This window comes from Musa acuminata, chromosome BXJ3-10, assembly GCF_036884655.1.
Source record: "Musa acuminata AAA Group cultivar baxijiao chromosome BXJ3-10, Cavendish_Baxijiao_AAA, whole genome shotgun sequence".
Taxonomy (NCBI): domain Eukaryota; kingdom Viridiplantae; phylum Streptophyta; class Magnoliopsida; order Zingiberales; family Musaceae; genus Musa; species Musa acuminata.
In genome coordinates, this window is record NC_088358.1 from 22,483,981 (window position 1) to 22,588,522 (window position 104,542).

The 104,542-nt window shown below is 39.5% G+C and overlaps 14 protein-coding genes and 2 pseudogenes across 21 annotated transcripts; 9 read left to right on the plus strand and 7 right to left on the minus strand.

Moving 5' to 3' along the window:
* Nucleotides 1–2,550: 2,550 nt before the first annotated feature.
* LOC135650389 (uncharacterized) lies at nt 2,551–9,590 on the minus strand. Its single transcript, XM_065169661.1, has 9 exons — nt 9,285–9,590; nt 7,830–7,901; nt 7,226–7,315; nt 6,839–6,881; nt 5,479–5,585; nt 3,892–3,987; nt 3,322–3,512; nt 3,156–3,225; nt 2,551–3,002 (listed from the first exon to the last, which is right to left on the minus strand). The coding sequence occupies exons 1-9, from the start codon at nt 9,504–9,506 to the stop codon at nt 2,892–2,894; spliced, it is 1,002 nt and encodes a 333-aa protein (XP_065025733.1). The 5' UTR covers nt 9,507–9,590; the 3' UTR covers nt 2,551–2,891.
* Nucleotides 9,591–10,917: 1,327 nt separating this feature from the next.
* Nucleotides 10,918–16,080, minus strand: LOC135650414 (U3 snoRNP-associated protein-like YAOH). Of its 2 annotated transcripts, none has more exons than XR_010501522.1 (7): nt 15,532–16,080; nt 14,894–15,236; nt 14,161–14,385; nt 13,373–13,607; nt 12,960–13,132; nt 11,435–12,152; nt 10,918–11,324 (listed from the first exon to the last, which is right to left on the minus strand). XR_010501522.1 is itself a non-coding variant. In XM_065169725.1 (7 exons), exons 1-7 carry the CDS (start codon nt 15,957–15,959, stop codon nt 11,226–11,228), a joined length of 1,569 nt encoding a protein of 522 aa, XP_065025797.1. In that variant the 5' UTR covers nt 15,960–16,080; the 3' UTR covers nt 10,918–11,225. The 2 variants fall into 2 exon arrangements, 1 of the variants encoding a protein (XP_065025797.1); XM_065169725.1 differs by having other exon boundaries at nt 12,087–12,152.
* A 408-nt stretch (nt 16,081–16,488) lies between these two features.
* LOC104000391 (photosystem I reaction center subunit psaK, chloroplastic-like) lies at nt 16,489–17,393 on the plus strand (annotated as a pseudogene).
* Nucleotides 17,394–18,480: 1,087 nt separating this feature from the next.
* Nucleotides 18,481–19,574, plus strand: LOC104000389 (probable glutathione S-transferase parA). Its single transcript, XM_009422418.3, has 2 exons — nt 18,481–18,872; nt 18,968–19,574. The coding sequence occupies exons 1-2, from the start codon at nt 18,546–18,548 to the stop codon at nt 19,310–19,312; spliced, it is 672 nt and encodes a 223-aa protein (XP_009420693.2). The 5' UTR covers nt 18,481–18,545; the 3' UTR covers nt 19,313–19,574.
* Nucleotides 19,575–20,037: 463 nt separating this feature from the next.
* On the plus strand, nt 20,038–21,306 carry LOC104000388 (transcription termination factor MTEF1, chloroplastic-like). The gene has a single exon (XM_009422417.3). It carries the CDS (start codon nt 20,175–20,177, stop codon nt 21,147–21,149), a length of 975 nt encoding a protein of 324 aa, XP_009420692.2. The 5' UTR covers nt 20,038–20,174; the 3' UTR covers nt 21,150–21,306.
* A 149-nt stretch (nt 21,307–21,455) lies between these two features.
* LOC135650546 (protein disulfide-isomerase LQY1, chloroplastic-like) lies at nt 21,456–27,240 on the minus strand. The gene is made up of 7 exons (XM_065170004.1): nt 26,889–27,240; nt 26,741–26,777; nt 25,109–25,192; nt 24,358–24,625; nt 23,465–24,198; nt 21,934–22,497; nt 21,456–21,824 (listed from the first exon to the last, which is right to left on the minus strand). Exons 1-4 carry the CDS (start codon nt 27,207–27,209, stop codon nt 24,573–24,575), a joined length of 495 nt encoding a protein of 164 aa, XP_065026076.1. The 5' UTR covers nt 27,210–27,240; the 3' UTR covers nt 21,456–21,824; nt 21,934–22,497; nt 23,465–24,198; nt 24,358–24,572.
* On the minus strand, nt 21,953–22,492 carry LOC135651391 (protein LATE FLOWERING-like). The gene has a single exon (XM_065171456.1). The coding sequence runs from the start codon at nt 22,490–22,492 to the stop codon at nt 21,953–21,955; it is 540 nt and encodes a 179-aa protein (XP_065027528.1).
* An 860-nt stretch (nt 27,241–28,100) lies between the features above and the next one.
* On the plus strand, nt 28,101–30,233 carry LOC104000384 (cytochrome b6-f complex iron-sulfur subunit, chloroplastic-like; annotated as a pseudogene).
* Nucleotides 30,234–30,845: 612 nt separating this feature from the next.
* Nucleotides 30,846–47,745, minus strand: LOC135651869 (uncharacterized). Of its 4 annotated transcripts, none has more exons than XM_065172423.1 (14): nt 46,956–47,734; nt 45,383–46,132; nt 43,765–43,959; nt 43,211–43,558; nt 40,613–40,737; nt 39,305–40,468; nt 38,144–38,278; nt 37,888–38,063; nt 37,615–37,778; nt 35,418–35,494; nt 33,786–33,885; nt 32,231–32,292; nt 31,774–31,933; nt 30,846–31,550 (listed from the first exon to the last, which is right to left on the minus strand). In XM_065172423.1, the coding sequence occupies exons 1-14, from the start codon at nt 47,121–47,123 to the stop codon at nt 31,380–31,382; spliced, it is 3,795 nt and encodes a 1,264-aa protein (XP_065028495.1). In that variant the 5' UTR covers nt 47,124–47,734; the 3' UTR covers nt 30,846–31,379. The 4 variants fall into 4 exon arrangements, 3 of the variants coding, with proteins under 3 accessions (XP_065028495.1, XP_065028496.1, XP_065028497.1); XM_065172424.1 differs by having other exon boundaries at nt 37,888–38,047; nt 38,144–38,285; nt 46,956–47,731; XR_010501969.1 differs by lacking the exons at nt 30,846–31,550; nt 35,418–35,494 and having other exon boundaries at nt 31,857–31,933; nt 46,956–47,743.
* A 583-nt stretch (nt 47,746–48,328) lies between these two features.
* Nucleotides 48,329–52,969, minus strand: LOC104000381 (co-chaperone protein p23-2). 2 transcript variants are annotated; one of them, XM_009422409.3, is made up of 6 exons: nt 52,791–52,966; nt 52,398–52,581; nt 50,763–50,925; nt 49,101–49,135; nt 48,941–48,989; nt 48,329–48,629 (listed from the first exon to the last, which is right to left on the minus strand). In XM_009422409.3, exons 1-6 carry the CDS (start codon nt 52,793–52,795, stop codon nt 48,595–48,597), a joined length of 471 nt encoding a protein of 156 aa, XP_009420684.1. In that variant the 5' UTR covers nt 52,796–52,966; the 3' UTR covers nt 48,329–48,594. The 2 variants fall into 2 exon arrangements, with proteins under 2 accessions (XP_009420684.1, XP_065026523.1); XM_065170451.1 differs by lacking the exon at nt 49,101–49,135 and having other exon boundaries at nt 50,762–50,925; nt 52,791–52,969.
* Nucleotides 52,970–57,688: 4,719 nt separating this feature from the next.
* Nucleotides 57,689–61,094, plus strand: LOC104000380 (multiple C2 domain and transmembrane region protein 14). The gene has a single exon (XM_009422408.3). It carries the CDS (start codon nt 57,860–57,862, stop codon nt 60,917–60,919), a length of 3,060 nt encoding a protein of 1,019 aa, XP_009420683.2. The 5' UTR covers nt 57,689–57,859; the 3' UTR covers nt 60,920–61,094.
* A 6,734-nt stretch (nt 61,095–67,828) lies between these two features.
* On the plus strand, nt 67,829–69,747 carry LOC135651178 (cation/calcium exchanger 1-like). The gene has a single exon (XM_065171062.1). The coding sequence runs from the start codon at nt 67,945–67,947 to the stop codon at nt 69,622–69,624; it is 1,680 nt and encodes a 559-aa protein (XP_065027134.1). The 5' UTR covers nt 67,829–67,944; the 3' UTR covers nt 69,625–69,747.
* A 2,853-nt stretch (nt 69,748–72,600) lies between these two features.
* On the plus strand, nt 72,601–79,418 carry LOC135651179 (TATA-box-binding protein 1-like). The gene is made up of 10 exons (XM_065171063.1): nt 72,601–72,707; nt 72,915–73,021; nt 73,282–73,369; nt 74,532–74,603; nt 75,725–75,775; nt 75,935–75,979; nt 76,086–76,178; nt 76,547–76,648; nt 76,733–76,804; nt 78,489–79,418. Exons 2-10 carry the CDS (start codon nt 72,936–72,938, stop codon nt 78,504–78,506), a joined length of 627 nt encoding a protein of 208 aa, XP_065027135.1. The 5' UTR covers nt 72,601–72,707; nt 72,915–72,935; the 3' UTR covers nt 78,507–79,418.
* A 3-nt stretch (nt 79,419–79,421) lies between these two features.
* On the plus strand, nt 79,422–79,978 carry LOC135651392 (uncharacterized). The gene is made up of 2 exons (XM_065171457.1): nt 79,422–79,755; nt 79,953–79,978. The coding sequence occupies exons 1-2, from the start codon at nt 79,422–79,424 to the stop codon at nt 79,976–79,978; spliced, it is 360 nt and encodes a 119-aa protein (XP_065027529.1).
* A 1,707-nt stretch (nt 79,979–81,685) lies between these two features.
* On the minus strand, nt 81,686–84,424 carry LOC135650474 (proteasome subunit beta type-2-B-like). The gene is made up of 3 exons (XM_065169844.1): nt 84,211–84,424; nt 83,982–84,105; nt 81,686–82,259 (listed from the first exon to the last, which is right to left on the minus strand). Exons 1-3 carry the CDS (start codon nt 84,366–84,368, stop codon nt 81,927–81,929), a joined length of 615 nt encoding a protein of 204 aa, XP_065025916.1. The 5' UTR covers nt 84,369–84,424; the 3' UTR covers nt 81,686–81,926.
* An 8,126-nt stretch (nt 84,425–92,550) lies between these two features.
* On the plus strand, nt 92,551–100,691 carry LOC135651510 (protein NETWORKED 1B-like). Of its 3 annotated transcripts, none has more exons than XM_065171605.1 (8): nt 92,551–93,074; nt 93,205–93,282; nt 93,361–93,426; nt 93,525–93,591; nt 93,785–93,965; nt 95,139–96,901; nt 97,073–98,992; nt 99,323–100,691. In XM_065171605.1, exons 5-8 carry the CDS (start codon nt 93,863–93,865, stop codon nt 100,388–100,390), a joined length of 4,854 nt encoding a protein of 1,617 aa, XP_065027677.1. In that variant the 5' UTR covers nt 92,551–93,074; nt 93,205–93,282; nt 93,361–93,426; nt 93,525–93,591; nt 93,785–93,862; the 3' UTR covers nt 100,391–100,691. The 3 variants fall into 3 exon arrangements, with proteins under 3 accessions (XP_065027677.1, XP_065027675.1, XP_065027676.1); XM_065171603.1 differs by having other exon boundaries at nt 92,553–93,074; nt 99,314–100,691; XM_065171604.1 differs by having other exon boundaries at nt 92,553–93,074; nt 93,815–93,965; nt 99,314–100,691.
* Nucleotides 100,692–104,542: the final 3,851 nt, after the last annotated feature.

Sequence of the window (104,542 nt, forward strand, 5' to 3'; positions counted from 1 at the left end):
GACTTGAATTATATTCTTTTCTTTATATCTTTATTACATGATAAGTTCTATAATCTTTTGGTCTAAGTATGATTCATATACTTAATCATAAGAAGCCTTGTTCTTACATAACATTTGCAAAGTATTTGAAAAAAATATTACATATTACTAATTATTAGATATTTTATTGAAAAATTCTAATATTGGTTTTTTACCCGATAAAACCTCATATTTATTTTTATTTAGGGGCATCTTTTTTCAACATGAACAAAAATACCCTTATACTTTTACTTTAATGATTTGATCATAGATGTTATTAAAAAAACTTTAATTTTAATAATTAATTATCATTATTTTTTAAAAAAATAATACTAATCAACTTAGAATCATCGTAATGTTATAAGATAATTAGTATCATTTTTTATTTTGTGAAGATTTTACGATAATAAATTATCAAGTTTTTTAATAGTATATGTGATCAAATTATTTAAGTAAAAGAATTAGGGCATTTTTGTTATCCGAAAAGAAATTAATATTATATATTTTTTGATAAAATACTCCTAATTCTTTCTAAACCTTATAATGTACATATATATACAAAAGAAATGACATGAACAAAGCAAAGCAAAGCAAAGCAAAGCAAAGCAAAGAGAAGAGGATGTATAGCTAAGATTCGAGTTCACTAAGTTGGTGTCCCATGTGATCAGTGTCGTCAAAAAGATGGGAGGAAGCTTTAGATGCGGTGGAAGCAAAGGGAGAGGAGGCAGCAAAGAGACGCATGATGGGGGATGCTTTCCATCATTATGTTTCCATGGCCGCGGAATGAGTTGGGAGAGAAAGGTGTCGTTGGATCGAGACACCGGCCTTCGGGAATGAGTGAGAGGACTGCTTTTGATCTTTATTCGTATAGAAATCATCGGAGCTTACTCGATCGATCGCGAGACTGTGATCGCAGATTTGCGGTGGGTGATGATACCGAAATAGGTTTTGACCTAAATAACACCCTTTCGAACTATATATATTATATTTACAAGATTAATTATGTATTATCTCATTAACTACTCAGCGTTTTGATCTTTATACTTTCAAAAATTATCTTAGGATATCTATATTTATGAAAGTAAAACTTATAATCTTATTTCTCTTCACATCATTGACTCTACTGACGAAAATACCATAGGATGTACCATTGAGCACATGAGGTATTTGTGTCGATAGAGACGACACGTGAAGAGAAACAGGGTTAAATATTTTACTATCGTAAGTATAGGTGATAAGGCATAATCTGATAATGCCCTCATGACCACATTCAGCAAATGTTTCAACGCAAACTTGGAGCCTCTAGGTTGAGATGGAACATCGTCTCAGATGTATCACCTCGAACTCAAGAGGACGATCGCCCTTTCCCGCGTCATCCAAAGCCACATAAGACAATGCCATACGGTACAAAGTCACTCTGGAAAGTTCAGAACAGTGCTGTGTGATGTTGTTTTGTGCAAGTTGGTTAGCGCTCCTGTACAGATACAAATCGATCACCCGAGGAGTCGGTCGCCATCATCAGATCACGTACGACTGACCCTCGCTCGCAGGTATAAAAGCCCCCAACCGACATCAAGTAAAGGGGAATTCCTTCTTTCCAAAAAAAAAAAACTCTGCTCGATACTAATTTAGTCTTCGGAAGGGTTGAGTCAAGAAATCTCCTTCCGGACCTTGACCAGAGTGCAGGAGTCTAACGACGAAGAAGCAAGCTGCTTGCCATGGGAGAAGACTAGCCTCGGGAGACGAGACCAAAATTCAACCTGACTTAACAAAGGCTCCCATTTGACATCTAACCGCATGATCCTGTGCATCGGGGGTCGGACCGAATCGTGACACATCAATCATGAGAGTTTGTTAATAATAGGAATCTAGTATAATTTTTGAAAATGTAAAGGCTAATATGTAATTAGGTCATATTTTCATTAGAAATCATCTTAAGACTATTATTGTACAAAGTTTATCGACAACAATTATCGCATTACGATTGTTATTTTAATTTTATGTTAATTGAGATGAACCATATAAAATTTATTCATCTTATATTGTATATATCATATCAGAACTTATTATCGCTAGAATATCTAAAAACATATATTTTTTTATTAAATGGATGATTATATGAATAGTGTTATATAAAATAATTTTCTTATGTATGTTTTCATTTTAAATTTATTAAATGAATACTTATAAACTTTTGACACCTAAAATAAATAATTGTATATTGGCTTGTTCTAATGGACAAACATTCATATAATTTTTTTTAGAAGGCAAGATATGATATACAAGGTTTTTTTTTACCTCAAAGAAACTGAAGTAAGACAAGGAGCACAAGATACAAATAGTTTTCGTCTTCAAAAAAATTCTGAATGTTCAAATGAATTAGTAATGAATGATACAAACATTTGAGTAGCCTTCTTAGAATTAGTCTTGTCCAAAGCTCAATAACAATAATAAAAGAAGATTCATATGCATAGCTCAAATAATTGGAATACTAGGACTTCTTTTCCCGTAATAATAATTTACACACCCAAAAAAAGAAAAACAGAAGAGAGAAATGAATTGCCTTCGATACCGTATTTTAACACAGACCAATGGAGAACCTGATGTTACTCCATCAAAATCATGCAGTAGTTCGTGAAGGGTTCCGACTTCCAGTTCCGTGATTTTTACAAGGGCATCCTAGCACGAGACCTAGATAAATTTACCAACATCGTGGCTGCTGTAGTAAATTTACCAACTACAACGACTACTACTAGTACTACTACTACAACAATAAGCGAGACGTTCGAAATAAGTTATGTGTGATGAAAAAGATCGCACAGCATTACAACAATCTCTAAGGTAGCCTCGTCCGAAATGAACAGAAGCCCATTCTAGTTTCCCATCATGTGATCCAGTCCACCTGCCTGAAGGGATGCCACCAGGTTGCCTCCAGCCACATTATGCAGCAGCTGCTGAAGCCATCGGCGAGTCGCTGGATCATCCTGCAATAAGAGTACATGGAGTTGAGATTTTGTAACGCTGAATGAGTAGACAGTGTTGGTAATCACTAAAGAAAGAAATTGGTATGGCTGCATGGTCGGCAGCTATGAAATGTATGGGATGTGTCATTGTCATGGTCAAGAAGTAGCACTTACGCGAAGACAATTGTTGAAGGTCCCGTCTTTCAACATCTCTGGGAGACAACTGCGCAGAGCTCCGCATGCCCTGCAAATGAAGGACATAAAGGTGCAAAAGAATTAAGTAATTGAAGAAGGTAGAAATCAGTGTATTTATCCTACGATGATTTGTTGTAAAACAAACCTTGGGTTATCTGACAGCCTCAGGTAACATCTAATTATATGCTTCAACAACCTTGTAGAAGGTTGCTCTGCAAGGGATACGACCATATTAGCTAGGACACTACCAACAGCAAAGAACCGCTCTGCAGTGGCGCAAATGTATCGAAGCCCAACATCATCCAACAAGATCTTCTGGACAATAAATGTAGCCACCTAACAAAAGATAGATTTAGAAAGTCAATGACTCAAGAAGATTGTTTGACTAGTTTTAGTTGGAAATGACAACAAGAAAAGGTATAATGGTGTTGTGTCAGTAGATGGTACATGATCCCACAACTTCTCTAATTGGGTTACTGGAATTAGCACTTGTTTCTCCATCATCATGATGGAGCCCTGCAATAAATGCTGTGACAGGAAAAATGCCAGCATGGGGTGTACACAGCACCAACCTCAAGTAGAAGATCAAGCCAAAATACCATATGCAAGTTAGATTCCATGTAGCAATCCTAACTGTCTACAGATTGCTAATATTGCTCTAACTATTTAGACAACTTAATAATTCAAATAAGAAAAGAACAGAAAGGTTACACACTGTTTTCGAAAGTTCACTTCCCATCTCCATGGTGCGTAGACACAGCGGAATTATTTCTGTTTGGAGAAGAAAACTGATGACCTCGGTGTCATCAACCTGCACAGATAGCATACTCATGCTCATAATGTTATTTAAAATCCAAAGCTGCTAATAAAATGAGACAGCAAAAAAATATTTTGAAAATGGACAATCATGTGATTATTCTGAATAAATAGATCAGCTAGAAGATCAGATGTGAAGATAAGGATGACGTATCTTTAATTGTATCAATATTTAATTACTCATATTCCATGGAAAAATAGAACAGTGCTTTCTGCTCCTTTTTTTTTCTTCTTATTGATTTGGGTTAACAAGATGAAAAGGTTTCGTTTCACCTAATCTTTCTACATCATTATATCATGGTAACTTCTGAAATAAACTTTGATACTTATGGCCATCTTGTTATCGACCCATGAACTCTTTGATACTTCATATACATTGTATATCCAAGCATTGCTATGCCTATGTCAATCGATAATTATAATAAAATTGGGATTGTAATTAAAATAAAATTATGATTTTATTTTACAGTTAACAATATACATCAAAGATTGCTAGTCAATTGGCAATTGCTGCCATAAGTTAACATGTATCGTGGCAACAAAATATTGAGACATGATATGTCAACCCATACTAGAGGTACCAACATGCGGCTAGCCTAATTTTGGCTTGCATAAGATAATTGATTGGTACAATATGGAACCAAAAGGAATCACATTCTCCTGTGCCATCAAATGAAAATTGTTGATATACATTTATGATCGCAAAGACAAATTTCAAGTCGAAAGAAGGCTTTGCCTAGTACTCTATAAGATACTTTTAAGAACCTGTTGGACTAGATCGTATTGTCTAACAAAGATTTAAATCTTGGACAGATACCAGTTTCGATGATTCAAGAGACTGGTATAAGACCAGTATTTGAGGCAGTGCATTGATCTGTAGCCAACTGAACAAATTCCGATTTGGTACAAAACTGTATGGTCTGATACTGGTTTCTGCTCAGACCGGTAAATATCATTCAATACATATCATCAAGTAGTACGCAATTGTATCGACTGATATTTGAAAACATTTTATCCAATATATATGGATTCGACCAGAAACTAGCAATGTACACCTAGTATTGCTCAGGTACTTATTTTGCTATTATTTTAAAGTGATACCAATTAGTTCAAGTCGATGTATGGCCCAATATACTTCTATACACCACTCCAACCAAAGATCATTGTGAGGACCGAACAGTAATGGGTCCACTAACTTGACAAGAATTAGCTATAATCGGTCAATTTTGGCCAACTCCTACAGCAATTTGATGATCTAGACTAAGAAATAAAGCAGAATCCAAGCACTTCATGGCTGGTCCCAATCCAGATTGGATTGGAATCGACTGTCCCAATAAACTGAGTTTATGACATGTATGTATTGACTTAAGAGAAATCAAGAAGGAATGCAGACGATAAAGATATTCCACTGGCGCATGTAAAGAAACTAACTTGACAAGTAGATAATAGGACTGAAATCAGCACCAAAAATTTTGAGCAGAAATACCTTGACAAGAGCCCCAATAACTCCCAAGCTGGTAAGCCTCAAGTACTCAAATGGTCTCGTTTTACTTGTGGTATTTAAAAACGGGTACAAATACAGAGGTATATGTGCTGTAAAAATATGAACAAATTAAATTACAGAAAACAACAACAAAACTTGCAGGTATATTAACAAACAGTCACTACATAGGGATTAGATAACTTCAAGAACAATGTACAGAAAATTGGTTTTGAAAAGGATGTAGCATAATAGGTTCAGAAGGTATGATAGTCTCAAACATAATAAAAAGAAAGTTTGTGACCAGAAGATCTGAAGCATCTACAGTTTTCAGAAATTAAAAAAATAATAATAAACAAGGTAATGAGTTGTAAACGACTTGCAAAGTCAACAAGGAGATAACGGCACAGGCTGCTGATTCTATGTATGAAATAAAGGTGACCTGCAAGCAAGCAACAAATGCTGTGACATACCACTTGATATGGATACAGTATGTGAACCCAACCTTAGAGACATGGTAGTGTCAGACTTCCACGAAACCAGTATTTCTAAATATTGTTAATTTGTGATGTATGGTTATATTTTTTTTCTTAATATTTTGTTCCTGATGATTCCTCTTCCTCTCTTTTTTTTTTAATTCTTTTCTTCCTTGCAGATGCCTGTGTGAGCAACACAGTGTACCCTAATACTAATATAACGTACCAATCCACCCGATAGCAAGGTTGCAATATAGACTTGTAGTTATCCTTGCTCTAGAGCGAAGTCTAATAATAGTTTTGGCCCTTGCTAACTTGGACCATGCATAGTCCAAGGATGTCAGCAAGAAGGCAAAAAACTACCCGATTGTTTCAACTCATTATTCCCAAAGCAAGCAAGAGCCAGATCTTCAAACCTCGTCTTCTAAATTCTTGGCTAAATATTTTCCTCCAATGACCACATTCCCATAGATCTCCCCTATTCCTCATTCGCTAGGTCCATATGCGAGCGACATTTCCTCTTTGCATGTGCTTAGTGCTTACAACTGTCATGAGACCAGAAGCTCCCAACCAACCCACTGGTAGGTTCATGTCCATACCCTTCTGCTAAACGTATAGACAAGATTAAAGTACATATTCCCTTGATATCGATTCACGACACTAAATTTATGGTGTATTTCAACTTGAGTTGCACTTCTAGTGTAACCCACTTTTAGGGGAAAGATGACAACCATGATTTGTAAAGAGATGCATGGAAATGACTTTACACTTCTTATAAGCATGATTTGTATAATATCAGCATATGAGTTCCACGATGATGACAAATCAATCATGACCAACACCTGACTACTAGTCAATTCCATAATAGAGAATAGAAGTCCATCAATTACCATTTAGAAAAAGAATCCGTGTATCTGGGTGTGATGCAACACACTGCATAAAAATAATGATTAAAAGGAAAAGGATCAGTTTGCAGAAACAACAAAATACCAAAACAAATTAATGCTTCCACAAGAAGCAAAATAAAATTATAGCTGGATAAAGCAGACATAGCTACCATAGCTTTTATCCAAAGTTACATGCATTTATTACAAAAGAGAGTACATAGCTTTTACTGGACTATAACAAAGGTAGCACACGCCAAGTATCCAAACAAAATACTCTATTATAAATCATTTATAATTATCATATAAGAAAGAAAGGAAATCTTCAGTGCAATTTTGTAAATACTTTTTCTTCTAAGGAATTGCAAAGGAAGAAACTTGTAAGTGGTTGACCTGAAGAAGAGCAAGAGCATTGCAAACTCGATTTGATGCACCTGGTGACAATGTTGGAGGTGAAAGAGCAGGATATATTGAAACTATCTCCTGCCAACAAAAGGAAACATGTGGCATAAAAAAGTCATCCAACTTTAAGTGATATCCAGCATGATTTACATCAAGAAGATCAAATTATCAACTAAGTAGCTATATTATTCAAGCCCCATAAGGAGGCATTTGTATGCGCTTGAAGTAAGAAGTACACTTAAACACACATGACAACCATCTGCCTCCATCTATGCTCTGTTGATATGGTAAACATGTTAACCATCACATCAAGTTTGTACAACATCTCTATTGATATGATAAATATTTTGAGCCCTTCTTATAAGTTTCTAGTAAGCTAGTTATTTCTAAACAGAAATGCAATTATGAATTGCATTCATTCTATTAAACTGTATAAGAAGAGATCAAGGGATGTGATAATGATGCAGTAAATGAACACATAAAAATATCAGGTTTATATTAAGTATCTGGTTAACAACCTTACCCAGTAACAAAATGACACTAACACAAAAATAATTATGCGCTTTAAGACATTGTAAATGTGGTTAGTACACACCTGAAGGAGTACTGCAATAGTGCCATAAGAGTACCACAATAATGGAGCTAAATCTTGAAATATATCCCTCTTCTGCAAGGAAAAAGAAAAAAAGAAGCTACATTAGTACCTTCATAAGGTTCGCAAGCACGAAAGAATAAAGCTAAGTCAAACATTCAAACAGAAAGCAACCTCCCATGCTTGCCTGGTCATGTATGTATCTATAACTTCACTAATACTAATCTCTCCCAATGTGGCTTATGGAAACTCAGAAAATCACTTAAAGATCCAAGAAACAAGCAAATATTTGGGCTGTGTGATTTTTCCTAATGTAATTATGACATTTGATTCCTAAACAAGTTTATCCAATAATTCTATATCAGGAAGTCAAGTGATAAGGAAAGTTTTAAACTTTTAATTTCATTAAAATAAATCCAACCTAAGCCCAACTTCTATCAGGATGGTATCCATTAATCTTTCTTAATATGTGAATTAATCTATTTTCATTATTCTAATGAGGACCATGAATTTGCCAATTCCATTAGGAAATCCTTCAAGTATAAAACACCAAGGGAGAAGAAATCCTTCAAGAATAAATCAGTTGGATTCCAATTGAGTTGCAATGTCATAATCTTTTTTTGCTTTTTAACTTCTTAGTTAATCCTGCATCAATGGAGAAACACACTTACATGTAGCAGCTAATTCCAATCTTTTTATAGATGCAGCCAGCTAATGCATTAACAATCATCAAGCTGGCAACATAACCTATCAACATGCAAGAAACTTTCCAACCTCTTAAGAAATTAGTAGGGAAAAATACACATAGGCCTTATACATAATAATTACACTTGACAAGTGAAGGAATAATGATGGTGGTCAACTTTAAGTTGAATGATTTCAGGAAGACCTCTAAGACTACAATTAAATCAGCTATCAAAGAAAATTAAAACTTGGTCAGGTAGTACATCTAAATTGCAAAATTTTCTCGACTTTCCTCCCATTGGGATTGGATAAGGGTTCTTACTTTTAGAAGATGACTAATTCAAGTTCGCCTTTGCCTTTCTAGTAATCATAATGCTTTATTCCATCTCTTGGTCTATCCTTTTAGTAAAGCAATTAATTACTAACGCGGAAATAGTTGAAGGTTATGATGTTTAGAACAACTGTGAGTCTTCATACAAGTTGCTTCCCTTCACTCCATCAAAAGAAATATTCGTGAAGAAATGCAGTCCAACAGATACAGCCTTTACCTATCAAAACACCAAGTAATTCTTCCTCTAAATACCTTAGGGCTCGACATGAAGTCAATCGAACATAATCCATTCACGAAAACGAAACCAGTTTTTCTTGTCCAACTATTAGAATCCAAAAAAGAAGAGCTTTTTTTCTAGGTAAGCTTCACCTAATAACTCAAGAAACAGGCATACGTCGCAGACGGAAGGGAAAAGAGGGAGAGGGAATCGAATGGGGCCCGACCTTGGACAGATCGAGGAGGGCGTTCTCCCTGAGCTCGGGATCGCAGAGGTCCAGCACGAGCTGCTCCGCCGACGCCATCTTCCGGTCCTTAGGCGGCTGGCCGACAGCGGCGGCTGCGGCGGCGGCTGCGGCTGCGGCGGCTGAGGCGACGGGGGAGGGGGGAGCGGGCCCTCCTCCGAAGGAGGCGCTGCTTATGGAGAGAGAAGGGGGAAGATTCGCCATGGGCGACCCCAATAGAACCGGACACGGGAAGAGAGAGGAGAGAGAGAGAGAGAGAGGGAGAGGGAGCCCCGCGGGGCATCGAGCCCTCTTATGAGCACTTCGTGGGCTTTTGCTTAGTTTAATCCCGGGAAATGTCACATTAGATTAGCTTTCAATCTATTTTAGTCCATGGTTTTAGTTACAATTTTCCTTTTCTTTTCCGACAAAGATCAGCTTTGTATATGGAAGATGATATTAATGACACCGACAAATAAAAGAAGGTATATATATATATATATATATATATGTATATATATATATATATGTATATATATATATATATATGTGTATATATATATATATATATATGTGTATATATATATATATATATGTGTATATATATATATATGTATATATATATATGTATATATATATATATATATGTATATATATATATATTTATATTTATATATATATATATGTATATATATATATGTATATATATATATATGTATATATATATATGTATATGTATATATGTATATATGTATATATGTATATATGTATATATATATATAAAGTATATATATATATATATATTACTTGAATTGACTATCATTTGCTTCTCAATTGAAATACTAAATAATATTAATTTAAATGGAAATGCAAAATCCTCTAAAAAGAAAAAAAAGTATATAGAATCGATGTCAAAATTAATAGAATACTTTTATATGAACGATTTTCTAGGAAAAACCTCATGTTTTGATATTTTCTCAAACCACTTCCTTTTGTATTAAAAAAAATCAAAATATCCTTAAAAAAATAGAATTTTTCATCAAAAATAACCTCATCTTTTGAGGTCTACAATTTTTTTGTAACAGAGTGACAGAGTTATAGTGTTTTTTATTTGTAATATTTTTTAATAGAGTTCCAATATTTACTAAACCAAAAAACACAGTATATAATATCTCTCAAACCAAACTCTTCATCAGATCAAGTTGAACCCCTTGCAACGGAGATCAGAGATTTATCATATAAGTAGTAACAACCTGCATTTGCAGGATCACAAATCAAATCAGTTCACAGAAGTATAATCCACAGTACACAGCGAAAATTTAATCTGAAACTATTTTATATACTTCTACTAGCATCAAACCATTCATACAGCAAAACAGATCTTACAAGTTTCTCGAACATTTAATGGAGTAGGTAGGCCAGATTATCCAGTATTTAATTGGATTGGGTCTTGGAACACTCTGTTACAGGGCATAGTGCCTTCCAGATGCTGAAGCCAAAAGATCATATCCTAGAGCTATTCAATACTTTGTGACCCAAGAAAAAAAGAAAGAACATGATGCTACCACAAAATGACAGATCTTTAAAAATAATAATAAGTGACACCAAAATCATTCCATCATACTCTGCCACAGTGTGCCAGCCACCAGCTGAAAACTGCACAAATTTTTCCATGGAAAAAAGAATTGTCATACAAAATGAGCTGCTACAGGAAGGAATACATGGACTCGTTGGCTTTACGCCATCTGTATTTGCTAATGCTCGAGACACTGAGGGTGAAATAAATCAAAAGGGCAAGTTGTGTAATCAATTGTTACATAAGAAATATATGTGAGCAGAGGAAAATTTATCAACTCTCAGAAAAACACTGTAACTTGCACCGCTTACTAGCAAAAACTGAAGAATCCTTTTATGCTTGCATGAGCCATTGGTAAAGGCCAGCATTTAAGAGACCATTGTGTGATCGTCCTTTAATTTAATTGGGTGTATTGCAACTCCATTTCGTGCTAATGGAACACGCGCCCATCTTCCCAAGCGAGGTTCCTGGTACAAGATGTCATATGTGAACACATACACACTTTTGGAGGACAACATAAAAGAAACGAAACGTTTTTAATAAGAACAGAAACAACAAACGAACTGAAATTATCCACCTAGAATTTCTTCCTAGAAGAACTTTTTCTGTGGCAGTTTATGGACATTGGTAGTTGCAGTTCAAGTTGTTCGACAAAGAAGGTGACATGAGGCATCATGCAGGCATGGTTTGATAGGTTCAGTAGGTCTTCCAACCACAAATGAGCACATAGAGGACTACGGCACATCTCTGCATCTTAGAGGTAGGTAAAACTGCTCATGTTTCTTTCAGTTGATTAGCATTTAAAACTTGTTGGACATCAATTTAACTTGACTAAGTATCATTTTGCTATAAACATAAACTCTCGCTTCTAAGCAACTTTGTTAAGGATGACAATCTTCTCTACGGCAGTCCATTATGGTTAGTTTCTGATCTCATGGTAAAACTGGAGATTACAAATTTAAGAAATATAAGATGCTAGATTAGCTAATGTGTTCTAATACTATCAATAAATCAAAAAGGTATAATGATTTTAAGGTGGACTTAGTTATATTTTCAGAGTAAAAAAAAGAGATCTAGGTCGAAAAGGAATTACTGTTTGATGTAAAATTTTAGTCAATGAACAATGAAAGATGAAGATTTTCTGGTCAATTACCATGGTCAGACAAGCTTTTGAACTAAATCAATCTAATAAATGAGATGAGTAAGAAAGGAAAAGAAACAGATGGTACCTGACCAACGCCAGCAACAAGGAAGCGTGCAGATTTTGCAAATGCAAGTGAATTGATGAATCCAGCCTGCTTGTCAGATAGTAAATAGACATGGTATAACAACCTTATTTAGCTAAAATCATCGTAAAACATAAAGGACAGAATTAGATGATCGTTAGTTTAGAAAAACATTCCTTTTTTTTAGGTGTACAAGCAGAGACATAGAAAGGATCTAACGGACTCACTAACCATGCAACATTAATATAGAAAAACATTCCTTTTCATCAGATGTACAAGCAGAGACACAGAATACGTCTAACAACAACAAGCCCATAATGTCTCTATTTATAATCCCTAGTAAAGTAATATTAGATCTTCCTCTTTTCTGCTTGCATCTTTAATATTAATTGTCTCACATCATCTACTCACAATATTTTCATCTCTTTAGAATAAGTCCACAATATTTCAGACGATTCTTCCTCATTTTATTTTCTATCAAACTATATCTAATTGTTTATATATGAAAACTTTTGTTCCAAGCTGACAATTAAGTTCTGCTATAGAGCAGGTAATTATTTGAGTGCATAACGCAATTTTACATTATTAGAGAGAAAGTTCCAATACTATGGCACGCATTTGTGCAATTTGTGCAAACAAGGAATATATCAAGATAACAAGCTCAAAATTATATGTTTAGTGCATGTTTACAGAAGACAAACATAGCATGATGTTATATAGAGATCCTTATGCTGATAATTTAGGCAAGAGCTTAGTGTGAACTACTTTATTTTAGTCTCATATTAACCAATAATTATAATATGACACATCAAAATTAAAAAAAAAAAAAAAAAACAATTAGGAGGCTCAGGAAAGGTGTAGAAAGTTTAACAATACCAGTGGATAACTTAGTAATGGACTGATCCCTTTGCTATCACTGTCGATAGCCCATACACGAACCACACCATTAGCAGCTCCTGATGCAGCAAGATCACTACCTCTACACACAGCAACTGAACTAACCCATGCATGGGCCGAAGAACAGTTTTCATCTCCATGAGAACCATTTTCTAAGAAAGACCACAGTTAGATGCAATCATTAGAATACTACATAAATAAATATGCCAAAAGCAACTGATAGTACACAATCTAGATGCAAATCAGCTGATGTATAAACATAAAAAAGCAAGATTCAAAATGATAACTACAAAATATTGCAAATGCATAAAATAAAACACATACTGGTTAATCTTCACTTAAGAGGTTGACACTACTAAACCATGATATGACTGAAAGGTAAATTATCTTACCTGTACTGCCACCATTGGACATAGTGATATCATCCTCTTTATATGAAAAACCATTAGAAAATAAAGATGGAGCATGTGCATTTTTTATTAAGTGTGTAGGCTTTTTGCGCATTACACTCCAGAGCTCAATGCTTCCATCATCTGAGCCAGATAAGAACTCACTGTCATTAATAAAGCAGCAGCATTCCAAAGATGATGCAGGAGCCCGAAAGACCAATTGTGATTCCTCAGGTACCTACGGCACGAAAAGGAAAAATGTCATCACACGCATGGTTTAGACTTTAAGTAGCACACAAAGCAATGTCTGCAGTACCGAACTGTACCGCCCGGTACGGGCGGTATGTACCGGTCCGACAGGTTGCCGATACGCGGACCGTCTGTTATCGGTCCGAGTGCACTGTAGTACTGTAGCAGAGCTACAGTACTCGGCACACCTAGGTGTACCACTCGGTATACCGTACCGTACCAGTACCGAGCCCAGGTCGAAACACCGGTACGGTATGGTATTACGAACCTTGACACAAAGTAAATTTGAAACCATAGCAAGACATATATGTGCAACAAATTACTTTTAAATTAATATTCTATATTATCTTCATCTTTTAGAAACTGAAATGACCAGAATCACAGGAGAATTGCAGAAGCAAGTAAAACATGGAGAGTGCACAGATAAGACACGTCTTTACAGTCGGTTATACTTGATGTAAACCACACTAAATGTTCATTGTTAGAGTTAAAGTGCTTTAAGACATTGTTATAGTTAAGTACTGTAAGACACTGATGCTGACCTTCCACAATCGCATGGTCCGGTCACGTCCTGCAGTCAAAAGGCGTTCTCTGCGTAGACAGTCAATTGTCAAAATTTCACTTTGATGACCAAATAAATTGTCCATGTGGGTTCTGTCTTCAGCATTCCACAGTTTAATGGTTCTATCAAAGGAACCGGAGAAAAGCTGTGAAGTTCCCTGTCTAAAAGTAAGGCATGAGACTGGACCTCGATGACCATGAAATGCCTGTCAAGAAGAATAATGCTGTAAAATCAGTCTTAGTTTGAATTACAACAGTAAAATGGTTTTCATAATTATGCTCTAGTGATTGTCATATGCATGATAAGGCTGCTCCTTTGCAACTCGGGAACCCAGAATTTGAGTCAAGGAAACAACCTCTTTATATTTAGATACAAGACAATGTACAATGACCCTCCTCAGTCCCCACATTGGCGGGAGCTTTGGGAAATGGATATGCGATTGTCATATGCATGTATGAAAAGGAGCTAGTGTAAGCTGCTCGAATGATAAGACAGTTCAATGGTAATAAAGCACGATGGACTGCTTTTAACTAGAAAAGAACTACAAGGGTGATGAATAATGTGCAAACGGAAATTCCAAAATTACCTCTCTGTATCTGTAAAACATAAAGAGAACATTTATAATAAGCAGCAACCTGTAGTGTTAGTAAAACATCTACGTGATTGTACCCTGATATAGTCGTGCAGAATGACAATGGCCACCGAGAGCTAACCTGGAGATGCTCCCGAGTTCGAGTATCCCATAAATGGACATGTCGATCCATTCCACCACTAGCCAAATATCGCCCATCAGAGCTGACAGTCAAAGCTAAAACATTCTTACTTCTCTTCCTAGCTGAATTCTGCAGGGGCTTTGCATAATGTGACACCAAAACATCCTCGCGAGGCCACAAGTACTTCTCGGATTTGCCACTCTCAACATCCCAGTGCATAATGACTCCATCTTTGGAAGCTGAAAACCCTCTTGAGTCATCGTCAGCCAAAGCTACAGATGTAACAGGCTGCCGGTGCTTCACAAGCCATCGGAACTCATCAACAGGTTGCGGACTTAAAACCCTGCAGTTTTTTCACATCATAAATGGGCCTTAAAAGAAGCCCCATAATCATCAAATCTAAAAGGGTCTAAGTTGACACAATGTATTTTATTAGATGTGCGAATTTGAGATTTAGACACTAGAGTAATAAGTCAATGACATTAGTTCAAAATTCATTGTGTTTCCACGTAAATCGAACATCAAGCCGAGTAAATTAGCTAAGTTGACAGGGGAAAGCATCAGTAGCAAAATGTAGCTCTTTCAGATAAAATTAAAAGCAGAAACAAATCGTGTTTAAAGTTATTCCTTCCAATTACCTTGACGCGACAAGCCTGCGGATGCGACCACTTTCCTCAAGCTGCTCCTTTTGGAGAATCTCCGCCACCAAAGAATCCCTTTTCCCCTCCCTCTCCTCTCGTCCCTCCTCCTCGTCTTCCTCTTCCCCTTCTTCCTCCTCCACCCGCTTCGCTATAGCTCGAATCCTCTCCAGGTGCTCCTTCGCGACCCTAACCCGCTTCTCGTCCGCAGTCTCCTCGGGGGCACCCTCCCCCACTTCCTCCTCTCCAGCACCAAGGCCCGCCAAGTCTTCGTCGCTATCTATGCTCTCGACGTCATCGTCGCCGCCGCGCATTCGTCCCCTCCGTTTGGCATCGGATTCAAAGAAGCCGTTGTCGCCGCCGAAGGATCTGGGCTTCTTCTTACCGGCCTTGGGCCGGTCATCCCTCTTGCGGCTGCGCGGCTTCATCGCCAGGGGATCGAACGTCGAGTAGCACCGGATTTGGTGGTTTAGGGTTATCGCTTCGTCGGAGGGTATTCAGCGTAGCCCGGGAGAGGGGCAGCGGCGTCAAGGGAACTATAGGGAGACAGACAGCAAGGGTTTAAGAGAGACGCGAGTGTTGATAAACGGGTCGGATCTTTATAGTGTCCGCCGGATTGTGATGGATCCGACACGTATTAAGACGTAAAAAAGTGTTTTTGTTTTCTGTTTACCTTTCAAAGTAATTTTGTGGGAATATGTAATCTGGAAAATCACAACCCCAAATATTTTCTATAAAATATTAAAGAAAATATTTTCTTATAAGCAAATCTAAATCTTTGGTGTTTAGCTATGTTTGTATAATGCTTGCTTGATTTGTCTGAATACTACAATTTTACTATTTGGTGATAGACTAATTTTGCTTTTTGTTTCTTAAAACTAAGACTGAGCCAACTCAAATCTAAGTCAGGTAGGACAGATTGATTTGACACAATCTAGTGTTGATAGAACCAAATCAATTTGATGCCTCCTCTCCCCACAATATCTTATCCTATCGATTCAATCTAACCACGGTTTGCCACGTCAGCACCAAGAATCTAGAGACTACTATCCAGGAGTCCACAAGCCAGTCTCGCCGTTGGCAGAGCAACATCTCCACGTCGATGCTTTAAAGATCTATGGCTCCACTGTGTCCGTAGAAAGGAGAGCGGAAGCTATCTGGTCGTCCCAGCTTACTGCAAGACCATCAGCCATGGCCTCCGAGCTCAGCTCTCCAGCTGCAGTCATGCCCTCCCGCACTTCAGCGGCCTCAAGGTCCAGCCATCGATGGTGAGGTCGGCAGTATTAAAGATGCAGTGATCCGCCAAATGAGAATGCTGCATGCATGAATCATCATGAGATCTTCCGTTGGCAGGTGATGCTGCCGCAGCTAAGGCAGCGAGGGAGGAGGGGAGCTTTGGGCAATCGCTGCGACTTCATCGGCTCGCCGACGAACATCGTAAGCCCTCCATTAATGGTGATCTCGATCCACTGCAAGATGGTAGGTGGCGCATCTCCTGAATGGGTTGGACTACGTTGATTTGGCAGATAATGTTGACGAGCACCAGCTTCATGTTGTTCGCGGGGAGGTTCGGGTTGGCTCCGTCGGCGAACAGGAAGGCCACGGCGGGGCTAAGGCTGGAGGTCCGCGACTCCGGGCTGCAGACCGGCGACCCGGCGGGGTTCACCTCGTCGGCCACGCCATCGGCGTCGGCGTCGTCTTACGTCTCAAGAACTTGGGCGCCATATGAGGAAGACGACATGATACCCAACACAGCATGCATACACATGCTTTTGCTTCTTCTCATGGACGGTGCTGTACATTAAATGTAACGTTGGATTAATCTTTAATGGAATCATCTCAGATATAAATGCTTAGAAAAATTGCACATATTTATTTCTATCGCAGACTAACCATCTTTTTTTGTATTGGCCCTTTTTAAGTTTCAGTTTAACATATATATCTTTTACAGAGAGGAAAAATAATGACATGAGTATTGCACTGTTTATTCATCTAGTCGTGGACAACCACCTAAGGGTCGACAGAGGCCGCATTGCCTCCTCCCTCTTGTAGCTGTCAAACGGAACATGATTCTCGAAAAAGATTATACGAGTTGATCATCGCTCTTCTTCCTATTTTCCATCGCTTTTGATCATAATTTTAGAAAGATTTGCATGCTTGATCGCAAGGAATATTAATCCTAAAGGTGTGGCTTATCTTTTCTCTCTGGGCACATGAAAGCCTCATCCTCTACTCGTTTCGAGCATACTTCTACCTCGACAAATAGCAAACTCCCAGCTATCATTCCGTGATGTAATCTTCAGAAAAACGTATTCATTGGTCATCGATATAAATGAATCCTTAACGACATGAGGATCTTCACGAAAGATAAGCAATCGATCATCCTCCATCGACTAATTAAGTATATAAGCAAGCCTCAAAGCCTATCGTGGCAAGGTTAATTATGATCATCACTCTACTAATTTTATCATCCAAGGGGTATAATTCAGGAACATCCCAACCGTTTGTACAAGAACTAAAATCATTAAAAATTGCTTTCCGGTAATTACCGTTAACTCACCGACTGTTTGTTTAGAAACATTGTGATGGGGGGTTCATCGAACGGCCCACGTCGCCCAATATAAATCCGGATCGTTGATCCCGTGATCAACGGCGACCTGCGCTGAATGCTCGTTACGCAAGCCGTGACGCAAGTCTCGGGTGAGCAGTCGTTGACCCACTCTTCCCACGGTGCCCGCCAAATCCGAAAACGAAGTTGTGACACTGGGACCCACGGGACGGCCACAATGTTTTGGTCCGGTCACGTAGCAGGTGAGGGACGGCCAACAATACCGCCCAACAAATGTTGCAAAACAGCGAGGAAGAAAAATGTTGCGGTAATTACGGAAGCGGTGACCTCACATGGCGGTGACCGGTTCGATGCTGGTCCGGCATAAAGTACCCTAGGCCTGTTTGCCTACGGAACCATATCGCCGACGGCGAAGAAGCATAGAGAGAGAGAGAGAGCGATCTGGATGGCGGAAGGGGAGAACAATGGGCTGGTGCTGCTGGACTTCTGGGTGAGCCCGTTCGGGCAGCGCTGCCGGATCGCACTGGCGGAGAAGGGGGTGGAGTACGAGTACCGCGAGGAGAACCTGAGGGACAAGAGCCCGCTGTTGCTCAAGTCCAACCCCGTGCACAAGAAGATCCCCGTCCTCATCGACCACGGCATGCCGGTGTGCGAGTCCCTCAACATCGTCCAGTACATCGATGAGAAATGGCCCGACCGCGCGCCGCTGCTGCCCGCGGACCCCTACGCCCGCGCCCAAGCCCGCTTCTGGGCCGACCTCGTCGAGAAGAAGGTGCATCCCCCGAGTGCCTTCCACCTGTTTGTTTCTTGTGCTGCTCCCGGGGAAGCACATTTTCTCAAAAGTTTACATCTTGTATCCGCTTTCAGATGTACGAATCTGGAACGAAGCTGTGGAAGCTCAAGGGAGAGGCCCAGGAGGAGGCCAAGAAGGAGTTCATCGAGATCTTAAAGCTCCTGGAGGGCGAGCTGGGGGACAAGAAGTACTTCGGCGGCGAGACCTTCGGCTTGGTCGACATCGCGCTCGTCCCCTTCACGGCCTGGTTCTACAGCTACGAGGCCTGCGCCAACTTGAGCACCGAGAACGAGACCCCCAAGTTGGTGCCTTGGGCCAAGCGATGCAGGGAGAGGGAGAGCGTTTCCAAGTCTCTTCCGGACCCCCTCAAGGTCTACGAGTTTGTGTGCTTCCTGAAGAAGGTATATGGAATCGAGTAAGGTATGGCCTTAGTCTACTGTGCTTGAACTATGCAGGATGGATGTGACAGTGTCGTTATGCTATCTGTTTTCTCCACGAATCTTCTTGAATAATTACAAAGACCGCATCTCGCCGCTTTGTTGCGACGATTTTGATTGTGGATGGCATAGATGTGGTCTTGTTCTCTGTGCTTGAACTATGATCGAACTGTGGTCTTGTTCTCTGTTTTCTCCCTGAATCCTCTTGAACTATGCACACAGTAGTCTATTCCCAGTGGTCTCAGCTACTGCATCTTTGTTATGTTTGTGTATGGCAATAGGGCAAGCTGTGGTCTTGCCCTCAGCTTCCTTCCTTGATCCTTTAATGTTACAAGTCTATAGCCAGTGCTTACATCTACTTGACTGTCGTGGTTTCTTTAGCTGCTTTGTGGCAGCACCTTTGTTCATGGCATGTGAATGGGCAATTGTGTCGACCAGAGTACATCGTCGGTGGTTTCAGCCACCGCCGCTTGTGGTTGTTCAGTTGCTTTCTTGCTGTAACTTCGTTTGTTGGATGACATAATATTATTAAGACTTTGGAGAATGGATTTGACTCTATCTTCATGAGCATCAAACAATATACAAAAATTATCTTCGTGGAAAAAAATACTTAAATTATTTCTAAATTAAACTGACTGTGTTTAATCACAAATTATCGTTTCATGAATCAACTCGAGATCCGAACTATATTATCAATCAATCTCCAGATAAGTGACATCTAATTGGTTTTCGTCCTTTAGCCTATGCCATGTGTCAGGTGGTGATATCCACAGAATCTAAGCCCGCCAATGAGCTTGCAATACGATGCCAATGACACTCGACCTTCAACAGATAACGGAAAGACATGGTGATCCACCATCCATGGCTTCCCTGCCCTCCTCCTCCTCTCTCTCTCTCTCTCTCTCTCTCTCTCTCCACTTGTCCTCGCTCCACCATGCCACTCCTTCACTTTCTCTGTGCCTCTTGCCCTGCCACCGCCCGGTTGGTGGCAACCATGTCCACCAAGCCATCAGCGCTGAGCCCATCATCCCCAACCAGCGGCAATGACTTCCCCCTCCCACTCCCGGACCTCCCCGCTCATGTCAGTGAGAAGATCCTGAGCCTGGAGGTGATGGGCGTCGACTCTGGCCGCGTCCTCGCCCTCAACCCTGCGCTCCGCGCCGCCACCCCCGACTCCATCCACTCCATCATCTCCTACCTCCTCTCCAAGGGCATCCACCACAAGGACCTCCCCCGGATCCTGGGCATGTGCCCCACGATCCTTACCTCCAGCATCCGCTCCGACCTCAGCCCCGTCTTCGCCTTCCTCTCTCGCGACCTCCGCGTCCCGGCCTCCCACATCCGACGGGTCATCAACAAGTGCCCCCGCCTGCTCGCCTCCAGCGTCCGTGACCAGCTCCGCCCCGCCCTCATCTACCTCCACCGGCTGGGCTTCAGGGACGCCCGCGTCCTGGCGTACCAGGAGCCCGTTCTCCTCGTCTCGAGCGTGGAGAAGACCTTGATCCCCAAGCTGCAGTACCTGGTGGGGCTGGGGCTATCCCGGGAGGAGGCGGTGGCCATGGTGCTCCGATGTCCGGGGCTGTTCACCTTCAGCATCGAGAACAACTTCAAGCCCAAGCACGAGTACCTCGTGAGGGAGATAGGCGGAAGCCTGGAGGACCTCAAGGAGTTTCCCCAGTACTTTGCTTTCAGCTTGGAGAAAAGGATCAAGCCCAGGCACCAGCAGCTGAGGGAGAGTGGGGTCAATGTACCCTTATCAGTGATGCTGAAAAGCACTGATGAAGAGTTCAAGGAGCTGATACACAAGATGAACACATAGATTTTGCATTCTTAGCACCTTGTATATAAGCCAAATCCTCATCTTTTAGGAGTGTGGTTCTCCATCATATGCTCTTAGATTCTCAAGAAAACATGTAAACCGACCATAACCTTTACTGGTTTGTATGAACTACTACTGCAATTATTGCTGGGGTGAACTTGTTGCCAAGAGAAATAATTCATTCTCGGCAGATGAAACTGTTGCCAAAACATTAGACATCAGCAATCAAGCTCGACTCCGGTACACACAGTATCGCCTACTTAACCTCACTGCTTAAAGACTAGGTGTGCTTAGAAGCCAAGCACAGAAAGGAAATCACCAAATGGAGTATAATTTTGGTGTCCTACAGATCACTATGGAATTCAGTTTGTCCTATGATGCATACGACAGATACGTAAGAAATAATCTGATCACATATGCCCCCCATGATGTTGGTAAAGAAAGGATTTGAAATCAAAACTACTCTATACGAGAGAAAACACAAGCTCAGTAATCTAAAGGGTTGATTGGTTGATGAGCTGAACTGCTATTCACGAGGAAATAACGAAGGAAGGAGATTAAGAGTACCATCATCCACAGTGCACATCCTTTACGGTACGTCGACGCCTCACCACCATAGAATACTGATGCCAGCCGCATCACAAGCATACGTGTTCTTCCCACCTGACTCCGCCGCTGCCGCAAGAGTCATGGCAAAGGCTAAGTAAAAGCTAGTTCAGCTAAACAGAACAAAACGAAGGCCTGACACAAGCAGGGAACCAGGAAAGGAGAGTGAGAGAAGTACGTGTGACGGCGGAGCTCTACTAGAGCTTCAAAGAAAGATCAAGCTCGGTCTGGCATCCGTCGGAGTTGGAGGCATCGGCCAAGAGCGCTTGTGGAGGGTGGGAACCCCTCTGCCAGTTCAGAAGATCGATCGTCTCGTCTCCAGCGGCGTACGTTGCTCGGTTCCCGCTCGCAGTGGCCAGCAGCGGGTGGTCAGCGCCGAAGCGAGGCGGCCCAGGGGAGTTGAAGCTCTCACGCGGGACATACTTGGATCCGTGGGAAGCGATGGGAAACGGCGGCGTAGTCCACCCGCGGTGAGGAGAGACGAAATTGAAGGAGCTCCATCCAGCCATGGTCCTTCGTTTCTTGTGAGCATTCTGATGCCCCCCAAGAGCCTGGGACTTGAGGAACTTCTTGTTGCAGAAGTGGCAAGGGAAGAGCCTGACGTCCTCTGTCTCCCGGTCGAAGGAAGGCGAGGAGGAGGAAGCCAAGGTGCGTTGAAGACGAAGGGCTGTCCGTGGCGGTGACTGTGGCAGCCTTCGGAGAGGAGATTCCATCCTGATCTTTGAAGCCTCTTCCATTCGGACTAGCAGTAGCATGCAAAGGGGATCATTAGTATGTGATATTTATGAAAAGTCTCATCGCAAAACACAATTGCATATACACAAAAATCACAGTAGGAGACTGAACATTATATCTGATAGGAGAGACAGATGAAATAATAAACACCACAGGATGTCTGAGATCAACCACCTTAGATTTCTATGGATATGTGGATGAATATGTTCCAAGCCAACAAGTATGTCAGTTCAATAATATTAGAGATTCCTGTTTACACCACCAAGTGAAAGATCATCTCTGCATGGATCGAGAATCCAATCGTGCACATAGAAAGGAACAGTTTGCAGGTAATCACAAGACACAAAAGGAAAAGGGAACAGAAATCACACAGGAAAGCCAACCATTGATCCAAAGAAACTGGTACTGCCTTTTAGAGAGAGCCTTCCTTTGGGCAGTTCATTAAAATATGGTAAGGCGACCCATTGCAAGTCTGAAACGGCAAGAAGCCTTTTAACTGGCGGAAAAGGCCAGAATAATTTACTCATCCTTCTCAGTTTGCAATGAAAAGTGGAAATGACGGGTCTGATCACTGGCAACCAGTGAGATGATGCCATTCATTTCCCATCATAATAAATAAAACCCATTGACGTTTCTCTACGATAACAAGCAAATGAGGCCTACATCAAGCAAGATTTAGGGGTAGAAAACAAGTAGTGCAATCAAAGTGTTCCCACAACAAGTAGCCAATGATGACGAGTATGCAGAACAAGCAGCCATGTTCACACGCCCTAAAAATTTGCATGAGCTGAAAAAAATCCATAGTATGAGTACTAACTTCTCGCTTAATATCAATTTTATTTTTTCTTTTCGAGAAAAAAAAGGACTAGCATTGCGACTGATGAAGATTTCCTTGGTGCAAAAGAATTAAAGACTCGATATAGCCAGCAATTTGTAGAGTTAATATGGTGGAGAAATCGAGAGAGAGGACATACCGATTCCAGCGATCCCTGCCGATCATGGTGGAGCTGCCGAATTGCGCTTCAGCGCAGTTGCATCACCAAACAGTAAAGCCGTGGGCCGATAAACCCAGGCATACCCTCCTCCCCGATGGCCGGAACGGCCGTCAGCGTGTGCCCGTCGTCCTTATCCTCGATGATCGCATTCACCACCCTGTAGGTCGGTGCGCGCCTCGTTGCCCCTCCATCGCTGCAGCTAACCCCGGAGGCCGGTGTCAGAAACGAAAGAAACAGCGCTGCACGGCTCCGGAAACCGGAGATCACTCTTCCGGCACGCCACCACCGCGCGAGGAGGGTTTCGAGATCATCGTCGCATCGGCCGCCACCAACCCCAACTGACACCCCATCTTACGCCCGTGTCCGATTGACGCCAAGAAAAAGATAGGGGAAAGAGGGCGAAGGGATCTCTTTTCCCTCTTCGGATTCCCCTTTCGTCGCTCTCGCTCTCTCCCCGGCGTCGCGATGATAGAGTGGAAGATTGTACCAAAAAAGAAGAGGATAAAATTGGAGTCGGTCTCGACTTCAAAAGGGCGACGCGAGAGGGACGCCGGGAACAGCGTCAAACGATCTCTCTCTTGAAAGATAGAAGCTTCCCGGTACGGAACATCGACGTGTCTTGCGGTTGGACTTATCGTTCCTGGGAACCACTTTCAATAAGCTACTCCAATAACAGGGAAGGTAGGATTCGTAGGTATCTGCAGAAAGAATCCCTGTGGGCAAAAGCTATTAATCAAGCTGAAAACCCTGAAAAATCATCAAAAAATGAAGCTGAAAATGATCACACATCGCTACGAGAACTATTGAGTACCACCAGATGAGCAAAATACGAAATGAGAAGAAAATTTAGGCATGAACTATTAAGTACCCACCTGCTCATCGATGCAGGAGACAATTGTGCGGATCTAATTACATTTTGACATGCTCTTCACAATTTCATCTGATCGGTAATGCGCTACAGCTTCAGGAATACTTGAAGGTGACTGGAATTCTCAAGTAACCAATCAACAACATATTCTCGGTGACATTTTAGTCGCAAGTTGTGGAATGAAGAATAGCGTGCAAGAGTTAGAAATCAACGGAAAGTTCACAAGCGCCTTGAATATCCAGAACCCCCACATTTTTTGCAGAGTATCAGCCCTGCATCAATTCACTTAGTTGTCAGAGGCCTTGATCAAACCAAATATGGGGAAAGACGGCGATCAGAAATAGAAGTGTAGAAACATCCTTGCTTGATAAAACAGACAAGTAGCAACCAGTATATTGTTAAACAGGACATCACCAACACATATTAAGCCTTGTTCATCCACCAGACTATGTTGCCAAAGCAAGGTTATGTATGTCAGATATGCAGTGAATTATAAATTTGAGCATCATTGTTTAACTTATCAGATCATGTTGCCTGCTGTAATGCTACTTGGTACCTAACAAATAAGGTCATTGGGATTTTAGAAACTAAGCCTAATTAAAATTTTTCAACATCAGGTATCACTTTTTTGGTGAATGTTCCATAACCTACAGCATTAATTAAGAGTGATAAATATGCAAAGCAACAAGAGAATCTCAAATTTATCACTAGGTTATTGATATATGAAGCACTACAAAATTTTATTAAGAAAATACCTGCACCCTTGCACACCCGACAATCGACTAGACCGGTTTCCTGCTTCATTTTACCATCGTTACAGAAAACGCACTTTGTGCCACCTAAGCAGAAAAGTGAAAACTTTTAGATCCATTTCTTTCGAAAATAACTTGATTCCTGTAGAAAAGCAAATGAGAGTTCTTGGATTATGGTGTAAAATCATGAAAGATCATTTATTACCGGCAACAGTAATACATCATAGACTATTTATCTTAGTACCTTTGTCAAAGAAGTTATGCATGTTGTATATTTTATTTCATGCTTCCTCTAAAGGCCAAAATATAAAAAAAAAATGATGAAATCCACTGAAACATCTAAGTTACTGGTCAGGTTTATACTCCTAAATGGCATCTCATGTCCTGCAACGAAGCTTGGCTTCATTATACGCCATCCAAATGATTAGAGTTGCTGTGAAATCTTTACATCTTTTGGACACACAGGGTAATTGATTCTAGCTAATATTATGAATACAGTATGCCTCTGCACTTGGGCCTACAACGCAAAAAAGCATTCCAGAATTCATTCACTTGCACAAAATGTAACTAAACAATGTTAGAACAATAATTGAGTGGAAAGTAACATATACAAATACGCATGGAAAAAAGTGCAAAATAATGATTTTCAAAGAAGCAGAGAACTGATAACTGTTCACTTCCTCTTATCTTACAATGAATATGCTATTACTCTATATGAAGTAGGAACCAACATGATTTGGCTACAAAAGGCATTCTGTAGCTGAAATTGCCACCACATTTCCAAACAATCCATTATAGCATAAGCATAATAATGAAGTCTAGTATATCAAAAGTATAATCTAAAACTTCCATTATACAGTAAGTATAATAGAGAAATCCAGTATACCATAAGTACAATAGGGAAGTATAGTATGACATAGGTACAATGGTTAATCTGGTATAGAATACATATAATAGTGAAGTCTGGTATAAATTACGTATAGCGAGTATAGCTACTGTCAGTACACTTATATCCCTTTTCCATTACACCAGATACAATTTCCATGCCTATGGCTTGATAAAAATGGTGAGTACGATGGCAAAATACTCAACTTTACGTAAATAAGTTTTGAGTTTCTTGTATCATTTCTGTTATACCCCTACTTACACTTAGTTAAAGAACAAAGTGACACCTAGTCATCTTATAATTAGAAGATAGAGAAAAGGTAAAGCCTCGCCCATTTGTTCCACATTCCAGAAGAGATGATCTACATGCAGATCAAATGGACATACATTTTTCCACTGAAAAACCATAAAAAATTCACTTAAACTGCATATTACTACAGTTCGGTAACAATAGATAGACCAAATTGACACAGTAATCTGTAATTAGCAAATAAAGATAAGTTGAATATTTGTTCCTTGGTTTATAAACTCAAGTACAATATTTTCCACTAGAATGGTGTCATGAATCAACAGGAACTGCCTTATCTCACACAATTCAGTAACTATAATTTAGATAGACGCATCCCAAATTAATGGAGTTATTTTACCTAAAAAAACCCAATTCAAGAAACAAAAGTATCAATGGTGGTTTTGGAGAACAATTAATAGAAAAAAATGAGATGAAATCGAGAGGACCAAAATGGAACATACCATTACCGCCACACCTCTCGCATGGCACCGGATCACCCTGAAAGAAGGGGAAAGAGATAACCAATCACGCATTTTTCGTCAAAACCCTAGCCCCGCTTCGAAATCGAGACTTTCTCCGAGATAAAAGGGCGTAGGGGGGAGGAGTGACCTTGAGACCGAGAAAGAGGGAAAGTGCGACGGCGGCGAGGACAGTGGCAGTGACGATAAATGTCTGGGTGTCTACTGGCCTTCCTCCGCCGCCGTAGAGCAAGGCGGAGGGACGAACGCGGGGCCTCCGGCGTAAGCTCGCCCACCTCCGGGAGGAAGAAGGGGACGAAAGCCTTACGCCATGGGATGATGATCTGTCGATCAGACTTGGGAGGACAGACGGAGAGGAGAGAAGAGGAAACTGGAGTGGAGGAGGAGGTGGTGGAGAAGCAGAAGAAGCGATGGAGGAGGATAAATTATGTGGGGAAGAGAGAGTCGCCATGGATAGAGAGCGAACGAGATAGAGAGACAGAGAGGGGTGGATCAGGTAAATAACAGAGCGCGGAGGTGCGAGAGGCTAGATGTGTGGTACCAGACACGGTACAGACTATCTTTTCCTAATTTGCACGTACCAAGAAAAAGCCCTACTAACTTTCCAACGTGGTCAGCTCATCTCACTGACCTCACCTCACGAGCGGGCTCCACCGGTTGGATTCTCGTAAACTTGTCGGGTAAATTTTGAATTATTTTGGATTTATTATTCAATATTATTGCTTATTAATAATAATTCTTTAAATAATAAGAAATATAAAAAAATAATCTGATGAAGGTCGTTTGTGTTATATACTGAAAAATACAATCATGTCGTTTGTACCGTTATACAGAACATAACATCCTTCCGCAAAATATATAACGCCCGTTATCCGCACGTGGGACCCGCATTGATCGACGGTCCCGATTTGGGACGGGACGATTCCACTTCAAAGCTGCACTTGGATGGGATCAGATGGACTCGTGGGCCTGCATTAACAGAAGGTAGCAATGCTAATTTTAAGATTCCCTCTCGAAGAGTAGTTGGAGCGGATCTATTCATCGTGAGGGCCCTCATCAACCGACGATTGCGATGCTGAATCGGAGCATTCTGTTTCAAAGCGTACTTGGATGGGATCCGCCGCCTGGCGCTATGCCTTGCGGCGGGATGGGATCGACCGATCCGATTCCAAAGTTGGACTTGGATGGGATCCGCATAGAGATAAAGGAAATCCAACAGCTGCATCAAATACGTACGAGACGTCTCTCGCCACGCAATGCAGCGAAAGCAGAGCTTGCAGCTGCATGACGTCGATGGCTTCTCTACCAATCGATCACTTGCCAGGCGACGAGCATCCCCGCCGATTGAGTGCCGGACATGGGGAAGAGGTAGCTTATGAACCTTCTTCTTCTCGGCGCTGTGTCGTTGCCCACCGCCAGCATGCTGATTCCCTACGCCTCCTTCTTCGTTCCTGCTGGGTAACAGCTGCCCTATCTCTCTATCTTTCTTTTCTGTGTGTTCTTACGAAATCAGCTGTCACAAACACAAATGATTAGCTTATGAACACAATATGGACTGTCAAAGTAATAATAAATCTGAAAGCTATAATCTTTTTTCCTCTCTCTTGTTAGGATGCGTGAATCTGGAAATGTTCATTTACAGCAAGTGTAACTTTTGGGTGCAGGGAAAATAGAATTACTCCACCATTCTTGTAATCGACTGTTTTGTTGCTTAAAAAGATGATGTTTTGCTTCATTTTCGGTGACCAAATCATATAGTTATATGGATCTTCACACATCCTGATTACGTTGTTGCGGATGCTTAAGTTTTATGGCCTGGTTCTACAGTTCAGGAGGAGCCGGTGGTGGAACCATAGCCAAAGATGCACTTGGAAACGATGTCATTGAAGCTGCCTGGTGACAGAACACTCACCCAGGGGTTAAAGGTTTGTGTTCTTTACCATTTGCTTTGTGTTTTTTCACCTTGGAAGCAGTATATTTGGTATCATAACTTTGATGTTTGATCATTTAGTTATCAGTTTTCTCTAAAATTTCGAGCTTTACTCAGACTAATTCCTGAGTTATTGATATGGTTGGTCCCCAAGGAGAATTGGTCCTGTATTCTTCGAAGAGTCACCGACTGTTTCTTGATTCTGTATTTATACAAGGAATGAAGCTATCTTCAGTCTAAGAACCGATCGATTTGTTGTCAAATGAGAATTTATATGTTCTTCAGAAAGAGTTCAGTATGAAAACTTTGATGCTTGATCATCCTGTGTTTGTGTCTTATCTACTGTTCCACCTTCTGTTTGGATCTTTAAGGATTCACCAACTGTTTCTTCTGGATTCTGTACTTATAGCAGGAAAGATTTGTTTCTGAGAATGAAGTGCTTCATTTTGCAGGGAGACCCAACTTATCTTGTGGTGGAGAATGACAAGCCTTTGGCAACCTACGGCATCAATGCAGTGTGCACCCACCTTGGCTGTGTTGTTCCATGGAATGCTGCTGAGAAGAAGTTTATTTGCCCTTGCCATGGATCTCAGGAGGACAACCAAGGCAAGGTTGTGGGAGGCCCTGCACCCTTGGTAAGCCTTCATTCCTCTGTCTCTTTGTATCTGAATTGAAAACAAAATTAAATCCCATGCTGATGATAAAGATTTTGGTTGGATTTCCAATAATCCCAAAAGCTTAATTATTAGATTATTAGATTCTAGGGAGTGTTGAGAATATAAATGAATAGATCATATCTCATATCTCTTCTTTAGCTTAGCCTTTAGATGGCAAACCTGATGTTCAAGTTAAATCTTCGCATGGATATGTTATATACCTTCAAATATAACATGGTAATGAGTTTGAATCTTGTATCGGATATACCATGGTAACCCAATCAAAATATTTATCATGGTATCAAAGTAGGAAATGAGTTTGAATCTTGTATCTATCACTCTTTTTCCCAATATTTATGCAACGATCTTCTATTTAATTTGACTTACATCATTTATTTAGTTTCAACTTCAAATAACAAGCCTAAATCAACTTGTACACGCGATGCTGGAATTTAATATGAATTGTGCTCTTTTCTAATTGCTTGCACTTTTGAGATCAGTTCAATTAATATCTTTATCATCGTAAATATTTTCTTTTTAGCTATTCTATTCCATTGCATCTAAAGGATAAGAATGTATCAGTCATATATACCAGTGGGTAGCCTTCACAGTACACTAAGCTGGGATTTGTTTGGCTTTGGCTCATGTTGACATTGATGATGGAAAGCTTGTGTTTGTGCCATGGGTGGAGGCAGACTTCAGAACAGGGGGGATGCGCCATGGTGGGCGTAAACCATCACCATTGCCTTCATGTTCATCTGCAACTCCAACACTAATTTGTCGATCTTCAATCTATACATACATCTGCAGCACCATCTACAAACACTTGCTCGTGTAATTTCCAGGTGATGAACATCACAAAATGCAATACAAGTTTGGAGATTGGTCATGCTTCTCTGTTCAATGCATTTTTGCCCTGTCCTGTGTTCTGTTTTTTGGGATGCATATCTGGATTTCATCCTTATTTGAGAGGAGAAATCTCCAATTGAAACTTGGATCATGCTTGAAGAAATTTGGTACGGATCCTCAAAGGCACCGTTAGAAATCCCAAGGATTGAAAGAATCAAATATCAAATGACATTTTGGATTGGATTCATAACTTAACTGCACTTGTTCTAGTGTTCAGTCACAGCTCAAAGATTCACATTTGCAATATTTTGTTATCAGCTTGTTCACTTGTTTTCTCAGAATAAAATTGCTGATCACTAATTTTGTTGATCTTATAGGCTCAAATCCATAATTTTTTATACTGGCAATCTTCTTCTTTTTTTTTTGTATTTTTGTGGATGAGATATTGGGGCATAAAGTCTCAAAGGTGAATTCCAAAGAGGCTAACAATGAATTGGTATTTCTCAATTACTTGGTGTCAGTTACATGTATAAGAAAATTATCTCTAATTATATCAAATATAATGAAATATCTAATTAATCGAAAATAGGACAGATGCTTCAAAAATTCATAAGCCAACCCAAATTCTTTCTAAGCATCAACAGTCTTCTGATAGAAGGAATCATACATTACATTTAACCAAGAATCAAATGTCGCAACACACTTTCTTACAATTTACACAACACGGATTAAACCGAATTATACATTTGGCAGAGCCGTTTTCTTTTTTTTCGGTGTACGAGAGAGGATTACGACGATCGCAATCAACACGGCGTATTCTCTGAAAAACTACATTTGGACTTGGTTGATGAAGGAAGAAATGACAAGCAACTGCTGTGAAACATGTAAACTGAATCTATCATGCACCTATTAGATTCCACATGTCAAAGTGGCAGAATCCAAGAAATGTAGCATCTAAGTTGCAAGTCAATGAAGTAAATGGATTCTGTCTTCTGCCAAAATGTAGAATGCCATATGACTGACCATGATACTGAAACTGCATGAGTTCCGAGATGTGTCTCTTGCCTCCGAGATAACAGTATCGCAAATAAAGGTACCCAGTAATGGCCTGCCTGGATTCTAATTGGAATCATCTCATCATATTCACACACTCGTCTGCAAACTGTTGATAAATCTGGATATAGTCTCACAAGCACAAGTAGTTAGTGTCTCTGTTGAAGATGTTGGAGTAGTACTCATTGTAGTTAAGGTGATCCCAGAAACGACAAAGACTGAAGTCAACATGCTTCGGAGACTTGAGATATAATAGGTACAAATCTTTAAGATTTCTTTCAAATATTGTTTGAATTGTGGAAACCTGCAGCATGACATGAATGAACTCAGAAACCATTTATAATTTAAAAAACAGCCCACGAGACTTTAGACTGTGTTCACCATATCATGTCAGTGTTTTTCCACGTATATGGAATGCGAAAGATTCATCTTCTGACTGGACACAACATCCAAAGTAGAGAACTAACCATTTACCAATGACTTCAAAAGAACAAGATACAACGTCAATGAGAAAAATAAGCTATTACCTTACACAGGTTTATGTCAGATTGCAAGTTTAATGGTCCTGGTCTGTTGGTTCCAGCATATAAATGACCTCCAGTTAGATGCAGCCCAAAGTCTAAAGCACATTGCAAAATGTTTTCTATGATAACAGCTACAGGCTTTGTGTCCTCAGATAAAAAGCATCTGAAAGGGAAAAATAGTAAACTTGCTACAGTAAGACAACTTGTTAAACAGATGCAGAGAACTCATTATTCATGGCCGTGAAGAACCACTTGGAATCTGAAGTTAAAGAGCATTCAAAAATTTATTTGAGAGGCTCTGACATAACAAGGGAAGGTAGATAAGTGCCATAGAGCATTGTGGCCCCTCTTGTTTTCCTTTCCATTAGTTTGTCCTCATTGATCTAAGTTGTCTTGTGATTTAACAATGAGTAATGGTTTTGAGAGCAATATCTACGAGGTTAATCCACAATTTACTTACATGTGTAAAGCTTCCGCAAGATATGACATGTGCACAGATTCTAAGTCTAGCATGTCTTTGACCTGCGCAAGCATCACCAATCAAAAGTTAAACAATAACCTTTTCAGAAAAGCAGTAACAAATTTTGTGTCGTGCAGCCTGGCAGCTAACAACATATTATAAAAGACAAAATAATACTGGAGCGCAAAGCTCCTCATGGTTGTTTTGACTTTCGATAGTATCATGTTTATAAATATTGCTGCCGATAGCTGACTGATAGGATGAAAATTTTGAAGATGTACAAATTGAAACATTAGATTTATAATTTCTCATGAAATGATGGAAGTGAATCGACTGATGTTTCTTAGCAGAAGATGAGCGGTGACATTTGCTGTGTGCATGATCACTTTCTCTCAAGACAATAAAGACGATCGAAGATCGACTTCTTCAATGTCTGGTCAGCACCATCAAAACAAAGAGCAAGTCAACGAGAAAAAAATTGGACAAGTTTATTGAACATTTATGGTATATAAAAATGTGATATCACCTATTCTTCATTTTTCCATGATCTTATATTATGAAACTTGAACTCAAAACTATTATTACATTTCCCCAAGTCAAATGTGAAAAGAGATTATTTTTTACTCCCAATAATTGATCAGATTGCAAACCAGATGCTATGAAAGGATGCTCAACAGACAACCATACAAATGATTAAGGGGTTTTAGAGTAAAAAATACATCAGAGCCATTCATTAAGTGGGACAGAAATGCACCAGAATAATAACTTTGCAAGAAGAAACATTTTCATGCAGTAAAAGACACCAATATACTTTGGTTGTCCACAAGATTTTGTTTCTAGCCACCAGAAAGTTTAGTAGTCCTCAAATATTCTTCACCTCTTTCATTTAGCTCCATTTTCTCGTTACTACATTCCTATATTTTGCAAATTACTTCTTTTAATCTTTGTCATATTCTTTCTAAACCAGAATATAGTTGTTCTCTTTTACTTTGTCAGCATCCTCTTTACTATATTGTCTACTTCATTTTCATTTTTCTTTCTCAATTTCTTATCAGGAGTCCCATTACAGAAGACAATTGTTGAATGCCTTGGAGAATTCTTGTCCGAAGAGTCAGCAATTACACTGCAGCCACATAATAGTTAAGACTCCAGAAAAGTTGATCAAATGGTCCAAATCCACCTTATTCAGAAGGTTACTTGTGTTTAGAGGAATTAATTAACATCTTCTCTAAGATATAAAACAATCAGCTTACAACATTGACTAAAATGAATCATGTGAGTAACTTCTTCCAGCATCATTTCATAATTATTCTGACAATTGAACACAGTCACAAAATCACAGCAAGTCTTAGGTAACTTGAACAGACAACATTGCAGCAATGAGGTAGTTCTACACAACTTTGAGGTTGTGGAATCAATAAAAGGAAAATATCTACACATGCGGTGTAAAGATCTGCAGAAGTAACAATCCCTAAAACATGTATGGTGGAAGCCTTGTTTATTGGCAACTCCTTTTGAGGTAGAAAAGATATTGTTTCAAGTAAATAAATTATACCTGATGTTTAAGGGAATGTTGAAAACGAGACCAGGAGACATTTGACAACTGTGAATGCAGATATTGTTGCAGAGCAGACAAAAAGTGATTCATTTGTTGCCTGAAAATTTGTGAAACAATTGAACAACAAGCTTTTTACCAGGCTTTTATATGTTCTTACAGTCAACAAACAATCAATTTTCAGTAGTCCTAAACATGATTCACTACAAGAAAGTAACCTGATTCTGTATGACAGCATCATGCAGCTAAATGAAAATTATGCCATCAGCAAAGGTAGAAGACTCAGTTTACAGGCCACAGTAGTATTTCAAATTCTACCATCTAATGACCTAAACAAGCATTGATCAATTCAACCAGGTTTTGTTGAAGTGACATATAATATTTTTCCACATACTTGTTGCTCTAAGGTTATGCAAAAGGTAATGGTTACTGGTGATTATTCATGGAATAATGTGCATATGGATTCCCATTGAGTTGATAACATATCATTGACAGACCAATTTGGATCTTTTACCCGTTTGAGTAAAAATCCAAATTGGAGCATAACATCAGAAGAGAGAAGTAAGCACTTGTCTTTTACTCTTTTTGTTCCCTCTTCTTTTTCTTTGTTTAAATCAGCAAAGGTAGGTGCTGTCCATTGCTCAGTGTGGTGATACATCAGTTCCTCAAGGATAGACATGGGACTGGTACACGATAAGGTTATCATCGATAATATTCATCAAATTTCTGGTACACAATCGATTATGTATAACATGTTTCTTTGACTTCCTAGTGCCTTTTGGTGGAGATTATTATTATTTCTTAGTTTTTCTCATTTTCCAATTGCTCATATTACTTTTGGATTACTCTGAATTTTTGGAGTATGCATACTCCTCTAAACAAACAGCACCATCTAAAGTTCATATGTGCACCAGTGCCCTACAAAATAATTGGTCAGTTAAATTCCTTGATAAAAGTTGCAGGCCTACATACAAGCATAGTATATTTTAGAAGGTACCATAGAGAAATCAGCAAAGATATCAGTCCCATCTGATCTCTACCCCAAATTTCCACTTTTGATCCTAAAACTGAATCCAAAATCTTGCATAAGAGGATTTATCTTTAATATATGATGGAAAATGTTTGAAGATATCAAGCATCAATGACATGAGATGTTGGTAATGAACCTTATATATCTGATACCAACCATAACATATCTCTGATTGCATTATTAAAAATTAAAATGCATCAAAGTTTTATCTATGGTGACATCAGAAATAATGTCAAATGAGAAAAATGAATGATCAGGGCTTTGTGCTCTTAGAAGCATATGAAAAATAGAGAACTAGAATGAAAAATAGCAATGGATGTGATCTCCAAATAACCTTTGTAGAAAGAGCTACTCATATGAGCATTGGAAAGCAAAGAAATAAATTAATATGAGAAAAAGGACATGGGAAAGCCATTAGCAGACATCAGTTTCCAGGTAAAAGGTCCTGCAGACAATGTGCAATCAGGCATTGATTGCAAACAATCTCATGGATTTTGCCATCTATGAACTCAGAACATGCATTACAAAACCATAACATACAAATGTGAACTTTATAGTAACAAAAAGACATTCATCAAGTAAAAGAAAATGATGTTTAGTACCTTAATTTTATCAAGTTTTGCAAGTCTATTTTGTGAAATTTCAAATCTTGACCACGCAATACGGAACTCTGATAGGCCTGTTAGTTGAGGATTAAAATTTTCAAAAGCCAATTATAAAGTGTTTATATATTATCATATGCTAAAAAGAGCATTGCAGGGAACACAATAGCAGAATAGAAGTGGTTAAAGCATATGCATTCATCAAATAAAAAAATGTATAAGATATTTTAATTATGTATGGTTCCTTCCAAAGACGAGTCCTAGTTTTGGTGATCTTCCCTCAGTTACCACTTCTAATGAAGCTGAAAATCATCCCCACTTTTACAAATCATTAAAATAATACAACAAAACACATCCAGGACCATCAAACCAAGGTTGATGAATTGTTGATCACTTGATCTTTTATATTTACCTGCATAAGGCAAACTGGTTTGTTACTGAATGTAAGAATGTTAAGCAAAGATTCACCATAGAAATTATCTTCCAAAGGTTAGAAATTCTAGGCCTTGAAACAAACACCAAAGCTCCAAAGTTGCATGGATTGAGGACTACAAATGGAAATCAACTGCTAATGAATACAGTAAGAAACAATTTAAAATCTTGGACTGGAGGCTGCAAGTACATTTTCATTTTCTATTACATTTTTGTTTTCAGAAAAAGCATAGACATATTGCAACAGAAGTTTTTATTGACCAATTCTCACTTCTCAGAGCAATCATAATGGTCTCTTCAACTCGTTAACTATTGGGTTAATAGGATGTTGTGCTCAAGATTAGCACAAGGCCCCTTGTCTGTCTCCTAAGAGTTGGATCTTTTGTTTCCCAACCAAATTGGGCTCTAGCACCTTAACAGTCCTATTTTAGACTGAAATGTGGCTGCCAATTGTCCAAACTGAACATCCTGCTGTTGTCAATTGGGCTGAACCATCATCAAGATTATTTAATCTCAAATGACGGGTTAGACTAGACTGCTCCAGTTTTTGTAACAACAGAAAGATTATCAGGCTGAAAATACATGGAAATCCCATCGACATCCTAGCAAATGCCACTTCACCAAGAAAATAAAAACCATTTCTTTTAATATAGAGCTTAGGCTTTGCACGTATATCATTGTGTGGTTTTCCAACAAAAAAAGAAAAAAAAAAAAAGAAGAAAAAGCAATCAGATATGCAATTGCAACCCATACACCATTCAGTATACTATGGACCTCTAAACTCATCCATGGGAAAAGATCTTTCACTAGAGCACTTTGACTTTTATGTTACGCAATACACAGCATGAGTTGAAACAATAAACACCATACCCATCTACCAAAACATGCCTATGTTTTGCATGTACATTCCATAATCTCTCAATCCAACTCTCGTCTCTCATCATACTATTCAAATTTTTGCTCTCCTCTGTCACAGTCACTTACTGTCTAACCATTTTTTCCACTAATCCAGCAAGCAACAAGAAGATTCCACTCATGGCAGAAACATCCAACGAGGTAGGCCCCCCTCCACCACCCTGCACTCTTCCTCTTTCCTGTTTCTTTCGTGTCCACTTTTACTCTCTGTTTTCTTTTTCTTATTCATATAGGATTACTAGACTAGTGATTTCCAGCAAATTATCTGGCAAAACTCAAAAGGCCAGTATATCAGCCACAATAGAATCAGAACTGGTCTATCTTGATCCAGATCAGATCAAGATCAGCCCATATTAAAAATTACTGTTCCTGACAATTTTGCTCTAATGTCATCTAATTTTGATGATAATAAGTTTAGACTCTTCTTCGACCAGGTGAAAAGCTCAAAGCTGCAGCAACTAAAAGAAGTTATTGCTTTCTTTTCTTCCCAATACTAATATGCAAGCCCAGCCTACCTATTATGAGAACTCCCATTAGAAAAATCATGGATATTATCAAATTCAATTTCATGATTGTTTTCAAAGGACGAAATATACAGGGTCTGTAAGTGAAAGGGTGCTGAGTTATTAAATTAATAACTTAGTGATAATCATGACTCATGAATATCCATGAAAAGACAAACCTAAATTTTTGTCTATAACTTAGTGATAATCATGTCCCATGAATATCCATTAAAAAAAACAAAACAAAAGCCTATGGTACAGACTAATGTTCTATCTAAAGAATGCCTGTTTAACTAGGAAATAGCTTGTCGAAACGAGCACAAAAATAGTTGCTCATAAAAGGTTACCTTTATATAGTACCAGACCTCAACTAAAGAAAAAGCGGCAAGTCTGACTTGAATGAGATAATGAAAGATCTCAGCATAAATATTCAGTGCAGCTGGTGTCACAATAATTTTGATGGGCCAGTCAACTTTGTAACCCAACAACATAAAATCAAAGATATTGAGACCTGCCAATTAAACTTTCAAATTTTATCATAAGACAAACCAATATAAATTTGCCAGTACTGATTTTGAAGTTTACTAGAAAATATAGGCAACAAAAGATTGATTACATACCAGCTGAAGAATTTGATACAGGCACAATGCTTTGTCCATTCATGTACACATATAACCTCTCCTTGTATTGATCAGTTTCACATGAAGATCTTTGTAATGACAACTCAAGGATCCCTTGCATCTCTGCTACTTTCTTCTCTGGTTCAGCAACAGACCATTTCTTGAAGGAAAAAACACTAATATATCTTAAAACATAAGAAAAATAGAAATTGACCTTCAGGATACTATACTTGTATGAATGCTTTCAGGAGAGTACCTGTTTACAAACAGAAATAATAAATGTATCTGCCCAGTCTGCCAGTTCCATAAAATGATATCGCCGCAATGCCAACAAATGTTCATGCAGATCAAAACCTTCCTCGAGCAACTTGATAGCAAAGTTGCTGACATACTTGTATCTTCAGTGGTCAAGGAACAAAGACTGAAACCTATGCTAAAACTTGGTACGGAACATCATTATATTTAAAAACCACTAGTAAAAGCTTATGCATCATGTAGCAAATATTGTGTTGCCAAAAATAACAATAAGAAACTACAGAACGTACACAAGCTATATACACTACAACTTTTACAACTAAATTTGGAGATGATAAATACAAAACATTTTCAGAACCTTAGTCCTTTGAATCCAAGCCAAGGGATCAGCTATAAACTCATCAACATCTCTTAATTTCACCTCCATCCTTAAGCTTCTACTTCTTAAATACTTAGCATGAATTTTCAATTGGACTGCAATAGTTATCATTATGGATATCCTAGTCTCCAAAAATGAATTTACCTATAACTTACATACTTTATTTCTAATCTCAAGTTCACGTTTTGTTGATTTTCTTGTAAGGAAGCATCTTCATGTATGTCAACATGAAAATCCCGCAGCACGAGAGAACTTTTACTGTTAATAACAAGCTTTGGAAATTCAGTGGAACTTTCTAAAGGTCAAAGCAAAATTCTACAAAGAAATGAACAAGACAAAACAAACAGAAATTTTCAATTATCATCCTGTTCTAGACATAACTGTGACGACTTGCCCTACCCAGACCACTAAACATTCATAATTGATGAAAACATAATGAAGAACCAAAGATAAAGCAAAGTTAATTTACAATCTTAAGAAGTCATGTTGGCATAGCACTCAATTTTTTAGAGTAAAAGAAAAACTAAATGGATGTGTATATCAAGATAGCATAACATCTAAATAACTGACTTTCATGAAGGTATCACAATGTGCTAGAGAAAGAATCTCCTATGATCAAGACATTCAACAGTAAACAATCAATTTGCACTAAGAAGAATAGCAACATAAAGCTCCACATAAAAATTGGTTCATTACTAGCCATGGCGAGGAGAAAATACCACCATATTTATATTTCATTATGGTGGAAGCAATTAAAGAATATAAAAGTGGATTCAAGGATACTGAAGCAATATCTCTTGCACTATGCATTTGTCTATGACAACATCAGGTGGCATCTCAAACTCTGCCCCTGAATCATGCCACTTGTCTTCAGCACAAGATTCAATTTCATTAGAATAATGTAATGAACCCACCCAGAGTGCCCCCCCAGAAACGCTTGAAGGAAGATGCCCTGGTGTGTGGTGTGCCTCTCTTGATGTATTTGATGAACATGTGGGCTTTAAATCTGGTTGGTCTTTATTACTATGTTGTACAGAGTCAGCCAAGATTCCATTACTGCCTACAATAGCAAGATTTGAATTCCCAATCCTAGAAGCTTCAACTTCCAACCCATTATCAGGAGTGGCTAAAACATTTATCGAGAAATTACAAGGATCAACCACCGAGGAGAAGTCAAAGTATGGGAAATGTGAACGGTGTCTCTTATTGGAGCTTCTATCTTTTAAAATGTCCATATTACTAAACCAAGAAAATCTTGTCAAAATCGGGTTGGCACTAAGATCATAGTATTCATTGGAGTTCCATGATGAAAAAATGTCGTGACACCAAGGTCCAATTCTAGCATTCATGAATTCAAATCTTCCACCCATATCTAATTTTGAACTGAATGGAACAATAACTTTATCAAATACTGATTTTGTATTTTCCAGGGTTCCTGAGTTCTCATCAGTCATCTGAATACTTTGCGGAGCTAAGCATGGTTGCTTTGGACCTCTGTAGTTGATGATGTGATAGAAAGGAGCCTTCAGAAGTCCTACTGGCCAGAAATTGTCAGAATTGTAGTTCTCATCTGAAAGAACTGGAGTCATGACTGGTTTTTCATCTCCACAACAAAAGGAGACAGAACTACTTATCTTTTCATTCTTATAATGATGAACAGCAGGTCCATGTTGTTTAGGCATACTATAACAAGAGGCTTGAGAGAAGCACAGCCTTCCAATTTCATTGGAGTTTGGGAATGGAATTTTAATTGTATAACAGGGCAATGAATCCGAATGCAGAAGATATTCTGGTGGCATTACATGATTGCCAGAAGTAAGGAAACCCTCAGACTCAGTTTCCTCTTCAGAACTATAAAAAGAGTTTTCTGAATTGTGCAATGAATCCAGTTCATATGAAGACTCCTCAGATGTATAAGAAGCATCAGTAGCGTTTTGAGTTGTACATCTAAAATCAGAAAACAGCTGACATTAGATAGTATATTATGAACGTCAAATGACAAATGACAATGATATCAAACCATGTATCAGATGTGTGAGTGAATGGAATATGTACGATTTGTTGAAATAAATTAGACATGAAGAATCATACATCCTGGTAGCTTCTGGCTCATCGGTTGTTGCAGAGAAGACATAATCGGCACCAGAAAGCAAAATGATGGGGATATTAGGACTTCTTCCACTGTACAAGCTCTGGGCATTATTAAAGGGAATTACCTACAAGAAAATTACTTAAATAAATGCATATTAGAAAATAAATTTGCTTGGTGAATCAAGCAATATCTAGACAAAATAATTAATTGGTGATTCACTTACAAAATAATTATTTGGTGAATCGCTTCAATAATTTTTCTTCAAAAATGTCAATATCTAGACAAAACACAGTGATTGTGCCAAAATAAATACTAGCTTAATTCCTTAGACAATGACAGGAAACTCAAAAGCAAAACAAGTAAATTTGGAGACAATAGAACAAATTAAAGAAAGAACAACCAGCATAAAAATTCAAAATAAACAGCAGGCATATACTTACAATAAGCATCTATCTTATCTCAAACTAGAAAAATTTTTCAAAAGATCAAAGTAAAAATATATCTCAAACTTTCACTTGAGCAAAAACTGAAGTTTACTGTCACAAAAAAGAAACAGAAATGCTCCATAAGTGGGTGGTTAAGGGTTTTCTAGAAAAAGGATGAAAGAATCCTTTTACCAAACTGAAGGATATCTTCCACAAACGTCATATCCTTGTAACAGGTATTAACATTTTTGTAGTCAAATAAACTTCCATATGATTGTTTTTCCGTTTGTGAAGTCCTTGTTCACTAATGAATTTAGAGCAGTAGTGTATTCATGTTGACAATCTCCCTCTCACTCCTTAGCATTATGCACACAAGAGGGACCTTATTCTCTAATAATTACCTCAATGAATTCATTGCCAAAACTATAGTGAAGGTGAAACCACTCAGAAACTCCTAATATTCGGTAAGGTTTTCATGTAGAGGTCACCTTGACAAGACTGGCCAGCACAAAACTCCAATCTGCACCAAGTGTGTGGCTCTACATCACTTGCAAGCTCAAAGCCTCAGTCAATTGGCAAGAACCCATGTTGAACCATGCTCAATTCCTCATAATTCACAACCCTCACTTCCACATAAGTTCCATAAAAGGATGATTGTCTAAAGACTCTAAACTCGCATATTTATTAATTATTAGTACGAGTATACCAAATGTAGGTTAGTATTAATAAATTCAATAAGTTTATTGCATAACAGAAATGTGTAAATTTTGTCTGCCAACGTACTAAAATATTCCTTATGATAGGAAGAACAAGAATTTTGCTGAAGGAAAATCACAATAATGCAAAACAAAACTGAGCAATGAACAGGTACAAATGAAGGGCAGAAGCTAAATAAATCTATGTCAGATGGTCAACAAGCTCATTGAGTTAATAGAGCATTAGACAGAGACAACAAACTGTTTGAGGAAACAACAAAGATGATTTATAATACTAGGTTTAATAGGGCAGCAAACAAAATCCACCAATAGAAATCTATTCACAAGGTAAAGTTATCTTACGACACACCAGTACATCTTAAGTTTACTCGTGCTATGTTCAAGTGCCTTGCAACTTTAACTCTATAGCAATGCAATACTATCATGTCAGCATAACATGGCTAGGTGCATCTCTAACAGTAGAGATAGGCAGGGATCCAACATGAGAGCAAGGGAAGACAGTGGATCTGTTCAAGCATCAATTCATGTAAACCCTAGCAAGTATCAACGGATTTCAAGATTCATGTGCCATGCCTGAATGATACATTCTGACTTGAACAACTGCCAATTATGCCACAACTAAGTTCCTACTAATATGATGTATTTTCCATTTGCCTTCACCGAAAGGGGAAAGTTGCAAGGAGAAGGAACCTCTAAACTTCCACTGCTTTTAATAAATGGATGTGAGACATCAGTGGTAGCCTGGTGGATGTAAGAAAATAACCACCAAACAGAAATGCCAGTATAATAGCTGACAATTCACTGGCTGATCAAAAAATTCAAAAATGAAATGTGTTGACAAAATTTCAGCACCGATTGAATACATACATGGATAAACCAATAGAGGTTTATAATGTGTCGAATAGAGTCTTTGAATGATTGAAGATCAAAAGGTTCAGATTGCCACCACCAATCACACATAATCATAATTATCTTAGCAGAACTAACAAGCAATAGATGAACCAACAAGTAACATTCAATAAACGAGCAAGTGATAAAGAAAAAACTATGATAGAGTAAAACAACATGATTGTTCAAGGCTTTGATAACTCCTTCACCGTTGTAAAACTGCAAGCCAAACAACACATATATTAAATGACTATAAGCCTGAAACAATATAATTATAATTAGTGTGATGATACATAAGTCTGAAAGAATGGATAGCACCTCAACTGCAAGATAATAGGTAGGTCTAACATGTGCAAATTTTGAATGCTACACAATAATAAATCTAGCTAATCTTATGCATTCTAATATTGCTCTGGAAGGAAGGAAGATATCCATGATAGTATCACTCTAATTGAGCTGATCGAGATTATAGCACACAGCTGATATATGGGGAAAAATGACCAGAATCAGATACTAAAGATATAACCTAAAATCAATAATTTGTCACAGGCAATATCACCACTCTTACCATGTGATTCATCCTCTCATATCTAATGTCAGATTTTGAGAAAAACACTTGAAGCTTTTCGAGCATCATCTGGTATATATTTTGTCTCTGACAAATCAACGCTTCAATTCTCTGCTTGCAAAATGTTAATGAGTTTGAGAGGAATGCTGAATCAGTTGACATGCCAACCCAACAAGGAAGAATTTCCTCAATATTTGCCAAATTGCAATGTGAATTAGCGCTTCTTCCAACAAAATCAAAATTAAATAAGCTCAGAAATTTGACAAGAACTTGAAGTTGTAGCCCAGCTCGGACAAGGGGACGATGAACATCTTTCAGAAAGCAAGGAACTGAGATGCCAATTTGCTCCTGGAATTTTAACCTCAAACAGAAATAAAATAAATAAATTAAGCTGAACACAAACATCAGTATTTAGGAAAAAGCTGTGTGTGTGTGTGTGTATATATATATATATGAATTTGCGTGTATAAATGATGTGAACACATGTCACCAAAGAAAAGATATATTATGTGAAAATCTCATGTTGTGGCTGAAAAGAAACAGGAAGAAAGTACCTTGATTTCTGTCAGAAATAACTTATCAACAGATTCACTTGCAGCATTAGATTTTGTTGACTTGTGCACAAAAAACTCTCTGTAAGGATCATCAATGCTTGCACGAAAAATCCATGATTTGATGAAGCCACAGTAGGGTTCACATGAACCAACAAAGAGATGCTTGAGAAGTGCATGATGAATAGGATCAGCATTCTTTTGAAAACAGGAAAAAGAGAAATTTGTCAGCCTTACCATGAATTTAATTTCAATTTTGAGAGTTAGCTTCAAAGGACTATGTGCGCAAAGTTTGCAAGCAAACAGTGTCATATGAATCAAATTCATATATAATATGCCATCTACTAGGGGTTTTACTTCATATTCAAGTAAAACAATGGCCAAGAATACTGTCTAGTTCATTGTATGGCAAATATTCAGACACGCTACAAAGCCAAGAGGAAGTTATCAATAGCTGAACTGCATTATAATTTCTGATCCTACTAAAAGCAACAAAATGTCACAAGAAAGCCAATTATGAAGCTCCAAGTTCCTCTGAACAGTGTAGCCACTTTATAGTTGCAAAATTATGCATATTCAGATGCATAAAAGAGCAATTATATGGCTAGAGGGCTCCCTGCTAGTGATTTAACAGTTATGATGTCAGAGTATTTACAAGTTAAGTGATCATACACTTCCAGGTGGAGTGCATGTACAAAGCATTTTTCCAAGTTACAATAGTTGGTGTTATGTGGACAAGAAATAAGTAGAAGAGGAATGGTTCATGCATGTACTTTTACTTCTTTAAATACGGCAAGTTCAGGATGTAGCAGATGGTGGAAAGACTAAAAACAGGTGCCCGAGGATAATCACAAACATAATTTATCACCATGGAAGCATCAGAGAGAGGATTTTGGAGAGAGGGAAGAGGTAGTCAAGATGTGGCACTGTCAAAAATTCATATCCTTCTATCAGATTCATGTAAAGATCAGTTGCATTTGTCATATTATATAAGTGCATAAGATGGATTAAATATGGTACTTATGCAGACTAATAACTCTCTATTAGGGGAAAAGGAAGTGCTTAACCAAATGAACAAGACTTTTGACTAACGAGAAAATACAAAGAATATGCACAACAAACTTTCCTAAAACCTAAACATTTAGCTATTAAACCATTAAATCAAAATCGATCGACATAATAACTTTTAGTATGCACTTGTCTGACAATAAGTTTGGCCTGTCATTCAGACTTAGAATTTCTATGTGCATGTCAAAAAAATATTCCTCTATTAAAAATTAAAAAAAACTTAATTCAAAATGTAAAGAAAGTAACGCCTTTTCAAAGTCTTTAAATAGGCATTGGCTTTGCAATACAATCAAAATGAAAGTTCATGACCAAGTCATAATGACAAGACATAGGACATATATCACAAGTCATCCTGGCCAATGTTATAATAAATGAAAAATTATATACTCTAGGCTCTTGATACAAACATCTCAAGTGAAAATAATTATACATGCATCACAACATATTAGCAAAGGATGCTAATCAAGTAAGGAAATAAGACAAAACATATGCAGACAACACAAATAAAGTAATAGAAAATATTGAGATTAGACAAAAGTTTTGATAGGCTTACACGTAGCTGAAGATACAAATATGAGAGTAAATCTACTCCTCTTGGGAAGTTATGAAACTCTATGTTGGTCTCAGCTGTCAAAGCCTCTCTAGATACAGCAAGATCAGCAAACCTGGGAAAACAGATGTTTCCCAGGGATTCAATTTGTGTTCTCAATTCATTGGTGTGCAGAAAAACTTCCAGAAGAGTAATTCCTGATTGAGAAATTTTTGTGTATCCACATGATCCATCAGGAATGTCAACAGATTTCTCAAACGTCATTGCTGAGCGCCTCAACTTAACAGATGCTTGCATAGTATTCAAGGCACCAAAGTATCCTTGAAGAACTTTTTTAACAGCTACAGCAAACGCTTGGTTAATCAAACTATAAGGTGGTTGCATCCATATTTCATTCATATTAACAACTTTCCTATTTGGGGGTGATCCTAGAAGATCTTCTAAAAAATTGGTGTCTTCTAGACTAGTACTTCCCTCTCCCTTGTCTTCACTTTGTTGTACATCTCGATTTGCACACTGATAAAAGTTAACAAACTTCTGGAGTAAGCATACAACAAGACCTGAGTGGCTTATACATTTAAGAATCTTTCCCAAAGCGTTGGTGCTCAATGATCGACACCATAAAGTAGGGACTCTATGAAAAGTTCTATCAGCTGGACTTGAAGAGAATACTGCTGCGAGCTTATCAATTTCCATTATGGATGACTTTATGCCTAGCAATGCATTTACAACCAGATGAACCAAATTAGCCTCCTGCAGAGAAAATGATAAAAGAGGATAAAATTATTACACCTTTGGCAATATTGTGCGCTGAAAGGTAAAGAATATAGTACATATAGGAACATCAAATTTACAATTCATAATGTAGATATATGCCAGTTATTTAGTAAACAAAACCAAAGGTCTTATATTTGTGTATCTGCAAAGACCATAGGATAGGAAACATCTCATCCTAGAAGATGACTGAAAAATCAATCATCAAGATCAATAACAGGCTATCTTTCTTTATCAAATCTGTGCAAATTTCTAAAGCATCTAATGGGTAATTGGTGAAGATAAAGAAAAAAAAAATATTACCCCCTTAAGCATTGACGTATACAACCAAGAAAAATTTGTGGTTTTTCATCATAGTAAAACCCAATCGTTTTTTACCGCACACATTCAAGACAACCAATCAAATGTCCCTCTCTCATAGCTAGACACATTTGAAAGCTTTTTAGCATTATTCTGTTTTTGTTTCCCCTGAACCTTCCTCGGTGTGCCAAGGTTCCATAATCCCATCATTAGTAATCTTTCAGCTGCGCACTTCCTGCATTCGTCCATCCCAACATCAACATAATTTTGTACTACTGTAATTGTTTCTTTTCTTCGAAAACCAAAATGCAATCAATCTCATTTTATCATCCGATTGGAAATTAATATATCCATTTTTCAACAGACCCCCATGAATAACCCTCAAAAAGATTTCTTTTAAAAAAAAAAGCGGAGTCTTTATCTTAGTGTCAGACATATTACCGAAAAAATGAAATGGAAGAATGGCCAATAGGGAGTTATAATTGCCCAAGAATTGACTCACAGAAATTAAAGAAGATTCGTATATCGGATCTTGTGATTGGCCGCAAGAATCAGCGGATCGAACTCTGCCGCTCTCGGAGGGGATCGATTCCCACGTCTTGGGAGGAACCCATGGGTCGTCCACCCTTAGGGTCCGAAGCAGCGAGGAAAAGTTCGGATCTATCTCCATAAGGTACACGGGGAGAGGCCACTCCGCAGACCTGCGTGCTTCGGGTTAGGGTTTATGATTTCCTTTCCTCCTCTCTTCTTTTCCGTGTAGCTTTCGAAAGGTGCGGGTTTTTTCCCGCTCTCCGATGATGAAACGAGGGACCTTTCGCAAATCTCAAAGCAAGCGATTACACCGAGACCGAAACCTAGGTCCAGGTCGCTCTTCCTATTCCTGCCCTCATCTCATCTCCGGTCTTTTCGTTCTTGTTCCGTTCCCAACCATCACCGGAGACGGATCTCCCGTGAAAACCGCCAGCAGGAATGCACGGAGAAAGAGAGGGGAGAGTCTACTTCATGGAGGTGAGCGGCGACTATCCGGCGTTGAACAGGTCATAGGCGGTCCCTCCCGGTGGTTCAGCACCCACGGCAGTGGCGCTGCAGTCTCCGGCGGTCGGTGGGACAGTGGCGGTGGAAGTGGAGAAGCAGGAGATGGCAAGGAATATGTCTTGACGGCCCAAAACAGGTCAGCAGATTGCCAACTTTAACTGCACGAAATTATTATCCACCCGCCTTCTTACCAGTCTTACGTCTAAACACCCGCGGCATGTCCAATCACAAGGCAGGTAGCGCCAAGAAATATACAGACAAGAGAAAGTATTTGTGTGTTCTTTCAAATCTAAGACGTGAATTGATTGGAAAATACTTAAATTTGTTATAATTTTTGAAGTATTTGTCAAATTAATTCGATACTCGAAATTGTATTTGTTCTTTTTGCTACAAAGTTTGAGATAATCCAATACTTTTATGCGTTTACATATTCGCTTATTACAATGTGAACATGGATAGGTATCAGATCTAAGTTCATGGATTATAACATCTTCAATATCTATGTCCTAAGATCTATTTATCTTTGCTCTTTGAGCTTTTATTGAATTTATTATATGGTCAAGACTACAAAAAAAATGAAGATTGGTCATCGTCACAACAATTCAGAGGCTGACACATTGGCACCCAATCCAGCACTACACGAGCAACGAAGGTGTCTACAGCATGAATCTTACCTCAAAAGGTTTCAGATCTTGAGATAAGAACACTCTGAGAAAGGTTCATGACAAAGTTGGCCTGTGCACTGCTTTCTGGTAGCCAACACTGTCCACAGCTCAGAAGCCAAGTTTTCTTTACCATCAAGAAAATGTTGTACCAATATCAAAACCAGAGTGCATTAAGTTGGTCAAATGGAGGGGCATTATGGATGCGATGCCCTCAAAAAAGCACTAATAATGGCCATCACAAGAGAAGTAATAGTAAGATTAGGTTCAATAAGAATCTGTTGACGAAAGTGTGACAAATCCACAGCGCCACGGGAGTGATTATCTAAGGTGTTGTGCAAATTACTGAGGTAGCAAAATATAGGCATATTAGTGCAAATTACTTCTTTACGCCTGTCACTCTAGTGATAGAGTCGATCTCATCCGCCAGCCATCAAGTTCATATCACTTTCCTCTGGCCTTTTCTAGGTCAGGTAGATCTGCAATCAAGGAAACATGTTTCAGAAATTGCAGGTGAGCCTAAATGAACATATTAGACTAATAAAGTTCTGATACGAATTTCTATGCCCATGACCAAGTAGAGGAAAAGTAACACCGGCTGGTACATTCAACATATACCAGCAAGACCTAACCAAGTTCCAAAAGCTTAGATGGAACTTATAGTTAGGCACCAGTAAAGGACCTGAAAATTTGCGTAGGAAAACCCCCTACTCTATATAATTGTCTCTGCAAATTTACAAGTCCTTGCCATTGGCAAAACATCGTTAAGAAAACGTGTATAAACTCTTACAGAGCAAGCCGCTATCATCATCACTGTTCTCATCATCCGTGCCAGTAACCTAATCAACAATGGTGAGTGAAAGCAGTTAAATACATCATAATTCATTTAGAAACAGCAAGAACAAGAGAAAAACGAAAAAGGGAAGGGGGGAGTAAATTAGCAACCATACCCTATTGTTTTCATCATCAGAGACAAGTGAGTCAGCTGTACAGAAACGGATATCAGTCAAATAAAATATTATATGCCAAAAAAAAGCACCAAGTATATATTAATAACAATGCCTCTATCTGTACACTGGGCTTCTAAATAATAAGTTTCTATTATGATGTGAAGACAAGTCATAATCAAAAAACTTTCTAGTACATATACTTGCAACTTCACTTTGTTTAGCCCTGGAACACATTAGCTGATTCCTTCATTATGATGCACTCAAGACTAAGTAGGGAGAACTTGGTAATGTTTAGATTCAGTTAAATTTGTGTATGTCTAGGCTTGGTTGATACTTTCTAAAGGTGATTTTGTACTTTTAAAGGGTCCTAATTAAATTCTTAATGAGCATTTCGATGGCAATTTTTCATAGTAAAAGTGTTCTAACAAGCCTTAATTAGTTTTTTATCATTCCTTAATGACTCTATTAGATAAATAAAATGACCATCGGTGTAGGTCATTTGGTAGTTCCAAATTCCATTATTTTTTGTGCAGTAATCTCTAGAATGTCACCCCAACATGACATATTTTGGAACAATCAAACAAATAATAATTACATTAATTTTTTTCTTCGGACAATCAATTCATGGGATAGTTACAGTATGAACTCATGTCTATGATTAAATATATATAATTAATTAGTCAACCAATTCTTCTAAGGTTTGACGCTAACTAAAAATAAATATGAGGATAGATCTGTGCATGTACAAGTAAAAAATGATTGCTTTCACCATACTAGTGAGGTATAATAAGTAATAAAAAACCATTTTTCACTCAAAACTGTTTGATCGAGTCCAAATCAACTGTCTAATACATCTACCTATAGGATTGACAACCATGCAGTGTTTAGCATCATTCAATAAAAACATATATTCTGTGAGAAGAAAATTTAGTTTTAGAACTATCCCAGGCCTCAAATATATTTTTTTATTTAATTAATTTTTTTTATAGTCGTCATTCTCGGGCATCTATTTATACAGAACTCAAGCAGTGAGATTGGAAAGTAAAATGTACTTGTCAGAGTCATGTAGCTTGCTAGATCATACAACTATAGAGGCTCAGCAAGAGCTACACATCAGAATAACAAACAATTATAATGCAAAATTTGCAACAACTCAGATTAAAACTGCAAATGCAGTTGACATCTTTATTCTTTACTCTAGTTGCTTTTCCTCGATACCTATTCAGGGAAACTCAAAAAATTATACTCTGATAGGGCTTCCAGTGAAGCTACATAGACCAAGGTACATCAAAGTTCAGCAGAGGGAACTTCTTAGTTCCAATAGAGACGAGGTTGTTGTACATATTCTTGGCTTTTTGCATCCACTAAAAAAATTTCCTGAGATATAAGTATGGATAATTTTGATGAATATCAACGGAATCCTTATATATTCAAGTCTATATCAAGTTCTGATGTTGTTAACAGAACTCCACATACTGGTGAATATTTGATCATAGATGTTACAGATTTATACCTCTGAGGCATGATATGATTTGCATCAGTCTATATGTGTAACAGAGACTACAGAAATTTTTTAACCCATACAAACAGTCCAGCCACCAAACAGTTGGAATTGAAGTAGGCAAAAAGATTAGTTTTTTACTTCTTTAGAGAAGTACTTACAAATGTCAGACTCTTCCTCATCTTCATCACACCATTTATTCCAATCAACTTTGATATATGGAGCAGGTTTTTCCTCTGACTTTAGCAGCCGCTTCCACCAACCTTTTTTCTCCTTCTTGATTGAGCAAATTATGTTCCTCATCCCAATATTTATTTTACTAGCCTGATAACAAAGTTTTAAAAAATATTGATAAATATAAAGAACAAAAAGAAGATACTACGACATACAAAAATTTAAAAAATAGTCTGTTAATTCAAGGAAACTAGCAGTCCAATTTTACAATTTTGCCATAATAAGATCATAACTATTTTAATTTTTTTTCCAGATTTCATGCTTCTGCATCACGATACAACAGCATTAACAAGCTACAAGGAAACAACTATCCAGTTTAACAGGCTATACAACACCCGGTTTAATCTTATATTGGAAGTAGGCAAAAATCTAGATGGACTTATAAGGACCTCATGGGTGTATTACTATTAACTTGGGATCAAGTATTTTGGGTCGATGGTCTTGAGACACGATGAAGTTAACTTGAGTTTAAATTGATAGTTATCTAACTGAGCCAATCCATCTTGCAAGTTTAGTCTCACATCAGATATGGATAAAGATTTGGACTAGTTTATAATGGTTGTGGATGTACTATTAATCTATGACATGCATTTTGGACTAGTGGTCCAAACACGATAAGATAACAGGCCAAGTATTCATATTGAATCATGACAATTGATATCAAAACCTGACTCGAGTATGAAAGGGATACCCATGAACAGAGGAGGCCTCAAATAATGACCTTAATTACCTCTCTCTACTTCTCTTGGTTTTAGCACTCTAAATGTCCTCTTTGGATGATTCCCCAGTAAGCAGCTTGAATTAACCAAAAACCCCACCAGACACATTCTCATCATTCTTTTGTTTTGCAAAACTCATTTGAATACAAACATATCTTAGGTGGAGCACTTCGGCTCAATTAAGAACTTTTGTTTACCCACGTCAGCTCCTCAATTTGCTTCATAATGTCTACCTCAGAAAAAAGGTCTAAATGGGTTCTTGCAATCCTAGTTACCAAGACAACCAAATCTGACCTCATCAAACACTTTTACAAACTCGAATACCCAGATTGCATAAAACTTACATAACCCAAGAACTTGAGTCTCTAGCTTTATGATCCAATTAGCCTGTGTTCCTAAATGAGATTAGTGTGTTCACAAGCTAGATCAGCAACCAAAAAAATGTTTGGAAACAACAAATAATAATATTAAATCAAAAGACAAACCCCAAGCTTCGTCCTTTTTTTTTTTTTTCGGGTGCCAAAGAACTTATCTAACACCTACAGCTCTGTTTGATGATCCAAGGACCAGCATCATCCTCCCCCAACATATATTATAAAAATATACGGATTCAAATCTTGCAATGTACTATAGCATATTGACCAGCAAGCTCATTTTAGCATATACAACAGTAACAAATGTACATCTAAGCAGACTAATATTCCCTAAAACACAAATTTAGTGGTTATCCAAATGACTAGCATACTTCAAACAAAAAATAAATTGACAAGCATAAGAGTAAGTGACAATCAACACGGAGTTCCATGAAAAACAAGAAACTAAAAGAGAGAGAGAGAAGCTTGCCTCGGGAACTACAGCATCGTAGAGCTCGAGGCTGAAATCGAAGTGCTCGTCTTGAGCCCCGACGGCTGAGAACTTAAACGCCCCATGAGGCTCGCTCTCCGCAAAAACATCTCTCGCATCCGGTAGGGAAACCGTCAGGTAGATCTTATCAGAACGCTGCGCCCACAGAACTTCCGGCTGTCGACTGAGTACCCAAAAAATCACCCACCATGACAAAACAAAACAAACCACAAAAATATCTCCTTCCTCCAAAAGAAACAGAGATTTCATCGAAAGTAAACAGAAACATCCAAGCAAAAGGTCAATAATTACTGCAACGTAAAAAAAACGATGAATCGCATGGCGAGAACAAAAGCACAAAATAGAAGGGTTCAAGAGGAGAGCCAGCGTTACCCCATGAGTGAGGAAGCGTCAAAGAAGCCCTAGAATTTAGAAGGAAAGGGGGGGTTGGGTTTGTAGTAGAGAGGAAGACAGATGGGGGAAGTGGGCGGAGCCCGAGAGTCGCCGTCGCCGGGCGGGGAGGCGAAGGGAAGCCAAGGCGTTCTAATCATGAAGAGGAAATCGTCCGAATAAACCAAGACAATATTAGGCACATAAATAAGTAAAATAAATAAATGACTTTCCATTTCTCTAAAGTTTATTTTTTGTTTTTAATTATTTCTCTTAATTTTTTGAATTCTTGTACGGATTTTTTTTGTACTTATTGCCATTCTTTAATTATTTCTCTTAATTAATTGTGTCTCAACCAACAAGCGACAATATTAGACCAGTCATTTTATTTTTTTAGGAGCAAAATAATGATTGAAAATTATATGATTAAATATAAGAGCATCCTATAGTATTTAAAAAATAAAAATTATTGATAAATCATGCTTATTACTTTTTAGATAAATTTAAATTATTTTTTAACTGAAATAGATAATATAAGTTTTTTATGTCTATTTCTTTTGTATTATTATATAATATAAAAATAATAATTTTTGTATATAAATAAATATTAGTAGGTCATAACACACAGCGAAATTAAATGAAACCACAATCAAATAAAACATCAAGATATAGATAAAAAAAACTCTTTTCATGTGAAGGATAAAAATCATGGGTTAAATTAGAGATAATCCACTATAATAATAATAAATATATAAATCTCAATCTCTTGTTCAAAATCTTAACAACAATCACAAGATAATAACTAGGATACAAGAATCACGTCAGGACAATATCTAAATCCTTCTTAATTCTCCCTAAGTAATCACAGTAAAAATCTACTATAGATCTGATCTGAGATAAAAGTATTTTAGATGATTGAGAACAGTTTATCTGTGTTATTCTTGTCTTATTCTTTTTTTTCTCTTATTCCTTTTTTTTCTCTTCGTTATGTGATTTTTTTTATCTCTTTTTATAGTCACCACATCCCTAATATAAATTAAGATTATGTTAAAAGGGGGTGCTCTGTGGGCTGATAAAGCCCACCTTGGCTGAATATGAGCGGTCAGTCTAACACTTATATATATATATATATATATATATATATAACCACACTAATACACGAAAATAAGAACCTAATGCCACGTATTTCAATGATTACTTGAAAGAAGAATCTGATGCAAATCTTAGGAAAAGATGAAGAATCTGATGCATAGATTTGGATACGTGTTTAGCTCCTCCGTTGAGTGGTCGCGGGAGATGATGACGGCATTTAGATCCAATCATAATGATCGCAATAAATAGCGTGAATGAACCTGTGATCAAGAAACATAAGTTCTAAACCATTATTGATGATCAACATTTTTGTTCATTTTAGTTCATAATAGAAAATGAAATCTAATTATCCGTAGATGTCCAAAGAACAGAACAGTGAACAAGAAAGTTCAAATCAACTAAAGAATGACCCATATAACTCAACTCCCTTGCTTTCGATGGTGAGAGCATTTATTTGACATGATGTGTTCCATTTCTGGCTATATGTCTTACTATTTTTGTGTATTAGTGTGCATATTGGAAGTTCAAAAACCATGCTAGAATTCAAACTCATTTTTATGAGTATTTGTTGTATACACTTGTCACCATAACCTATCTAATATCGTGTAATAGTGTCACTTAAGAGCGGGGAGATTATATTTTTTATTAAAAATGTTATCATATATTGATTTATTTTCGAAGGATCATAATATTTTTTCATAAATACATCTAGAGTAAAATAAATAAATATTATTTTTATTAATAACTTATAAATATTTTATTATTATTTATTTATTTATTAAATCATAAGTCAATAAAATTTTTTCACTTTATCGAAGAACATAATGATGTTAACTCGAATAAATATTTAAGTGGTTATACATAGCGATAGAGGAAAGTTTGTTCTTTATTGAGATTTGGTTTAATATTAGTGAGAGGTTATATTAAAAATAAAAAATAAAAAATTTTAACAATGCTGAGTAGAAAGCCCTATAAGTCAACTAAAAATGAATACATGATAAAAAATCAATCATCCCGTTGACTTATATTAAATATCTAAATAAGCATTCTCCCAATAACAAATGAAGACAAACCTGTATCGTACTCCTAACGGTGGATAGAGTGATGTTTATTATCTTAAATCAATTTAAACTAATCAATTCTGATTTAATTCAATCAATGAGCCTAAATCCAACAATTATATAATACTAAACTAAGTTTGATTATATTGAGTTGGGTTACTGGTAATATGCACTTCATATGATTGAATTAGGGTTATGCTAAGCTAGGCCCATTGACTGTTGGGTTAGGCTAAGCTAGTTTATGGGCTAGTGTCTAATGCGCGTAGCTTATAGACTAATCCTAATCTATTGATTGCACCTCACTAGTGGGTTGTGGTCTGCTCTACTGGTTGGGCTAAGCCATTGGGCTAAAAAATTAGATAAATATATTTTAATATTGATGAGGATATTAATTATGATAAGACTAAGCTGACGTTAGATGACGTCTCACGCCTCAATTGACGCGACAGCACCTGGTCAAACGGACCATAACACCGGCCGAGGCGCATTAATGCCTGCTCAGGCTTGGTTCGTCACGCCATGTCAACACCAGTGTCAGACGTTACCAGTCTGTCCCCTGCAAACGGGCAGCTCAGGAAGCAATAAGCTTCCCTATAAAGGGGGGAAAGACGCAAAAAAGACTTCTTCATCTGAATCCCCCTTCACTTCATCTAACTTGATTGTCGGAGGGGTCGGGCCGAGCACCCCGATCCGACCTTTGTGCAGGTGAGAAGCCGAAGGTCCCCACCGGACGCGCAGGCGAGGAGTTCCTGCTCAGAGAAAAACGTGACCCCGTCCTGATCGGACCATCGCACCCGACCACATCGACAGACTTGAAGGTCGTCTTGGGAAGATCCCTCGTCATCCGGACCCGAACCCAGCTACGTCGACCCCGAGGCCACGACTCAAGATTATTTACACTAACAAATATAATAATAATAGTTAAATATTTAAAGGATCAATAAATGTTTTTGAACTTCATGCAATATATTTTAATCATAGAAATAAAGGAATCAACGTGACTTTTATTTTTAAGAAAGTTAAGGATTTATCTCACTGGTACCTCATGTTACTAGGCTTGGCTTACTGGGGAATGAAGGAGAAAAATCCTTAAAATATGAGATGAGCCCTCCATTTAAGGGGATATTTTTTAAATTTTATATTTATTTAATATATTAGTAAATACTATATCATTCTATTTGAAATACTTAATAGTTATTTCATAAAGTAAGAAAATAGAAATTAATATTTTCTATATTACAATGGATAAATAAAAAATAATTTCTAAAACAAAATTTTGATTACAAATTTTACCTGTAAAATTCTTTGTATTATCAATCTCATCATGGTTCTCAAATGAACACGGCGAGAGACGAAGATCAAACGTTATGCATGATTGCCGCAGTGACTGTTGCATGGAAGATGTGCGATCTCTTTTCCCATGTCACTGCTTCACCAAACAGATGAGGTTACAAAGGCAATGAAAAGGCCACGGAGAACACTGGGAAGAAACAAAAAATGAAAACGAGAAACCATCACAACATATACAAAGCTTGGCAGGTTTCTGGAAAAGCATTAATCTCTCATGGCTTGTTCTTACACAACAGGTGTGAGGGCCACATAAATTACTCAGCCACTGCTGCTCCAGCCTGTGTTTATGGGGCCTGTAGTTAAATGACCTGATTCAATCTTCATGCCCTTTCTCTAGTGTTATTTCTTGCTCTATTGATATGTCTAAGAGCAGTGCCATCCTTTTCTATTTTTCTGCTCTATGCGAAGTGGAGGTTTAGCCAAAAGCTCGCCGTGGAATCTACCACGAGAAACATGTTCTTCACTGGATAACCTTTCTTCATGCTGAAACAAGCATAATAAGCTATCTGCAGATATTCTGGTGATTAAATGGTAGAAAGAATTTATACTTTCAGCATTCCACCAATCTTTTGAAACTTTCTCGATCTCAATCTGGTTACTAAAAACACACCGACAAACCTGTCGTTGAATCAGCCGTTGAGGTCATTCTTTTGTATTCCCCATGTATTAAACCTCCACTGCAGAAGCCCTGCAGCATCACCTCTGCTGGACTTCAGCTACAGTGCTGTTCTTGGTTAGTAAGGTGTAAGGAATACATTTGATGAGCTGAAAGAAACAAATGGGACAGGGTGGTATGAGTTTTAGTATTTTCGTAGTCCTGCATGTAAGTCTTTACGGTGAAGAATTTAATGTATGCCACAACCAAGCCAACGTTCATATTTACAGACAGCATTCAGAATGGCCATCTCCTCATTATTCTCCCCATCTCCCCTCTCTCTCTCTCAGCCAAAAAAAAAAAAAGAAGCTCACTGTTCACCTGCTTCTCTCTCTCTCGTTCTATCTGAGCTCACATAAGCCAACCAACCGAAGCAAGCCAAAAAGCCCTTCATGCAACGCATTTACTCTCTCTCTGGGGCACGGATCTTCCCTGACTTCTTGTTCTAAATTACATCGGTACCCCTGCGATAATGGACACGTCACACGTGCTCACGCGACCGTTGAGCCGTGGTGGCAGAACCGTAATACCAGGGAAGGAACAGGGGATCTTAATTGGATGGGATCTGGGATCACTTTTCGTTTGGATCCCACGGCCTGACACAACTTGTCGGCTGCTCCGCACTCCGAGATGTCTCCACGTGGATGCTATACTAATCTGACGTGTATTTCCCGTGACGTGGCAGTCTTCCGTGCTCTTTTTAAGCTCCGCGTGTTCTCTCCTCTCCACTCGCTCGCACAGAAACGGTCGGATTCCGTCGGAAAGCTCTCGCGGTCGCTGTCGCTCTCTGCTTCTTTCCGTTGGAGAAGAAGGCGTGGGAATCTCAAAGGAAAGCTGAGAGTTTTGGAGAAGAAGAAGCGTGATACCGAGGCAGTTGATATCGGAGGTGGTGGTGAGGTTGGTGCTGGAGGAGAATGGCGGAGGGAGGGAACCGGAGACTGATGGTGGAGGTGTGCAATGCGCGGAACCTGATGCCCAAGGACGGGCAAGGGACGGCCAGCGCCTACGTGATGGTGGACTTCGACGGGCAGCGGCGGCGGACCAAGACGCGGCTCCGGGACCTCAACCCCCAATGGGACGAGAAGCTCGAGTTCCTAGTGCACGACCCCGAGTCAATGGCCGCCGAGACCCTGGAGCTCAACGTCTACAACGACAAGAAGACCGGCAAGCGGAACACCTTCCTCGGGAAGGTCAAGATCTCCGGCACCAGCTTCGCCAAGGCCGGCTCTGAGGCCCTCATCTACTACCCCTTGGAGAAGAGGAGCGTCTTCTCCCAGGTGAAGGGTGAGCTCGGCCTCCGCGTGAGTTACATTGACGAGGCTCCTCCCCCGGCCGCCGATGAGGCTCCGGCTACCGAGGCCAAGCCAGAGGCTCCGCCGGTTGCCGAGGACAAGAAACCGGCGGCGGAAGAGGAGAAGAAGCCCGAGGAAGCAAAGAAAACGGATGAGGCAAAGAAGCCAGAGAAGACCAAAACAGACGAGAAGGCCGCCCCTGCTTCCAAGGACGAGGAGAAGAAGAAACAACCCGAGAAGACAAAGCCCACGGAGGCCGCTCCGGCCAGCACCGATGCCGGTAAACCCAAGGAGGACAAGCAGAAGGCACCACCTTTGCCAGCGCCGACGCCGCCGGCCACCCCGGCCAAGGACTCGCACCCATTGGGCCTCAGCGACCTCGAAATCCGCCCTTTTGCCGGCGAGCGCCCCTCCAGCTCGTACGACCTCGTGGACCGCGTGCCCTACCTCTTCGTCCGCGTCCTGAAGGCGAAGCATGGCGGCGCGGAAGACCGGCCCGTCTATGCGCAGGTGGTCATCGGCAGCCACAGCGTGCGCACCCGGATCGTCAGGTCAGCAGACTGGGACCAGGTCTTCGCGTTCCACAAGGAGAACCTCAACTCCACGGCCCTTGAGGTGTTCGTGCACGAGGAGAAGAAGGACGGAGACAAGCCCGCCGAAGACGTGAGCCTCGGCTCCGTCTCTTTTGACCTCCAGGAAATCCCGAAGCGGTCGCCGCCGGACTCCCCCCTGGCGCCCCAATGGTATACCCTCGAGGCCTCCACGCCGGAACCAACGGTGGCACCGGGGAATGACGTCATGCTCGCCGTGTGGGTCGGAACGCAGGTCGACGAGGCGTTCCAGGAGGCGTGGCAATCGGATTCCGGCGGCCTCAACGTGCACACCCGCTCTAAGGCCTACCTCTCTCCCAAACTGTGGTACCTCCGGCTAACGGTGATCCAGACGCAGGACCTCCACCTCCCTCCCGCCCCCGACACCAAGTCGCCGCGATCGGGTGGCGCCGCGGGACCTGAGATCCTCGTCAAGGGCCAGCTCTGCGGGCAGGTCTTCAGGACCGGCCGTGCCCCACTCGTCACCAGCTCCAGCTCGGCCAACCCGACCTGGAACGAGGACCTCGTCTTCGTCGCCGCCGAGCCGTTCGAGCCCTTCCTGACCGTCGTCCTCGAGGATGCAACTGCCGGCCAGCCGGTTGGCCACGCCAAGGTCCCGCTCTCCTCCATCCACCGCCGACTGGACGACCGCGCGGAACCGCCGGCCCGGTGGCTCAATCTTGCTGGCGATGACGAGGGCCGCCCGTACGTCGGCCGGCTTCACGTTCGCGTCTGCCTGGAGGGCGGCTACCACGTGCTGGACGAAGCCGCACACGTGGCCAGCGACGTCCGCGCCGCCTCCAAGCAGCTCTCCAAGCCCCCCGTCGGCCTGCTCGAGGTGGGCGTCCGCGGGGCCACCAACCTGGTTCCCATGAAGCCGGCGACGCAGGGCGGCGCAAGCGGGTTCACCGACGCCTACGTGGTGCTCAAATACGGGCCCAAGTGGGCGCGCACACGGACCATCCTCGACCAGTTCAATCCGCGGTGGAACGAGCAGTACGCGTGGGACGTGTTCGACCCCTGCACCGTCCTTACCATCGGCGTCTTCGACAACTCCCGCTTCCGGCCGGCCGAGGCCGGCGGGAGCGGCAGCAGTAAACCGCCGGTCAAGGATGCCCGCATCGGGAAGGTCCGCATCCGGCTCTCGACCCTGGACACGAACCGAGTCTACGTGAACTCGTATGCGCTGACCGCGGTCCAGCCGGCCGGGGCGAAGAAGATGGGCGAGATCGAGCTGGCGATCCGATTCAGCTGTCCGTCGTGGCTCAGCCTGCTGCAGACGTACGGCAGCCCGATGCTCCCGCGCATGCACTACGTCCGCCCGCTGGCCCCGGCGCAGCAGGACGCGCTGCGGCACACCGCGATGCGCCTCGTCGCCGCCCGGCTCTCCCGCTCCGAGCCCCCGCTCGGCCCCGAGGTGGTGCACCACATGCTCGACACAGACGCCCACACGTGGAGCGTGCGCCGGAGCCGGACCAACTGGGCGCGCGTGGTGGGCGGGCTCACTCGAGCGGCCGCGGCGGCGCGGTGGGTCCACGGGGTTCGCACCTGGTCGCACCCTCCGACCACGGCGCTGGTTCACGTGCTGCTGGCCGCCGCGGTGCTCTGCCCGCAGGTCATCCTCCCCACGGCGGCGCTCTACCTCTTCCTGGTGCTGGTGTGGCGGTACCGCGCCCGTCCGCGAGGGCCCTCCGGGATGGACCCCCGGCTGTCGCAGGTGGACGCGGTGGGGCCGGACGAGCTGGACGAGGAGTTCGACGTGTTCCCATCGTCGCGGCCGGCGGACTTGGTCCGGCTGCGGTACGACAGGCTGCGGGCGCTGGCGGGGCGAGCGCAGACCCTGCTGGGGGACGTGGCGGCACAAGGGGAGCGGGTGGAGGCCCTCCTCGGGTGGCGCGACCCGCGCGCCACCGGCATCTTCGCCGCCTTCTGCGTACTGTCGTCGATTGTGCTGTACGCGGTGCCGTTCCGGGTGCTCCTGCTGTTCGCCGGCTTCTACTACCTGCGCCACCCGAGGTTCCGCGGGGACATGCCGTCGGCCGGGTTCAACTTCTTCCGGCGCCTGCCGCCACTGTCGGACCGGATCCTCTAGAAGATCCGACAAGAAACGGATCCGGATCCATAGTTCCCACCCCCTATGATATATGCTTGTGATTATTTTATTTATTTACCTCTCCATCTTCTAATGCCAGTATTAAATTAAATAAACCCATATGCTATATTTTGTATTCCTTAGCAAGAAATATAAGATGAATGTTTGGTACCGCTATCGACCGTTGAGGTGTAAAATGATGGAAATTATTATTATTATTATTATTATATTATTATTATTTGAATTTGTTGACCGTTGGTTGTTACATGGTGCATTGAATGGGCGCGCATGGGAATTCACAGCCATGTCGAGACATAATGGGGTTTGGTGGGGGGGATGATGTGAAGTCCTTTGCTTAAAGATGACAACCCCATACCGATTAGGAATTCAAGGCAAATCAAGTTGGCATGTCTTCTTACTCTCTTTGTTCTACCAAAATCTAATACATACACTAAAACAAACAGTAAGCAAACCATCTTTCTTCTACCTTTCTACCACACTGCAGAAAAGAGCAGCATGAGACCTCCTCATGTGCCTTCTGAGCTCTGCAGGCAGAGAGCAGCAAGTAGATCATTAATTAGAAAATGAAACAGCCATATGCTCCCTTGTCTGCTACTTTCAAGAAAGGTCAGTTCTGCCAGATGATGGCTCATTTAAGAGTATCATCCATTCTGCACAAGGTTTTCTTAATCTTGTATTTTGATCTCAAAAGAAACTATACATACTTCTTCTTCTTCTTCTTTGCCATCTAATTGTGTGAATCAAGTGTCCAGCAATCTTAGCCAAAAAAGAATTTTGCTGCATTGAGAGAAGCCACAGGTGGAATAAGTTAGAGTATACATATCATATCTTTAGCATCCATTTCCATCTCCAGATCCATAACAGACCAAGATTCCTGACATGATAAGTTAATTAACACAGACCAAGCTTATGCACCAAATCTTAGTTCCTCATCCTGGGTTGTCAAGTGCTGATGATATTGGGCTGGCCTCCTAGAGAAAATAATTAATCCGATTAGGCTAATTCAAGTTGATTTATTTTGTTCTGTCGTGGGAACAACCTTGAGCTGTGGCCTCAGGGTTGACGCGGCTCGGTTCGGGTCCGGATGATGGGATCTTCCCGGTATGACCCTTGAGTCCGCTGAGGTGGCTGACTGCGGTGGTCTGATCGGGACGGGGTTACCGTTTCCTCCGGGAGGGAACTCCTCGCCTAGGCGCCTGGTGGGAAGCCGCCGTCTTCGCACCTGCACGCAGGTCGGGTTGGGAAGCTCGACTTAACCCCTCCGACGATCAAATAAGAAGAGAGTGGCAAGGGGTTTGTTTAGCTAAGTGGTGGTTTCCCTTCTCTTCTCTCCCTTCTCTCTCTTCTCTCTGATGAACAAGAGGGTATTTATAAGGAAGGTTATCGTTGTTTAATGTGCCTGTCCGCAGGGGGCAGGATCGTACCTCTAGTAGCATCTAACGCCGTTGTTAGCGTGGCGTTAGGGATCGGGCCTGAGCAAGACGTTAATGCACCTCGACCGACGTCCTGGTCCATTTAACCAAGTGTTGTCGGGTCGATCGAGGCGTGAGGTGTCATTTGGGGCGGCTGACGTCAGCCCGAGTCTTGTCGCCATTATTATCCTCATCATATTCTCCCCCGAAAAGAAGCTATATGTCGGTCGTTGTAACGGGAGTCCGAGGCATGGTTTCAACTTTGAGAAACAGTCCTTGCCGAGCATTAGCCGGTCGATTGCCAAGGGTGCGGGGATCGTGGAGTTCAATATTCAAGGAGGGTCGCATATGCAGCGGCGACTCTGGGTAGTGTGCAGTCGAGGAGCATACTTCAGTCGAAGCAGGTCGCGCAGGTGTGGTCTCGGGTCGCATGGAGTCGAGGAGCGCAACGCAGGTGGGCAGGTCACGTAGAGGTGGTCCCGGACGACATGCGGTCGAGGAGCGCGACTCAGGCGGGCAGGCTGCATAAGGGCAGTGGCCTCGGGCGACATGGAGCCGAGGAGCACGACGCAGGCAGGCAGGCCGTGCAGGTGTGGTCTCGGGCAGCATGGAGCTGAGGAGCACGACGCAGGTGGGCAGGCCGCGCAAGTGTGGTCTCGGGCAGCATAGAGCCGAGGAGCACGACGCAGGTGTGGTCTTGGGCATCATGGAGCCAAGGAGCACGACGCAGGCGGGCAGGCCGCGTAGGTGTGGTCTAGGGCAGTATAGAGCCGATGAGCACGACGCAGGCGGGCAAGCCACACAGGGGCAGTGGCCTCGAGCGACATGGAGCCGAGGAGCACGATGCAGGCGGGCAGGCCGCACAAATGTGGTCTCGGGCGGCATGGAGCCAAGGAGCACGACGCAGGCGACCAGGCCACGCAAGTGTGGTCTCGGGCATCATGGAGCCGAGGAGCACAACGCAGGCGTGCAGGTCGCATAGAGGTATGGCTCAGGCAGGCAGACCGCACAGGCGTGGTCTCGGGCAATATACGGTCGAGGAGCACGGTGCAGGCGGGCTGCGGCCGAGGGATGTAAAGACAAAAGGGGTTAGCCCGGGGCTAATTGCGAGCCAAGAGGCGGTCAGGTAGATACTAAGCCTTCGCTCGGAAGAGACTAAGGCAGGGCTTAGATTTCTTTTCACAAGAACTACATCGGATAGCCACCGCGGGTGCTTGACCTCTTCTATGGAGCCCGCTGCCGAAAGTCATCCCTTCTCCTCACGACCACCCAGGCCTCCACCGCGATGTACTGGTTAGCCCGCTGGAGCATCTCTGGCACCGTGGTGGGGGGTCGCTCCGCGAGGGACCAGGAAAATCTGGAGGGTGAGGGATCGACAAACCCTGGATTTGCGTGGCAAAGCGATCTACAAAATGTGAGAGAGGCTCGTCCTCCCTTTGGTTGAGTCCGAGGAGCAGTGCAACGGATGGCTTCGGCCTAGCGTAGGCTAGGAAGTTAAGCTCAAAGTCCCTGGTGAGCTGGTCAAAGGAGACGATCATCCCGGTCTTCAGACCATTGTACCATGTGCGGGCCGGCCCTCTCAGAGTGGTGGGAAACGCCCTGCACATCAGAGCATCGGAAGTCCCATACAGTGCCATATGGGCACGGAAAGTGGCTACATGGTCCGCTAGATCGGTGGAGCCATCGTATGCGTCAAGGGAGGGGAGTCAGAAGTTCAGGGAGACTATCTAATCCCGTATCTCGGGCGTGAAGGGAGATCCCTGGTGTGCGTCCTCCCCAGGCTCTCCCTTGGACCTACGAAGCTTATTCTGCACCTCGTCGAGTCACTGGCTGACGGAGTGCAACTGGGCTCATAGGGAGTCCCTAGAATCCAAAGATAGCGCCTCGGGTTCCAGGTGGCTTCTCGGGTTTGCCATCACTTGATCCCCGAGTGGGGCCGATGGGACCCGAAGCGAAGCGTGGATCTCCCGAGGTGGCGTGCGTGCCTGAATGGGTGGCTCCCATTGCTGTAGCGGTTGGACGGCCGGCGGGTGCAGCGGATGAGAAACCAGCGAAATAATGGATTGCACCATAGCGGTCAGAGTTCGGACTTGATGGGTGAGGTCGTGAAAGGCCTCGGACGACACGAGCGACGAGTCGGCGGGGGCATCGTCGGGCGGCGACAAGCCCGGGTCATTGAATGTCCGCCAATATCGCCCTGAGGTCATGGCGGGGTGTTCGTCATGATGATCTCCGTGCGGGGGATGTTCTCCCGAAGCTCCAATCGGGTGCGACCTCTCAGCCGCGGGCTCGTCTGAGCTAATCGGGTGATCCCTCGACATCAGGGCCCTCCTTCTAGTGCCAAAATATTGTGGGAACAACCTTGAGCCGTGGCCTCGGGGCCGACGTGGCTTGGTTCGGGTCCGGATGATGGGATCTTCCCGGTACGACCCTTGAGTCCACTGAGGTGGCCGACTGCGGTGGTCCGATCGGGACGGGGTCACTATTTCCTCCGGGAGGGAACTCCTTGCCTGGGCGCCTGGTGGGAAGTCGCCGTCTTCGCACCTGCACGCAGGTCGGGTCGGGAAGCTCGACCCGACCCCTCCGACGATCAAGTCAGAAGAGAGTGGCAGGGGGTTTGTTTGACTAAGTGGTGCTTTCCCTTCTCTTCTCTCCCTTCTCTCTTATGAACAAGAGGGTATTTATAGGGAAGGTTACCATTGTTTGATGTGCCTGCCCGTAAGGGGGCAGGATCGTACCTCTGGTAGCGTCTGACGCCGTCGTTGGCGTGGCGTGAGGGATCGGGCCTGAGTAGGACGTTAATGTGTGTCGGCCGGCGTCCTGGTCCGTTTGACCAGGTGCTGTCGGGTCGATCGAGGCGTGAAGCGTCATCTGGGGCGGCTGACGTCAGCCCGAGTCTTGTCGCCATTATTATCCTCATTATGTTCGAATAGCTTAAACAATGCAAGTAGATTAGCACTAATAAGTGATTGAAAGATGAAGGAAGACCTGAGATGATACTATTCCAGCTTTCTCTTCTTGCTTGTGTTTCTCCTGTGAATATTAGAACGAAATGCCTAAAAGTTCAAATTCTCAGAGGAAATATCTGAAAAGAAAGTGATCAAGAGGAGATAAAGATGGATGTGATCAAGGTTGATCCTCAAGTCCAAGTCAAGATTTTCCAGCAACAGTCTGTGTTTCTTGAGGTTCATATATCTATAAAACTTTTTGTCTTTCATATTCATCATTCAATGGTGAAGATTATGAGCATGTAGTTCAGTGTTGTCTGGAAAAGAAGCTATTGTGATCTCATCATTTGTTTGGTGTTGACTAGAAAAGAAGCTTCTGGATAAGATAAGTTTTGTTTTCTCTGTAGATCATGTTGACCACTGGAGCTCTCTGTATTTGACAGCCTAGAAAAGTTGATCTGAGATAGGAGTCATGACATTTCAGTAACTAAACCTGAATATATTTGAACTACTTTAAAAAACAATTACAAAAATTCAATTAATTATCTCCAATCTGAGTTGAGAATTTCACATTCATTATCTCTAGCTAAAAGGATATTATTGCCCTGATTACTTCAAACAAAGGTGTGTAATGATCAGGTCAGGCAGCTCAGAGAACTACTATGAATTAAGCTAGATCTGATTCTTGTGCATGATCATAATTTTTGAAGGTCTTTCTATATGCAAAGATCTGGTGGAGAGTTCTATCTTTGGTCTCTCTATTTGCAAAGATCCAGTCAAGTCTCATGGCATAGTTGATATGTAATTAATTGCAGGAAAATTGGAGAGTATAATTGGACATTGTGCTCTTGTTTGGAGCAGATCAAGTAGTCAACGCTAGGCAAAGAGATGTCAACATTCTGAAACAATCAAACTGCAAGTCAGATACTATTAAAGCTGCAGCCATTCAGACAAAAAAGGGGGAGAAAACCAAAACAAAATCTTATTCTGCACAATGTGGACAAGTTTCTGAATCTAGAATCAGGGTGAAGATGGCCAATTAGAATTTGAGTTGTGTGGAAGAAACACAAAATAAAAGGTCTGCATGATGAGTACAAACCTGCAATGGTCTGAAAGTCCACATGGATATTAATCATTAGGAACAACAAGACTTCAGATATTGTATAATAGGAGCTTTCTTCTTGTTCTCCAATGGCATGTACATGCAAGAGAAAAAGAAGTATCAGTTTGTCATACATATCTTTTAGAATTTACTCTCTCAATTGCCATTTGACTTCCTTTCACAGTGACTCAGAACCAGTTCCTGAGGAGAAAAATGAAGGTCTCTGTGGGCCTGGAGAAGCTGAAATCAGCAACCATTTGAGTATTCATGTGAAAGATTGATGCAACTTGGAAGTACCAATTTCACTAGTTATCACCAACAAGAACAAGCCCCAGCTCTAAACTGATGAAATCATTCTGCATCTCTGACAATGCTCTCGAATTCCCCTTTCCATGTTCTCCAATAACACAAGCACAAAAGAACTTGGGAGATAGGAGAACACTGAATTCATCATACAGGAAAAACATCTAATCTGAATGAGTATATACAACTAATGAGCATCAAATAAAGATTCATTCTTTATGTTTTCATATTCTCTGAAGATGCATGTGCGTGGAAAAGAACTTGTGGCCTAGGAAAACACCATCAAAGTTTCATCAAATCCACCATGAGAAGAAATCTCTGTTCACGAGCTTACAAAACAAAGGTGGATGCAGATGATTGGCTTCCTCCATGTATGAAGTCACGGACAAGACTCCCTACTACTTGTTCGACTTAATCTCCTGATCAATCCTAAATCAGCAGTGTCATTTCTAATCTGGACAACCAATGGGCAGTATTAAATCATTTCCATCTTATAACAAACCGAATCTATGAACGGTCTCACTGTTCCTCACAGTTTTCTTGGCTTGAAGCAGCAGTATTGGAGCCGACCCTGTGCTAATCTTTGTACCACATAACTGTCGTGTTGTGGCAACAGTTGCAACAAGTCATTTATGGAACTGCTGTGTTCATCATGTGTTGTAGCTCTCGCTGTCATTTGTTTCTCCTAAACATTGATGGGTTTGAGGTGTAGGCAATTTCCTGGAAACATCGCATATCTGTTCTGTCCAAATAAAACACAACGTTTTAACAATCGACAGGGGAGGCAACAAGTGACTCTCACGTGTAACATGACTCCATTCACCCTCGCACTGTTCCTGCCATCAGCAGCACAGCCCCAGAACAAGCGACAGCACTGCCCACGAATGGCCGAGCTGAGCACATTGCAGATCCGTGTAGCTGCTTCTCGATGGCCAACAAGTGCTCGGCCATGGACTCAACTGCAAGTTGTACTCTGAACCTGGTCACACAATCGATCCTCTCGTTCTTCACGTAGTGTTATAATAATTCTGTACCTTGCACCGTAATGCTTTTGCTGCGCAAAGAACTCAGGGCTATAAAGCTTCAAGAATCCGAAGCTTTTCATGCACCTCGGGTGATGCCTTGGAGGTAAACAAAGAAGATCCTTTCTTCCTCTTAGCTCCTCCAATGATCTTTCGACTCACCTGAGGATATAAAAGCCTTTCTCCTCATCTTTTGGAAACAAGGAAGCGTGCCCTGATGGCATTTGTGCTCTCAGATAACTTGAAGGCCTTCGTCAACACTTCCTTCCTCCTCCTCTTGTGCTTCTTCTTGACATCCCATATCCGTTCTCCGACCACCTCCTTCCATGTCACGAGCACTCAGACCGCCAAGCCACCTGGCTGCGCCGGGCTTCACAAGCTAAAAGACCATCATTCCAAGTGCCTCTACATCAAGAGCCATCACCCCTGCTTGTCTCAGGGCTATGTCAACTACCTCCAGCTTTACTACTGCCTTTGCGGCAGTCACCCTCCGTTTGGGTATGTGCTGCTGGCTCTGTGGCTTCTGATTCTGTTCTACTTGCTGGGCAACACGGCCTCGCAGTACTTCTGCTCCTCGGTGGAGAACCTGTCGAGGGTGCTTAACCTGTCTCCGGCCATTGCCGGCGTGACGCTCTTGTCGCTGGGGAACGGCTCGCCTGATGTGCTTGCCAGCATTGTCTCGTTCCGCTCGGGCTCCGGCGAGGTGGGGCTCAGCAGCGTCCTGGGTGGCGCCTTCTTCGTGTCATGCGTCGTCGTCGGCATCATCAACCTCTCCGCAGGCTCGTCCCCCCGCGCGGCGGCGGTGCGCATCGATCGCTCGAGCTTCATCCGCGACGTGTGCTTCTTCGTCGTCGTGCTGTCGTCTCTTTTCGCCATCCTGCTTGTTGGCAGGATCAACATCTGGGGTGCCATGGCCTTCACGTCCCTGTACTTCGTCTACGTCTCCATCGTGTCAGTGACGCACTTCTGCGGCGAGAAGTACGAAGACCTCGCCATGCCCATTCTGGAGAAGGAGGAGCTCAACGATCCGGTGACCGCGGCGAAGGAGGCGTGGCCCGAGGGAGAAGAAGAGGAGCCACAGGACTCGGCAAGCTCCCTGATTCTCAACTCCACGGCGTCGCAATACCTGAAGTGCTTCCTCTACCTCATGGACATGCCTCTCTACCTTCCAAGGAGGCTAACCATACCAGATGTATCAGAGGAGAGGTGGTCGAGGACGTACGCAGTGACTTCAGCCACACTGGCGCCCATCTTTGTGGCAGCACTGTGGAACTCCAAGAGAGGCTCGAAAGAGAGCTTCACCATCTATCTCTATGGAGGCCTGGTGGGCATAGTTCTGGGGCTCATTGCACTGCACACCACCATGAAGGAGAGCCCTCCAAAGAAGTTCTTGTTCCCTTGGTTGGCAGGGGGGTTCTTGATGAGTGTTCTCTGGACTTACATCATTGCCGAGGAGCTGGTAGGACTGTTGGTGTCCTTGGGTTTCATCTTCGGAGTGAGTCCTGCAATCTTGGGGCTGACGGTGCTGGCATGGGGGAACTCCATCGGAGACCTGATAGCCAATGTGGCAATGGCCACGAGCGGGGGTCAGGACGGGGCCCAGATTGCGATGTCAGGGTGCTACGCGGGGCCCATCTTCAACACACTGGCAGGCCTAGGGCTATCCCTGGTGGTGTCAGCTTGGGCGGTGCACCCAGATTCGTTTGTGATCCCAGTGGGCAGTGCGCTGTTCGAGATCCTGGGGTTCATGATTGGGGGCTTGCTGTGGGCTCTGGTGATGCTACCGAGGAAGGGGATGAAGCTGGATAAGGTGGTGGGAGTTGGCCTCTTGGTCATCTATTTCTGTTTTTTGTCTCTCAGGCTCTCCCAAAGCCTTGTGCTGGTGCAAGTAGTTTAAGCAGGCGATCGGCTCTCCGGGTGTTCTTCTATGTACTTGACTTGATGTAGGAGATGTTAGACTTTTGGTTTTGATCACCTGAACAGTTTATACTCTCTCTCTCTCTCTCTCTCTCTCTCTCTCTCTCTCTCTCTGTGCGTGGTAGAAGAAATCAATCACATAAGATCACAATGCATCACTTAAATGTAAAGATCATAGTAGAGTTAATGTAACACTTCTGTTGCTTATTTGCTACAGATGAAAGAAGCACACAGCTTATACTCTCTCTCGCTCTCTCTCTCTCTCTCTCTCTCTCTGTGTAAAACATAGTTTTCAGTGTTGAAATGCAAAGATCGGAGCGAGAATACTGTACTTTGTTTATTTGCTACAAATGACAAGATAGGATGGGCGAAATTGTCGCAAATGCTTGGACACAAGTGTGCTAATCGAGTGAGACGTGTGGGGGCTGCATCATGTGCCCTAACGTCACGAACACTCCAGCTCGTCTCTGTCTCGTAGCTTCTGCCTATGAACAGAACATGCCACAAATGCACGTCGATATCAAGGCTCATCGTCGTCGTATTCGCCGTCGTCGTCAGTGGAATGGAATTTTGCAGGGCGTTTCAGGCTTCAGAGTTTGAAAATTCATGCATGCACGCCGAAATCCTTCGCTTAAAAAAACCTCAACCATGATACAGTTATTATGGTGATGATATCTACCAGGCAAAACAACAAGAAATGGCAGGGAATCTTGTTGCCTGGGTCTGCTACTCTCTCTCTCTCTCTCTCTCTCTTATCCAACATAAATTAGCTTCTCCGCTGCACAAAGGTTAATGAACTGCTTACATGATGAAGGCCTGTCATGCATGAGCTATAAAGCCTTGATATCCCGTCACCTAAAGAAAGCCAAACTTAGATAAGAGTGACTTTTTCTATATGCTGATTTGTTGTTACTTACCCGCCTCACGGTCATAGTTCATTGTTTTGACTGATATATGACACAAGAAACAGGCCCACTTCATCTTTTGTCAAAGTGTTTATTTCATATGGTTTTGTAATAATATCTTTCTATATGTTCATACAGATCATTGTCAGAGAACTCAGGTTTTACCATTCATATCAATGCACTCATAGGAGGTCTTACAAGGAATGTTTTGTGGGCTCTCAGAAAAGATCGCCTCCCTACCTGGATGCTACAGAAAACAACTTGTCTTGATCACATAATGGCATGGCAACCATGGTAGCTCGTCCCTTTGTTCTGCTGATTCGTACTACAAGATCTAACAGGATCTAAATGCCATTGGCCACCGATGGTGTTTCTGCAGCGCAGAGGGCTGACAGTGATTCTTGCAGTCTGGTTTATCGGCTGCAATGTCCAAGTCATGACGTGTTGCGTATCTGAATGCACTCAGATCCATGATTTCCCGTGTACTTTGGTGCTCCTCGTCGTAGCTATCTTTTGTGATCCAACACATGGAGATGTTCATGTTCAAGCGATATACTTCTGATCTACAAGTCATTGTAAATAGTGAACTGCATTCTGAAATCTATTCACAACAGTGAACCGATCACTTGGATCTCTCTTGAATGCTCTCAGATCCATGCACAAGAAAACAATTTAACCTTGGGTTTTGCTGCTGCTTCCCATCTGCTCCTTCAATTTGAAGTACCAGATAAGGCCCCAAAACCTGTTTTTGTTCGGCAGCAAGTGATACCAGCAGCCTCTTTGATTGCGTGTGGTCGAAGAAACTTAGAAGTTTCCTGTGCAAAATCTTCACAGATAAGTTCAGAAACATCCATAGATTCTTGTCATTTCCTTTGCCTTTTACCTCGAATTGTATTATCTTTCTTTTCCGATCCTTTCTGTCCTTGTATGTGCAGCATTTTTGTGTTTCATACAGTGATTGTTGTGTCAAAAAAGACGTACACCACTTTTGGATCAGTGCGCAACACTTGTTGTGCAGAGTAGCCAAAAGCAATACATAAGAAAGAATTTTATATCTTTTTCTTTTATTCGACGCTGAAATCAGGTAAAATTTTATTATAGTTAACCATTTTATATTATCTATATTTATATTTAATATATTTTCTATATTTTATTTTTATTTGTTACAGTATATCATTTATTTATTAAAAATAATTCAAACAAAATTCTTGAGATTTTTTTATTTCGAAAAAACCATTTTCTTCTTCCCATCATTAATATTTAAAGAAATATAATAAAAATAGATACCTAATAAGTAATCAAAATAAGAATAGGACTCGGTTAAATGTCTGATTCCCGGATCAAGATCCGACCCGCAATGGAATAAGAATAACATTATAGCTTGACGGTGTTGGTATAAACAACATAAAGCCGTGGCCTCGGGACTGTCGCGGCTTAGTTTGGATCCGGATGATAGGGGATCTCCCTGGGACGTTTCCTGAGACCGCGGAGGCGATCGATTGCGTTGATCCGATCGGGACGGGGTCGCCGTTTCCACCGGGAGAGAACCCCCGCCTGCGCCTTTAGTGGACGACTTCCGCCTTTGCACCTGTACAAAGGTCAGGTTGGGGAGCTCGACCCGACCCCTCCGACGATCAAATTAGTGGATAGTCGCAGGGGGTTTCTTTGGCTAAGTTCTTTGTGTCTCCTCCTCTTTTTCCCCCTCGGAGCACGAGGGTTTTTATAATGAGAATTACCGTTGCCTGATGTACTGGCCCGCAGGGAGCAGGACCGTACTTCTGGTAGTGTCCGACGTTGCCATTGGTAGGCGTTCCGATCCACGTTGACCAGGTGCCTCATCAAATCAACAGAGGCGTGATGCGTGGTGCAGCTAATGTCACGTGAGTCTTATCGTAATTATTACCCTCATCAAACGGATCCTCCAATGCTTCCTCGACCCGAAATCGAGCGGGTTGGCGGCGTTCAACCCGGTCGAGGTGTATACGTACCCACCCCAACTACGAAACTCCGCGCGCCTTCCCGCCTCGGCTTCCTCGAGACGAAATCAAAACCCTATACGTCTCTTCCGCTTCCCCAAAATTCATCTACTCTTTTCGGTTTCTCCAGTGGATTATACCTGGAGACGTCACTACCTTGGAACCCTGGATTTGCGCAACAAGTACGTTCTTGGAGCCAGTAAATAAATTCTTCGAGATTGTCGATGGGTTCGGTTTCCGATTGTTGGAACATCCGTATTCCTTCGCAAAGATCGGTTTTTTTCTGACACGCTGTTACTATTGGAGGAATATTTTGATTGAATTAGGTCGTTTTAGTTGAGAATTTGAGGGTTTTTTGAGAGTTTTGAAGCACAAGTGTGATCTCATAGGGGAAAGGTAGGTTTTTGGAAATGGAGAATATGGTTGGTCAGAGCTTGGAGGAAAGCCAGCCCGTTGATCTCTCTCTGCATCCGTCTGGCATTGTTCCCAGATTTCAGTAAGTTCCTTGCTTCCATCTCTTTCCAGAGAAAATTATTTAGTTAGTACTATAATTTGATTGCGGAAGAAAAGTTTCATATGTTTTGAAAATATCAAAGTTTATGAATCATGGGCTACACGGACCTCAAGAACTTAGCAGCAGTGTCTGACGCCCGGTATTTATATGAACAATTTGCAAATATTCTGTTATCTTTACTGCATAACTATTTTACTAGATGTCCATGGGCTCTTCCTATATGGTTCGTTGGTCTTTTTTAGGAATATTGTTTCGACGGTAAATTTGGACTGTAGGTTGGACCTTCCAGCCATAGCTATTCAGGCTCGAAATGCAGAGTACAATCCCAAGGTATGCAGAAAAAAATTGTTTAAGATCATGAAGCATATTATTTTTCGTTTTGTGATTTACTGGTTGCTTCACTATGTTTCTCGATCCTAACTGAGTTTTTTGTCTTTTTAAAGAAAGCATACTGAAAACGAGATTCCCAAATTCTTTGCTTGCGATTTGGCCTATTGATTAGGAATCTCTACCTCTAGTAAACAAGCTTCAAACTTTTGAGTCTTATATAATGTTCTCAAATCCAGAAGCATATCTGCATTGTGTAGAGTTCATGTCAGTTTGAGATGCATATACTATGACTGTTAAACAAAACTTGACTTAATTAATAATCATCTCAAGATTTCAAGTTTATTGACCATTATTTGGCACAAATATAATGGCCATTATTATATGGCTTATTTGATATCTGCATATATGTCTTTTAAAGAAAGCATACTGAATATTCCTAAGTTCTTTGCTTGTGATTTGGATTATTGATTAAGAATCTCTACCTCTAGTAAACAAGCTTCAAACTTTTGAGTCTTACATAATGTTCTCAAATCCAGAAGCATATTTGCATTGTGTAGAGTTCATGTCAGTTTGAGATGCATATACTATGACTGTTAAACAAAACTTGACTTAATTAATAATCATCTCAAGATTTCAAGTTTATTGACCATTATTTGGCACAAATATTACGGCCATTATATGGCTTATTTGATATCTGCATATAAGTCTTTTAAAGAAAGCATACTGAATATTCCTAAATTCTTTGCTTGTGATTTGGATTATTGATTAAGAATCTCTACCTCTAGTAAACAAACTTCAAACTTCAGTTTGAGATGCATACTTTTGACTATGACTGTTCAACAAAACTTGACTTAATTAATAATCATCTCAAGATTTCAAGTTTAATGACCATTATATGGCACAAGTAATCTTAGTTGACAAAAATTACTTGATAGAGCTTAGAACAAATATCTTGACATCCTTTCTAAGTGATCTTTTGGCCCATTATTTGAGTGATAATTTCATGGAACTTATATGTAGATTCTTATATGTTTGTGACCATCCATTGGTTTCTTTTAATTTGAGCATCATTGTTTTTACCTTTAACATTAATTTATTTGTAAAATTGATTTGTGCTAAGATTTGCTGTTTGATTTTTTTTTTCTTTTTTGTGCTATTTTAGCGTTTTGCTGCAGTCATTATGAGAATAAGAGATCCGAAAACCACAGCTTTGGTATTTGCATCTGGAAAAATGGTAGGCGGAACTTATTATGTACATATACATCACTTTTTTCTTACCTAATTTGTTCTCTTTGGTTATAGTATTTTTTATTATAATGGTTTATGCCATGATGTTATGCTATCATAATTGTTACTCATGTTGCTTATTTCTGTTGGTAGTTAGAATTTTTATGCTTCATGCAAGAAGAAAAAAAGTTTTACGCAAGAACTCTCTACCTGCTTTTGCTCTTTTTGTTTGTTAAGGACATTGTCATGCTGCAAAACTTGCAAAGCTGGTGTTTGAACTGGAAAAGAATAAAGTATCTGTTAAAATACAAAGATAACCTGGTCCTGCGCCCTTGTGAAATATTTGTATCATATGTATGTTTGGCTTAAATGGCATAAAAGAAAACGATAAGTATAGAATAACAATGTTACTTTGGTCAGATGAAGTTTCGAACCTTCAATCTTTTGGTGAAATGAGAGCTGCAATTTTTTGTTTAAACATACATTGAAATCATGACCTCTAAAAAAGTGCTTCCCTTATGCATCATGGACAAGTAACAAAAGAATGTCATGCTAATTTAATTGATTGGCATTTGCAATACACAGTTGTTGCTTTTCTTGTATTTTTATCTTATATGATGTAATTTCTGTTGTCTTAAGGTTTATAACCATGCAAAAAATTGCATATCTGAAGGTTTACGATTATAGACTTTTTTTGTATCCCTTGAGTGCTAATCTCTGAATTATAGGATTTAATTATGATTTGTGAACATATCTTTTAACATAGTATTTCCTAGAATTTGCCTTGGTTTTTCATTTTTGATCTTGTTTTTGTTGATAAAACTGTGAAGGAATGAGCTTTTCTTGGGTTAACAGAACTTTAAAAATTATGCCTAGTTCTTATTCTGTTGACATTGCCGTGAGTACTCTCAGATTCAGATTATCTCAACCTTAGGTTTGTTTAATATACAATTGGATAAACTAAATAAATTTGCTCCAGTGTAATATCTCTGAGTGATATTGGAAACTCATGTTACTATTTCAGTTAAAGAATCTATCATCTTTCATGATCTTTTTATCCTTTGATAAAACATTGGTGCTTGTGATCTATGATGAGGATTACAATGAAGATTTTGCTCTTTTTGTCAGGTTTGTACAGGAGCAAAGAGCGAGCAGCAATCAAACCTTGCAGCGCGGAAGGTAGTGATTACTTTGATGATATTTTCCATTCTCAAAATTGGACCTTATGCTTACAGTATGAATTTTAGAGTTTATTAGCTGGTTTGTAACCTGTGCAAAGAGCAATGTTAGATTATTATCATTAAAATCACTGATGTTATCACTTCTTCTGGTTTTCAGTATGCTCGTATCATCCAGAAGATAGGTTTCCCAGTTAAATTTGAGGTATTTAGTCATGTAATTTAAGTTCCTGGTGTTTTCTACTTTCCCCCTCCCTTTTTTTTATATTATATCTCCTTAGATTTCTATTGTTTTTCGTTGTGGCATATAGAATTTCAAGATCCAGAACATTGTTGGTTCATGCGATGTAAAATTTCCTATAAGGCTTGAGGGCCTTGCCTATTCTCATCAATCTTTCTGTACTGTAAGTTCATTCTTTTATACGCTCAAGAAAAATTTATTTCAGTTGTATCTTCATATGGTTTCTTCTTCTCCATTCCAATTTTCTTTGGTTTCATAGTGCAAACACATTATACTATTCCCAATTTAGGCCCAGATACCATGCTCATGGGTTATTAATCAATCTAAATTAGTAGGTTGGTCAAAATCAGGATGCTGCATCTATTAAACTAACTCCAGTATGAACACATGTAATTGCTCTCCTGAGGTTGATACTATATCAAATATGATGAACCAACAGAGTTTTGTAACATTTGCTTCCTTATCGCACTTATAGTCTTACACATTGTGGGTCTTTTTTTCTGAGAGCAGCTGCTTGTTGCCTATTAACAGTATGAACCAGAGCTCTTTCCTGGTCTGATCTATCGGATGAAACAACCAAAGGTTGTACTTCTCATTTTTGTTTCCGGAAAGATTGTCCTCACTGGTGCGAAGGTGATGTTCTCAATGCTAAAATTCAAATGTAACGTTGCATTATAGATATCTACACCTTTATTCATGATATTTGATCTGATTTAGGTGAGAGATGACATATACACTGCATTCGAGAGTATCTATCCGGTCCTTAAAGAATTCATGAAGATATCAACGGTATGGAAGATTGTTGCAATCCAATATGTGCATGCTCACATTAAAATAGAAAACTTGTGTGACTCGAAACAATCTTGGCCTAGTGATAATCAGCGATTTAAAAAGGCGCTCGGGCGAGGCGAGGCGAGGCCCGAGCGCATCGCTAATCTCCCAGGTGGCGCGCTTCAAACAGGCGCCGCCTGGGCGTTTGCCCGAGCCTAGGCGCTGGGCACTTCGGGCGAGCGCCTGGGTTAACCAAGGCGACCGAACCAGGATTTTAGCTCTGGTTCGGTCTCCGATGGTTAGTTGGTTCAATCGAATCAACTAAAATTGTTATAAGTGACAACCAAACCCTAACCCACGCCGCTGCCGCTGCCGCTCCCGATCCCGATCCCGATCCCGCTGCTCGCCGCTGTCGCTGCTCGCAAATGCTGCCGCTATCGCTGCTCGCAAACGCTGCCACTGTTGCCGCTCGCGCCTCTCGCTGCTCGTAGCTCCTGCTCCCGCTCTCGCTCCTGCTCCTGCTGCCGCTGCTCGCCGCTGTCGCTGCTCGCAAACAATGCCGCTATCGTCGCTCGCGTCTCCCGCTGCTCGCCGCTCCTGCTCCTGCTCCCGCTCTCGCTGCTTGCCGCTGTTTCTGCCGCTGTCGTTGCTCGCTGCTGTTGCTGCCGCTGTCACCGCTCGCCGCTGCCGTTGCCTCCTTACACTCCGCTGCCGCTGCCGCTTCCTCTTTTCTCAGTCAGCAGGCTCAGCACCCTCTTGCACTTCCTTCTTCTTTTGTTAACAATATACAGTATACTGTTAATATTGTTAGGTTTATTTGAAATTATTAATTTTCAATACTGTTAATAGATTTTCTTAATTTAATAGTATATTTTAATTTAAAATTTTAAATAATTATATTTATTAATTATATATATATATATTTTTTATTTTAGCGCCTCGCTTCGCTCGGGTGAGCGCCTGGGCGAGCGCTTAGCGCCTCGGGCGTTTTTGGACCTTGGCGCCTTTTGACGCCTAGTGCCTTTTAAATCACTGGTGATAATCTACTAGGCCAAGCATAGAATTTGGTCTTGCTTGAAACCGTTTCAACAAATGATTTATAGCCATTGGTAGAAATGGAACCATCTGTCAGTAATGCTGTTAGCTATACTTTAATCTTTTGTTTGATGAAGCATCTTTAAATACTTTCAAACGTTTATTGCTATGCAATTGGTGAAGATACTCAAAAGAAGTCTGCAGAGATGGTTACTTATAATCCAAAATCATCAACATCAGCAGATAATTTTAGTTCTTTTGTGTTTTTGCTTCCATGATAAGTCAATATTAGTTTTTCCAGTATTGTTGGAGTGGTCTTTGACCACAACTGCTGCATCTTTTATATTCATACATGCTTCTGTGGTGCATTCGCTGATTGATGCATTGTGTGTATGTAGTTTGGTGAACTGTTTAATTAAAAACATGGTTGCCATCATCATTCCAATAGCCATGACGAAGACTTTTCTTACAGTTTATTGAAGTTGGGTATTGGAAACATATCTAGAATGTCTCACTAATGGATTTCTCTTTTCTCTGCCTCATGGTTATGTTTATTTTTCAGTTCATGAAAGATCTTCTAAATTCCTTTTTCTTTTCCCTTTCCCACCAAATTTATCTCTTATGATATTTTAGTAAATTCTCATTTCCATTATATCGTTGTATGCAGACACAATCAGGACAATGAAGCAGGTCCAAGTGGCTTTTTGATAAGTTGCTATAATCCATCGACTGTACATATGAAGGATCGTTTAGGTAGATGCTAGAGCTCATTAAAGACTTGTGAATTCTGGTTCTTATTGAGAGTTTGTGTAGAATTTTATCATACAAATTATAATCAATAAAAGTCACTTCTCTTGTTAAAAAATTGTTGCTTTGGGCTTTTGATTCTACATGACAGAAAAATCTGTAGAGTCACTACTTACTCTGATTTGTCATTTGGCTCATCTCCAGCATAAGACCAATTCATGATCTCAAGCATTCATTGACTGGAAATGTAGATAGCCAATTGATAATGCAGCCTTTGGTTTCCTTTCATCATCAAGAGAAATTTTCTGTGTCTGAATAGCCAATCTAACTTACCCATTTCCGTTCTGTTGAAATAAATCACTGTACAGATAGTTAAAGTATATGATTACACCCTACTCTGTTGCCAAGTTATGACACTTCATCATAAAATCTATCTCTTGGCCTTATCTAGTCCATTGTGGCAAGATATTTCTTGTGAAATGTCTTGAAAAGATAACATACACCCTTTCCTTTGATACAAAAGACACAAAGGGAGGAAAGAAAATTCTAGTCAACAAATCTTTTGGAAAACTGAAACAGTGGTCCAAATAGATTGCCCTACAGAAGTGCAAGAAGACTAGTGACTTGTTGGTGCAGTTCCCCAAATCCAATTCCATTTCCTGTCTTTAATGCAAGGATAAGTTTTCATGTCCCACCATAAAAACATGGTGCAAATCAAGCTTATATTTCTTCCAGCTATAAAATTTATCCTACATTAAGCCTTCCCTTCCAACAGCACCCACTCACTAGCTATCACTACTTAAACACCATAATTCACATACTAAGTTCCCCTCCAAAGAAAGCAGGAGTAGCCATGGAGGTTGAGTCAGTCAAGTGTGAGTGCTGCGGGCTGCAAGAGGAATGCACCGAGGGCTACATAAGAAGTGTGAAGGCCAGCTTCGATGGCAAATGGCTGTGTGGACTCTGCTCTGAGGTGGTGAGAGATGAGTCAAGCAGGGGGAGGAAGAAGAGCAATGCAGTGGAGGAGGCTATAAGGGATCACATGTTCTTCTGCAGTAAATCTACGTCGAATCCAGCAGTTGGGGTGGCTGATGGCATGAGACAGATGCTGAGGAGGAGGTCCGGAGAGTACGAATCTACATCGAAGCCACCTGCAGTAGCATCTCCAAAGAAATATGGAAGGATGGGTAACTCATCTCAAGTAGGAGAGAACTCAGCGTTGTTCTACTGAGTAGTCTTAGCTTTTTGTGGCTGAGAAGTTTCTTTTCTTTCATTTCTCTTCTTTGTTTCCTTTGTCGTGCTGCTTCTCTGCAATGAAAAGAGGATTTGCTCAATGAAGCAGACACATTCTGAGGATTGCATGAATGTTTCAATACATTTGCAGGTGTTGCATTTGAATTGAATGACTGACCTTTGTCTGATGAGTGATGAGAAGTCTAGTTTCTGATGCCTTGGTGGCCAATCAAAAACCTTTTTATTATTTTCCATGGAAATACAAATTATTTATGTTCCAATTACCAGATTCTGACTGACTGACTGACTCTTCATCAAAACTTTCATTGGACAATTCTGAAAAGCCTTTTATTTACCTTTACTTCTGATACCCTTTTTCTGGACACTTTGTACTGATTTGTTCCTTTCTCTTCATTTATGTAAAATTTCAGTTATTTCAATTTGGGCACTAATAATTTATTGGAAATATTTTAAACTTTGTTTTTTCCTAATCCAAAACCTGAATTCTGAGCACTCAGATTTCCCCTCCTTATATATTATTGGATTATGTAGCTGTGTATGACTACAAACAATGCTGAAAAGATTTGAGGAACAAAATCTAAATGCTGCCCCATTTAGATTTGGTAATCAAGGTGTCTAAGTGGCCTTGAAATCATCATGATGCAAAGGCCAGGTTGATTATAAAGTAAGGCAACAAGAGCCCCATTGTTGCATCAATCAGTGCCCATTAGGTTCCACAGTGAGGAAGCATGATTGCTTCTACTTGCAAATCATTGACCATGTTCCATTTACCTAATAAAAGGAGTTGCTGGTGTCACTAACAGAGAAAGCATCTGCTGCCATTACCCCCACCTACTGCAGTAATGTGTTCCTCAGAATCAAACATTGTTCATGAGATGGAAAGATCACAAGAAGTCACTAGAAGAAAAGGAGGCATGGACAAAAGTTTTAGATTCCTTATTTTTTTCCCCAGTGAATTAAGCCAAAGTAAAAGATTCTTTTTTTTGTTGTTGTTGAGGATATTGGATTATTTGCAACCCATCCAAGGCTTCATCACATCAAACATACATGAGATGGAATTAGTTTCTCAATTCCCCTTTGAAATTTCTTATCATTTTGACCAAATTTTTTGGATTATTTTGAGTCAGTGACATGTGAAAGGGGGACTGTGACAGAAATTAAATTGCAGGTTCTTATCCACATCAGAACGTTTAATGGTCTCTTTCAGCGAGCAGTTCATCGCATTCTTTTCTATTAAATGAGATGATATTTTACCTCCAACCTTAACCTTCTCTCTTACGCTGACTAAGCTCCACGTCGGAAACAGATCTACTACAAGATTGCTTATCTGCATAATTTCTTGTATCCATTCTCCAATGAACAGTCGATTAGGAGAAGTCGGTTCAGACCGGTCAACTATGACACCTCTGTCGCACAGATACCGCTGAGGAGACCTATCACTACACACTAAAAACGAAGAACGACAATGATATGCTAACAATACAATCCTTCATCCACTACATTATGAGATCACATTAATCCGATCAGTCCGAGCTATCACTCTCATGGCCAGCCAAGTGAAGATGATGGGGGTGCTGAAAGAGTTACGTTTGCTTGGAGGACTTTTAAGGTCAAAGACAACATGAATCAATCACATTGAAAAGTTCAAACATATACTGTGGACACAATGAATCCTTCCTCGCCGATTTCCACCTGTTTAAAGTCAAAACCAACTCACAATGAAACATTTGAGATTCACCTTGAATTACTGGTTGACAATGGCTGATAAGAGTAGGAGTGGGAAATAATTCAGCAAGTTATCAGTGAACGATGTCATGAAACATTAGACAATTCAGCTACACCGAAACAGTACTCGAAAGGAAATAAGCAAATAAGCAAATTACTTTGACTAAAATACTTTCTGTCGCAAATAACTCGCCCTTGTTTCAAGATAGTATGGATTTGCGATTGTGAAAAAGTACGAGTTTGATGAACACAAAAAGGAGAAGAGCATTTAAAACTAACACCACATCAAATCATGTCCGGACCACAATTTGGCGTACACGAGCTCATCAGCCAAATAGTCCAGGTGGGTTCACCTGCTTGAGGAAACATAGTAACCATCTCAGGCTGCAGAAACACCTGCATCTTTGATTGATTCACGCCAAGCATATTCTCTAGCTCCATCCTTGTCGACAATCTTGATCACAAAGTTTGGAGGAGCAACAACCAGTCTGGATCGGATTTCAATGATACACTTGTCAACTAAGTCAATAGCTTCCTCTAATGACATCCCGCTCTTGTAATGTCGGTCCATCATCGATAACGTAAAATAGGATCCATAACCAAATGCGCCCTTGTCAACTTTGTGGAGAGTAGCAATGTAATCGATATAGTAGAGAGATGGGCCAATATTCTTGTCATATCCAGCCAGCAAAATATTAACAAAATATGGATTCTGGGAAACCAAGAAGACGATAAGGCTTAAAATTCATGACATCCGATCCCAAATAAACACTGATTATAAAACGATTGAATAATTACAAAAGCAGATTCTCGAAAACAAGAGATCGGTACTTACAAGATGTGATATGAAGCTCATCATTACATACTACTTACTAATGAGAAAGTTACTCACGTATCGAGTATCAGGATAATTATCTCTAGTGAATTTCATATGCGGTTAAGTGGTCGAAGATTCAAGTCCAGTTATAAGCATCTAACATGCATAGTTACGGAATAATTATATGGGAAAGAGTAACTTTTTTATAAAAGGAAGTAGCAAGATAACTACCATTGTCTATCTAAAACAATATATAGCGCGAACAAAAACTATGCTAAACAAAAGTGGGGTAAACATATTGGAGAAAATAAATTATTAAGATATTATCACTTAGGAAGACACATTTTTGTGATACTGATTTACTAACGTCGAACCAAAAACTTCTTAAACCTGGTAAAATTAACGCAAACTTGTAAGATTCTATGGCTTAATGAAGAGAACTCCTTATGCTGACAAATCCATTGATGACTTCCATGTCTAACAGGTATCTAGATAGTTTGCAGCCACCAAAGGTCAAAGAGATTCAGCAAAGGCGGTTGAGATAACAAAAAAAAGCAAAGTTATAAAAGTGTTTTGTGGTGAAAAAGAAATTTGTAAAATTAAGAGACTCTTGCATGGGTTCCAATAAAGGTTCAACATTGTAAATAAGGAATGTTTTTGCAGGGCCAATGTTAAGCTGCGGTGGAGGTTGCCTCAGATCTCTATGTTGTTTGAGATTTGGCAGCTGCTAAGTGACTCGAGCAGTCCTATTTTTAGTTTCTTTTTCCAATTTTTGATGAAAGCTCAAATGCTAAGGCAAAATTAGTGGTTAACTTGAAACTCTGAAAGGGATTATTCCATTTTGGTTGATGGCATGAGGTTTTGGTTATAACTCCTGACACTAACCTCTTTTAGAAGCATGTTGTGTGCATTTTGCTTAAATATAACACACAAATTTAACATAAAGCAAATCTATCTTTACTTTTTCTTTCATGCATTGATTTAAAGCTCAGATTTTATGGAACATGATGGTAATTAACATGAAACTCTGAAAAGGTTTTCCCATTTTAGTATATTATTTTGCCAACTTTTACTTCAAACTCATGACCACTAACCTGCTCTAGATACAGTTTCTCTGCATTCTGACTTCAAACAAACCCACAACTTTGTGTTGCAAATGAGTTAATGGCATAATCATCTAATTCTTTTCTAGCTAATAGAATCTCAACTCCAAAATGATCACTTGCAGTTCTCAAAACTTAAGCACCTAAATCACTCGTATCTATAGAACAACCTACCCAATTATATCATCACCCTAGTCATGTAAATCACAAATAACCTTAAAGGCATAAGTAAGAAAGAGAGCTGACACAAAAAGACCGATAATCCCACAATCTCATCACTGATTTGGTCGCTCAAATCACTTAGTTGGCTTCGATTTCAATGATCAACCACATTGTCTTACCAATCAACAATCTACGTCACGAAAAAGAAAGAAGAAAGAAATTTTGTTGATTCGGTTTTCCCTAAATAGAAAAAAAAGAGGAAAATTGCGCATCGCATCACAACGACAGATCAAGGATCGATATATCGAATGGAAACCCTAGAAGGAGGGCAAACGGGGTAAGAAGGACGGACCTTGCGGAGGGCGATGGCAAGCTCGCCGCGGGTGAAGTTGGCAGTGGCGGCGGTGGTAAGCGGGATGCCATTCCGGAACTCATAGAGGTGGACGTTCTTCTGGATGTACTCGGTGAACTGCACCCTGCCACACACAGATCACGGCCGTCGGCCGGCGAATCAGAGGGCACGGACCGACGAAGAGCGAGAAGAGAAAAACAAATGAAAGATTAAGGGGATGGGAACGGACCGGTCGCCGGCCTCGCCGGAGGCGCCGAGGAGCTTATGGGAGTCGAGGATCATGACCTTGTCCTCGTTGGACTTGTGGACGAGGATGCTGTGAACCGCGGAAGTGTCCGCCGCCACCAACGCGAAGCCGTCGCCTACCAGCCCGAACACGCACTCCATTTCTTCTCGATCTCTCTCTCCCTCTCTCTCTCCGTAGTCGGTGAAAGAGGAGGCGAAGGAGGCTTAATAGTGTCGCAAGCGATCGAGTTGCCCAAATCGGAGAGACTTGGGGCACAAGGCAATGTGGGCCGGGTCGGGTGCAAGGGCGAGACCCAATTCGGATATGGGCTTGGGCTTGGGCTCGGATTCGGATTTGAAGGGGTGTGGCTGAACCCAATTCCTAAATTAGGGGGAAAGGTCAACTTAGGTTCTTTCTATATGATCGAAAGCAATACAAAAAGATGGATCCATCTATCTTGTTTCTAAACTCAGCATTGGCAAATTATAATTCAGTGATTTGTTCCAATTTAAGATGAATAGATTTGTCATATTCAATCTATGTTTAATGGTGTCGTTCTCAAATTATTTTTATGCAAAAATAATCTCGAATGACATCACATTAAGTGTCTTAATAAGAGGATATGATAAGAAATATGCACATTTGGTACATTATAATATATGGGTTTAGCATGATGAAATTTTGATTAACTAAAAATAATGATAATATTATATGATATAATTTTGATATAATAAAATCCATATATCCAAACTATGAGTGTTCAAACACTTTCGAACCATAATATTAAGGGCTAAATTGAATCCAACTAAAAAAATGGTTCAAAATAAGATGTTTAGGTAACAACACAATTAGAAAGATGAAAATAAAAACTAAAAAAAAACTGTTTTTTTTTTTTCAGACAGTTTGATTTGGTTTGAATCGATTAAATAAATCGACGAAGAGTATCCTCTCAAATTATAATTATTTATATTTTTAAAATTAAATTATTGATAAATCAGTTTAGACCAAATCGATTCGATTCGATTTGAACACTTGGTTTCAAACCAACATGTGAAGAGAAAAAAAATCCAAAGTGAATGCCAAAGAAAAATATGCTATGGAAGAGATATGACCAAATCTGGTCTCCCCTCATTCTTTGCAATTGCATATGTTATATCACATCATATCATATCATTTAACATTATATCATATCAACAACTCCAATGGTCTTATGCAGTCTGGAAAGCAATAATGTTTGGCTCACTTGTTTCCACACCCCTCCATTTCCTGCAGCTGTTACAGTACATTACAGAAAGTGGAAAGAGACATGAGAAAGAGAGACAAAAGAAAGACTCCTTCTGTGTTTTGTTTCCCATCTCTCCCCCTTTTGCATTTTGGACTCTTTTTTGTGAACAGTAGTATACTAATAATAATGAATCATGATATCTTAAGTTTCTTGGGTTTGTTATATGATATTTTTTTACCAAGATTTTATATTATAACATTTAAATCATGAAAAAAATAAAGGAAAAGGAATATAATAGCTGTAATAATATCTTTTCAAGTCTTTCTATAGCTACATTGATTTGTAAAGCATGATTTTCATAGAAAATATTTATATTTTGAATATTTATTAATCGGTATCTTAGTATTATTTTTTTTCAAAAAGTATCCTTAGTTTAAAAAATACTCAGACTATCTTTAAAAAAAATTTCTACCTGTTATAATGTTTTTGTTTGTTACAATATTTTTGGTCAATTCTAATATTTTTATCATCACAACAAATATGATCGAGTTAGTCAAAATAAGATACTCCGATCCAAAATCATTGGAGACCTACTTAATTGAATTAGTTTTTAATTTAAGTAATCTAAAAATATAAAAAAATTTAAATGAATCGGTTCAATTTGGTGAATCAATTCAATTTAATTGAATCAAATCTAGAATTTTTTTAAAAAATATTAGATGTAAATGGAAAAAAAATCAATAATAAGACAACACAAAGGCGAAGCTCGAGTATAACAACTAAAGATCTTCTTCGATTGAAATATTGTAACATCTTTCATTTTTTAAAAATTTTATAAGGGTTTATTTGTAATGTAGGGATCTAAATATAAATATTAAAAATATAATATGATTTGTGAAAGATTCATATTAGTTAAAAAAAATGATGGACATGTGTCACTAGCTAAACTAATGGTGCCACCTAAGTTTGTTCTATGTATGACACCTAAGCCTCTTTCATGCATGTTTGTCACTTTGCAACTCTTTTGTTAGCTAAACTTAAGTAATTAGATGAGAGATTAAAAAAAATTTAAGAGCAGCAGCCAACGTGGGTTGAGAGAAGAAAGAAAGAGAGAAGAAACTTTGTTTTGGCTTGAGATTTTGCATCAATTCCACACTTTTTGGACATAAATTTGTTTAAGGCAAGTATTCTAACCCCTTTTTACAGAATTTTTGAACTCTGATTTCATTTTAATTTTGAAAACTTTAGAATGTTTTGGCTTCATACTTAATTATTCTATCGTTTGAGAATAAAATCGTAAATCTGAAATTTTTTAAGATTTGACCTTTCTATATTTTCTGAGCCATAACTTTTTTCTATATTTTCTGAGCCATAACATTCTGCACAGAATCGTGATTTTGGAAAAGTCAAATGCATCTGAAAATAGACTCATAGGTCTTTCTTTTGATATTAAGGTTAATAAATTTAGAGTCTATTTGTCTATCCAAACTATTATTTTAACTAACCATATGAAATCTATAAAACAGAGACGGTCAGTTTTGACCTTTCCGAACTCTATTGCTTATAACTCTATGTTAAAAACTCTGATCTATGCAAAATATGATTTATCAAAATTTAGACTCATAGAACTTTCTGTACATATCTGATTTGAATGATTTAGAGTATAAATTCCTATTGATTCATCTATTCAAATTAACTTATAAATTCTGTAAAATAGAGATAATGTTATCTTACCTTTGGTTACTAAACTGTTGATAACTTGGAATCTCCAATTCATACAAAACTTAATTTATTTAAATCTAAATTAATACATCTTTCGAATGATCTATATTTTGGGTAAATTAGAGTATAATTTATTATCTAAATAATTCATGTAATTTGCCTATCAAATTATGTCAGAATCGAGCTTTGATCAATTTCGCCTATTCTTGTTTCATCTATTTGGAAATTGATTTCAACTAATATCCTTAGTTTAGTTGAGTTTTATATTATTACTTTAAATCTATGTATACTCTTGTCTTATAAGTATTTGAATATCTGAATCTATTATGTAAAGTTCATGTTTCTATCGTAATGTTTTGTATAGACACATGCATTCCGTTGTTTCATGTGTGTTTCTAATATGCCTCAATTTATTATTTATAATATTTTTTTATACTCTAGTGTTTATGAGATTATTTGGACCTTTGCTAGAAATAGTAAAGGGATTATATGGACCTTTGCTAGAAATGGTAAAGAGATTATCTAGACCTTTACCAGAAATGGTAAAGGGTATGTGTTAAGAGCCCGTGATACTCTAGATTATGTTTGAGATCCCATTTCACTTTCTATCTATTTGATATGATATCCAAAGCTTTGTTTATATATTTTTATATGTGATTTGGATAACAATGAAAATGCTTCCTATGTCATTGATGTACTCCGAAATGTTTCATTTGTTTTTATATGCTCCAAAACTTTTCATACGTCATTGATATATTCGGAAATGTTTCATTTGCCATTGATATACTCCAAAATGCTTCATATGTCATTGATATATTTCGAAGCATTTCATCCGTCATTGATATATTTCGAAATGTTTCATTTGTTATTGATATACTCTAAAACATTTCATACATCCTTTATATACTCCGAAATGCTTCATATGCCATTGATATACTCCGTAATATTTCATATGCCATTGATATGCTCTGAAATGCTTCCTATGCCATTGATATACTTCGAAATGCTTCATATGCCATTGATATGTTTTGAAGTATTTCATCTGCCATTGATATGTTTCGAAATGTTTCATTACGTCAATGATTTACTCCAATTAGTCTTTACTTCTTTGTTATAAATAAAACATGATTCGAATGAAATGACATTGTGAACTCTTGTATCCCTGCCTTGTATTTGGTACCTTGTTTGCTTTGAAACGATTCTTTTTCTCTATTTATATGTTAGTTACTTGCTGAGCTCTATGTGCTCACCCTACTGCTATATAAAATTTTCAGAATAGCATTTCACTTACTAGAATATTTAAATTGAGCTACGATAATGGAAAGCTAGAAGGCTTTGGGCAAACCTTCAGTGGATGATAAATTTTTGTTGTATAAGTACACTTGATGTCTAATGGAATATTGATGGTAAATCTAAACTTATAAGTTTGGTAAAAGTTTAATGGACCTCTGGTGTTAGGATTTTGGAGTGTTAAGTTAATTTGTATGTTGATATGAACATATGATAAATATTGATTTTGTGATTTTGTAGAATCCCACACTTTGTAGATTTATGATGTGGTTATTGTCTTGATGAGTTAATCTCATATTCTAAGATTCATCGAGTGACGTGGTATATGAATTTAAACTGTACAGGTTTTATGAATTATGAAATTATGGATGTGAATGACTGGGAATGTTGTCTCAGTATCCTCAAATGTGTGATTGAATCCCAGAATGAATTATTTATTGAATTTTAATATTATCGATTTGGGAGGTATGACAATCATATTAATCGATCACACTCTACTATTAGCATCATTGAGTAAAATAATAATAATAATAATAATAATAATAATAATAATAATACATGATGAATATATCTTATTTAATAATAATAATAAGAATAATAATAATAATAATAATAATAATAATACACGATGAATATATCTTATTCATCGAGACACTCCAATCAACTTATTAACGACATACTTAGAAAGATGAAAATATGAATTTAAAAAATTATTCTTTTTCAATCCGTTCAAATCAATTAATCAAATTGATGAAGATTATCCTCCCAAATTAAAATTTAATTTTAATTTAATTTGGGTTCAATTCGATTTGAACTCTTGTTTCCAAACCATCAAGTGAAAAAAATGAAAGTACATACCAGAGAAGAATATGCTACAGAAGAGATGGAACCAAATGCCAATAATTTCTCTATCTCCCATTATTATTCTTTGTAATTGCAGATGTAATATCACATCATATCATATCACTTCACATTATATTATATCATATCATATTCTTTATGTTATCATCAACAACTCCAATGGTTTTATGCAGTATGGAAAGCAATAATGTGTTTGACTTACTTGTTTCCCCACCCCTCCATTTCCTGTAGCTGTTTCAGTACATTCCAGAAAGTGGACAGAGAGAGAGACAAAGGGAGGAGAAGACCACTTCTGTGGGTTGGTGCTGGTCCCATGTTTTGTTTCCCTTCTCTCCCTCTTTTTCTTTTTGCATTTTAAACTCTTTTTGTGAACAGTAATATAATAATAATAATAATAAGAACAATAATGAATCATGATATCTTAATTTTTTGGGTTTCTCATATGAATAATTTTTACTAGGATTTTATATTATATAATATATTTAATTAAATGAAAAACATTTAAATTATGAAAAAAAATTGGAAGAGGAACATAGCTGTAATAAAATCTTTTCAAGTCTTTCTACAGCTACATTGATTCATAATGGATGATTTTCATAGAAAATATTTATTTTATTTTTTTAAAAAGTATATTTACTTTAAAAAAAATTTAAACTGTTCCTAATTTTTTTTTGGCTTGTTATAGTATTTTTGTAAGTTCTAGTGTTTTTATCACCACAATAAAAATATTATAAAATATATTTAAAAACACTACAAATGAGCCAAATAGAATCAAACTATACTAGAAATAATTTAATGTAATTATTTATAATAGTTTATGAATAAGATCATTCAAATAAAAAGAAAAAAAAACTTATTATATTGTTTTAATCACCACAATAAAAACATTATAAATGATCAAAATGAACTCTTAATTTCAACCAAACCAACTACAAGCTATAAGTCTATGAAAATTGACAATTAAAGGGACACAACATAATGTTACTTTTAATATTTTTCTATTCTTAGTACCCCAATAAAAATATTAGAAACACTACTAAAAATTGCTATAACGAGTCAAATGAGAATACTATAATAGTTTAAAATTGATAAAAAAAATAGCAAGAAATTTTAGCAAAAATTTTTTAAGGATATTTTAAGTTTTTAAAATTAAGGATATTATTTGAGAAAAATCAAAATGAAAGATACTGTTTGAAAAATACCTAAAATATAAATATTTTCTACCAAAATCGTCCATTCATAAATGCTATATATGTGTATATATCACATGCCACTACAAAACGTCTTAATCATCGATATGTTTGATTGACACAGACTTTATGACTTTATGTTGCATGAGAATGAAATTATATTTACTTGTTCTTTTTGGTTTGACCATATGATCTGATAGGTAGTAATATATTATAGCGTTGTTGAAGGTACGCCTAGCAAGCAAACAACATAGTAGATTGGAGGGGACTTCTCTTGACATTGATTGCACATGTTCAAAGGAAAGACAAAGGAACAACAACAATTGGATGCTCATTATTAGCTTGCCATGTTAGGGAATCCATGGAATAACATTGGTTTGATAGAATAATTTGTCAGAAAAAAAAAATATTTTTTGCAATTTAACCATAGAAAAATATTATTACCTTTCTACAGAAAATTTTGTTCTTTCAGATATAAACCAATCACCATTTTTTGTTGGCCTTTTTTCCTTTTGCATCTTTATCGCTTCTACTGTAAAAATCCACTTTACATTCACTGATAAATAATCATGGAAAACATGTGCATTTAATATAGATGTTGACCATAAATGTGAATGTTATGAGTTGTCAGATTTCCTCACAATTTTGTTGTAGGAAAAAGATTGATTTCCAATTCCATGACAAGGTAGGAGAAACAACATTAATGACTGAAAAATGGTTTGTGTTCTTTCTACCATTGATTATTTTGGTGCCAATCATCAATCCGTTACTTCTTGCCCTTAACGATGGTTAGTGCTACCGAAGGATAGTTACTAAAATATTTAAGTTTCAAATCAAGAAAAATATCCAAGGTTATGTGGATGACGTGATAATGAAGAGCAAGACGATCGACTCGCACATAGTAAATTTGGCCAAGATATTTAAGTACTGAAAATGTTCAACATATGTCTCAATTTAACCAAGTATGCTTTCGGAGTTAACTAGAGGAAGTTCATCGGATTCATCGTGCATATGAATATCGTAGTACCGAAACAATTTAACTCAAATATAAGATGTTCCATTTACATTGTTGTGACAATGCATGATTAATTTGTATTTATGCAACTTGACAAAGATGCTGGCAGATGAAGCTTCCTACAATGCAATTATATGACATAAATTTGGAATACTTTTATGATTTCATCCATAATGTCCACACTGAGAAACATCAATATCAAGCAAGAAGGGTCTCAGAAATATAACAAAGAAATCTTATCACAATCTTAGAGATAAAACAAAGACATTTATCACAGTTTGACTGAGCTTATAAAATTGAACTCTTGTGTTTATCATCAAGAAATAATCATTAATGCTAAGCAAAAAGCACCTCGCTTGGAAATTATAGCCCATAGAAATCCAAGCCAAGGAATCTCAAACTTCTCTTCAGTTTGCTTAAATTAGGTTGGAGAGCTTTTAGATTCCAACATGTGTATTATTATCAATATCAATAAGAACAACCTTCCTAAAACATTGAAGTCTTATAGATGCAGAAAGAAATCTTGAAATTTTCTTACACATGCAGAAAGAAATCACAATCACCAACCACAGCAAACTGAACTGATCATTAAAGCAAAGGACAAAAGACAGCAAGAACACCCTACTGTAGAGTTACTCCCCCCCTACTTATAATTTAGTGCATTGGTAACCATACTCTGGTAGAAAAACATACATCATATAGTAAGTACTATGAGAGTGGCAGTATGCAATCAATCATCAGTGTCATGTAAAAAGTGGCTCAGATAAAAATTCAAGTCCTAGAGATGAATCAAAGGAACCTTCAAAATTTCTTAATATTTGCACAAGAATTGTCACAGTCAACAGCCACTACTCACTCTTATCATTGCTGTAAAAGAAAGCAAAGGACAAGAAGTCAGCAAGAGCAGTGTACCAGACATTATATATTAATGTATGCAAATGCATTTAATGCACTCAAATATACTAAATCTTTGGTGGGTGGGTGATGCATGTGCTGTAGTACTACAAGAATGGAAATAGGTACATGTGATGAGGTGATTGGAAGACATTCCTGGATTCACTGCACTATTCCTAGCTGTAATCCCAGTCCTAATTGCCACAGATCTACCAATTTGGCATAAAAAAATCAGTCCCATTTCCTTAATTCTTCTTTCCATTCCTGTTTTTGTCTTGTACTCGATTTTCTTTTATCCTTTTTGGTTCTTTCTGTGCTTTGCTTGCCATCTCATTCCTCTAGCCAGACCAGAAGAATCTAACACAGGAGCAACTTGAAGGAGAAGTAGAGAAAGAGGAGAGCAGAGAGGGGAAAGAGAAAGGGCAAATGGGGTGAGAGTGGATGGAAAAGCAGCTGGATCTTTCAGCACAGCTGCTTGTTGAGTCCAAAAGATCAATCTTTTTCTCGGTGTCAGCGTGTTGTTCCCAGAAGACCCACTTTTAACGTTCCGAATGGTTCGATTGACTTGTAGTTGGCAGGAAATGTGATATTGTGGTTTCTCTTTGGCGAGCGGTTCATCTTTCAGGTTTTTGGCTTCATTTCTCAGTTCGACGAGGACCGCCGTCGAAAGGTCGCAGATCATTTCCAGAAAAATTTCAATATTTCTTAGGGAGAAAAGAACGTTCTTTTGACTTCTTTAGTTTGGTTGCCATACGAACCATTTGGCATTTTAATCTGGCTTTTTTTTCCCCTTTAATCAGATTTTTCGTGATATATGCGTAGTTTCCCATGAATCAATGTCTACCGAGTTGCAGTAGAACATCATGATCGTGGTGTAGGTAGTAAATCTGTCACATAAGCTTGTTTAATTCCTTAAACTTTGTCATCATTTTTCTTCACAAATGTTTTTTTTGTAGATTTTGCGGTAGAAGTTGGGTTTTGGATTGTCCTGGAAGGTTAATCGCTCCTCTCTTGTCATCAAGGTGAGGGAAACATCATCTTCTTCTTCATCATTATCATCATCTTTCCATCTCTGTTTGTCATCTTTATTGTATTGATCTATGCCTTTGTTCTTGTTTAGGATGTGGCTGGTGTTAATGGATCACATGTAACATCAATTTTTCTGGATCTGTTATGTGATTGAAGAGGTATTCTCTATGCTCCACTATGAGGTTCTGTAGCTGGTACCATTTTGTTTTCTCCTTTTCAGTCCATCTCCTTTATGTTTTACCAAGGGGAACCAAATATCTCCATGTCTGAAACACTAGTTCATAGGTCTTCTTCTTTTGGGTCATCAAATTTGTTGAAACCAGTAATTTGCTGTCTGGTGACATTGTGCAGCTCTTGATCTGTGTTTTGGCCCGAAAACAGTGTCTTTTGGGATAGAAGCAGATACTAGTGGCATTTTAATCTAAAATCATGGCAACACTATCTCATGCTGAATCTAGACGCTTGTATTCATGGTGGTGGGACAGTCATATCAGCCCGAAGCAGTCTAAATGGCTTCAGGATAATCTCACTGGTATGTATATCTATCTCATCTGTGTTTTGTTCCTGGGACAAGTTTATTCATTTGATATCTTACAAGAAGTTCTTCATTATAGATTTCACTTTGTTTAACCTCTGCATATAAGCATTAACGACATTGTCAGGTTTAGTTTGTGCCTGAGGTGCTGAATGCTGCATATTTGTAGCAGTTGCAAACCTTCAAAATCTAAGAAACGATTGCATTTACTTGTCCTGCACTGAGGGCTTCAAAATGGATGTGTAGTTAGCAGTAATCATGCATTGCACATTTTGCATAAATATGTCAAGTCGAATGTGGAAAAACTAATTGGCAGAAAATGTGTTCATAGCATGTGAGAATTTTCAATTGTTTCAAGTCCACTGGTAAAAAGTGTAATCGATTTTCTTCTTCCAAGGGTGTGATTGAGCCACAAGGTTGTTAGAGTCCCTCAAACTTGCAACCAGCCTAGCATTGGATGATCCAGCTTTTCATCACAAGTTAACAATCTAGCAGCACTTATTTCAGTGCACATGAACTTGGTGTGCTGAATCGGTACTCTTAATTATGTGTTAAAAATATGGATACACAAATAAATAACAAAAAGTAGATAGGCTTATTAATCTTCTTATATCTTCAAGTGACTCTGGAAGGAAAATGTTTCCATAATTTTTGCTATTAGTCATTGGTCGTGCTGTAATAAGATTCAATTGAAAAGTGTGTTACAAGGTATTCCTTTTGTCTCTTTAGGTTTTACATAGAATTTTGTTTCAGATTTTCTCAAGTGAATTTCTCAAAAGAGCACTTGTATATCATCAAGCACAGATCTTATACGGAGCTTTTACAACTTTCATGTTGATGTTCATTTCACTTCTGAGAAGTAACTCAGCAATAAGCCAATCTCAACAAGAAAGCAGCCATACTTGCTGGCATCTAGAAGGACAGAAGCAAAATCTCAGAGGCACGAAGATTGAACTGATGATTGTGATTATATGAAGTGCTATCGTGAAGTTTAGATTCAATATTTGCTACATTTCTGGTTTTAGTCGATGCTTCAAGACAAGAGAGTGCCTTGTGTTCTTTGACTTTTTCTTTGTAAAGAATAATCATAGTTGGCATGGTATTCATAAGTACTTATGTGTAATTTTGATGATGCTTTCTAATAATCATGCATGTACACTTACCTAGCAGATATGGACAACAAGATCAAAGCAATGATCAGGCTCATTGAAGAAGATGCTGATTCCTTTGCAAAAAGAGCAGAAATGTATTACAAAAAACGTCCTGAGCTTATAAAACTTGTGGAGGAATTTTACCGAGCATACCGTGCTTTAGCAGAAAGATACGATCATGCAACCGGGGCACTTCATCAGGCTCGCCGAACTATAGCAGAAGCTTTTCCTGATGAAATCCCACTTGAATTCTGTGATGAGCCTCCATATGGATGTCCTGTATCTGATTCAGGGATGGATAATCCTGAAACGTCTGAGGAAAGCTTTAACAGAGATGGATTACAGCATGATGTTTTCGGCTTGCCTGGTGAAGTGATGAAATTGAATGAGGTTTATTCTGGTGAAACTGAGGTAACATCAACCGAAGCTTGTTTGAAGCAGTTGAATGAAACATTTGTAACGAATACAAATAGTGCAAATTTTGCTGGAGGGAGGGAAGGAAAAAGTTCAGAATATAAATTACTTCAGAAAGAAATTTCCAGGTTATTTAATGAAAACCAGGATCTGAAGAAGCAAGTCACTTCAGAATCAGCACGTGCTGAGAAAAATGAAAACAATGTTCAACTCCTAAAAGAGATGTGCTTTAAGGTAAAATCTGAAAAAGAAGATGCCCTGACTCGATACGAAGAATCCCTGGCGAAGGTGTCTCACCTGGAAGATGAAACCTCATGCACCAAAGCAGACCTTAAGAAGCTTAATGATGAGATGCTTACAGTAGCTTCATGTTTGAACATTGCTGAAGAACGAAATCTTGTATTGGAGACGGCTAATCTATCTTTACAGTTGGAACATGACATTCTAAATCAGAAGATAATAGCACAACAGGAGGAGCTTAACAAGAAGGGACAGGAGCTGGAGATTCTCTACATCTCTTTACAAGATGAACAACAAAGAAATGTGAACGCCGAAATGACTTGCCAGTCTATTGAGAAGCGACATACCAGATCTCAGGAAGAGATGAGGCATCTGAAACTGGAGAATAAAAGTGGAGCTGAAAAGCTCAAGAATGTGGAGGAAGAACTCCAGATGATTAGGGAGGAAAATGACAGGCTGAATGAACAGAAGCTCTCATCTGCTCTGAAGATAATAGATCTTCAGGATGAGATTATTTCCCTGATTGATATGAAAAGGAAACTTGAAGATGAAGCTGATCTCCATATAGAGGAAAAGGAAGCTCTTCAGGTGGAGCTATGTCATCTAAAAAAAGACAGAAATGATTTGGAACAGAAGTACAACACACTGATAGAGGAAATACAAGCAGTCAATTTATGTGTAGAATCCCTTCAGTCATTGATAAAGGACTTAAGAAAGAGAAATCTTGACTTGAAAGAGGCAATAAAAAAAACTGAAGATGAAAGAACTCTTTATCTAGACAAGCTAAACCATATGCAAACAATGACAAAGGAGAATGCTGTACTGGAAGCTTCGCTGTTGGATGCAAATGGTGAACTAGAAAGATTAAGAATTAAAATAACAGAATTAGAAGAATCCTCTGACCATCTCCGGCACATGTTTTCTGTCCATCAAGCTGAAAAGGCTGCACTTATCTCCCACATGGAGAAACTTTTAAAGAAAAATACGTTCTTGGAGAACACCCTATCGGATATGAACGTTGAACTAGAAGTTTTGAGAGAAAATTTGAAAAATGTGGAAGTTTCCTGCAAATCAGCTCATGATGAAAAATCTTGTCTTCTTTCTGAAAAAACTACTCTCATATCTCAGGTAACATGTCCAACTGTCATATCTATTTCTACCTTGAGACTCCTAATTAGTTGATTTCGGTACATATACCTTTGCTACTCTACTCAACTAGTCTGTAACTATATCAAGCTTCATACTTGTGCTCTTTCATATTTTTACCCAGATTTAATGTTCAATTGTTGTTTGCATCAGTTGCAGAGCATTCAACAGAGTCTGGAGAACTTGGATGGCAGGTACCATGATTTAGAGAACAGAAGCTTGACTCTAGATATGGAGAAAGATTCAAGACTTGATTGTGTGGCAGAGCTGCAGGAGTTATTGCAACTAGAAAAGGAAGAACACAGTACCCTTATTCAATCCAGCGCTAGTCAGCTGAGTATGTTGGCAAATTTGATATATGTTCTTCGGGAAGAAGGTCAGGAGCGGGAGGAGGATTTTGAAAAGGAAAACTACAAAATTATGAATGCTCAGATTGAGATTTTCATCTTGCAAAGGTGTTTGTGTGATATGAAAGGGGAGAGTTTGATTCTTTCAGTAGGATCTCAGAAACATCAAGAGGCATTAAGATGTGCAGAAAAACATATTCTGGAACTTGAGCAGAAATGCCTGACTCAAGAGAAAAAGATAAAATATTTTACAAAGCATAATGAGAAACTTAGGGAATGGTTTCATCTGATTGCAAAATCACTTAAGATCAATCTGCGGTACATTTCATTAGATGCTATCAAAGATGAAGGACTTCTACAACTTGTTTTTGATGAAATTAGACAGATGCTGCACACTATTTCTGAGGCCCAGGATGAAAAGCAACATCTGCTTCTTGAAAAATCAGTTGTGGTCACCCTTCTTGAGCAGCTAGGGAAGTACGTTGCAGACCTGAGGGCCGAAAAGACTTTACTTGATAGAGAATGCAAAATAAGACTAGAGGAGTTTACACTGCTAAAATGCAAGAATGATGAATTATTTGAAATGAACAAACGACTGACAAAGGACATGCAGACTAGCAACCAAAGGGAGGAAGCACTGAGGGCCGAAGTGGATGTGCTATTCAGAGAGTCAACATATTTACAAGAGGCTCAGAGCATGTTACAAATTGAAATATCTAAGATGCTTGAGGAAAACAAACTGATATCTAACAACCTTCATGACTTGGAAGAGGAGAACAATGTTATCCTTTCAGAGTTTATGGCCTTGGACTGCCTCTTTGTGATGTTTAAGAGTATTGATTCAGAGAGATTGTTTGAACTACAGCTACTAAGTAATGAAAGAGAATATCTTAACAAGGTGAAGAACAAGCTTGAACAGGAGATCAGATCAATCAATGGAAAAATATTAGTGCTGGAAGTTGAAAACACACATCTCAAAAAATCATTTGCTAGCTTAAATGAATGCAGAAGTTTGCTAATGAACAATTCAAGAAGTATCTGCAAACGACTCAACCTACAAACAAAGACAAGTGATTGCTTGTCACAGACAAAGCAGAGCCTAAAAAGAGCACAAGATGTGAACCCACAAATTTGTAAGAAACCTAATGATCTTATGTTGGATATTAGCGAAACTAAGGCCAGAGAAGAAATAGAGAACAAAATTTCCATCTTGCTGGATGAATCTGCTTGTAAGGAAAATCAGATTGAGTGTTGTTGTCAAGAAAATGAGGTGTTGAAATATGAAGTTAGTACGCTGCATAAAGATCTCGAGGAGCTCAGAAGCAGAAATGAAAATTTGACTTCTGAAGTGTGGAAAAAAATAGATGAGCTCAAATCCTCCGATGTAGTAATTACATCATTATTGCAAGACATTCAGTTTGAAACAATCAATGCAGCAGTGTTTAAAGAAAAGGTACTTGAGTTGATAAAAATATGTGAGAACCTTGAGAGTCATGGCATAACACAAAGGGAAGTTCTACAAAAGGAAATCACACCAAGAAAATTTACTGTCAATGAGTCAGGGAAAAATATTTATGTCCTTGAAGAAGAAAACAGAGGACTGAGGGCTGACTTGAATGAATATGCAATCTATTTGGCATCTTTGTGTGATGATATTGCTCTCCTAGAAGAGCTTACCCTTTCCCTTGCAAGGCGCCATTCAACATCAATCAATCAGGAAATTGAGGTACTCTTTTCCCCAGAAAATATACAAAATTAGAAATTATATGATTCCTGTTGAGTTGAAAAACCTGAGTTGCATTTAACCAAAATCACCATACTGTATATTGGAACTCATTAAAAGAGAAGGTCAAATGTTTTCATTTAAAGATCTAGAAAATGTAGAAAATATTTTGTCTTGTTCAATGGATTTATCTTGGTTTCATAATCTAGTCAGAAGTTGTTTCAAATTTCCTCTTTATATATGACTTTGCATAGAAGCCAACAAATATCTAATTTAGAAGGTTTACAGAAAATAAAACCTGAGCTAACTACATGATGCATTCAGGATGATCAGGTTGATCCTTTTCCTAGCACCACAAACAATGAAGAAACATCCCAAGATTATAATGCGATAAAACCTACAGGACTTTTAAGACTAAAATGTTTGCACAACAAGGTTAAAGTGCTCCAGGAGGTGATGATGAATACTGGAAGTATTCTGGAGCTGGAACGATTTGATTCAGATGCTAGTTTGGAGGCTGCATGGAAAGAAATTGAAGGCTTAAAATTGAAGGGGAACCCGCATAACCGGACCACTAAATCAAAGTATGAACAGATACTGAAAGATATACAACTTGATATTGTTTTGAATTCTTCATCATATGAGAATGGTGAGCCTAGAGAAACTGATGAAACCATGGATCGGATGCTTCAACTGTGGGGAGCTGCTGAAGGGTACGACAGCTGGAAGAAGAAAAGTCCCATGATAACTGAGAACAGTACGACAGATTACCAGATCGAAGAAAATGAGAGTGAGTACACTTCAGGTGAACTGGAAGCTGAGAAAGAATTGGATGTTGACAAGCTAGAGCTACCCAAAAAAGCTGCAATCCACCAGGAATGGAACAAAATGGTCATAGAAAGACTTTTTTCTGATGCTCAGAGGTTGGTGATTCTCGAAGCAAGCTTACATGAACTACAGAGGAATATGGAAAGATCTCTAAAGGTCAGCAGCCTGACTAGATCTGAGTTCAATGCCATCAACATACAGATGAAGGAGGCTGAGGGATCCATAATACAGCTCATTGAAGTGAATAGTAAGTTGGCAAGCAAAGTGGAAAGCTTATCTGCATCCCTTCGTGATGAAACCATGGAAAAAGACAATGGGAGCAAAAGACAGAAGCAAATTTCCGATTGGGCTAGGAAGGTGTCTGAGAAAATTGGAAGGCTGGAACTGGAGATGCCAAACATTCAATACAGGTTGCTGAAATTTGAGGAAGATCATGCGAGCAAGAGAGCAAAAAAAGTTGCTAAAAGAAGATCAGCGATTCGTCTGAGAGAATATATCTATGGAAGGAAAAACAGCCGAAGACAGAAAGAAGGCTCTTCTTGTGGCTGTATGAGGGCAACAACTAGTGACTAACTGCTATCTCTCATGCTGCTTTTATCAGTTTATATGCTGCATGATGTAAATTATGTTTTATGATGGCTTTAGATACAATGTCTTATCGGTGATGATCGACTAATTTATCAAGAGGTTGTATATGGTAGGCCTAATCTGCATGCATTACTTGGCTGTTGCTTTGTTATGTAACTTGCATGAACAGTCCACTTGCTAAGTCTCATTTTCATTGGATATTATTTGCAGGCTGTTGCTAATTTTGTTATGTTGTCATAGTTGTTTGCAATAATTGCTTTCTAAAACTTCTTCTAATCTTGTTTCATCTCCATCTTTAGTCAGCTGATATGATAAGGTTGTTCTTTTTGGATCTGGGTGATTATGATTTGATTCATGGAATAACCATACAAATCTAATAATTAAGCACATTCTTAGTTGATGCAATTACAATGTTCTTTAACTTTAACAACCAACCCATAACAGCAACAAAGTGAGCTCACCATTTAGGACGAATAGGAGATCTGCAAGCATTGATACTGTTCTTAAGCCGCCGCATATTGAGAAAATGCATTGCATCTTTTAGATTCATGTATCTGTGGGCCTCATCTGGTTGCATCCTGAGGGGGCGACACATGGCATCCACACCGACAAATCATCGTGTCACCGACAAGCCAAAACGACACCGTAGATATCGTTGTCACTCTACAGTTGACCAAAATCATAATTATTTGTCACGTTGTGGATGATATCGCAATCGAACCAGTGATTGATCAATCACCTAGTTGTTACGATGACTCTACAGGAGAGACCTCCTCCTCCTCCTCAGGTGAAGAAGAAGATGGCTTCCTCCTCGGGTGAAGGAGGGATCCAATGCCGGGGGAATCCATGAATGCCTTCAGAGGCCGGTGCAGCATCTGCTGTTCTCTTAAGAGATCTGAGAGGAAGCAGATGGAGATCTGTAGGCTCGTGGGAAAAATTATTGCCTGCAGTTTCAGATCCGTACCATGATCCGCTAAGATTGTCGTTGTTCTGTTCTTAAACAGTACTCTGTTCTATTGATTTCAGAAAGGAAAACACTGGTTTTGTTTGTTCTGTAATTCCCGTATGGCTTTTAGTGGATGAAGTAGATAACAACTGAACATGTTTGCAGACAAGGAATCAATTTGAGAGGATAGTAGACAGACAATAACCACATGGATGAGCTGAAATGCTCAGGCTTGGTGAGTGCAGACATTGTGTTTATTGTTTGTAACTTGTGCGGTACAGAATGTTGGATCTAATTTAGCATCACTAGCAGTATCAAGGGGTATCAATCTTGTTCTTTCTTGAGAAAGAAGATAAGTAGGCTTCTTTCCACTCATAACATACAACTATATGCAACATGAACCTCATTACTATGATGTATGATGCACCTAACAAATCAACAGAGCTTTTTTCCTATGAACAACAGTGGATTACAGAACACATAGCTATCTTATTCTTCCCATGCCTGGAGGCATTTATGATGCACCTTCATTCCTTAGTTGTAATGCAGATAAGATAAACCCAGAAAGAACAAGCAGCAGCAGCAGCAGAAACAAGCAAAGAAAGTTGGTTAAGTCATGAAGTTACAGTAGTTGTAAGGAAATGTCTCATTCAACATCACTGGCAACACTAATAAGTAGCATTGATGATCTTGTTCTACCTTGCGAAAGAGGGCAAGTAGATTGCCTTCTGCACATAACCATCATCGCTAGCTCTCATGCATGAAACACCTAAAGTACTAGCATAGCCTTGCAGCTTTCAGTGACAAAAAATAAAGGGTAACTTCACTCTCATTCTTCCCATGAGGAGAAATTTATGATGCACCTCTGTTCCTTAGTTGTAAGAGGCAGAAGACAAAACCCTGCATGCATGCATGCATGCTGTCATGAACAACCCTACAAACTAGCCTGGACTTGCAACTTTTTCCTCAAAGCGATGCACCTTCATTATCCTTAGTTGTAAGGCACGCAGATAAACCAGAAGAAACAAGAAAGCAGCAGCAGAAACAACCAATGAGACTCTAATGCTGAGCACATCCACACTTCCACACATCTTCTGAGACATTACTTAGGGATGATAAGACAGGAGATCGGGACCATGTGAAACCCACATGGTTAGCATTAATTAGTATCATATTTTCCATCCTGATGATGGACCACTCCAAGATCGAATGATCCCATCAGATGGACACTACTGATCTCCATAGAATGTTCATCCCAACATATAATAACTGGAGTACGATTGTGGTCATCGTTTATGGTCGAGAATCTGCTACTCACTGATGAGGATCACACGAAGAGCGGTTTGATTCACCGGGGACAGGAACACAGGAAGAGCAACTTCATGTATGAGGTCGAAGGACTCTGTGGCAGTGTTCCATCGACCACATCAAGCACACAAGCCGACAACTTTGGCACTGTCACAGTAAAAGAAGTAAGCAAAGCAAAAAAAGCTTGGAGGTGTTGCTTCTTCTCGGTCTCAGCTCGTACATGTACTTCGAGGATAGCAAAGTAAACAGCACAAAGGCTGAAGAAGTTACTGCACTCAGGCTGGTGATATTGTACGAGCGCTTTCTTCGGCTTCATGGAGAATCATTACAGTCAAGGAACACAAAAAAGTAAACAAAGTAAAAGCGTGAAGAAATCACTGCACTCATAATGGAGTTAATTGGCATGCAGTGACTTTGTCAGTGTATAGCAAGCTTTTTCACGTAGCATGCAGTAGAAACACTAACAGTTCACAGCAATGGTGGTCAAAAGAAGAAGTGTAGATAAGTTCTACACAAGAAAAAGAGCTTATGAGAGAAAAGCACATCAACTGTGATGACTTGGTAGAAAATTCCGTAGTTTTCCACTGGTAATATGGTCGTATTCTATCAGGTTGTTGTTGTTGATATTGGACTGGAGGAAGATGAAGATGATGAATCAGTCATTCTAACATCATCACCTGAGATCTATATTCCTAAGATCACATATTTATTTACATGAAATATGAAAGTTTTAGCATATCTACTAACTCTACTAATAATACTAATACAGCATTTTAGTCACTGCTTATAATTAATACTAGTAAATAATTTAAATTAAAAAATAAAAAGTATTTAAAAATACCATTAGTTATTTTATTTAATTAGAATTTCAGCATATCTAATGTGACAGTTAAATCATAGTCAATTATCAGAGATAAACTGCAAGGATATTTATGGAATTTTTTGGTCTTGCATAACACATATATTAATATTAAATCTAGAGAAATAAACATGCAACTCATATAGACTCGGTGGGGGTTACATAAATATATAAACTTTGCCAAATATGAAACTATAAATATCTTCCAAGATTGCTCTGATTTGAATGTTCAAGGTTAGAATTTTCATTGCATCTTTGTGTTCTTATGTAGGTCTTCTCCTATTTCTTAAGGTGGGCTCCACCATTGGTTCCTCCACCCCCCCTCCCCAAGAGAGAGATAGAGAGAGAGAGAGAGAGAGAGAGAGAGAGAGTGAGTGCACTTTTCTACATGTATTGTAGTTCTGTTTATCCAATTGCCTACAAACAAACAAAACCATCCCTTCAAGAACTTTACAAAGAGGAAGCATATAATAACAGCTGCTACAAGACAAAAAGAATAATTAAATAAATTAGATAAAATATGTAATACAAATAAAAAGAAAACCCCACTCTTTTGCCTACCGTCGCTTAAGCAGTAGACTAAAACAGTGAACTGACGTGTCTGCCATTTTTTATGTTCCCTTGTTGCAACTCAGTTTCTAACCATCGAGTCCATACCTATTGGAGGCAGCAGCGGCCTTGCTCTGGGCCCCTTGAGACACACGGCACCAGATGGCGGGTACTTGAACGGGTGTCGGATGAAGGTGTACGAAAAAGGATTGTGCTAGATCTCATATGAAGAAAGCCTCCTCGTACCCCGGTAGTACGTTACCCGTTTCTCACCCGCACTGTGATCGAGGCCTGCTCAGGCCTTGATCTACGACCCACGAATAATCGAACATCACGAATCGGGTAGATTTCGAGGTAGAGATAGGCTGGTAGGAGAAAGACTGGTGAGGATGAACGCCACAACACGTACACCGGAAGAGACCCAATTCGAACAGGCCACGTGGTTCACGTCAAGTGGGACCCACTAGTATGGATA

Excerpts from the sequence above, each read along its gene's own strand:
- LOC135650389 (XM_065169661.1), bottom strand. The coding sequence starts at position 9,506 with ATGGCGAATCTTCCCCCTTCTCTCTCCATAAGCAGCGCCTCCTTCGGA. Across the intron at positions 6,882-7,225 it reads ATGCTCTTGCTCTTCTTCAG|TGTGTTGCATCACACCCAGA; the intron begins GTCAACCACTTA and ends ATTTTTATGCAG. Across the intron at positions 5,586-6,838 it reads ACGGATTCTTTTTCTAAATG|CACATATACCTCTGTATTTG; the intron begins GTAATTGATGGA and ends ATATTTTTACAG.
- LOC135650414 (XM_065169725.1), bottom strand. The coding sequence starts at position 15,959 with ATGAAGCCGCGCAGCCGCAAGAGGGATGACCGGCCCAAGGCCGGTAAG. Across the intron at positions 14,386-14,893 it reads GAACTCGGGAGCATCTCCAG|GCATTTCATGGTCATCGAGG; the intron begins GTTAGCTCTCGG and ends TCTTCTTGACAG. Across the intron at positions 13,608-14,160 it reads GGACCATGCGATTGTGGAAG|GTACCTGAGGAATCACAATT; the intron begins GTCAGCATCAGT and ends TTCGTGCCGTAG.
- LOC104000389 (XM_009422418.3), top strand. The coding sequence starts at position 18,546 with ATGGCGGAAGGGGAGAACAATGGGCTGGTGCTGCTGGACTTCTGGGTG. Across the intron at positions 18,873-18,967 it reads CCGACCTCGTCGAGAAGAAG|ATGTACGAATCTGGAACGAA; the intron begins GTGCATCCCCCG and ends ATCCGCTTTCAG.
- LOC104000388 (XM_009422417.3), top strand. The coding sequence starts at position 20,175 with ATGGTGATCCACCATCCATGGCTTCCCTGCCCTCCTCCTCCTCTCTCT.
- LOC135651391 (XM_065171456.1), bottom strand. The coding sequence starts at position 22,492 with ATGGAAGAGGCTTCAAAGATCAGGATGGAATCTCCTCTCCGAAGGCTG.
- LOC135650546 (XM_065170004.1), bottom strand. The coding sequence starts at position 27,209 with ATGGCGACTCTCTCTTCCCCACATAATTTATCCTCCTCCATCGCTTCT. Across the intron at positions 26,778-26,888 it reads CCCTCTTTCTCGGTCTCAAG|GGTGATCCGGTGCCATGCGA; the intron begins GTCACTCCTCCC and ends CCCTTCTTTCAG. Across the intron at positions 24,626-25,108 it reads TCGGGTGTGCAAGGGTGCAG|GGCTGATACTCTGCAAAAAA; the intron begins GTATTTTCTTAA and ends GAATTGATGCAG.
- LOC135651869 (XM_065172423.1), bottom strand. The coding sequence starts at position 47,123 with ATGGAGATAGATCCGAACTTTTCCTCGCTGCTTCGGACCCTAAGGGTG. Across the intron at positions 38,279-39,304 it reads GTGCAAGAGATATTGCTTCA|TATGTCAGCAACTTTGCTAT; the intron begins GTATCCTTGAAT and ends TGAAGATACAAG. Across the intron at positions 37,779-37,887 it reads TGTATCAAATTCTTCAGCTG|GTCTCAATATCTTTGATTTT; the intron begins GTATGTAATCAA and ends TTTAATTGGCAG.
- LOC104000381 (XM_009422409.3), bottom strand. Across the intron at positions 50,926-52,397 it reads ACGATGCTGTAGTTCCCGAG|GCTAGTAAAATAAATATTGG; the intron begins GCAAGCTTCTCT and ends CTTTGTTATCAG. Across the intron at positions 48,990-49,100 it reads CTGATGATGAAAACAATAGG|GTTACTGGCACGGATGATGA; the intron begins GTATGGTTGCTA and ends ATTGTTGATTAG.
- LOC104000380 (XM_009422408.3), top strand. The coding sequence starts at position 57,860 with ATGGCGGAGGGAGGGAACCGGAGACTGATGGTGGAGGTGTGCAATGCG.
- LOC135651178 (XM_065171062.1), top strand. The coding sequence starts at position 67,945 with ATGGCATTTGTGCTCTCAGATAACTTGAAGGCCTTCGTCAACACTTCC.
- LOC135651179 (XM_065171063.1), top strand. The coding sequence starts at position 72,936 with ATGGAGAATATGGTTGGTCAGAGCTTGGAGGAAAGCCAGCCCGTTGAT. Across the intron at positions 75,980-76,085 it reads GTTTCCCAGTTAAATTTGAG|AATTTCAAGATCCAGAACAT; the intron begins GTATTTAGTCAT and ends TGTGGCATATAG. Across the intron at positions 76,649-76,732 it reads TTGTCCTCACTGGTGCGAAG|GTGAGAGATGACATATACAC; the intron begins GTGATGTTCTCA and ends GATCTGATTTAG.
- LOC135651392 (XM_065171457.1), top strand. The coding sequence starts at position 79,422 with ATGGAGGTTGAGTCAGTCAAGTGTGAGTGCTGCGGGCTGCAAGAGGAA. Across the intron at positions 79,756-79,952 it reads AAAGAAATATGGAAGGATGG|GTGTTGCATTTGAATTGAAT; the intron begins GTAACTCATCTC and ends ATACATTTGCAG.
- LOC135650474 (XM_065169844.1), bottom strand. The coding sequence starts at position 84,368 with ATGGAGTGCGTGTTCGGGCTGGTAGGCGACGGCTTCGCGTTGGTGGCG. Across the intron at positions 84,106-84,210 it reads TCCGGCGAGGCCGGCGACCG|GGTGCAGTTCACCGAGTACA; the intron begins GTCCGTTCCCAT and ends TGTGTGTGGCAG. Across the intron at positions 82,260-83,981 it reads TTGCCATCGCCCTCCGCAAG|AATCCATATTTTGTTAATAT; the intron begins GTCCGTCCTTCT and ends TTGGTTTCCCAG.
- LOC135651510 (XM_065171603.1), top strand. The coding sequence starts at position 93,863 with ATGGCAACACTATCTCATGCTGAATCTAGACGCTTGTATTCATGGTGG. Across the intron at positions 96,902-97,072 it reads AAACTACTCTCATATCTCAG|TTGCAGAGCATTCAACAGAG; the intron begins GTAACATGTCCA and ends TGTTTGCATCAG. Across the intron at positions 98,993-99,313 it reads CAATCAATCAGGAAATTGAG|GATGATCAGGTTGATCCTTT; the intron begins GTACTCTTTTCC and ends TGATGCATTCAG.